The sequence below is a fragment of the Phascolarctos cinereus genome, unplaced genomic scaffold (assembly GCF_003287225.1).
Source record: "Phascolarctos cinereus isolate Bilbo 61053 unplaced genomic scaffold, phaCin_HiC Scaffold_4;HRSCAF=312, whole genome shotgun sequence".
Classification (NCBI taxonomy): Eukaryota; Metazoa; Chordata; class Mammalia; order Diprotodontia; family Phascolarctidae; genus Phascolarctos; species Phascolarctos cinereus.
This window is the reverse complement of record NW_027555847.1, coordinates 141,144,661-141,288,839: the sequence shown is the minus strand read 5'-3', so window position 1 is coordinate 141,288,839 and position 144,179 is coordinate 141,144,661. Positions and strand designations below refer to the sequence as shown.

The 144,179-nt window shown below is 39.0% G+C and overlaps 2 protein-coding genes across 3 annotated transcripts; both read right to left on the bottom strand.

The window, feature by feature from the left end:
* Positions 1-31,353: 31,353 nt before the first annotated feature.
* On the bottom strand, positions 31,354-54,833 carry INTS15 (integrator complex subunit 15). 2 transcript variants are annotated; one of them, XM_020995571.2, is made up of 7 exons: positions 54,530-54,833; positions 52,285-52,483; positions 50,899-51,120; positions 47,901-48,066; positions 45,176-45,703; positions 41,187-41,226; positions 31,354-32,356 (listed from the first exon to the last, which is right to left on the bottom strand). In XM_020995571.2, exons 2-7 carry the CDS (start codon positions 52,474-52,476, stop codon positions 32,140-32,142), a joined length of 1,365 nt encoding a protein of 454 aa, XP_020851230.1. In that variant the 5' UTR covers positions 52,477-52,483; positions 54,530-54,833; the 3' UTR covers positions 31,354-32,139. The 2 variants fall into 2 exon arrangements, with proteins under 2 accessions (XP_020851230.1, XP_020851229.1); XM_020995570.2 differs by lacking the exon at positions 54,530-54,833 and adding an exon at positions 54,196-54,279.
* An 18,327-nt stretch (positions 54,834-73,160) lies between these two features.
* Positions 73,161-115,208, bottom strand: ZDHHC4 (zDHHC palmitoyltransferase 4). Its single transcript, XM_020995450.2, has 7 exons — positions 114,682-115,208; positions 101,471-101,601; positions 97,228-97,301; positions 84,536-84,714; positions 81,302-81,427; positions 78,217-78,461; positions 73,161-73,928 (listed from the first exon to the last, which is right to left on the bottom strand). The coding sequence occupies exons 2-7, from the start codon at positions 101,591-101,593 to the stop codon at positions 73,647-73,649; spliced, it is 1,029 nt and encodes a 342-aa protein (XP_020851109.1). The 5' UTR covers positions 101,594-101,601; positions 114,682-115,208; the 3' UTR covers positions 73,161-73,646.
* Between the last annotated feature and the right edge of the window lie 28,971 nt (positions 115,209-144,179).

Sequence of the window (144,179 nt, the reverse complement as noted above, 5' to 3'; positions counted from 1 at the left end):
AAGTAGCCTGGACCCCAGCCACAGGAATTTTCATCTCTGGGACAGTGTGGGGGATGGAGTGCCTAAGCAGGGAAACATTGAGGGAACCTCTGCTGACAAGGGCCGCCAGATCCAGCTGTCCAGCTGTGCTGTGGAGACACAGCTCTGGGTGAGGAGGAACCCAGAACAAGCCTGGTGAGTGTAGAGGCAGAGAGGCCGAACTGCTGCTGGCTGTGGACACTTACAGGGCAGAGTTCTTAGTTTCAATTCCAGGCAGAGGGAAGAACTGAAGGAAGACCTGAGGCCAGAGACACTATCCTCCATATGCCAGCACTAGAGGTGATTACAAGTTGCAAGTTTTTTTTTTTAAATGAGCAAGCAAAGGAGAAGGAATCAGATCATAGAAAGTTACCATAGGCATACAGAACGCCAGGACTCATCTTCAGAGGAGGACACTGTAGAAAAAAAAGCCTCTCCTACCCTAAAGAGTAACATCACAAGGTCAACTGTCCAAAAATAATTCACAGAAGAACTTTAAAAAGACTTTAAAAATCAAATGAGAGAATTTGAGGAAAAAAATTTAAAAAAAAAAAGAAAAATCCAAGAAAAACTAGAAGATTATAGAAAGAAAGTTAACCTACTAGAAAAAGAGATCCAGAATCTTAAGAAAGAAAACAACTCCTTGAAAATTAGAATTGGGCAAGGGGAAGCCAGTGAAGTTATAAAAGACCAAGGAATAATAAAACAAAATATAAAGAAGGAAAAAAATAGAAGAGAATGTGAAACATATCCTAAGAAAAACAATGGATATGGAGAACAGATCAAGAAGAGAAAACATAAAACTAATCAGACTACCTGAAAACTATGATTTTTTAAAAAAGTCTTGATACAATAATAAAAGAATAATAAAAGAAATAATTAAATTGTCCTGAAGCGTTAGAACAAAAGGGGAAACTAGAAATAGAAAAAAAATACACTGATCACCACCTAAAAGAGATCCTATGAGGAAAACCTACAGGAATATCATAGCTAAATTCCAAAACCCTTAGTTCAAGGAGAAAATTTAACGAGAAACAAGAAAAAAAAATTATGGTGGAGCCACAATTAGAATCACACAAAACCTAGCAGTGGCTACACTAAAAGACTGCGTGTTTTGGAACATTATATATTAGAGCAAAAGAACTGGGGTTGTGGCTGAAAATATCATACCCAGCAAAGTTAAGCATAATCCTGAACCAAAAAAAAAAATTGATATTCAATGAATTGCTAGACTTTCAGGATTTCATTGCAAAAAGAACTGAACTTAATAGAAAATTTGACATACAAGATCCAAGAGAAATATAAGGTAAACATCAAAGACTAATTACAAGGGACTCAATAAAGATAGACTGTTTACTTTTATACAAGGAAATATAATCTGTATGTCTAAGATTGTAATTAGTAATTGGGAAGTTTGAAAGAAAGACTGGGGTAGAGCTGAGTATGATGTGATTCTAAAAGGTAATACCATCTAGGAAAAGGTAAAAAGAGTAATTATCTTATACAAATGAGGTGTGAGAGGAAGAACTGACACAGAGGAATTAGATGGGGGAAGAGGGCTGGCAGTTCTGGAACCTTACTCTCATCAGGCATGGGTTAAAGAGGGAACAATACATATATATCTAGAAGTCTTCTAAATTTAGAAAGAAATAAAAAGCTAAGGGCACAGGGAGGGAGGAGGGATTTTTTAGAGGGAACCCTACTCACATCAAATCTGGGTTAAAAAGAAAACAATATATACATTTAGAAGAGAATAAAAGTCTTTTAAATTTAAAAAGAAATAAGAGGGTGAGGGAATAGAATAAGGGGGGCATAGAAGAGCGTTTAGATTAATTAGAATAGGTAAAGAGGGAGCAACATATATATTTGGAAGGCTATAAAGGTCTTCTAAATTCAGATAGAAATAGGAGGGCAAGTGGAAAGGGGAGGGAGGAGAGGATAAGGGAGGGATTCTTGGAGGGGGAGGTAGGTTAAGTAACAGGAGGGCAAGCTAGCGGGTAGAAGTAAAGTAGAAGAGTCAGGAGAGATAAGAAATAAGAGATATGCACAACCATAAAATGAAGATAAGGAGTATAATTTATTAGGGAAAAAAGCAAGGGGTAATAATCATGATCTCATAAAGTTAAAGTTAAAATAGACCTAATCAAAAGTGAAAAGCAAGGAAACTACACTATATGTCAATCAGATTAATCAATATTGTTTTAGACTATTTAAAATAACCAGACAGCATAAGGTTGGAATATTGCTCTGGTACAGGAAATGATGGGTTGGTGGATTTAGAAAAATATGGAAAGACTTGGACTTATGAAGGAAGACGTTATCCCCCTTCAGAGAAGCACCACAAGCAAGTATAGTACAGTCTTACATAGAAGCATGTGACTGTATCTGTGTGTGTGTGTGTGTGTATAGTGTGTGTGTATGATTATAGATATCTATGTATATGTATGTATATGTAAATGTATGTATGCCTATACATGTGTTAGTATGTATATATGTGTGTGTATACATATATACATATACATACATATATGTGTGTATATATATATCTGCACTTAATTGTAGTCTTCTTGGGGGAGGGGGGAGGAAAGGGGAAAAAAGAACAAAGTAAGAAGTGCACAGCAGAGAACAAAAGAAAACTTACAAAGAAGTAACAGCTCTGAACACAACGTGTAGTATTTATTATATAGGCTTTCTTGGAGTGGAAGTTTCTTGCTTTATATTTTGAATCCTTTCATGTCCTTCTGTGAATATGGCAATTTTTTTCTTCTCTTATTTTGTGTTTAAGTTTTTTAGTATTTAAGTTTGTTATTTAGTATTTAAGTTTGTCTCTTTTTTCTATTCTTATTTTGCATTTGTTTAAAATTTTTAAAATTACTGAAAAAAAAAGAAAAAAAACCTTTATGAGAATAGGGTATGCTCCTATTGAGATCCTTGATGAAAGTATGACAAAGGAACTTGCAGAGTTATGCAGGGTATTCCATTACAACAGACCAAATCTTCACAGTAGCACAACTTACTGAGAAGTATAGAGAACATGAGATCCCATTGTGTTTCTGTTACAATGGATAGTTGGACCAGGAATCAGGAAGACCTGGGTTTAAATCCAGCCTCAGACACTAGCTTTACTAGTAGGCAAATCATTTAACCTCAATACCTTGGGTTTCCTTATCTGTAAAATGGAGATAATTAGAGCACCTTCTGTCCAGGGTTGTTGTGAAGATGAAATGAGATATTTGTCAAGCACTTTTCAAACCTTAAAGCACTACAGAAATGCTCACTATTATTTATTTCTTGACCACGTAAAATCATTTGACCAAGTGGGGCCATACGGAGTCTTAAAAGATCTCCAACAAAGCATCTGCCATGTGTATGTTAAGATTATGCAGTTAATGTGCATACCCTTTGATCTGGCAATACACTATCCCGAAGAGACTATAAAAAAGGGGAAAGAACCTACACATATGAAATATTTATAGCAGCTCATTCTGTGGTGGCAAAGAATTGGAAATTGAGGGAATACCCATCAATTGGGGAATGGCTGAACAAGTTGTGGTATATGAATGTAATGGAATACTACTGTATTGTAAGAAATGATGAGCAGGTAGACTTCAGAAAAACCTGGAAAGACTTGTATGGACTGATGCTGAGTGAAGTGAGCAGAATCAAGAGAACACTGTACATAGTAACAGCAACACTGTGTAATGATCAGCTATGATAGACTTAGCCCTTCTCAGCAATGCAGTGATCTAAGACAACTCCAAAAGACTCATGATGGAAAATGCTGTCCACATCCACAAACCAACTGATGGAATCTGAATGCAGATCGAAGCGTACTACTTTCTTTGGGGTTTTTTTCCCATTTCCTTTTGTTCTGTTTCTTCTTTCACAATATGACTAATGGAAATATGTTTAACATGATTACACATGCATAACCTATATCAGATTGCTTGCTGTCTTGGGGAGAGGGAGAGGAAGGAGGGAAGGGAAGGAGAAAAATATGGAACTCAAAATCTTTTTTTTTTGAGGGTCATAAGTCGGCATTTATTATTTAAGTTGAAGAACAGGTTATGAAGGGGGTGAGGGGAGCCCTAGGGGAAAGGGAAGAAGAGTGGAGACAGGGAGATGAGAGCCTCTCCTCTGTGTCTGCTCCAGACAGCGTTGATTCTGATTTCTGAGCCTTGGTCCAGGGCACACAATGAAGCACATGAAAAGATGAGGTTCCAGGGCTACAGGTTTAAGAAACATCAAGGGGTGGCCAAAGTTACACATCCAACCAGAGGTGGGGGCTGAGATTCTCCTTGGATCAGCAGCACCGCTTCCTTTTAGGAACTGAAGCATAGTGATAAGTTCCATCCCACTTATTTCAGCTCTTAGGAAACATTCTTGTAGTTAGTCTTTGTGTTAATGAATTCTTTCTTTGCCTCTCTAACTTCTTGTACTTTGCTTCTAGTTGCTTTGAATATGCATCCAACCTGTAAGCTGCCTGCTCAGAACTGCTGCTTGCTCCTCAATTAAAGTGATCTGATCCAGATAAGGCTGAAGTGCTGCAGATTTCTGGATTAAGTCCTTTAGGTTTCTACTTATGTTTACTGCAATATCTTTCATTTCTAGATACTTCAAGCTGGTCAGTTTGTTCATATTTTCCAGAAGTTTACAGTCTTCACTGGTGGCTGTCAGCTCGCCGGTTAGGTACATGGCCATTTTGGAGAACGTGTCCTGGCACAGCCCTGTGATGTCTGCCTTGGCGGGCTCCTGGCCTCCTTGGCCGTCTCCACTACGGCATTGTCTCCAGGGAAGGGAAGAAGGAGAAAGAATAGAGGAAAGGATGGGGATAGGGGATGGGGAAGGGGGGAAGGGAGGGAGGGGAGGGGAGAGAAAGGAAGGGTGGGAAGGGAGAAAAAGGGAAGGGTGAAGAGTCCTCAAAATCTTATAAAAAATGAATGTTGGGGCAGCTAGGTGGCACAGTGGATACAGCACCGGCCCTGGATTCAGGAACACCTCAGTTCAAATTCGGTGACCCTAGGCAGGTCACTTAACCCCATTGCCTAGCCAAAAATAAAATAAAATAAAATAAAATAAAATAAAATGAATGTTGAAAACTATCTTTATGTGAAATTGAAAAAATAAAAAACTATTTACATTTTAAAAAAGATTATGCAGTTGGGCAATACAGTGGATTAAATGCTAGAGTAGATTTAGACCCATGAAGACCTAATTTCAAATCTTTCCTCAGACACTTACTAGGAAATACTCCCAAGCATGACAGCTTCTCTCTGTCTCCATTTCTTCCTCTATAAAATGGTGAGGTTGAATCTGATGGGCTGCAAGGTCCCTTCCACCTCTAAATGCATACTCCTCTGATCTATGATTCTTGATAGATACAACTACAGTGACGTCTTTGTCCAATGGTCCCGAGTTTCAATATTGAGCAAGGCCATAGACAAGGTGATACAGGATTGCCAAAGGTATTTGCCATCATCATGGAGGATGTCTTCTGCGAATCTCAAAGAGAAGAGGGATTCCAAATGGATAATGAGGTTCTCTGGATGTTCTTGTTCATGGATGCTGAAGGAGACTTTTTTTTTTAATAGTCAACATGTGAATATATTTTGCATGACTACTTTTCTTAGAGGGTTTTGTTTTGTTTCCAATGGGAGAAGAAGGGAGGGATAAGGTTAATCAGGGATAGGTTTCTCCCCAGCCTCCAAATTAGAAGAGAACAGAAGGGAGGCCAGAAGGAATTACAGCAAGCAGGACAGCTTTGAAAGTTGTATGTTAAATTTATTATATAATTTAAAAGACAAGCTCTACATTATAGAAATTGGCATTTTCATGTATAATCCTCTCCTTCTGTACCACAATTTATATGGAAAGGCTAAATTTATTTAGTGTTAAGTTCTGAATAAAAAATAGGAGGAAAAAAGAGAAACATGAACAAGAATCGCATAAGATGAGGAGGCATCAAGGAAACAATGGATCCATCGAAGTACCTAAGTAATTATGCAACATTATTACATGTTTTGGGAAAGACCGTGTAGCACTGAGGTGAAGCAATTTATAATGTCAGGTGGTTTTCAAGGGAGATGTGGACATCTGGCATTGGAGGAGGGAGAAAAAAATTTCTTGTATTAACAATAAGTGACAATTCTAGAATTTTCTTGTGCTGGCAAATCATTGCCTGCTCCTCCAAAAAACAGAGAGAGCACAATACATAACATCTTTCTCTAACTTCCCAAGTGGAGCTTTCTATAGAGAATATCATATTCTCTTGTGGTTAGTTTCTCTGGGTTTTTTTGTGTGTAGTTTTTTTGGAGGCAATCAGGGTTAAGTAACTTATCCAGGGTCACAAATTTAGAAGTGTCTGAGGCTGCATTTGAACTCAGGTCCTTCTGACTTCAAGGCTAGTGTTCTATCCACTGTACCACCTAGCTGCCTTGGCTTTTTTTTTAAGAAACCCTTCCCCAAATACATATATGTAAGTTTAATAATAACCATACTTGCCTAGTGTGGGAGCAATTCAAATACAAATTTGGGCTTCACATATATGAATATTTATGCTGAGATAACAGAAAAGTCACAAAATATAAATAGGGGACATGTTTAATAATGAAAGATAATCAGAAATTGTTGGAAGCCCAAGGTGTGAGCTGAACCCTCCACCATGGCGTCATGCAAAGAGCTTGCAGTCAGAGGCCCCGGATTCAGTTCCTGGTCCTGTAACTTGTATGACCTTTCTAGACTTCAGTTTCTTCGTCTGTCTGTAAAATGAGGGAGGCAGCCCAGAATACCTCCAAGGTCCCTTCCAGGTTTAAACTTATGATCCCGTGATGAATTTAGGGCGAGACCCTGATTTAATGTCAAGTTAAATCAAATAATGAGACCGTATCTATCAAAAACAGCCTCTCTTATTCCCTTGACAGGTAGAGGGGAAAGGGAGAGGAAGAGTTATAGTTAGGGAATGGTAAATGTATGGCTGGGATCTCTCTATTTGAAAAAATTACCCTAGACCTTTGTCACCTCTCCTTTAAGGACTTTATTTGCAAATAAGTAAAATCAATAATGTACTAACATGACTGTCCCATACCACACATTATCTAATTCCATTTTTTTCTGGCTTTAAAGTGAGAAGATGGAGCTTGAGATAGGAACTAAACTTGTGGCTTCATTAACATATGGAACTGCCAAGGGAGGAAATTCCCTCCACCAGTGCAGGTCAGCACCTTCTCTGCAATTTATTGTCTTAGAACTTGAAGAAGTGAAGTGACCAGCCTTGGGTCACACAACCAATACACCTCAAAGCTGGGAGCGGAACCCAGGGCTTTCTGGTTTTGGAGACATCACTCTATCCACAATACGACTGCCTCGTTTTAAAAAGTGAAAAGGAGGCATTTGAGAGGGGGAAGAGAAGGGAGCACCTGTGAGAAGGAGTTTTTAAGCCTCCCAAATCCCAAACTGTATAAGCCTCAGCCTGTCACTGACTTTGCATTCCATCTCAAAGGCAAAATTTAAACAATCGCTGAAGATCCCAGGACACTGTGTTCTATTCATCACTGATTGCATGAAACTTAGATCCTTCTTTTCCTTGGGGGAATAAAACAATTAGAATTTGTACCACAGGGTGTTTGTAAATATGCTACTTTTTTTCTTAAATATTTACCGATGTACTTTTTGCTGGCAAGTATTTGATTTATAATCAGGCATTCTGTTTGCTATTCCTCTGAGTTTTAAAGATTTTTTTTTTATTGATTTCTTGTTTTTATTGCCTTAATTTCTCAATATATCCCTCCCTCCCCTCTAGCCAGTGATCCATCCCTTGCAACAAAGAATGAAAAAGTAAAAAGGGGGAAGGGGTGGTAACAGTTTTATGCTATTCTTTTTGCAGAGAACATATCACAGTCATGTTGGTAAATGCTCTCTTTGTTGCTGTATTAGAACATAAGACCATAAATATATAGCTAGGAGAGACTTTGGAGATCCAATTGGAGTAATCTCATCATTTTACAGGTGAGGAAACTGAGGCCCAGACAGGGAAACCTCAAATTGAAATGTCATGCTATGAAATCAGACATACTTTCTTGCCCTGACCATACCAATACACCCTCTCCTCCCTGACAGGGCCCACCTAGCACCACAAAGTATTTATCTCCAGGTTCTAGTCTCTGTGTATTGATTGGCCAGAGTTATATAGAGCATCAAATACACCAGTTATTTACAAGCTCAGGGAACACTCTGGTTTGGCCCCAGTGCCCTTTTCTGGCTTTTAGACTTCTCAATATGCTCAATGTCTGAGTCCCCAAAGCCCAGGATTTACGTTTTCTTCAAGAGGCCTAAAAATGTAGTGGTCGTGTTTTTGTAAACCTATCCTTTTACACATGGGACATGGTAGATGTGGCTGATTTCTCAAACTCCAGCACTGTTCTGTGAACTATATCAGAGTGGTGCCAATGGGACTTTACATATGCCCTTGCAAGACAGTCCCTAGAGCTCTCATAGGATGCTAAGTCCTATGGACATTTCAAGTTCTCAGGGTCATTGGCTCCACTCCCTTGCCTGATCAGTGAGTTCCTCCAAGGACACTGAGGCTAAGAGACAGTAACTGAAACTAACTGGACTTTTAAAATATCTCCAGAGACTCTTTTCCAAAATGTGTTCACTAACCAAAATCAGTTAACAGAATGTCTCTCCAACACCGACTTTCCCTTACACAACATCACTGCTCTCTTAGCAGGCTGATGGTATCTGCACATGCACCACATCCCCATTATAGAACTCAAAGAAGGACAATGCTACAAGCATCCCGAGAGTCCAAGTCAGAGTCACACAAGACTTAGGAGCAACTATTATGAAGGAGAGAAAATCTTAGAACAAAGTGTTCCAAAAGGCCAAAATAAAGGCTTTACAACCAAAAAAATAACAACACTGAAAAAAACAAGTTTAGCCTATGGAGGGGAGAGGGGGTGGAGAGAGAAATGGACTTCTAAAAATTCCTAAAGAAAAGACCAGAGCTGAGTAGAAACTTTGAAATGAAAACAGGGAGCAATAGATGTCTAGAAATAGAAATACATCTGAGCAATCAGAGGGGGCAAAATAATTAATGATAAAGTGTTTATGTTCTAATGAGAGAGAATAGACAAGTGTCCCTTCAGAATTCTAGGGTCACAAAGAAAGATAAATAAGATAAACACAGGGTCTGGAAGAAGGCCTGATTGTTTTGTTGGATTTAGGAAAGGAAAGAAAAGGAAGAATAAAAATCATACTAGGGGAGAAATGAGGAAGAAAAAGGAGAAACATGATACTTCATGTAAATGGGGTATTCAAGAAAAGTGGAGCTAGTAGCACAAGGGTGTCACTCTTGCCTAAACCAGATAAGGAAGAATTGAACATCCACATGCAAAGTTTGGCATAGAAATAAATTAAACTCAACGAGGAAACAGGCAGCAGATGGGTATAAGAGGGATAGTAGATTCAGGGAGAGAATAGGCACAAACAGAAAAAACAATACCAAAAATTCAACTTTTGAGGATTGCTCATAATGAGAAATTAAAAAGAAAATATAAGAAATAGATCAGGATTTGAGCTTGTTGAAGAAAGGGAGGGGCAGAGGAGTAAAAACAGACAACTTCCATTATAGTTTACTAGTGTTGATAAGATTCCTTTTCTTTCTCTATACTCTGATTCTTTGTAAAGAAAAGGTTAGGAGGAAAAGAATAAAAAATATAAGAAGATGTGAGGGAGGGAAATATATAAATAACAATGATAAAAGTGAAGGTGAATGAGATGAATTCACTCATAAAACAGAGGAGAGTAGTACAATGGATTAGCAGAATCCAGTATAGCTTTTTTTTCCACAAGAAATATATTTCAAAGATAAATATTCATATAATTAGAAAAACCAATTACCAATATCAAATGTGAAAAAAGGAGGACTCACAAGTAAGGAGAAAATAAAGGAAATTATTAGAAATTATTTTGTCCTAAATGACAAAAATAGGAATAGTCAAAGTTGGAGGATATGGGAAAAGACAAGCACTCTAATGCATTATTGATGAGGCTATAAATTAGTACATAATTTGAAATTATGCAAATAAGTTGCTAAAATATCCATATTTTTGCTGCAGAGATTTCACTGCTAGTCATATACCCAAGGAGGTCACTGACAAAAAGAAAATTTCTGTATACATCATTAATGTATACACATTAGTGACACTTTTTGTGGTGGCAAAGACCTGGAAACAGTAAACAACCAACTGTGGAATCGTTAAACAAATCATGGCATACGAATGTAGTGAATTACTGTGCCATAAGAAAGGATGCATGTGATAAATACAGAGAAGACACAAAAACTTAAATGAACTGATGGAAAGTGAAGTAAGTAGAGCCAAGAAAACAATAAACAGAAATCAGAGAAAGTATAGATATGAGAATATATTCTAGACAATACAGAGCAAACCACCACAAGGCCATAAAAATGAATGTTGCAAAATTACAAAGAACAAGTGGCCTCAAAGGGGAAATATGAGAGCATACCTCCCCCCATTCCTTTGCAGAGGAAGGAGGAGGGGACATGGTTGTAGAACACTGCATAGAATGTAAGATTTTTTTTTTTAATGTATAAATTGGTTTTGATGAATTTTTTTCTCATCCTCTTTTTCTTCTTTATTTAAAAATTATTGTAAGAGGTGTCTGAGATGGGGTGAGAAGGATAAAAGGGGAAATGTGGGTGATGTATAAATAAAAGATCAATATGGTTTTGTTTTAAAAATTATTTTGTCCAATTATATGCCAGAAAGATAACTTAAACAAAATGAGTAAATACTTACAAAAAAGATTATTCAATATCAGAAAAAGAAATTAAGCAAGCCATAAATGAACTCCTCCCCCCCAAAAAAACCCCAAACACCAAACCCTGTCAAAGCAAATGGTTTTACAAATGAATTCTATCAGACATTCAAATAACAATTAACTCCAGTTTTATATAAATTGCTTGCAAAAATGGGGAAAGATGGCATTCTACCAAACTCCTTTGAAAAAATAAATGGCATGATTCTGATATGTAAACCAGAGATAGATGAGCTGGAGAAATAAAACTCTAAGCCAATATCTGTAATGAATATAGATGCCAAAAAATGAATAAACACTAGCAAAGAGGCTACAAAAACATATTATAAAGATTAAAATTTATGACCATGTTAGACCACCACCAGGAATATAGGGTTAGTCCAATATTAGGGAAATTACAAACATAATACATCATATTAATAACAAAAATGATAAAAATCACATGCTTATATCAATAGATACAGAAAAGGCCTTTGAAAAAATACAACACTCATTTATGTTTAAAAAAAAATTTAAAGCATAGGAATAAATAAGCCTTTACAAAACCAAATGCTAGCATTCTCTATAATGGAGTGTAGTGAGGCTATCTCTGATATGTAGCATGGGAGTGTCGTTGTATGACTTGAAGGTCTATTCTGCAATGGACATCTCTAGCTTCTTCTCCCCACACTCTACTCCAAGGGAGACTTTAATTCCTGTCAGGCAGGGAAGCAGGAAGTTGGGACCAGAGGTCACTGCCGTGCTTTCTTCAGAGAAGGGGTACAAGCTAGAATTACATCTATCTGCTCCCTTAAACATTTTTAGTCTAGAGGATGTAGTTTTCAAGGTCAAGCTAAATTTCTGGTTACTATTCATTAATGGGGAAAGGAGGACCCCCCCAAGTTTTACATCCAAGGAATGAGCCCTTTCCCACCAAATACCAGTTCCACAATGAACACACATTAAAAAATAACTATATATATATACACACACACACACACACACACACACACACACACACACACATCCATCACATACATATATATAGAGACATACATATACAGATGTTAATAGCAAAAGAAAAATCAGAGAAAGTATGCATATAAGAATATATACCCAACAATACAGATTTAATTAGCTCCCCAGTTGGGAGTGAGGAAACAGGTCGACCAAGAAACAGTTCCACAGCTCACCTGAAGAATTCTCTAGTCTTTAGTGTAACAAGCTGGGGACAGGGATGTGATGGAGCCTGCCAGCTCCTCTCATGTTGACCTCTTCCCAAAGTCTTTTCCTCCTTTCAGCGCTCTGAAATGGGGTTGGCATCATCCATCTTCTCTCTTGAAGCTGGAAGCCACAAACACCCTAAGAGACTAGAGAGCCTGAAGAAACTGAAGAGCAAACCTCTTCTCACTCAGTCTCCCCCACTCCCACCCTCCATCCCCACCCCTCTCTCAGGTGCAGGGCATTGATCTCCATCAGTGAGGAGAGAGTCTCATAGCAATGAGCTTTGGGGCTTGCATTACAGGAGAAAATGCTAGAGGCCTTTCCAATAAGATCAGGATAAAGGAAAGATGTCCATCATCACCACTGCATTTGATACAGTCTCAGAAATACTAACTATAGCAATAAGACAAGGAAATTGAAGGAATAAGCATAGGCAAAGAAGAAACAAAATTAAAGATTTTTGAAGATGATATGAATCTCTAGCAAACCCTGGAGAGCCAACTAAAATTAATAGAAAAAATTGACAACTTCAATAAAGTAGCAGGATATAAAATAAACTCTTAAAGATCATCAGCCTTCCATATATTATCAGCAAAACCTAGCAGAAAGAGAAAAGGCAATTCCATTCAAATTTACTATGGAATATATGAAATACTTGGTAGCTCACTTACCAAAACACATGTGGGAATTATGTAAATATAACTATATAACATTGTTTACAGAAATAATATAATTCCTTTTCAGATCATGATGCAATAAAAATTATATGCAATAAAGAGCCATGGAAAGATAGACTAAAAAAAATTGGAAATTAATAATCTAATCCTAAAAAACAAATGAGTCAAACAACAAATCATAGAAACAATCAATAACTTCATTCAAGAGAATGACAATAATGAGACAACATACCAAAACTTATGGGATGCAGCGAAAGCAGTTCTTAGGGGAAGTTTTATATCTCTAAATGCTTACATGAATAAAATAGAAAAAAAAGATCAATGAATTAGGCATACAATTAAAAAAAACTAGAAGAAGAACAAATTAAAAATCCTCAATTAAATGCCAAATTAGTAATACTGAAAACCAAAGGAGAAATTAAGAAAATTGAAATTAAGAAAACTATTGAACTAATAAAACTAAGAGCTGGTTTTATGAAAAAAAACAATAAAATAAATAAACCTTTGGTTAATTTAATTTAAAAAGAAGGAAAGCAGAAATAATAGTTATAAAAATAAGAAGAATTTTGTCTAAAGCAAGTTCATTGCCTTTACTCCTACGGTCCTTCCTCCTCCTGATTTCACAGTCTCTGTCCATGGTACCACCACTCATCTGATCCCCCCATATTCATACCGAAGGGTTATTATTGACTTTCCCTTCTTTTCCAGTGAAATCAGCTAACCAGTCTTAACAGCTCCAACTCTGCATCATCTCCTGAATTCTTCTCATTCCTATTTTCACTCTCAACACCCTAGTACATGACCTCATTTTCACCCATGTAGACTAAAAAGATAGCTATCTTATAGGTCATATCTGTCCATTGTCTTCTCCACTCCACTCCATCTGTCCTTTATACTACGGCTAAAACAATCACTCAAAGAGCCAGCCATGTCACTTCTGTATATAAAAACTTTGTTGATTTTCTAATGACTTCCAAGTAAAGTGAAAACTCTTCCACCTGACATTCAAGGCCCTCCAAAACATACTACTACTCTAACTTCCAACTTTACTTCACATTTGTCTCTTTCCAAGTAATCTACTTTCCAGGCAAATTTACTGCTTTATGAAACCTGTATTTACACGCCTTACACACACACACTTACATACTAAGAGGCAACAGGCTCTCGCTCAGGCTGTTCCCTATGGTTGCAATTCTTCCCTATTCTCCACTTTGAATTTCTACTCATCCTTTAAGTCATAACCTAAATGCCACCTCCTTCAGGGAGACTTCCAGATTTTTCCCAGTTGGTAATAACTTTCCCCTTCTGATCTCATGTAGAGACCTTTTTTTTTGTAATTGTCTCATGCGCTTATTATATAATGATGTGTGTCATAATTACCAATGAATGTGTTCTACTTATTCCTCATTAGACTAAGCTTTCTGAGGCCAAAGATAAGCTACTGATCTTTTCTAAATTTAGGAACTTCTCCAGCACCTAGCACAATACATAGGAAACATTTAATAAATGTTTTTCACATTGCACTATTTTCTCCAAGAAGATAAAACTAACTGCCTGGACTACAATAGGAACACTGTTGGGGAGGGGGCAAAAGGAAGGAGTGATTCCATCTGCTGGTTGCTATCTGTTGACCAAGACTCTTCAATGAAAAGCCCAAAGGTAGGCAATAAACCTCTTATACCCAAAAGCAAAGTCTCACAAGCAGTGATATATCTTTGCCAACCCATTCAAGTTATCTTAATATCCATGTATCAGTGTGCCCATAAGAGAGTGTGTTGGAGTCAGACATCGGTGGGAGTCCTCGTGACCTTGTCAGTACTAATCACATAATTCTAGGCACGTCAGTGCTCCAAGAAACTCTCTAAGACTTTAAGTAATATTTGAATTGCTAATCAGTATCAATGGAGGGATGTTTCCCACTGGGAGTTCCCCATACAGATGAAAGCATGAGTTTAAATATACATACATGCACACATATATTCATAGGTAAATTGTATTTATACTTGTATGTACATACAGATACATTAGTATGCACTATTGAATTCGGTGTGTGGTGGCCAGGTACAATGTGTGGGAAATCCCAACAAGAGATAAATATACTACCAATCTATATGTCCCTCAATCACATTCAACCATTTTCAGCATCAGACATAATTGGCTAGAAAAATTGGTTTCTTCCTACTCAAGGTTCCTCCTTTTACCTACCTCTTCACTTTTCTTCTCATCTCATTTCCAGCAATCCGTCCCTTCCATTGTCAGTAGTAAGGAAGCCTAATTTCAAGAATGTAAATGAGCACAAAAATCATGTCACTCCTGAACAAATAATCAGGCAGCTTAGGGGAATCCAGGAATATTAGTCATGTATATGAATGATAATTTTTTCATTACAGACCAATAAGAACTGTCCCCATGAGATTAGAACTCTGTCCGTGATAGAAGCAACAAAGCATACATTGTGGAAAATCATGCTTGTCTTACTGAATGACAAACATGAGGGACAAAGGTCATAGATCTTTTTCTTTTTTTCTTCTCTTTTTTCTTTCTCTCTTTGTTTCTTTCTTTTTTTGGTGACTCTATAACATGTGGTAGAGGAATCTGAGCACATTGGTTTGAACCTCAGCTCTGCTCCCTACTCCTTCTGTGCAACCTTGGGAAGATCATTTAACCTCAATGGGCCTCCATTTCTCCATCCATAAAACTAGGGACTGGACTGGATGAGGTCATCACCTCTAAGGAGCTTTCCATCTCTAAATCTATATCCTGGGATCTATTTCCCATTTATTTTGTAACTATTATTTGTTACTGTGCTTTTCTTTTCTGTATTTAATTCTGCTAGTTGGATTTGGAATAAATGACCAGAAATTACTTTGAATAACAATTTAAAGAATTCTTATAGGTTAGGTGAAAAGAAAGAGAGCAGGAAAGGGGAACAAAATAAGCTGATTCAGTAGCAGACCCTGCTAGAGGTTCTGATAAATGGCCAGGCTGCCTGAGTTATAACATTTTTAAAAGCCCACCTATTTGCATGTAGCAGTGCAAATGAGGATAGGAACAAAAGACCAAGGAGAGAAGACACAGACAAAAAGTTCTAACATTTACCTATATTTTTCTTTCATTTTTTAAAAATGAATATTTTTCCTTTGCTAATTTTTATCCTTAAAAATCAAGTCTGTAGAAGTTAAGGTAAAAATGTACTTTTGTAAAGGTTGTATAAATTTGAATGGCTAGAGCTGATGGTTTTAAAAGCTCCACTACTTGGATAAGGTACTTCCCCCTGGTGGAAGGTGATAATATTGCAAGTGACAGTTTTGTTTTTAGTTGTGTTTTTTTTAACTAAAATTAAAGAAAGAAATGTGATAGAGGCATACCGCTAAAAAGTCAAGTAAACAAGCATTTATTAAGTACCTACTGTAGGACAAGTACTATGCTGTGAATAAAAAGACCAAAAAAATCTAGTCTCTTCTGTCAAGCTCACAGTCTAATAGAGAGATGACATTCAAAAAACAAAGTCCAAAAAATATATATGGGATAAATTGGAGATAATCTTAAAGAGAAGATGCTAGCATTAAAGGGGAAATTGGGGAAGGCATCTTGTGAAAGGTGGAATTTTATCTGGGAAGGGAGCCCAGGAAGCCAAAAGGCAGAAGAGGGAGAGAGAATTCCAGCCTTAGAGAACAGCCGTTGAAAAATGCATGGATACTATTTGCTATTTTATTTTCTTCTGTTGAGTTTTGTTTCCTCTTTCTGGTGGTTCCTCCTATTGGTTCTGATTCTTATTTACAACATCACTAATGTGAAAATATGTTTAATAGGAATGTATATATATAGCCTATATCAGATTGTGTGCCATCTTGGGGAGGGTGGTGGGGAAAAATTTTAAACTCAAAAGCATATGGAAGTGATTGTTGATAAACTAATTTAAAAATTGTGGATTTAAAAAAAAATGCATGGAGTCCAGAGATGGAACATTCAGTGGGATGAAAAACAAGGAACTCAGTGTCACTGAATAGTAGAAAGTATATGGAAGAGAGTTAATTCCATGAAGACTGGAAAGGAAGGAAGAGGCTGGGAGCTTAGTAGGTAGGTATTTAGTAAATATTTATTGAATTAGGGGGATCCTTTACTGGATCTCTTTTGCCTATTAGATAAAATTCAAACTCCTTAGCATAGCATTTAAGGCCTTCCTACATTTCTAGTCTTAAACAAATACAAAAATGAAATGGTCCCTATCCAAGGAGCTTTTATTTCTAGAGGAGTTGGGGAACTTAAGGGATTTTTACCCATAAGTAAAATTCAAGGTAGCAGGGTAGCATAGTGGACAAAGCATTGGAGAGGGAGTCAGGAGGACCTGGGTTCTAATCTGACCTTTTCAGACTTACTGGCTGTATGACCCTGGGTAAGTCACTTAACTTCAGTTTCCTCAACTCTAAAATGGGGATAATGAGATAATATTGTTAATGCTTTGAAAACTTCAAAGCACCATATAAATACTAGCTATTATTATTATTATTATTCCAGGCACAGGGGACAACCAATGTAATGGCATTGAGCTAGGAGACAGGACGTAGAGTATTGTGTGTAAGGAAGACTAAGAGACTCACTTTAGCTAGACCATAGTGTGCATGAAGGGGAGTAATTGGTAATAAGGATGGAAAGATAGGTTGGGGCCAGCTTGTAGATGGCTTTAAATAACAAACAAAGGAATTTCTATTTTACTCTACAAATAAGAAGGAACCATTAGAGTTTATTAAACAGAGGAATAATCAGATCTGTCCTTTAGGGAAATTTCTTTGGCAGCTATATGGAAGATAGATTGAAGGGAGAGAGACAAGACAGACAGGCTAACTAGGAAGGCATTGTAATAGTCTAGATGAGAATCAAACACACACGTTACCCAAAGTTCCCTAGGTTTTAAGAGCTTTTGACCTTTAGAGAAAAATTTCCATAAAAAAGCCATTTTTAGGCCCAGAGGGAAGTATGGTTATGTTTAGTTTCAAGCTTCTCCTGCCAAGCCCAGCAGAGAGTGTGGAATGGGCATATTTCCCTCCTGCAACTGAAAGCAGGGAACTGAGGGGGTGATCAGGCAAGGAATGAAAGGGAGAGGTCGAGGTGACATCATTTGAGTGGGTGGCCTGAGAGCAGCCGAAAGTTGGGGAGAGCAGATTGGTAGAACCTCAGAGGGCCAGTGAGGTCAAGTTCATAGCTCCTTTCCTCCCCTGTCCCCTGGAGCACTGGCTAGGGATGCTCCAGTCCAATCACTTTACTTCCTGTTCCCTTCTGCTACCAGTAAAGGGAAAAGACAAGAAAAGGAAAAATTAAATCCCAAATGCAGTTCATTTTGCAGCCTGATATTTGTTTTAATGTCTCCATGTTTATTGCTATTGATACTACTGCTAAATTTCATGACTTAACAATGATTTTGTCTAAGCCAATGAGTCTTAAGTTTGAGATCGAGAATGAGTAAGTTAGCTCATGGGAGAGTTTTACCTGGTCCTATTTGGGGGCGGGGGCAATCAGCTGATGAGTGTTTCTGAGGTTTTGGTCATTTCTAAGCATATTTCAGAATATAGATTGCCTTTGAACTCAGAGAATAAATAAGGAGATGATCCTGTGAATGGAGAAGAGTAGAGACTGATGAGTTTGTCCCCAAGTAGATCTGTTGGTGCTGCTGGTAGCACCCAGCCTTGCCCTGCATTAGATTAGGGAGCTAGGTATAGTGAAGAGTGCTGAACTTGGTGTAGAAAAAACCTAGTTCAAATCTCCCCTCAATCACATACTAGCTGTGTGACTCTGGGCAACATATTTAACCTTCTCAGCCTTCTTCTATTCATCTGTAAAATGGACATAATAATAGCACTTACCTCATATGGCTGCTGTGTGGATAAAACACATCAAGCTCTTTGCAAAACTTAAAGTTCTATACAAATGCTAGATATAATTATCATAGATATTATTAGATAACATACACATCTACATCCTGGCCATACATGGAGAACTAGTGCTCCCTTCCCCTCCTACAATGGAAATAGCATTGAACTTGGTATCTAGCTTCAAGGGCCATGCTCTGCCACTGACTAGCTCTATATGATCTTGAGGAATTCACTTCCCTCTCTCTGAGCTTCAGTTTTCTCATCTATAAAACTATGGACACAAAGAAAGACAAAAAAAAAAAACCCGAGGTTTGAATAAGATACACCCTAAGGTTTCTTTTAGCTCTAACATCTCTAGAATCATTGGACCACAAATTGGAAGAGATCTTTGAAATCATTTAATTTTGTTAAATGATTTGCCCAAGGTTAAAAAAAAAAAGATACTAAATAGCAGAGCTGGAATACCCAAGACATTTGATTCTAATTCCTATGCGATTTTTCACTATGACATAAAAAGGCATGGGAATAATTATGTGTGCTGATGCAAAATGAAGTAAGCAGAATCAGGGAAACAATATGCACAATTACAACAATGTGAATGGAAACAAAACAACAACAAAATTGAAAACTTAACACTTTGTAATTCAAATGGCCAAATGTGACTTAGAAGAAGACATGTGAGAAAGCCTTTCCCTCCCTTCTTTGCAGAAGTGGAAGTCTATGGATGTGAGATACTGCATATTACTACTTAGCTTTACCTAACTTTTTTCTCTCTCTTTTTTATTCTTTGTTATAAGGGATGGCTCACTAGGTGAGGTTGAGGGAGAGGGATATATTGGGGGAAAAGGTGACAATAAAAACAAAAGATACAAAAAAAAATCAATTAAAAAACAGAATAAGAAGTAAACTCCTTGAGAGAAGAGACCAAATCTTATCTGAGGTTGTATCTCCTACATATGTTCTCCACAGCATATGACAGACGATAAACATTTGCTAAAGGAATACTGATGTTCATTTTGGACTGGAAATCAAAGACTGGCAGCGGGGTTCTCCCTTTAACCCCTGATTGGTTTTAGACACAGGATTTAGAACTAGAACGGTCTTACATACATTCCAGAGATTCTCAGAGTGTGGTCCGAGGATCCTTGGTAGACCCCAAGACTCTCTCAGGTGGTCCATAAGTACAAAACTATTTTCATACTAATATTGATACATTCATTGCCAAATTTTCTTTACATACTTCAACCAAAACAACATATCACAACAGATTGAATACAGAAGCAGATTTGAGAATCTAGCTGTCTTCTATTAAGTCTAACATTTGCAAAATTGTAAAGAACAATGCCATTCTTTTCACTTTTTTTTGAATATATATATATGTTATTTTTCATTAAAAGTATTATGTATGTTAACATATAGGCTTGTTATTTTTAATGAATTAAATATTTTAACATAGCTTTAATTATAATGCAGTAAATATCAATACATAAATAGAAGCTCATTGGAGTATTCCACTTTTAAGACAATAAAGGGATCCTCAGTAATTTTTTAGAGTTTAAAGGGTTCCTGAGTCCACAAAATTTGAAAACCACTGATCACCTATAATCCTGTCATTATGCAAAGGAGAAAAATGATATCCAGAGAGACTTTGGGACTTGCTCACACTCACACATCTGTTGTTATTCATCCTTCTTTCTCAGAGGGGACCAATGACATCATAGGATGATGTCTTGACTTGCTTGTGAATTGGATTTAAGTGAGGCAGTTTGCACAAAGTTGTCAGCCTCATTCTCTCCACCAGAGTCTCTCACACTTCTAGTAGTCCCCAAACTGCAAGATCCCCTTACTCAAAACTCAGAACTCCCCCCATTAGACAACAGGATTGGGTTAAATGATCCCTTCTGGCATTCAATTTTCTAAATTCAAATTCAATGAACAGTGGTGCAGAACACTATGGCAGTAATAAATTGGTCAACCAGCAATCACTTATTAAGTGCCAGGCACTGAGTTAGATTCTGGAGCTACAAATATGAAAATAAGACGGTCCCTTTCCAAGAATCTTACATTCCCCTGGGTGACCGGGGAACTTCGGGGATTTTCACATGTAAGTGAATACAAGGCAGCTAGATGGTGCAGTGAATAGAGTGCTGGACTTGCAGTCAGGGAAAGCTGAATTCTTGTTGTTCACCTCATGAACTGGATTTAAGTGAGTCGGGGTTGCACAAACTTGTCAGTCTTACTCTCTCTTCCTGAGCTATCGAAGTCCAGTAGCCAAGACTGGCTTGGAAGGACTTGGACTGGCCAGGACGACTGGCAATGGCCCGGGATCTGTGGATGACCTTGACATCTTCAGTGTCTGACCAAGCTCTAAGGGCACCACCTTCATAGCCGTTGGAACAAATTGTTCTCATCCACCCATTCCGCCAGAGGAAGTCTTCACATGGTTGGGGTAGACATCTTCCTAACTCACCAACAAGTCTGAGGCCTGTTGGTTACCCCCAACCTGGTTTAGCCCATCTGCCGAGACAGTTTTACTGGAGTGTGGCCCATGTGCATACTACAGCTTCTTGGAGCCACAAATCAGAGTTGGGTCAAAGGTGGACACCAAAGATGTATGAACAGCCCTGAAAAGGGCTCAGCAGCCCTCACACCAGAGGTACTAGTCTTCCCTGAACACCCCATATACTTCACCTGAATTCTTTTTTTTTTGGGGGGGGGTTATGCAATGGAGTTAAGTGACTTGCCCAGGGTCACACAGCTAGTAAGTGTTAAGTGTCTGAGGCCAGATTCAAACTCAGGTCCTCCTGATTCCAAGGCCAGATTCTATCCATCGTGCCACCTAGCTGCCCCCCAATAGCAGGGTTTTGTTTATTTTGGGGTGAGGCAATTGGGGTCAAGTGACTTGCCCAGAGTCACACAGACCTCACCTGAATTCTAATCCTACCTCTGACCAGCTGTGTAATCCCTGGGCAAGTCACTCAGGCTTTCAGTTTTTGTTCCTTCACCTTTAAAATGCAGATACATAACAGCACATGCCTGCCAGGAGTGCTGTGGGTGTATGTCTGTATAGACACACAGATATAGATATAAAAGGAGATGATCCATGTGAAGGGCTTTGCAAATTTTAAAACACTATATAAATGCCATTATAGTTACTGGGAGAATCAGCAAAGGCCTCTAGAAGAAGGTGATGCGTGAGCCTATCAGAATGCACATCCCTTGAAAGCAGGGACGGTTTCTGCCTTTCTTTGCATCCTTAGTGCCTAGCACAGTGCTTCAAATGTAACAATAAGCATTTAAGAAATGTCTGTTGACTGACTGAGACTTGCACATTGGAAGCAGTCTTGGAAGGCTCCAAAAGGCCAAAGGGGAGCAATACAGGCACAGGGACACGCTATGCTTTACAGGTATGGAGGCAGGAGATAGAACGTTATTATGCACAGGACAGGTCAGTCTGGCTATAGAATAAGACATAGCTCCTGCTGGCTAAGAAGCTACCAAGGGAATGGCCATATAAACCAAAATATAAAACAATATAACAAAATCATTAGAGGTATAAAGTTCTGTGTCAGTTACATCAGAGGAAAAGGGCATTTTAAATTTGTGAAATCAGGGAAGACTGAGGGAGGCAGCATGTGAAGAGGAGAAGAAATTCAATGGAGAGATATGGGTGTCTGCTAGGCGCAATGAATATTAAGAGCAAAGGCACGGAGGTCGGAAAGCACAAAACCTGCAGTTCAGGGCTTCTCCCCGCCCCCATCCTCACTCCCACCCCCTGCAATGCCCTGAGCAGGGAGCTCGACTCTGGTCTTCCCCAGAAGGAAAACCAGACCAGCTTGTCTATCTACTCCTCTAAGTCTGCTGACGCAGGGCGAGGGGACGGTTGCTGACCCTGGGTGCTAAGCAACAGAGTAAACCTAAACCAAGCATCCAGACCCAAGGGCCCCGGGACCAATCAGAGTCGAAGACACAGTATTTGGTCCAGCTAAGGCCCTTAGCCCTCAGCCTCCCTAACTGTAGAGTCCAGTGGCGAGGGCCCCCAGCCTGGGCCTCCCGGGAAGCTCTGCCTCTTAGCTGGCTGCAGGGCCACAGCCACACTCATCTGTTTGGAGGGAAACCAGGAACCTTGTGCTTACATACACGCTTTTCCTCCTTCCATCTCTTTCTTCTCCTCCCACTCTGATGCTGGGTCCAATTGTGCCATTCTGAGCAAGTCATTTAAACTTTCTGAGCCTAATTCCTCCTCTGTAAAATGGGTAAAATAATACTGGCACTGAGAGGCAGCATGGGGCAAGGAATAAGGGCCTTCTTTGGAATTAGGATGACCTAGGGTCAAGTCCTGCCTCTGACAGAGACTGGCTGTGTGATCCTCAGCAAGTCACTTAACTCCTCAGTGCTCAAAGCAGCCCTAAATTGGACTATATATGTAAGAGGCTCTCTAGCATCTCCTCCTCACTGGCTCCCCTTCTCTAAGGAAGACTTTTTATTAGGGGCAGCTAGGTGGCACAGTGGATAGAGCTCTGGCCTTGGAGTCAGGAGGACCTGATTTCAAATCTGGCCTCAGACCAAACACTTGACACTTGCTAGCTGTATGACCCTGGACAAGTCACTTAACCCTGACTGCCTAGCAAAAAGGAAAAAAAAAAAGAAGAAAAAAAAATTAATTACTTTCAAAAGGAGAAACAGGAGGTTGGAGGTCAGAGGCTGGCCCTCTACCCTCCCCAGTGAGGTGGGCTACCAGGCTGGAATGAATACACACACACACACACACACACACACACACACACACACACACACACATTTTATTAGTCTAGGGCAGGTTCCCCACCCCTGGTCTAGGGATGTGATTTTATTTCTTGATCGCTATTTTTCAATAGGGAAAGCCCCCCAAAAAAACTTTATATCAAAAGCTTGACTCCCTTCCCATCAAATATCAGTTTCACAATGAACACACACAGCAAATGGCAAAGACACCCATTTATCCTAGTTAATATTAAACTAGAAATCTGCAAAAGTATACATGGGAACATACCAGGCAACACAGACTAAAGGAGCTAGAGTCAGGAAGATCTGAGTTCAAATTCAGCCTCAGACACTAACTAGCTTGTAACCTTGGACAAGTCATTTAACTTCTATTTGCCTCAATTTCCTCAACTATAAAATAGGGATAATAATATATCTACCTCCCAGGGTTGTTGCGAGGATCACGTGATAAAATTTATAAAACACTTAGTACAGTGCCCAGCACACAGTAGGTGCTACATAAATGCAAGCTATTATTATTAGTACTGTTATTAATCCACACTGAGGAGAGAGCCCTATACCAATGGGCTTTGGGATTTAGATTACATATAAATTGCAAGAGTGGCAGATCTCAGGGGCAGCTGGATGGCACAATGGATACAGCACCAGCCCTGGAATCAGGAGAACCTGAGTTCAAATTGGGTCTCAGACACATGACACTAGCTGTGTGACCCCTGGGCAAGTCACTTAACCTGCCCCCCCCAAAAAAAGTTGCAGATCTCTTTTGGTAAAGGGAGCTTCCCCACCAGGAACTCCCCACACTGACAAAATCACAGGTCCAGACCGAAAAAAGAACAACAAATTTGCACTTCCTACCTCACAGGATTATTGTGATCACATTTTATAAATGTTAGTGATATAGAAATCTGAGCTACTATAAAGAGGACTAGATTTGGACTCAGACGATCTAAGTGGGACTGTCTCCACTATTTCCTAGTAATGTGGTTCACCCTGAGCAAGTCAATCAATCACTTCGACTTTATGAGTCTGTTTCTTCAATTCTAAAGCAAGGAGGTTGAACTAGGTGACCTCTAAGGTACATCCCAGCTCTGCGTCTATGACGTAACTCTGTGGTACGATCTACAGTACAGGCAGCCAAGTATAACATATTTCCCAAACTAGTTTGACCTTAAACTGGGCTTAAAAACCCCAGCACTTAGCATGGTTACCTGGCACATAGCAGGTGCTTAATAAATGTTTATCAATCAATTGAATGATTCAAACCAAAAATGTGCCAATTCTTTCAGTATCCTGGGATGTAATTTATCTGAGTCTGGTGACCTGATCCAGGACGTGTCTAATGATCTTCCTACTTGTCTTGCATTCAACTTCCTATTAGCCATTTTTATTCTGTCCTTTCCAATCCAAACGTCATGGGATGTAGAGGTGGAAGGGACCTTGTGAATCATCAAATCCAACTCCCCCATCTTGAAGTCTAAGAAAGTGAGGCTGAGAAGCTGAGCGGCCTGCCCAGTGGCACAAAGATCATTTGAACTGGTAGAGAAAATAGAATCAGTCAAAAGACAGTGGTTCTTCCTTCTCTCCATCAGGGATAGAATGACAGACCTTACAGAGTAGGAATCCTGCCTCTGACACTTACCAGCTCTGTGACCTGTAGACCACATAACCTCTTGCATCCTCAGTCTCAAATCTCTAAAATGGAGTGGTTACAAGGATCAAATGAAATAATATATGTAAAGTGCTTCGTAAAACTTGGAGTGCCATATGTTAGCTATTTTTGTTATTACCATTCTATGTTGCATCTCCCCAGTTAAGTGGAAGTGCCTTGAGGGCAGGGACTCTTAAATTTTAATCTTCCTGTTCCCTGCACCTAGTGTAGAGCCTTGCACACAGTAAGCATTTATAATAATGCTTGTTGATTTGAAATTATGGAATATGGTAAAGACTCGAGGCCCTTCACCACAGTAAGCTTTGTTATAGACAGTTCTCAATTTACCTAAGTGGTCCAGTCTGCAGACCTCTACGTAAAGGGATTTTTATGCAAACTTGCCACAGACCTAGGGAAGGAAGAGAGGGAAGAAGAAAGAAGGCTGCTTCATGGTTCAAGGACACATCAGTGCCAGGGACAGATACATGATACCTGTGCAGACTGATCGAAGACAGACACATGGGGGCAAGAGAGCAGGTGTGTGGGCAAAGTGGGCAAAGATCTTTCTTTGTGCAGGAGGTCTCAAGCCAAGCCTCTAATCTGACAGTGGTGGTCTCATTTTTCTGCTTTCACTTGGAGGTTTTGGGGGTTTTTTTTGGGGGGGAGTGCGCAAGGTGGGTTGGAAGCTGCAGAGCAATGAGCAGAGGGCCAGCAGCAGAGAGAGCACAGTACTACTGTACAATAAAGTTAGCATAGGAGGTTTTTAGGTAACGTGGATTGCTTTCAGAACTCTTTACATAAAGTTGAATTTGCATAATGTGAATTTATGGAAATCAAGAACTGAGAATTACATACAACTTGGCTCTTGGTTCACCTACTCTGGACAATGTCCTTCCTCAAACGTGGCACCTAAAGCACACTATTCTAGACATGCTCTGACCATCGTATGCCTACTTCTGGACACTGTTATTCTTTTAATGAAAGCTAACTTGGCACTAATTTTTATGGCTGCCATGTAGCAGTGTGGGGCTCACTCAGCTTGGAATCACTAAAACTGCCAGCCCTTTCTATGTGAACTGTTGTCCAGCTACACATCAACTCCATGTTGTACTTGTTAGAATGATTCTTCAAAACTTAAGTCAAAGATGTATCTATTCTTATTATATGTTACCTTCATAGGGTCACAGTTTTATAGCTGAAAGGGACTTTAGAGGCAAGCAATCTAATCCAAACCCCTCAATTTACAGATGAGGAAACTGAGGCCCAGAAAGGTGAAAGGTTACATAAGTAGTAAATGGCAAAGGTGGGAGCTGCACCCTGGTCCTCTGGACTCAAGTCCACTACTATGTACATTTACTACACAATCTCAGCTTGATGTTCTAGACTGCAAGATCTTTTTATTTAATGAATTCCATCACCCACTGTATTAGCTGTCTTTCTCTGCTTTGTGTCATCTGCAGATTTGAGATATGCCATTTATGCCTTTATCCAAGATACTCTGAAGCATAGATCCCTAGGGCACTCATTTAGAACTCTTTTGTCCCCAAGTTGACATCAAACCAGTAATGACACCATTCAACTAGTTCCAAATCCACCTACCTTTACTGTCATTCACTTTCACAACTTCCCATCTTTTCTTCTCTCTCTACATCTGTTATCTGGATAATCTCATCCATTCCCACATTCCAAGTCCTAAAGCACACTCCACCTCCCTGGGGTGGCAGCCTGGTTTCCCAAGGAACACCGCCAAGTCAAATCAAATGTCTTGGAGGTCCCTTAACACATATCTTAAATTTCTTGGTCCACGATGTCAAGGATCACCTGATACAGACGACCAAATACACAGGCTCTGGCAGAATTTTCATGAGGTTCAGGTCTGCATTTTATAACTGCTTGCTGGATACCCTCCACCAGTTCAAAGGAGACAATTCTCCCCTGCTCCCAACCATCCCCTCCTAATTTCCTACTTTTATTTATCTTCTACAATACTCCTAGGCACCTGTGACTGAAACCTGTAAATCTCCTTTGACTCTTCCCTCATCCTCCATGCAAACTCACAGTTGTCAAGTTCTGGCAATTCTATGTCTACGGTTCCTTCATCTGTCCCCCTTTCATTCTCAATGCAATCATGTTTGTTTAGGTGAGGGGCTCTTACTATGGAGTCCACATATATCAGAGAATTCAAGAACTTGGATAGGAAAAGAAATTATACTTCTCACTAACCTTTGGTTTCTTTTGTAATTCTACATGCTTAAGTTTAAAAACATTATTCTGAGAGGGGGTCCATAGGCTTTACCAGACTGCCAAAGGGGTCTATGACAGAAAGGTTAAGAACCCCTGGTTTAGATACTCATTTCCTCTCACCCAATGTCCTGGAATGCCTCATTTATCTTCTTGCTTCCAATATAGCCTTAATACTGCTGCCAAAGTACCCTAATTACATAGAACATAAAGTAAAAACTCTTTACTCTGACATTCAAGGCCCTCCACAATCTGACCCCCAAACTACCTGTCTAGGTACTAAGTACCTATTTCCTACTATCCCCCCTACACTCTCACTCATTCTAACTTAAGTAAATTACATCATTTCCCAATCCCATCCTACCCTTTGCTGTACCCTAGCATTTACTATTCCATCTGGAAAGGGACTGCATCCACACCTCCACATCCCCACCTTTCAAAATCCTTATTTTCCTTCCTACCTCAGATGCTACCTCCTCTATCATATTCTCCAATACCCTGAGCTACAAGTGATCCCTCCTTCCTGATCTTTCCGCCCACTTCCTTAAACCTCTCCTACATTTAAAGAATTCTAACGTGCGGCACAGTTTTGCTGTGCATCTCATCACCCTACTGAACCGTAAGCTTGAAGGCATCACCTACCCGTCACCTCCACACAATTATTATACTGCTAATAACCTTTTCATGTGTGTATGTCCTTTGTAACTAGCTTTTAGCCCCTTGAGGACATGGAACATATACATTTTATGTTTTGTAAACCCCTACATCTAAAACTCTTCCTTGTATATAGAATAAATGTTCAAATTTTCATGACTGTGTTGCACTCAAGAGTGAAGCCTAAACTGACCATATTTCATTATGGCAATTATTGGATTAGTACGCACTTAACAGTCATTAATTATCAGAATATGAGAATGAACGTTTACTAGGAAAGAGATTTAGGATGGAGACAGGATCACACAAACTTAAAAGAAAAACTCTCAGTTGTAGAGGCTGGTGAAGTAAGAGATGTCTAATTTGTGGAATAGCTTAAAAGTGATTTTTTTTTCAGTACCCTGAAGTTTGGAAAGCTAAAGCCCAGAGCTAGTCTGTATGGGACTGCCACACAAGGGTTAGCAGGAATGGATCATGGCACTGCTGACTTCCACTTGATCTTCTGCAAGCCCCTTCTTCCCAGACCTTATAATTTTAGCCAAGCATTATCCACTGGTCTGTCAATGTTACACTGAAGATACCCATTTTCTTTCTTCCCCTTCAACCCATTTTTTGTCTAATTACTACTCTCCCACTTTTTGCCCTCCCCCTAGCTGCTCAGTTCTCTAAAATTGTGTGGGCCTTTCTTTCCCCTTTTGCACACAATCAATATTTTTAGAGGTTATACATGAACCATGACACTTGTTTTTTACATAGATGTTTATAAAGGCAGAAACTTTATGCAATCAGTAGTCTATGTTTGCACTTAACATCCAAAATACTGAACTATTGCCAATAGTTCTAACCTCTTGACTGGAAATTCTTCAAATAATCATGTACTGTTGCCAATCAATCTAAATAACTTTGGATTAGCACTTGCATGATTTAGAAACTTCTCAAAGTCAAAAGTGCAAATTCTTGCATAAAGGAATATTATCTTCCCTTAATATTCACACTCAACAATTCTTACTCAATATTCCCCCATAAAACACAACAGCCCTGAGTTTAATATAAAAAGGTCACTGACTTTGGAATAGAGTATGACAGTCATCAAACTAAGTGAACGATGGTATAACATGTTCCAACAGTGAAGTTAAAATCTGTAACTCAAGACAAACTCTCAGCCTTTCACCATCACTCTTAACCACTTATAACATTTGGTTTTAGTTTAGTCCCATAATCCCATTATGCTCCAGGAGAATTGGAAGCTGAGCTCCTTGGTAGAAATGGTGTGGGTGCCAGCCAGGGTACACAACTAATTTGGTGGAAACAAGAGATGTTTTAAGACCCCTCAACAATAAACAGGGGTTACTTTTAAGGCTCTTAGTAGCTAGGAAAAGAGAATTAGTGAAGGATAGTGGTCTTCAAATATTTCAAAGGCTGTCACATACAAGAATGACTAAATTAGTTCTGGATAGCTCTGGTAAACAGAAGTAGGACCAAAAGCAGAATGTTTAAAAAAGAAAAAAGCAACTTCTGATTCAAAATAAGGACTTTCTAACAATTATAGCTCTTTCAAAAATGGAGGGCTGGCTTATGAGGCAGCAAGTTCTTTACTATGGTTAGTATTAGAAGAAAGGTTGATTGACTGATAGGGTGTTATAAATGGGATTTGTCCAGAGGCTGGAGGTTGTACTAGACAACCTCTAAGGTCCCTTCCAAGTTTTGGTCTAGGATTCTGTGAATCCAAGTTTTAAGAGGTACTATCCTGAGCCCACTCAGCTAATCCATCCCAGCTACTCGATTTAGTATCCCCAGTCACTGAAAGAAGTCACTGTATCCCTTATCTAAGTCCTAACCTAATGCCACCCAGAAAATGGTGATGATTCTTTAAGGTACCTGCTTTAAAGAATGTTAACAAATGTAGGTTCCTCAAGTTAAATGAGCTTCTGAGTAACTATTATAGGCTCAGTAATGGCCCCATGTCACACCTTTGCACTGACAAATTACTACATTATTAAAGTATTAAGCAATTCATCACTACAAAGGCGGCACACAAAGGATCTGCTTCATTCTCCCTACATTTTCCCTGCATTTGACTGCCAAAGTGAAACATCATTTTCCCTTCATTTCAGACAAATTTTCCCCCTGGCTCTTGCAAAGTACCAAGTAATGTGGTCATTCATACTGGATTCTGGAGCCAGGAAAGATGTGTTAGAGAAGCACTTAACAGCCTTTCGACAGTACTGTAAATGGAAAGGGAAGTGTCATATCTTACTTAGGAACAATTCCTTCTAAGCAAAAGTAGCATAATATAGATGTCTTTTGGTGCTTTTCACAAGCAGCTGGCACCATACTTCCATTTTATGGAAAAAACATCATTTTGATCTTGTTCAGTTCTACATACATTCTGAAGCTCATTCAGCAAGAGATGGAGGCATGCATACCTATCCAAACCCTGAAAAAAACAGTACCTCATATTTATATAAACAATTTATGATTCTGATTTAAAAGGAATCAGATTCAACCAATAATCATAATGAAATCAAACCAGAGAAGAACTGTTATTTTCTTCAGGTATTAAAATGGGAAATTGGGAAAACAGATTTCCCACACAATAAACAGTTTTCAAAAACTACTGAAAAAAATAGAAAGATCATGGTTTTGTTGCTCTGAAAGACAACAAAACACTTTTTAAAGTCACTGAATGATATTGGAAAAATAGTTTCCAGAGATGATTCAAAGCTGAACTGCTAAAAGAAAAAAGTTACATCGCAAGGCTAGCACCACTTCTTTCCAAGTTTAAGGAAACATCTAAAAGAAGGTATGTTAGTCAATATAAATGAAATATACGGGACTTGCTTTGCATTTTGAATAGCTTACATTTTACTCTTGTAGGATGTTTGGAATTTTGGTCTTTAGAATAAAAAAATACATAGGAATGCAGTAAGTGGTCTGGTCTGGTCCTCTAAAAATTAACTAATCTTCTTTGACTAGGAAACCATAAGTAGCTATGTCATACATAGAATTAAACTTCAGCAATCTGTCCCCTAATTTCCATAGGATGAAATTGCAGTCATCCTTTGCTGCTTTCTCATTTCCTCCTGAATTTTGTTTACTTCTGCAATCATAACAGGTTAACTGGTTGGTATCCACATTTTCTTACTCCTCCTAAAAGTAGCACTAGAGAACTTCTACTAATATACTAGGAAAAACCCCCTAATTCAATGGACCTTTTTTGTTAATGAAAGGTTATATTGTAAATACTGTACCTTTATAGCAAACCCAAAGCAGAAAATCATACTCTCACTGACAAAGCAAGATATTAGTGTGCTGTCAGTGATGAATTAAAAGTTGTATTTAGTTTCCTTACTATAATGATCAATCATGGAAGCAGAAATCTAATTCGGGACCAAATTAAATTGGCTTTTTATAGTATACTAACATAAAGTCTACAATGTTTCTTTTTTTAAAAAAAAATTTATTTGAACAGATAAAAGGAAATTTCAGAGACCTAGAGAAAACAAAAGGATGTCTCTTTCCTAGACTGTAGGGGCAATCTTTATCTTTACAGGTTTCCGTTAACAGTGGAAAGTGCCATGTGTGCCTTGCAATCACAACACATCAATCTCTGGATTCTATATAGTTGCAAAAATAGACACTGTATCTTGTAGAGGACCTCATTACAAACATTTACAAGAAAAGGAGAGCAGCTGGAGAAATGAATTTTCAAATCCTGCATCTTAGACTAGATTTCTTTTCTGGGCTTCTCATTTCTGAGAAGGCTCAATAAAGAAAAAAACCAATCACTTTTCATTATAGACTCAGACAGCTGTGTGTCACTGAAATTACACACTGACAAGTGAATACAATGGTGCTGTTCATGAACAACAGGCTCATAGGACTTGTAAACTAAAAAGAAAAGAAAAGAAACAAAAACTGATAAATCACTCTGCAGAGGGGCCGTAATTTTTTCCCTTCATCCATTCAGTCTGGATTTTAAAGAATGTGTCCAAGTTTATGGCTAATATGGTGAACCATCTGTTTCTTCCTAGTGCCCATTCTACTCCTACCTTGGAAGAATACCAAATCTTATAGATCTGTATAGTTCTGCTGGAGATGAAGAGAATTTTTTTTTTCTAAAAGGTCTTTTTTTAAAATAGACGAAGCAGTAATCCTCTTCTCTGTAAGGCTTTCTCTCAAATCCACCAAGGTAAGAGAAAATGGATCTGAAGTTACAGGTCACTTAACGGATAGGCCTGTATGGAAAAGTCATGCCTGGTATAAATGTCTGTACAGGATGGGCTGGGAGTGCAGGGTGAGCTGGGTGTGCAGGGATGGCGGGGTGCGCAGCATGTGCAGGATAACCCAGTGGAGGAGTATGAATATGAGGATAAAATCCTGGTGGCAATGCAGTGTGGGTTGACTGCTGCACTGGACCTGAGATCACGAGCTGAAGCAGGCTGAAAAGGAAAACAGAAATATTAATTTGCTAATTCCATACTGTTTAAGAAGATGGAGAAGAGACAGGGTGTGGTTGATAACATATATTCCTTTAAAATCAAAGGGATATAGACGGTTAGTTGAGAATTTTCACACTTCACAAAGTTTTAGATATTGGAAACACTGTAAAACAACCAGGAACATGTGAGAGCCAGAGAATGCAACTTCATAATTACCCTAAGACTGTTTTACTCACCTCACATTAAGTCTACTGTGAATGATACTTGCGGGAGTCCATAAGACTTTTTCTACTTTCCCAATCTTTCCTGCTGACATTCTATACATCTTTCAGGGCCGACCTAAAGGCCACTTTCTCTGTGAAACCCTGCCTAAGACCTCCCAACTATAAATCTCTCCTTTAAATTATTTCATAGCACTAATGTACTTATTTGAACGATATTTACCTGAGTACATGTGTTCTTATCCCTGGGAGTCTGTAACTTCTTTGAAGACAAGAGGTCATGTATCTATATATATTTTCAGTTCACCCAATGCATGGTGGGTGCTTACTAAATAAATACTCCGTAGATGAAGAATGAATGATATAGCTCTGCTGTGTCCTACACCTCTATGGTGACTCAAACACTAAACTGTTCTCATGTTCTCTGAGAATAGCTAATGGTAAAACCATTCAATTATAGGTTCAATAACACCTTAGCTATCTGGCAATTTGGAATGGTCAAGAAAAGATCATTTTCTGGATAACTGAAGGTTAGAATTTTAGGTTGGTTTCATGAGTTATGCAGTGCTTTTTTTTATTAATTTATTTTGATTTATCAACAATCACTTCTATAAGCTTTTGAGTTTTAAATTTTTCTCCCCCTCCCTCCCCAAGATGGCACAGGCTATACATAAACATTCCCATTAAACATATTCTCACATTAGTCATGTTGTAAGGAAGAAGTAGAACCAACAGAAAGAACCACAAGAAAGAGGAAACAAAACAGAAGGAAAAAAAAAGATATACAGTGCTTTTTTAAGGTCACAAGCTTCTCCTTGGAAAAAAAAAATCCCCATTGTCCTGGGACTAGCTCTAAGCTCTAAGCTACAGAACACCAGTCTCTGAAGAATTTAAACTGAAGGTCAACCAAAGCACAATAAAGATGTTCATAACGGGTACAAGCAGGCTGCAACACATTGCCAAAGAAGTATGTAGGAGAAGTGGTATGAAGAATATCATGAGGAAAAAGAATAATTTAAAAAAAAAGAAAGATGGACTGGTCAGGTAATGAGTGCATAGGAACTGATGGACCACCCAGCATGATTCGTTAATATGATACACAAGGTCAAGAGCTGAAGAAGATGGAGTGAAGGGTCTGCCTTAAAGTTGGATAAGCCCCCTGTGAAGGATTTGCAGAAGAAATGGACAAGACTTGAAAAGGATGGGCAATGATCTGTATCACTGGAGTGAGTACTCTGGGCAGGTACGAACTGGTTAGGATTGACACTCTTGGAAGAAGTACTAATATCTCCAAGACCACAAATCCACTAAATTATCAAAGTACTCTTTTAAGTGCACTTTGGTTTATTTCAACCCGTCTTTAACACAAATGTTTCTAAAATGTATTATACATTTCCCTATAAATAGCACATTAACCATTTATAGATGACTTAATGTAATCAGAATGTACAATTATCATGCTATGCCAAAGTTATAAAGGAATATTGAACTATTCTGTACTAATCCAATACCATGTCCTAGAAGGTGTTTTCTTGATTAGAGCAACTTTTCCATAGGGTCATTTATGTATTTGTTATTAGAGATTGCATGAAGAATAAAAATTGCACGACTTCATGGGTAGTAGTAATGTGGCTGCCTTTCTCAAAAATTAATTAATGATATAAAATTTTAAGCGGCTTTCTCCTAAGGAATTTTCATCAACCTCAATTATATAATAGCCTGAAAATTCTTTAGCAGTGCCAATAACTTTTAATCTTTAGCCTCCTTGTAAGCTTCAACTCTTGTATTTAGCAAATTCTTTACCATTATATGTATTAGATATTCCTGAAAAAATGACACTAGTCTACAATTTTTTCCATGTCCTTAATTATAACAGAATTCCAGTTACATAGAACATTCAATTTCATTATAATACTGAAAATAAGAAAGTTAAAGTACTATATAGTACCTACACTATGGATCAATTTTCTCATGAAATCCCTTTTGACGTATTCTTTTCTGATTTAACACATTAGTCCTCCATATACTGAATCAATGAAATAAGAGAGGTGAGAAGATAGTCACTATTACCTGATGCTACCTGATGTTTCCTAGGATTATACTCTAATTGTCTAGCAAGATCTTTTCTATCCTCTGGCAAGCTTAAAGCTCTGGACATAGTTGTGCATAAACAAGGCAGGTTGAACCATAAAATGCCCCCGTGCAAAGCTTCTGTGCTAGCATACAGCTTGTCCCTACTTTTAAGTCACAATGGAGCTAGCTCATCAGTGAAGTAGCTTCACTACTTTAAGAAGAACAAGGGAGCAAAAGGAGACCGCTACCTGACGAGTAAAAATGACAACATCCTTAGCCATTAGGAAGGAAAGAGCAGCCCTGTGCAAAACTGTAAACTAGGCAAGTCTTTTTGGTGCCTTTCCAACTCTCTTTCCTGGTTTCTTCCCTGCCTTTTGAGGATCATACCTTCCAGCTTTATTTTTGACTATTCAAAGCCTCCCACAAAAGCGACTCATTCACGCCTCTTTCCTCGAATATCCCCATGTTCCAAAACTCTATTTGTTAGAAAAGCAATTTGACTACACCTAAGGAAATCATCAGAACTCATTTTAATTATGATCTAGTTCTCTCTTTCCAAACATGAAGAGAATCACAGGATTTTAGAGCTTGTTAGGAACATTCAGTCCAACTCCCTCACTTTAAGATGAAGACACAGGCCCCAAAAGGTTAGATGATCTGCCAGGCTACCCATATAATCAATTTTATGATGATGTTCTGTTATATACACAGAAGTTTTGATACTTTTATGCAAGGGACATCAAAACTCAACTGTTTGGACATGCTCCAGCTGATAGGTTTCTTTGTCTAGAATCCTTACCCTTTTCTCAAGCATCTGAACAGGGCTGACTCCAAAAGCTGGGGTTGCTCCATCCTGTAAGAACAGATCTGGTGGCAGGGGGTCAGGAATGGGGAACAGCTGACAACTGCTAGCTATCAAGTGCCAGAAGCTGACCCTTTGCCTTCTTCCTTCTCAAGTCAACACTTCCCAAAGAAATATTTAGTTCAGGTGCATGCAAGTAAAAATAAATGAGTAATATGCCTAATTAGCACATAACCATTCAAAACATTAAATGTGCCTCAACTTGATTTTTATAAGGTTAATTTGATTTCAATATTAACCCTAACTCTTTGTTAAGTGCCTGTGCAATTTATTCTGAAGGAAGACGGAAAAGAAGTGCTTATTGTACCCAGACTCTTCCTCTGAGCTTGATGGGCAGAGAAATGCGAGTCTGAGGAATGGGAAAATGTTCTGAGATTCTCTAAAGACAATGGACTCGGTCTTCATGATCATTTCCTCATCTAACATTAATTTCAAGTATAAAAATAAGAGAGAATAAGAAAAAACATTTTCATTTATGTCTACAATGTGGAACAGAGTAAGAGATATTAGCTAAAATCAGGAGTCCCAACTCCCACCATCTGTGTAACTTAGCCTCAGCCTCTTTGTCTGTCGAGGTATTTAGATGAATCTATGGTGTGCGGGCAGTCCCTTCATTAGCACAGACTGCAAACCCTTTCCCACTTCCCCCAATACCTTCTCATCTACTGCGAGTCTCTGCCAAATCTTTCCAAAAATTCCAAAGAGAATACAATTAACATGCTGCAGGCCTTCAGACTCTGTTAGTGTCTTTGGGATACCAAGGCAGCACTGGAATTGTTCATTTATTATCTCTCCTGACAAAAATGGACAATTCCTTTTCTCAGAGTCCTCAATCTCCTCGATGCCTTTCAGGCTACTTCTCACATGCGTGACAATCACTAACAATATGCTTCAGCCTCCTCATAGTTGGATTTGACCCTTTAAGTTGCCCATGAATCTAATTCTTCTGAGAACTTCTACAATTATACAGCATTAAGGGGCAAATACTGGTTTTAAAAAGATGCTTTTCAAGGGAAGACATATAAATTGATGCAAAGTGAAGTAAGCAGGAAAACAATGTACACAATGATGACAACAATGCAAAAAGACAAACGATGCAATTAGTCATGCTAACCAAGCCAGCCCAGAGAAGAGTTAAAGAAAGTTGGTTCATTTTACTCAGGGAGGGACGGGACCTGAGGCCATTACATGTGAGCTCCTTCTTCTGTCCTCTTCAGCTCAAAACCTCTTGACATCATCTCCTATTCTTTCCTCCTTTCCCCAAGCCTCTGACAAAGAGGTAGCCTTTCTCCTTGCCAAGGCCAATCCCTTCTGTGGATGCATTTGATCCCATCCCTCCCACCTTCTACAAAAGTTAAAATCTGGCTTCAGACACTTAATAACTGTGTGACCCTGGGCAAGTCACTTAACTTCTCTTTATCTGTTTTCTCAACTGTAAAACAGAGATAATAGCACTTACTTCCCAAGGTTATTTTGAGAACCAAAAAACGAGTTAACAGTTGTAAAACACTTAGCACAGTGCCTGTAATATAGCAGGTGCTTAACAAATGCTTCTTCCCTTCCTTAAAGCCCTATACAATTTGGCCGCAATCTATCTTTCCAGTCTTAGTAGATATTATTTCCTCTGCTATAATTTGTGATCCAGCCAAACGAGCTTTCCCTCTGTTCCTCATGCAATGATCCCATCTGCCATCCCTCTGCTTCTGCAATGGCATTACCTCATCCCTAGAATCCACTGCCTCCTTACCTCAGAGTTGCCCTCTTAAAGATGCAGCGGAGACACCATTTTCTTCATGATGCCTTTCTGATCTCCCCAACTGCTGGTGCCTTCCCTCCCAAACTATCCAATGTTTAACTATTTTGTATATAGCTATATTCATTAACTATATTTATGCTGCATTCTTGTACAAATTATCTCGCCCAAAAGAATGTAAGCTCGTTGCAAATAGGGATTGTTTCATTCTTTGTATCTGTATTCCCAGTGCCTGGCACATTGTAGGAACTTCAGAAATATTTTTTCACTGATTAATTTTTTGGGGGGAGGATATATTCAGAAATGAAAATAATAGAAAAAAAGGTACCAATAAAAATTATGGGCTTTTGTGTAACTGAACAGTTTGAGATTACTAGAAAACCTACACAATTTCCTATATATAATCCGCCTCTACCTCTTCTTACCTAACTTTAGTTCCAGTTCAGTCTCCATCCTTAGCTCAAGAATTATCTGTGTATGTGTGTGTGTGTGTGTGTGTGTGTGTGTGTGTATATTGTTCACATTAGACAAAAACAAGTGTTCACATTATTTACCGAAGGTCATAACCTTCATATGGCCAGAGCACCTAAATAATGTTTTCTCTGAATGTTTCTTGGTGAAAAGACCAGAGGGCACCCATTTTTCTAAGGATAGGAGAAGAGTGGAGAGAAAAAGGGAGAAGGATTTGCCAGACAGGAGTGCTCTCTGATCTTGAAACACTTTAAGAAAACATGATCTAGGTGCTCTAGCCAGAATGAAAACCGCAAATCTTTTGAACATTTATCCTGAGCTTTGATGTCTAATATGAACAACCTACTGTCACAAAATTTTTCTTTTCTTGCACTTCTCAAATCACACAGAGCTCATTTTCTCTTTCAGCAACAGCCTTTCTTATGCTTCTCCATGGTATCTTTTACTATGTAGTGCAGCAAATTCCATCTACTCAGCTGTCATCTACTGTGTCAACACCACAATTCAGGCTATGGAGAGTGTGCCTGAGCTTGTAAGCAGGGTCTCAGCCTGGTGCTAAAGCTCCCTCCTCACAGCTACCCTGCTGTATCTTCCTCCCCCACCCCCACTCCTCCCTCCTCAGCCTCTCTGATCCTCTCCCTGTGGTTACAGCTCTGGCACTATCCAACCCTCTCCATCTTTCTTCTTTCCCCTCAGCTTCCCTACTGTTTAAAGCCCCTAAGGGCTTGGCTTTCATAACCTTCAGTTAACGAGCCTTCTCCTTTCTTCCGGTCGGTGACCTGACTCATCACATCACATCTTTGTTATACTTTATGACTTAGGCTCTGTAGTGAGCCAACTCTCCCCAGCTTCTCTGTTGATATCCACGTTATCAGAGATGCCAGGTGACTAACTAGGTGCCAAATAAGCAAGGTTTCAGTGAACTATTAAAAATTCTAGCACCACAACATAGGCTTAGAACATAAAAAAATTTCTAATGACGTAAAACGGAACCACCAAACAGTACCTGCTAAAAATGAAGCGGCTGAATTAGATCTCCAAGGTCTCTTCCTGCTCTAAACCCTTTAATTTTACAGCTCTCATTCTGTCACAGTTATGTATTATGTTATATTGCTATTTAGCCATGTCCTTCCCATACAACTAAAGTGTAAGCTCTTGGAAGGACTTTCTTGGAGAGACCTCCAAAACCTATCTGGTGCTGATGGGGATAGACTAGATGGCTGCTGAAGTCCCTTCCAAATACTTGCTGAAGTGAACTGAATGGTAATAAGCACGTTAAAGGCGAGATGCATTGTGCACATTCAGATAATGTTAAGGACCCTTTCCCACTGTAATTCCATTGCCTTCATTTATAACTAGACAAGAAACGCAATCAAATAACAAATATTCAAAGAAATTGAGTTATAAAGAGAAAACTGAGCTATGCCTGTAGCCTTTTGGCTCAGCAGCTCCAAATACTGAAAATACAAATCCTAATATTAGAAATTAGAAGGATGTCCTCTATAACATATGGTCCCTAAATTCAAGAAGCTTAGCATCTAATTGGGAAGACAAATAATTATTCTATAACTATTTCATGTTAGTAAAAAACTACGTGGTCCCTAATAGAAATTTTTTAAAAATATTCTTCGCATGCAAAATATGGACACCAGCATACTCCATCTTCCTCCTCCTCCTCCTCTATTTGATGCAAGAATTTACAACCTATATTCCTGAACAGATAAGTGGTCAAAGGCTATTAACAAACAGTTTTCAGAAGAAGAAATGCAAATGATCAACAATTGTATGACAAAAATTCTCCAACTGAGTAATACTGTAATTACAAATTAAAAACAACTTTGAGGTTTTTACTCATGCCAATCAAATTGGCAAAGATGATTAAAAAAACATAAACAGTCAATACTGGAGGAGCCGTGGGAAGACACTAATATGCTATTGGCGAAGCTGTGAATTAGTGTCATCATTCTGAAAAACAATTTAAAACTATGCTACAAAAGTAATTAAGTTTTTGTAACCTGTGACCATATGATCTCAGTAGGGGCTAAAGTCCCCAAGGAAGTCAATGTCAGAAAGAAAGATACCATACATAACAAAATATTCACAGCAGCAGCCCACAGTAGCAAAAAAAAAAAAGAAAAAAAGTAGGTGTCCTTTGATTGAGAATACCCGATCAAATTGTGGCAAATGGGAGATGTACTGTTCCATAAGAAATTATTATGAATGTGAAAAACTCAGAGAAACATGAGAAAGCATAAATAAATGATGATGAATGATCAAAAATATAATCAAGCCATATAATATTTAACAAAGAACAGGCATAGTAACTATAATAACATAGGTGAAGGCAAAGTAACTCAGATGAACTGCAATGAGAAATCTTGGCTCTAGGGAAGAGATGACATAATATTCCTCCTGCCTCTAGGTAGACAGGTGGGGCAACCACAGCTGTGGAATGCAGCATACCCTATTCGACTGCATCAAGACAGTTTTACTTAATTACAGTAGTTACAAGACAGAGGAGAGAATGTTGGGAAATGATTATGATGTTAAAAAGCACAAAAAGAATAATGGAATAAAGTAAAAATTATGGCCTATAATTAAATGATCCGAAAATATCAGACAAAAGTTGTGAACATAGAGGAAAAAGCAAGAGAGCTACTGTAATGTGAAAAGAAAATGTTGCAATCAGACATGTAACAAAGTAATTGGACAATGTGGGGACTTAGCACAGAATCTAAAAAATGAATTTTTCAGAACCATCACCTAATCTTACTGACTGACACAGAAACAACCTACTTGATCTGTAACATCTTGGGAGAGGGAACAGGTGACTTTTTTCCCCTTGGTTCTAATTTAATCTTGTTAAAATAACCCACATAACTATGTTGTTCCAAGTTCTCTGACTTCATAACTGTCAAGGGATCATTTGACTATAACTTGATCTACAGACAAATACACTGGGTGGCATTATCATTTGGTCTTTGGCAACTAGAATTTGCATTAAGGCATTTTTTTGGCCTTGACAGGTATCAGCTAGTGCAGAAAAAGTAAAATGACCAGGATTTAAAAATATGTTCCCTCCAGCAACTATAGCTCTCACTGTAAATTAATAAGTTATATTTGTACCAATAATCTATCTCACATTAGTTTCATCATCTTAAATTAATCTGCCAGGACCTAATCTACCCTTTTAGCACGGGCAACCAAATTTTCAATTCAGCAAATCTGAGTGACCAGAAGCTGAATAGTGTACTGTGAGGTACAATGTTTGTTGACTGAAAAGGTCAGTAAGAATCACATTCTCAAAAATGCTTGAGAATATGAAAAGGCTAATTAGAATTCGACATGAGAAGGGATCTAATTTAAAATCAAACACCACATCCATAACAAAGGCCAAGTCCCAATTCAGACAAAAAAACACGCTGCTTAAAATGTTAAATGGAAACTTACTTGTTATGGGGCAGCCTGGAACACAAGGTTCTCAAGTCATCTAAAATTAAGAAGAGAAATAATTAGGGAAAAGACACCAGACAAAAAATAGGTTTGTACATGTTTTCTATAACGTTTTGGTCAACAGACTTTCTAAAAAATATTAGCCAATGGAATCAGCATATTATCAACAGTAATTACAGTTCCAGACTTCTATCAATTGTATTGGATGCAGAAGAAGAGATCTTTCTTTCCTTTCTGTAGAATTATAAAATCACAGAATGAAGGGCATTTTATTTTGGTTAATAGATTTGGTTAATTTGGTTAATGTCTTTTGAAACTAATACAAATAACTTTAGTTTAGCTTGTTGGCCAGATCTACAGGCATGAATCTTGATAGTGCAAAGGGATCATTTTCACAAATACGGTCTTGGCAAATCTACACAGAAAATAAAGATTATCCTCTTCTTATATGCACAGAGTCAATCCTTTCACATAATAATGCAGAAGTCACCAGTTCCAAGTATACATACACAGAAGAATCCTGGGCATAGAAGAGAATGTCAAAGGTGCTTTCTCAAGCTGCCCCATATACTCTCAGAGCCTTAAATGGGGACAGCAATATGTGTTGCTAGACCTGTATAGTACTGCTAGAGAATCCATAGGGATTCTCTTTGTTTATCTGACTGTGAGCTCAGGAGTACTAGAGATGTGAAATAGAGGAAGAAGCAATGAGACTTTTTCAAAAATGCTTGATGAGAATATGAAAAGCTAGCCTTTTGAAAGCAGAGTGGAAAATCAGGTCATTTATTTATAATGTACATTCTTCATTTATAAAACTTTACATGCAATAAAATTTTTCAAGAAAATTTTAAAAATCATATAGAAGTATAATAATCAAAACAAAAAACTAGAAGGCAAATGGTATTTCTCATATTATCGCTCTATCAGACAAACCAAAAAAATAAAAGGTTGAGTTCTCTCTCTTTCCCTAAAAGTTAATAATCTGAAACTCTATTAAGACTATGGCAGACAAGAGATCCACTGCTGTGGGTTGGGCAACTTGCCTTTGACTTTTCAAAGCACAACCCTGGGAGCTTTTGGCAAGAACCAATCAGTTCATCTTAATTAACAGGAAAGTATAAGGGGAAAGATTAAAACTGTAATGTAACCTAAATCCTAAACATATACTTCACAGGGTACAGAAGACTAAAAGCTAAAACTTGAATCATACTCAGAAGAAATCAGAAAGCCACAATAGGACTTTGTGATATTCACATTAACTGTGTAAGCTAGGGTAACTTTACACTAAAGGTTACAAAGATATGGATGGCTATAACATTAGAAGACATTACCCATTTTTTGAAAACAGTAACTCAGTCCAGCAGGATTTATGTAGTCATAAAACCACCACATTATGGACATTAGACATAAGCAAAGAGGTTATTTGCTCAAAAGAGTAAAAGTATTACAACAGCCTCCTTGCCTCAAGTTTCTTCCCTTTCCAATCCATTCTCCAGATACCTGCCAAAGTGATTTTTTGACCATGCTGCTCCTCTACTCAATAAACTAATAAATGTTTGCAGACTGGCTGACTGAATAAATTCCAGCAGCTCCCTGTAGGGTCAAATACAAACCAGTGCGGGGCTGAAAGTCCTTCACAACCAGCTCCAAGCCACTTTTCCAGTCTTATTATATATAGATTACTCCTCTCCACACAATTGTTTATTATGCACTAACAGTGCATTAATGTCACATTTTCCCCCACATCCCCTCCAACATTTGTTATTTTCATTTTCTATCCTATTAGTCAATCTAATAGATATGAGGTAGTACTTCAGAATTATTTTAATTTGCATTTCTCCAATCAATAGTGATTTACAGCATTTTTAATATGGCTATAGATAGCTTTGATTATTCATCTGAAAACTGTTCATATCTTTTTATCATTTATCAATTGAGGAATAACTCTTATTTTTATAAATTTGACTCTTTCATCATATAGAAAATACTATCTTTGAGTCTTTGTACAGTCACCCATGCCTAGAGGACATTTCCTTTTTATTTTTGCCTCTTAAAATACTCTATTCCCTTCAAAACTCAATTCAAGTACCAGTTTCAACATGAAGTCTTTTCTGACCCCCTCAAACGCTGCCCCCTTGTTTTTATCTTGTATATATTTATACATGTACCCCTAGTGCCTGGCACATAGTAATATAAAGAATAAATGCTTGATTAAGCCCTATGTAAATCAGAGCCTATATATTAGGCAAGGCATGAATTTGCATTGTCAATATGTGACAAAAAGGCAAAGTAGAATGCAGCATCATTTGATGAAACTGCAGCCCCAAACTACCTAAAAATCATACAGATGCTAAACCGAAGTGATGAGAAATAACCTTCTTGAAGGTTAGACCAAAGCATTCCTCATTTTCCCTTAATAAGATTAAAGTTGCCTGATAGATTTAAGCATGATGTTTTGAATATGATAAAATCTCTTAATATACATGTACAGCATTTAAAAATATTGATTTAATCACTGACTTTATTTTACATGTAAGGATTTAAGTGGGCAAAGGACATAGTTTTCAAAAGGTTTGCCCACTATAAATAACCACATTAAAGCATGCTCCAACTCAGTAACAGTAAAATGAATGCAAATTAAAACAACTGTTTCAATTAAGACCATGCAAACTGGCCAGGATAAAAAGACAGGGGAACACAATCAATGCTGAAGGGGCTGTGTAAAGATAGGCACACTGATGCACTGCTAATGGAACTGAGATGTTATCCTAACATCTCTGGATTTCAGTTTGGCATAATGCAAGAAAAATGACTACCTTTTGGCCTGGCAGTTCCACTACCAATCAAGCATTTATTAAATACCTGGCATTATGCTAGGCACTGAATATTCAAATACAAAAATGAAATAGTTCATATCCTCGTGAAGGGCACAGTCTATTGAGCGGACACAACACATACACATACTGTATGTTGATCTAAAAATACATAAAGTAATTTCAAGGGGAAAGTAATAATAGCCAAGGGGATCAGGAAAAGTCTCATGTAGAAGGTGGCACCTGAGCTGAACTGTGAGGGAATCTAGAGAATCTAGAATCTAAGAGGTGGAGATGAAGAGTTCATTCTAGGCAAAGGGAACCGCTTTTAAAAAGGCATGGAGACAAGAATAAATGGTAGGGATACATCCCAAGAAAGCCAAAGACAGAAAGGTCTATCCAGTATATACCAAAAAGAATAAAAGCATCACTCTTTGAAGTAGCAAAGAATAGGAAACAAAGCAGATAGCCGTCAACTGGAGAACAGCCAAAAAAATCACCCTTCACTGTTCTCTTTTTTCAAGCTGCTCTTTCCCCAAAATATAATTAATGTTAGTGGGAAGATTAATGTATAGCTCAGAGTGAAACTCAAGCAGTTTCCCTTCCATGTTCAGGGCTCTAGAAAAATTCTCCAAGTTCACACAAGTTCAAATTCTGCCTCAGGCCCTCATTTAGATATGTGACCTGGGTAACCTCTCTAAGTCTCAGTTTCCTCATCTGTAAGATGGGGATAATAATGGCACCAACCTGAAAGAGCTATGGTAAGGAACAAATGAGATAACAGATGTAGAGCACCCTGCAAACCTTCAAGTACAATATCAGCGTCAGCTATCATTAATACAAGTGGTGTGGTGTGTCGAGGTTCCAAACCCTTTCCTTCCAGGTGACAGGATCTCCCTGCTGATGAGTCTCCTGAGGAGGACGCCAAGAGTACCAGCTGCTCGCGTGTGTGACTTACATCAAGAAGATGGCAAGGAGTAGAATGGTAACAACCATTTTTATCCTTGCCATCTCTGGCACATGTACCTAGATTTTTAAACCCGACGTCATAATTTCCTTCTTTCAATTAAAAAAATTTTACCTCAATTAAGGACGTGTCTCAAACCCAACCATCTGCTGCCATAATAAGTAACATAGCTCCGACCAAACAGTTGACCAGCTGAAATCACCTACCTCTGGTGCACAGCAAGGCTCCAGATGCCATGGCCACCTGCAGAGCCTGAGCCAGGCGGTCAAGAGATAGCTCAATTTCTTTGGAGGCATTGAGTGGATTTAGTTCATCAGATAATCTATTAATCTCTTCAACCAGAGGAACCATGTGGTCAAACAGGACCAGCCCCAGCCGTCCATATAAATTCTTCTCTGTTAAATGCACCTGAAGCATCATTAGAACCTGCAGAACACTCAGATGCAGTTTTGAGTATAAAAGGTGAAAGTCCCTGTCAATTCCTGCTACGGATTCCTTGGCAATTTTATTGTTCATATGGCCATTTGGTAACGTGGTCTTCTTTTTTCTCTTGTAAGCAAGAGGTGCCTTCACACACCAGCGAATCAGTCCTGTGAGTGGGGTTAGCTCTAAAAATCCAATTGGGAGATTGGCTGCAATTGGGGTGTTTAGAAAGGTAATGAGAATCAAACGGGGATCCTCAAAGATCCAATTGACAATTACCTCAAGCAAGTCCAAAGGTGGAATCAGATCATCTGAAAAAGAAAAAAGGCCCATTAAGACATAAGAGGTGACATGGCAGTAGGAGGTTAAATCCAACCTTGATTATGGCTCAGGGTAAACTTGATTTAAGAGCTAGCTTTATTACAACTCCATGCCTAACTCTTAAGGAAGTCCTAATGGACTTCCAAAGCACAATGCCCCACACAGATTCAAGAAAGTGGGCATAAGCACAATTACGTTTTCATTCTGAGTATATCTAAGCGTATTGTAACATCTGTGGCACCCAGGGTGCTCAGTGTCAAAATAAAAGGCCACATGCCACAAACTGTAAAGGCTAAGCAAGAAGCAAACACCAAGGCTTGATCCCTAAGATCTATTCTGACCTGACTCGTGACCACAGCAGATCCTCCACACTTGCCTGAATCATTCACGCAGCAATGTAATGTCTATAAGTGTTCGTATCAGAGGACAGATGCTACTCTGAACCCTGAACCACTGGAAATTAAGAGACCACATAATACCATTAGAAGATGCTCAACTGTCCGAGTTATTGGGTATGCACACCTACAGGTATCCTCACACCTGTATAGTTAACAGCACAAAAGTATTTGTGGATTTGTACACCCACATAGGTATAGGTATATAAATCTGTAAAACTCTAGGTCTGTTGACCTATCTCAGTGACATTAAACATTTTTATCCTGTATATGTTTGTCATAAAACTCTGGTCAATATCCTTCTACAAGGCAGCCAAATATTTCTATTAAAAGTATCTTTAATTGTCTGACAGCAAAATCCAAAGAAATAGTAATCACTGATTTGAAAGCAATCTTTAAGCTAAGTTGCATACTACACAGTAAAAATGAAAGGGTGACACAAGACTGACAAAGTAACTTAAGAAAAAATGATGTACTGTGTTTATCACTTATGATATACAACACACCCCAATTTTAAGGTAAAAATGAAGATTATTTTGTGCCTCAAAGTTTCTTCCTTATGAGTTATAACTGTGGCAGTAGTAGTTCTAAGTCTCCGAAGATTTAATAAGGATAAAGCAAAAATTATGAACTGTGTGTTTAATTAAAACTGCTTGCTAAAAGTAAATGAAACAACCAATTGTTGACACCTATTCACTAATCAAGTGGAAGGCTGGGGAAGGGAGGGTTTAGTTATTATGTCTAACCTGTTTTAGATGCAAAGTAGTTGTGATAAAAGCAGATTATGCAAAGATAGCATTTATTTGTTTATTCAATTTTTTTTACAAAAACTTATTAGAGAAAATTAAAGTGGTTAATAAAACAGCAAAAGAAAAAGCTGGATGAAACAAAAATATGTCTAAAATGAAATCAGGTGATAGGATAAAGCTACTATATCTTGCTAATATTCATTCCTGCAGAATAAACAGTCACATTTTTGTGGTTTCAATGAATTACTTTTAAGGTTAGGACTGACTAAGATGCTATTTGTTAGTCACTGTGATGTCTGTAGTCACAAGTTGTCATTTAAACATGAGGACAGACAGATGGTACTTTCCCAATGGAATGTTTCTTTTTCCAAGCTTCAACCAAACGCTATACAAATGGATTTTTAAGGGCCTCCACTACATCTTATTATGAAATTCTCATCTCTAAGGAAAGAAGACACCAGACAGAAAACCATATTCTCAACACAGGCATAGCCATGCTTCTTCCCTTTTCCTAAGGCCGGTCAGGTTTAAAAAGAATTCAAAATACAATTTATATAATTTAAAATACAATGAATACCTTTTCAAGTCATCCCATTACATTGTACATTTTGAATCTGCTAGAAAAGGGTCAAATGAAGACAAGGATCAAGTTCCATCAGAAATGGGATTTAGGGCCCACTCTTACCAACTAAGTCCAATTTGAATTATCTACCTTCAGTTTATTACCTAAAAGACACATATGCATATATTGGAGATGGCACCTGAAAGATGAGAGAAAATTCTACCCACCCAAGTCACCACACAAGTATGTGAATTCTATTCAATACCAGACAATGTATGTAAACAAAACAAGACAAAATGAAAAAGAGAGAAGGCAAAATATTGTGTGAGTACTAAACATAGATGCATACTTGGGCATTATCAAAGAAAAGAGAACTTGGAAGATATAAGTAGTTACTGTTCATTTTTTCCCAGAAAGTTTATAATTAAAAAGAGAAAACTGAAACCTTCTTAGGAAAATAATTTTATACTTAATGAGTTACCTGAGGAAAGGTCATAGAGTGCAGTCACAGCTGTAATAAACTGGCAGCAGAAGCGAGGGCTGGCACTGAATATCTGTTTCAATGTCTGAATGGATCCTGGCACCAAACTACAGTAGTCATCAACTAAGGCCTTTGCTAACCTCACACAGTAGCCCGCAGGTGTGCGCTGAAAAAAATTTATAAGACACATCACAAGCACTTTGCAACAACACATAATTAGTTTTTCACAGTGCTTCCCCCATACAGTAAGAAAGAAAGGATTGAAGCATTCTTGACATAGTTCTTTTCAAGGATTCCTTAGAAATAGAGATGGGTTGGCAGGGAATGATATAAAATTTAAATAAGGAAAGGTCATAGAGGTATTTCAATACCTCAAAGAGCTATGATTTTTAGGTAGGATGTGAGTATTTTCTCTACCAACAGATCATAAACCTACTGCAGTTTAGTAGATAGCCTTTGAGAGCTGCTGTAGCAGAAAAATTCACTATCCTAAAGCCAATTTGGTGATGAGTCCTTGATAAACATAGGTGTGTTAGCTCTTGGGCAAAAAGCATTTCCAATCTTTACTGGTTGTCTAACTTGACTTAATATGAGAATATAAATCTTCATTATTTTGAAGCTTTGCCAGGAACCTAGGTGAGAAACACCTGATAGGAATTAACCTAGAGTTGCCCACCACAATACAGTGATGTGTCAAACAAGAAATGGAATTTTACAGGAGTTTAAGGAATATCAGATTTTTAAACTTTTAACCACTGGTTCTCAAACTTTTTCAATCTGTCATCCCCCTGGAAATCTGGAAGGTTTCTGTAATATCCCTATGCCTTACATTTCTAAGCTAAAAAGAAAAAAATCAAACAACCAAACAAAAAAACCCCCCAAACTCCAATTTAATCCTCTATAAACTGATACTAATACTAAATAGCAAGTCAGAACCATCTAACTTCAGCCTCCCATCTGGCATTGCAGTAGACTTTAAAGGAGGGAGGACAGAAGGCACTAATTCATATGTATTACAGTGTGCTCTACAGTATGCTCCTGGCAACACCAAACAGTCATTTACAACTGAAGCTTAGTTTGAACCTCATCTTGAGTAATACTGGTTTAAATTAGTCATTTGGAATTACTTTCCTGACTATCTCCTGAACCTCAGGGTCAAAGACACAGTCCCAAAATGCTTTAAGTCTCAGTGAGTGATCACACATGTATACAAAGATAAATTGACAAGCATAAGACTTCTTGTCAATATGATGCTGAATTTTTATCTCACTGAGTTGTAAGAACAGAAACAACAAAAAAAACTTTCTAAGTTTAACAATATTTCAATACTTAGATCCTTCAATAGATACATGATCTTACTGATGCAAGTATTCTTTCCATTGGTGCAGATCGAAACTCGTCTATATTTTCTTTTCTTGTACAGTTTGTGTCCATGTTCCTGAATAATCTACCCAGCCCACTGGAGACATTCTTTTTTTAAAAATATATATATTTTATGGGTACTAGGCCAACATCCTTTTCTCTCATGCTCAATGTCATTAGCCCAACACCTCTTCCAATCATATATTTTCCAAATGGTTATCTCCTACCTCAATTCATTTGTAGCATGCCATACATCAAATTTACCAACCATACTAAAAATGTAAAAGAGATTGCAAAAGACATGCTTAATAGACCAAACTATTTTTCAGAACTTCAGAATAAAGTAGGATATTAAAGACATTTGCTATGTATTAGTTTGTTTACAGCCTACTTGAATTACCATATACGCTTGAAAGACATTCCAATTCACACTAACAAGCCCTGTCTTTCTCTCACCATCCTATTTAATCCAAACTAGGAACTTTCTTCTTACCTTATAAAATTTAATGAGATAGTCTGATTAGCCAACTGTTTTGGTTTTACAGAATGATCATATATAGGGGTTACTAATTTTTAAGAAATTAGAATTTTTTTAAATGTATCTGAACATTCTTTATTTTTTCTTTAATTACTTATAAATACTCTGAAAGGATTTCACATATGACAGACAATACAACAGTTATATTATCAGTGCTGGGGAAGGTGATTCAATGTAAAATAACACTTCCCATGCTTACTAGTGCAGCTTTTTTGGGGGGTAAAGTATAAAGGTACTAAAATCTGTTCAAAAATTGCTAAAATTTAATATAACATATTTGTGTACTTAAAAAATTCTACCCAGAGAGTTGCAAGGTATTTTCAAAATTCTCTATCATATCCAATTGAAGAGAAAAATAATCCCTACTTTTAAAATTTAGCTATTTTTAATTTTCCATTATCATGCAAAACCACACTATGTAACAGAAAATAGGTAATGTCTATTTAACTCTGTCAGACTTTTTTCTGGTCCACACCTATGATTTCATCATTAAAGGGTCTTCCCAAGGAGGAAATTCCCTTTAATCACTTATCCTTGCAGTGTCCCAGGCAACTCCTTAAGACTACCAGACTCTACAATGATTAATATGTTATATAAAAATATAGTACATAATTAATACTATTAGTGATCTCTAAGACTACCAGAATTAATTCTCCACTGATGTCTTACTTATAGTATAGAAGAGATCCAAGGTTATTGAATCCTTTGCCAAGGGATCATAAACTCTGGAAGGGCCTAATAAACTAGAAAACTTCGAATCTGGCTTTCCAGGAACTGGGAAATTCCTTATGTGTCTGTCCTCAGAGGACCGTTTGAGCAGTGTTTGGATAAGCTTATTACCAGAAGTTTAGCCACCAGGTGGTGGTATTTTCTTTGGTCATAGATGCTACCAAAGGGCTAGCTGAAGGGAATGCCACCTGTATCAATACAGGGAATGTCCACACAAATGAAATCAGGGTATTCATGATTCAAATGTAGTAGTTAATATAAATGGTAGCAAAGAAAACAAAACTCATTAAATCCCCTGTGACCTAGTAAGAAGTTTCCTTACAGTTATCATTTGAAGCATGCTTTTTTTTTTTAAAAAAGAAATTTTACCTGTAGCCAGGATGCAGCACATTCTAACACAGGAATCCGACACACAGCCACTGCCATTGAGACCAACTTTCCCAGTAAGACCATCCGGCTATCATCTGCTTTGTTCCCTTGAGGACTGAAAAGGGATGAGAAAATAATCTGACGCACAGAATCCTTGGCTTGCTCCTGGAAATAATTGCACATGATTTCAAGAAGTTGAAGCTCCTGAAGTGAATTCAGCCTCTGTGAAATAAAATGAGGAAAACTAATAAAATTTGCTATTTCTACATTAGTTAATTAGCACATCAAGAAATTAGCATTTTGTTATCAGACACTTCTACCCTTCCTTATAAAATCCCACTTACAACTACTGGTTACTGTTTGATTTCTGATTATTCTCAAAGACTCCAATGCTATAGGCCTTGAAAATCAAGGTCAGTGTTTGTGGTCTACAGTTGGGCTGAGGTGTAGTCTATCCCTTTAATACAAAATTAAGTATAGATATCAAACAGCCCTTGTCTTTCTTCTGTAGATATTCTATATATATTTACAAATATGCGTGTCGCCCTCCCAATTTAAATGTAAGCTCCTTGGGGAGAGAGACTCTTCCTTTTGTCTTTACATTCCCAAACACGTGGCATAATGTCTGGCACATGCAACAGGTGCTTAATAAATGGTTACTGGCTGACTGATGGACTGCATATATATATAACATATATATATATATATATATAGCTAATATTGCATGTGTGTGTGTGTGTGTGTGTGTGTGTGTGTGTGTACGTGCACATAAAACTAAGACTACTCTTTGTCTCTGCTATTTTTTAAAGCAAGGTGATTGGTAGTCAATTATCTCCAGAAATTCAAGGGGAAATCAAACAGCCATGAGCTACTGCATATAGTAAGCCCCCCACTAGACAGGGACTGTCTTTTGACTTTTTTGTATCCCCAGTGCTTAACACAGTGCCTGGTACTTATTAGGTGCTTAATAAATGTTTATTGACTGATTAGCAAATGTTAGTAATATTATACTAGACTACTAGTCAATAATCAAATCCTTCAAAGGACCATGACTTTCAAGAGGAAAAGAATTTTCCTTTCCAAAAAAAAAAAAAGAAAGGAATTTTCATTTTTAGGCCTATTTTTTACAATTTTTTGCTAGGAATGCATTGTTGCATCAGTTGCCTTTTATAATATTAGATTCATTAAAACAGCATTTAAGCTGCAAATGGACAAAAATATGATATATATATATTACATGGCATAAGGACAGAGGCCTAGAGAACAAAAAAATTATGTGTAATTTAAAGATGCACTAAATTATGCCAACATTTACAAAAGTCAGGGTTTTAATATGACTACACAAGTGATCTCCATTTATCCTTCTTTTGAATCCTAATTACATACCTTAGGTTGGGAATTGCGCTCCTTGGGAACCTGAAATACGAATTCTTCCAACAGTTCAATGGGACCTTTGTCCACAATAGGAAGAGGTGCATTTTGGAGCTGACTGCTAAAATAAATGTCCAAATGATATAACACTTCCTTAGCAGCACTTAACGCATCTCGGCGGATCAAGGAATGGCGAATGTCACTCATTGTGGTCCTGTGAGGAGACAAAAACAAGGAATGGTTTATTCCCCTCCCAAATTACAGCAGGTATTTATCCTTACTTACGTGTTCAGTGCTATTATTGGTAAGCACTCTACTTCTAATGGTAAGGCCCAGAGTGCATTTTTAAACCTTTTATTTCTAATAAAAATGGCTTTTCTCCCCTGCTTTAAAATTGCTTACTAAAACCCAACTAACAGCATTTTGGGAGCCCAAACGTCCAGTCTTTAAGGCTTTCTTTAGCACACTTGAAACAACAGTGCTCAAGTCCTGAATGTAAACCAGCAACAGGGTGATATGTAAACAGCACAACCCTGCCAGTCAGAAATCTTAGGTTCTAGTTCCGGCTGCATATCCCATCACACAACTTTGAGCAACGGATTTAATCTCTCAACAATTCAGTTTCTTCATCTACAAAAATGAAGGTGCTGGGCAAAATAATCCACTAAGGTATGCTATGGCTCTGAAGTTGAATGTCCCGGGACTTAAAGGAAGGACCACAGGCTTGTGTGACCTTCTCTGTCACCTCTTGGGCATTTTGTTAAAAGGTTATATACCTCATTCTACCTTCTCTTATCTCACTAAACTGTAAGATTTTTATTCTGATCCAGCAACTGTTGTATTATTAAAGTGACCTAATACAGATTCCCTACCAATCCATCAGGGAAACAAGACAAACCAAGACATAACTTAATTAAACCAAGGCTTACTAAACACCTATGATGGAGAAGGCCTCCACTAAAGTTCTCCTGATCTGCATCCCGGGGCATGGGACTTGAGTCCTCCAAAGTGATGCCAGTGGCTGGCACACTTAAAGGCTTAGAGTGCGGGTCCCCAGCTGAGGACCACCCACTCGGGCTATCTGAAAGAGCATCATCAGGGGGCTGGTCACCTGCCTGGAAGAGGCTCATCCCCAAAGAACTGTCCTCCTGTTTGGAAGTCTCATCACCGGCGGATTTTTACACCCTGGGATGAATTACTCTGACCACAGAAGCTCCTGAAGCCCAGCAGCCGGGGGAGTACGGCCCGGGAGAGGAGGCTTGAGTCAAGCCCGCCTCGGGGCTCTGTATCAGGGGCATGGAGCAGAAAAGCGTGCAGCCCCTCTAAAGGCGCCACTTCTGATACGGGCTGAAGACTATTCTAGTAACACCTCACTCTTCTTGAACCTGCACGAGCCTGCTGCTTGGGCGGTGCAGGTTTATGCAGGACCTCCCGTCTTCCCACTTCTGCAGAGGAGGAAACTGAGGCTCAGAGGGGTGAAGCGGCTGGCCCCGGGTCCCGCGGCTCGGCGCGGGGATGCATGGGCTGCATGCACCCTGCAGGAACCCCGGCCGGTCAGGGCTGCGGACCCGAGGCCGGCGCCCTTTCCCGCTGCACCGCCGCTCCTCGTCATCCAGGGGTAGACGCGAGCATCCGGTCAGCGGGATTCCACCCCGAGGTCCGCAAGCAGGAACCTGGGAACCGAGAGGGCTCCCTACAGGGGCCGCCCGGCCTCATCCGCGGGTCTGCACAATAGGAAGCTGCGCCGCAGGCTGGGGCCGCGGGCTCGCGTGCGGACCCGGAGCTGGGACTTCGGCCCGCCGAGCGGAGGCCGCCGAGGGGCCGGGGGGGGCTCCGTCACGGTCTCCCCGGCGCCTCCGTCTCCCTCCCCGCCCGGTCCGCTCAGCCCAGGCTCCGGCGCCCGCCACGAGAGACCTGCCGGCCTACCTTCTCCTGACCCGGTTCAGCGGCACATCGCCACCTCGGGCCGGGAGTCTGAGGCTCGGGGAACAGGCGGACGACGCTGCGAAGGAGCAGCCGGGAGGCCCCGACGCGGCGGGACGGACGGCCGAGCACGGAGGCGAAGTGACGGTGGCCCTACGAGGCCAAAAGCAGACCCGGGTGCGGCCATCGAGCTTCGGCGCCACCTAGCGGCGGTCCGAAGCGCTTAGATCGACAGGGCCCCGAGGCCGAGGTGGGCCGCGGACAAGCTGAGGGGCCTGGGAAGCCGGGAAGGAGACAAAGCTTCCTCCAGTCCCGCGAGTCCCACACGTCCACTCACCCTCTCTTAGGCACTGCCGCAGCGGACGCCGACTTCCGGTCCGGCTCATCAATGAGTCCCCGAAGGGCCGGTGCTAGCACTTTGGGTCCCGTGGCAGCCCCGGCCTCGGCCTCTCCCCGCTTGGGCGCGGAGCCCTTTCCCCAGGCCCCGCCCGAGCCCTGTTGGCCCCAAGCCACCCACCCTGTTCTTGGGCCCACTCACACCCCCGGCTGACCTAGCTTAGAGACTCCCTTCGACCCCCAGGGCGACCTTGGGCAGTCCCCTTAACCTTGCTGGTCCTCAGTTTCCTTATCTGTAAAAATGAGGAAATCGCCCGCTTCTTTCCAGGCTCAGCTCATCCCCCACTCTCTGTGGGAGGCCTTTCAAAGTGCCCCACCCCTCTGCCTTCCCTCCAACTACTCCGGGTATATATTCCCTTTAGAATGTAAGTTCCTTGAGGGCAGGCCCTGCTTTTGACTTCTGTAAAACTATGTCCAGGACTTAGCACAGTGCCTGACTCATAGTGATTGAGTCGGCAAACAGAAAATGACTGCTGTATGCCAAGCACTGGGCTGTTCTTTAAGCATACAAACAAAAGGGGAACATGTGACTGCTCTCAGGTGGTTTACATGGCAGGAGGGGCAGGCTTACACATATAAAATAAATATTAGGTAATTTTGCTGGGAAAGGTGCAAGTGAGGAGAAAGCAAAAGCAAGGAGAGTTCTACTCTTTGTAACCCCATTTTGGAGTATTCTTGGCAAAGACATTAGAGTGGTTTGCCATTTCTTTCTCCAGTTCATTTCAAAGATGAGGAAACTGAGGCAAACCAGGTGAAGTGACTCCCCCAAGGTCACATAGCTAAAATGTGTCTGAGGCCAGATTTGAACTTGAGAAGATCAGTCTTCCTGACTCCAGGCTGAGCCACTATGCCATCCAGTTGCCCTAGTACAGAGTGTATGGATGTGTTATTGTGGTTCCCGCGTGTTTGGCCTGATTGTGGTTATGTATGAAAGAGAGTTAATGTGTAAGCAAGGCTGAATTGGAAAGGTAGATTGGAGCCAGCTTGTAAAAGACTTTAAACGGCCTGGATTAGATGACCCTTAGAAATCCCTCATAATTATAAATATAATGATAAGTACGCTCAATGCAGGAAAAAATTTTTTCTGAATAACCTTTGTGTGCTGGGGACATCCAGCCAAGGTCCTATTCTCATAGTAATTATTCAGATTTAGAGAGTTCTTTAAGAATTGTCATCATTGGTTAATATGAAGTAGCTAATAATAATAGCTCACCTATCTATATAGAAGCTTTTGTTTTATAAAGCACTTTTTCCTGCAACAGTTTGGTCAAATAGGCAGTAGTGTAGCTATGTCCATTTTACAGATGATGAAACTAAGGGTCAGAGAAGGGGAAATAGTAGGATTTAGTAATTGGTAGAACCAGGGCTGAAACCTAGCTTTTCTGACACCCAAATCTAGTCTTTTTTTTTTCATTGTACATACTACTTCAAGAGTATAAATGCTCCAAAAATGTGCATTCCAGGGGAGAGATAAGACTTAGAAAAATAGCTAATACAACAGCACAGGATCTAAGGCTGGAAGAGACCTTAGAAATTGTCTAATTCAGTAATTTCATTATAGATGAGAAAACTAAGGGCCACAGACATGCAGTGATTTGCCCAAACCCACGATTTTTGGCACGGAGTAGACATTTAATGATTGTTCATTGACTATGACTATGAAATTATAAGAGCTGTGTATTCAAAAGAGGAAAAGATTTTTACAAAAGGGAAAGGTTAGTCTCAACAGACTTCTTTAGGTTGGGAGATTGAGGAAGGTAACATGGAGGAGATGACATTGCAGCCAGAACTTTGAAAGATGGCAGGATTTCAGCTGTTGGAGATAAGGGGAAATGGATTGAGAGTAAAGGAATAGAGCTGAGAAAGTGTTTTGAGATTTTTGTCTACTCTGGTTGGACTATACAATACATTGAAAAGGAGTAATATGATATAAGGCTTGAGTATATAATGTTGGAGCCAGATTGTACAGCACTGTTAATTTAAGGCTAAGGAGTTTGGACATTATTCTCTAGGTAATTGGGCATTTTGAACATTAGTTACTCAGTTCTTTTGCCCTGAGTTCTCTTGCTCATACTATTTCTACCCACATCTGCTTCTCTTCTATATGTCTATATTCTGGCTATCTATCCAGTTAAGTTCCCGATTATAGGTTCTGGGTTCCAATACCACATCTGATATTTACTGCCTGTGTGACTTTAGTCAAGTAACTTCACCTCCCTGGGCATCAGATTCCTCAACTGTAAAATGATCAAGTTGGGCTAGATAGCCTCAGAGGTCACTACCAGCTCTAGATCTGTGACTATCAATCACTCAACAAACATTTACATGCCAGTGGAAACTAGAAGTCTCAAAGGTGGGGCCCTAACCTTTCAGAAATGAGTTAAATAAGTAGTAGGATTTTGCAATTGGAAGAGACCAGGATCAGATGATCTTTAAGGTCCATCATGCCTCAAAAATCCTAAGATTGTATTACTCTAATTTTTTAAAATCATTAATTCCATGTGATTACATTGGCCACGTAATTTTTTTTTTACCCTGAAGGTAGCTGACTAGCTAATTCTTTATTTGTCTCTCTTCTTTTCTTTCTTGTTACTCAGGGATCCAGTAGCCAAAATAAATGACAGGCAGCTATATTACAGAAAAGGACATGGTGAAAATGGATGATTAAGAGCCACTAGAAAATTCTGACAAGTAGTGACCTAAAAGATGTGATCACATGTCCGACGGGACTTGGTGAAATCAAATTTCCTACCTAACCCAGAGTTAAGTCTATGGAAGGCCCTCTGAAATGAAATGTTATTTATATCTGATCTCTTTATTCATTGTTTAAGAGTCAGTGCTAATGAAGCCAAAGTCAACACCCACAGGAGCCACATAGCATCCTTGGAGATAAAAATTCTCTAGAGCTACAAACTGAAACCCCTTCTCATAGCTCCTTAAGTACTAGCTAAACACTCTTAGAAATGTTTGTTCTTGGTCATAAAGTAAATAAAGAAATAGAGTAGATTGATCAATACAGCCTGTGAAGAAGAATGAGGAATCCAGCTTTAGCTAAGAATTTTTAACCTAGGGTCTGTGAGCCTTTATAATAATAATAATAAAAAAAAATTGACTATTTCAGCATAATTGACTTCCTTTGTAATCCCATGTATTTTAATTCATTTAAAAATATTCTGAGGAGTCTGTAGTCTTCACCAAAGTTGTAGAGGAGTCCATGACATTAAAAAGTTTGAGAACGCCTGCTTTAGAGTGACCTTCAATAGTCAGTTTTTCATGGTGCTAACTCTTCCACTTAGCGCCAGCCAGTTCTAAGGACTTGTAGCTAGTAGCACTGAGAGCAGCCTGACCACACTTGAACTGCCCCACCTTCTTTATGCTTATCCCAAATCTTTTTCTGCCACCATTTTTTACTATTCTCATTAAGTTCTTACTGCCTTATATCTGAACCACTGAAATAGCTTTCTAACTTGGTCTTCTAAAAAAAAAATCTCCAGTGGTTCCCCATTCCAAATAGAGTTTCTCTCATATCAACTTCAGCCTGATGGCTTAAAAGCTTTATCTGGGTGATCTCCAATCAAGTTACTGTTTTTATACCTTAATGCCCCATCAGTTATTTCCCTTTTTAGCTGCCATGTCGTCATCTTCCATTATCAGTATATTCACACCCTTCCCCTACCAAAAGTCATATGGTATTGTTTAAATCAAAAGTAACTCATCATAATGAAGTTGGAAACACCTGATCTAAAGAATTTCCAAGATCCCTTCCCAGATATGATATTCTAACCTTAACATAATAATCAAGCCCTTCCAAAGTCAGTACTCAAATCTACTTTTTCTCCTTTATTCCCAACTATTTTTCTATATGCATTATTCACTTCAGCTGGATTGACTCCTTGATATACCCTGTACCTTCCCACCTCTGTGTTTTTTAGACCCGACAAATCAGACCTCCAGAGGCCATACTTAGAAGGATCATAAATGTAGAATTAGAAGAAAACTCAGAGGCTATGATCTAGTCCAGTCAACTCAATCACAGGGATGTGAAGGGATTTGCCCAAGGATACACAAGTATCCAGTGTCAGATGTGGGATTGGAACTGAAGTCCTCTGACTCCCTGACTCCAGTGCTTTCAGCTCTGACCTTAGCACAATGTTTCTTCACCCCATTTTCTTTGCCTAGTTATTTCATGCATGCCATATCCCCCACACCACATTCACCTTTTGCTCTCAGAACTTTAATCCAATCAATACTACAATTTCCTCTGCAAAGAGTATTTCAAGGTAGAGCCAAGATGATGGAGTAGCAGGAAAAGAATGCAGATTAGCTCCCCAACACAATTCCTCCACAAAGATCTAGAAAATATACTGTAGACTGGGAAATCTAAGGGAAAAAATCATAATGAATCATATTTCCAGCCCAAGTCAGCCTAAGAATACAGATAGGTTTGTGGACAGTGGGAATGAGATCTGAACAGGAGTATATGGGGGCAAAGCACTCTAGAGCGTAGGAACTTTAAGAGACTAAGGCTGTGCACCAGGGTAAGAAGAGGTCTGAGACTCAAATGAGGGGATACCACATTTGTGCAGAATGTAAAAACTAGTACCAACTGGTAGCTCTGTCATTTATGACCACTCCCTGGTCATAGATCCAGGGCAGACTGAAGAGGTTTTTACAGGTTGGTGAACAGTCATGGGTCCTAGACTGTGTACTAAGCTAGGAACTGGTTTAAAAGCAAATAGGAGCTGTGAGATTCTGACTACAGGAGCTAATCAGGGTCTCAGTTCCAGCCTCCAGCTAGTCTAAGGATCAAAGTAGAATAATCAGGGCATGAATCACAGAGCAAAGGGGAACCTGCAAAACTTTCCAGCTGGCTAATACCAGATGAATCCAGCAGCTGTCTACAACGAAGGATAAGCCCATTCCAAACCCAAATCAGGACACTGTAGAGCTCAGACCATTAGGGCAGTGATTAGACTTTGCCTTGATCAGACCGCTTTAAAAGAATTGAAAACTTGCCTGTCCCCAGCCTGAGCTGCCTCTGAGATCTTGGAATAATATAACAATACCATCCCCTAATATTTCAATATCACCCCACCCCAAAAAGCAGCAGAAAGACCCAAGAGAACAAAAGTCCAATTCAAACACTCTGCAGAAGTGCAAAGAGCCCAGTCCTGCACAAAGTCTGATGTCAGGAAGTAGGTAGTAAAATAATCAAACAAACAAAAATAATCCCACAGTAAAGAGTAACAAGGATACTAAAGACACAAATCCGGAAGAGAATAACTCTGAAACAAACACAAACAAAGCTTCAAAGAAAAACACAACTTGGGTACAAGTCCAATCAGAATTCCTGGAAGAGAAGAAGCAAGAGTTTAAAAAAGAACAGGAAATTATTTTTATATTAAAGTAAGGGGAGGATTCTGGGAAGATGGCAGAGTAGGTCAGAAAACTCCCAAGCTCTCAAGATTTTCCCCCACAGAAATAAAATAGTGCCTCAGAGTGAACATAGAGCAATAAAAATAGATAAGAGTAGGAGCAGAACAGGGGTCCTTCTAGGACAATTGGAGAAGATTTGAAGAAAAATCTCAGGATAGGTTTAGTCCCTGTGAAGAGCAAACACCTTCGGGCTAGGGACTGCTTAAAAAATCAAGTGTCAAGTGGCAGCTAGGTGGTGCAGTGGAGAGAGCACTGGCCCTGAAGTCAGAAGGACCTGAGTTCAAATCCAGCCTCAGACTAAACACTTGACACTTACTAGCTGTGTGACTCTGGGGAAGTCACTTAACCCCAATTGCCTAAAAGAAAAAAAAAACAAGTGTCAGGCCCACGGGTTAGCTATGTTGGGAGGCTGCCTCAGCCACAGCCATAGGAACTTTTACCCCCAAGGACAGTGAGGGGAGTTGGGTGTCTGAGCCTGAGAAGACTGAGAGAACCTCTGCTAACAAGGAACTCCAGACCTAGCCATGCTGCAGAGAGGTGGGTGGGGGCAAATAGGAACCGGCACACACCCAGTGAGTGCAGAAGCAGGGGGTGCCCGGATGCTGCTGGCTGTGGGCACTTACTGGAGGCCCTGGTCTTGGTTCCAGGCCACAGAGGAGAACTGAAGGAGGATGTGAGGCCAGAGGCACAGGACTAGAGGTGATTACAAAAATTAAACCACTACAAAAAAATATGCACAGGCAAAGGAGAAAGAATTCAACCACAGAAAATTACTATGGGAATATAGAAGACCAAAGTTCATCTTCAGAAGAGGATAATAAAATAAACCTTCTTCCATCCCAAAGAGCAATGTCAAATGGTCACCTGCCCAAAAAGAATTCATAGAAAAACTTTTAAAAGACTTTAAAAATCAAATGAGAGAGATTGAGGAAAAACAAACCAAAAAAAAATCCAATAAAAACAAGGTTATGAAAAGAAAGTCAACCAATTAGAAAAGGAGATCCAGAACCTTAAGGAATAAAATGACTCCTTGAAAATCAGAACTGGACAAGGGGAAGCCAGTGAAGTTATAAGAGATCAAGAAATAATAAAACAAAATATAAAAAATGAAAAAGCAGAAGAGAATGTGAAACATAAGAAAAACAACTGATCTGGAGGCATCCCAGCAACCTAGCAGAAAGCCCCACCTCAACAGACTGGGGGAGATCCTGCACCCCAGGGTGGTGGAACACCAGGACCCCTGAGTGCCTCACTACAGGCAGGGGAACAGGTGGAAACCACCTCAGAAAAACACCACATGCCATGGCATTCTCTGGCAGCCAATTCTCCCTGTCCTCTAGGAAGCACAACTCCAAGAGGTAAAGCTCCAGACTGAGAGACATCCTGCAGCAGCAAAACATCCCTGCACAAGGCCTGAGTGAGCAGAAGCCAAAGAAAGGAGTGCAAGGCCCAGGTGAGCAGGCATCCCAGGGGCCAGATTTCCCACCCCTACTCCTAGAGCTCCAGTGTTGCTGATTCCAGCCCAACACCAGCTAAGCTGCCAGAACCCTACAGCCTCCAACTGTCAGCCCCAGCACTCCAACTTCAGGCCCCAGCACACAAAGCCAGTGACCAGGTCCTGGGCTCCTAGCACAAGAAGCTTGGGTCAATGCCCCCTGCTCTCTATCAGGACAGCTCAATTTTCATAAAAGTCAGGATATAAACAAACACCATAAGCAAAAAGAAATGTACAATGACCATAAATTCTTATTATGGGGACACATAAGATCAAACCAGAAATTCAGAAGAGGACATTGTCAATATACCCACATGTGAAACCTCAGAAGGGAATATGAACTGGTCTCAAGCCCAAAAAGCCTTCTTGAAAGAGCTCTAGAAGGATTTTAAAAGTCAAATAAGGGAGGTAGAATAAAGATTGGGAAAAGAAATGAGAGGTATGCAAGAGAGAGTCAATAGCTTGGAAAAGGAAGGACAAAAATTAACTGTAGAAAACAACTCCTTAAAAAATACAATTGGCCAAATGGGGAAAAAGTATACTGAAGAAAACAAGTCCCTAAAATATACAACTGGCCAACTAGAAAAAAGATACACTGAAGAAAACAACTCCTTAAAAAGCAGAATTGGACAAATGGAAAAGGAGGTACAAAATCTAATAGAAGAAAACAATTTGTTAAAAATTAGAATTGGGCAAGTGGAAGCTAATGACTATGAGAGAGTGAGAATCAGTCAAACAGAAACAAAAGAAAGAAAAAATAGATGAAAATGTAAAATACCTCATTGGCAAAACAACTGACTTAGAAATAGATCCAGGAGAGACAATTAAAAATTATTGGTCTACCTGAAAACCATGATGAAAAAAATAGCCTGGACAGCATCTTTCAGGAAATCATCAAGGAAAACTGCCCTGAGGTCCTAGAACCAGAGAGTTAATATAGTTATCAAAAGAATCCACCAATCACCTCCTGAAAGAGATCCCAAATTGAAAATGCCAAGGAATACAGTAGCCAAATTCCAAAATCACCAGGTCAAAGAGAAAAAATACTGTAAGCAGCCAGAAAGAAATGATTTAAATATCACGGAACCACAGTCAAGATTACCCAAGACCTTGCAGCTTCTACATTAAAAGATCACAGGGTGTGGAATATGACATTCTATAAGACAAGGAAGGTGGATTACAATCAAGGATCAACTACCCAGTGAAAATGAGCATAATCCTTTAGGGGAGGAGATAAACATTCAACAAAACAGGGGGCTTCCAAATCTTCTTGATGAAAAGACAGAAGATTTGATCTTTAAATACAAGACTCAAGAGAGACATAAAAAGGTAAACAGGACAGAAAAAAACAACAATATGTCATTAATAAGGGCAAACTGTTTACATGCCTACAAGGGAAGATGGCACTTGGAACTCTTGAGAACTGTATTGTTATTACATCATTTAAAAGGGGTATACATAGACAGAGGGGGTGGGTATAAGTCGACTTTGATGTAATGATAAAAAAATCTAATTAAATGGGTTAAATGGATCTAAGGAAGTGGAGTAAGTGGATCTAGTTAAAGGATTGTACTGGGAGAAAAGAAAAGGAGGAGGCAGATAAGGGTAAATTACATTACAGGAAAAGGCATAAAAACCTATTACAGTAGAGGGAAAGAAGAAAGGGAGATGAGCATCAAATTTGGCTCATCAGATTTGGCTCAAGGAGGGAATAACATAGTCAGTTAAGTATAGAAATCTAACTTGCCCTATAGGCAGTAGGAGGGTAAAGGGAAAGAATAGGAGGGGGGCTAACAGAAGTGAGGACAGACTGAGGGAGGTGGTGGTCAAAAGCAGAACACTAGTGAGGAGAGAAAGGGAGCAAAGAGAAAGAAAAGCATAAATGGTAGGGGGGAATAGGATGGAGAGAAAGACACAGATAGTAATCATAACCGTGAATGTGAATGGGATGAACTCTCCCATAAAATGGAAGCCGATAGCAGAATGGATTAAAAATCATAATCCTACAATACAGGAAATACATTTGAAAGAGAGGGATACACACAGGGTAAAGATAAAAGGCTGGAGTAGAATATATTATGCTTCAGCTGAATTAAAAAAAAAAAAAGCAGGGGCAGCAATCCTAATCTCAGACAGAGCAAAAGCAAAAATAGATCTTATTATAAGAGTTAAGGAAGGAAACTACATCCTGCTAAAAGGCACCATAGATAATGAAGTAATGACATTACTAAACATATATGTACCAAGCGGTATAGCATCCAAGTTCTTAGAGGAGAAGTTCAGGGAGTTACAGGAAGAAATAGACAGCAAAACTATACTAGTGGGGGACCTCAACCTCCCCCTCTCCGGAATAGGTAAATCTAACCACAAAACAAGCAAGAAAGAAGTTAAGGAGGTGAACAGAATTTTAGAAAAGTTAGATATGGTAGACTTCTGGAGAAAATTGAATGGGGATAGAAAGAAATATACTTTTTTCTCAGCAGTACATGGCACATATACAAAAATTGACCATGTACTAGGGATAAAAACCTTGCAATCCAATGCAGAAAGGCAGAAATATTAAATGCAACCTTTTCAGATCATGATGCAATAAAAATTATATGTAATAAAGGACCAAGGGAAGGTAGACTAAAAATTAATTGGAAACTAAATAATCTAATCCTAAAGAATAAATGGGTCAAACAACAAATCATAGAAACAATCAATAGCTTCATTCAAGAGAATGACAATAATGAGACAACATACCAAAACTTATGGGATTTAGCAAAAGCAGTTCTTGAGGGAATTTTTATATCTTTAACTGCTTACATGAATAAAACAGGGAAAGAGGACATCAACGAAATGGGTATGCAGTAAAAAAACTAGAAAAAGAACAAATTAAAAATCCTCAATTAAATACCAAATTAGAAATACTGAAAACCAAAGGAGAGATTAATAAAATTGAAATTAAGAAAACTATTGAACTAATAAATAAAACTAAGAGCTGGTTTTATGAAAAAACCAATAAAATAGACAAACCTTTGGTTAATTTAATTTAAAAAAAAAGAAAGAAGAAAACCATACCAGTATCAAAAATGAAAAGGGTGAATTCACCAATGAAGAGGAAATTAAACCAATAATTAGGAACTATTTTGCCCATCTGCCAATAAATTTGACAATCTTAGTGAAATGGATGAATATTTACAAAAGTATAAATTGCCCAGATTAACAGAAGAGGAAGTACAATACTTAAATAACCCCATCTCAGAAAAAGAAATTGAAAAAGCCATCAATGAACTCTCTAGGAAAAAATCTCCAGGGCCAGATGGATTTACAAGCAAATTCTATCAAGTATTTAAAGAACAATTAATTCCAATACTATATAGACTATTTGGGAAAATAGGCAAAGAAGGAATCTTACCAAATTCTTTTTATGATACAGATATGGTGCTGATACCTAAACCAGAAAGAGTCAAAACAGAGGAAAAAAATTATAGACCAATTTCCCTAATGAACATAGATGCAAAAATTTTAAATAAAATATTAGCAAATAGATTACAGCTACTTATCACAAGAATAATACATTATGACCAGGAATGCAGGGCTGCTTCCATATGAGGAAAACTATCAGCATAACTGATCATATCAACAACAAAACTAAAAGAAAACAAATGATCTCAATAGACGCAGAAAAAGCTTTTAACAAAATACAACGCTCATTCCTATTAAAAACACTAGAGAACATAGGAATAAATGGAGTCTTCCTTAAAATAATAAGTAGCATCTACCTAAAACCTTCAGCAAGCATTACATGTAATGGGAACAAGCTAGAAGCATTTCCAACAAGATCAGAAGCAAAAAAAAGGATGTCCATTATCACCACTGTTGTTCAATATCATACTGGAAACGATAGCTTTAGCAATAAGAGAAGAAAAAGAATTAAAGGTGTTAGAGTAGGCAAAGAAGAAACAAAGCTATCACTCTTTGCAGATGATATGATGATATACTTAGAGAATCCTAGAGAAAAGTAAAAACTTACTTGAAATAATAAACAACTTCAGCAAAGTTGAGGCTATAAAGAAGGGATTTTTAGACGGGAGGGTGAGGGAATATAGTTTAAAGGGGGGTATAGGAGAGTGTTTTAGATTTATGAGAATGGGAGCATAAGTAGAGGAGTCAGGTGGGATAGGAAATAAGAGATACAAACATAAAACAAAGATCAAGAGAATTTGCTTAGGATAAAGTATATGTTTATATCTGTATGTATGTATGTATAATATGTATATGTGTGTGTGTGCGTAGATATAGATGATATAGATATAGATATCTCCATGCTTAATTGTAGCCTTCTTGGAGGGGCTGGGGAAAGGGAGGGAAAAAAGAAAAAGTAAAAACTTTACAGCAGAGAACAAAAGAAAACTTACAAGGAAGCAAAGAAAAGATGGCTAGCTCTCAACACAACACGTAGAGTTTATTACATAGGCTTTCTTGAAATGGAAATTTATTGCTATATATTTTGAATCCTTTCTTACATTCTGCTATGCACATGGCATGTTTCTTTTTCTTTTCTTATTGTAAATATAAGTTTTAGAAAAATAAAATTAAATTAAAAAAAATCAAAGTAAGTGTTCTAGAGGGAAAAAAAAACCTCCCTGAAAATTGGAATTGACCGAACAAGAGCTAATGATTCCATGAGATAACAAGAAATATTAAGAAAAAGTTAAAAGATGAAAAAAGGGGGGAAAAATGAAGTACATGATAACAAAAACAATTGACTTAGAAAACAGATTGAGATAATTTAAAAATCATTATACCACTTGAAACTTTTGACCCCTCCCCCCAAAAAATAAAAGCCTAGACATCATATTTCAAGAAATAATAAAACAGCCCAGAACTCTTACAACCAAAGGGCAGAGTAAAATACAAAGAAACTACCAGTCACCTCCTGAAAGAAACTTGCAGGAATATTATAGCCAAAATAGAGAGCTTCCAAGTCAAAGAAAAATACTGCAAGTAGCCAGAAAGAAACGATAGTCAGGATCACTCATACTTCGGTGGCCACCACTATCATGGAATGGTGAATTTGGAATATGATTTTCCAGAAGGCAAAGACAAAGGATTTGTTGTTGTTGCTCAATAATTTTTCAATTGTGTCCAACTCCTCGTAATACCATTTGGGGTTTTCTTGGCAAAGATATTAGAGCGATTGGTCATTTCCTTCTCCAGCTCATTTTACAGATGAGGAAACTGAGGTAAACAGAGTTAAGTGACTCGCCCAGGGTCACACAACTAGTAAGTGTCTGAGGCCAGATTTGACCTCAGGAAAGTGACCAGGCACACTCGCCACTGTGCCAACTTGCTGCCCTATACAGGCTTACAGAAGGCAAAGGACTTATAATCATAAAAAACTTACCCAGCAAAACTTAATATAATACAGTGGATAATATATGTAATATAATACAGAGGATTAAAGTAAATCTTTAATAAAATAGAGGATTTTCAAGCCTTCCTGATGAAAAGACAGAGCTACATAAGAACTCTGAAATACAAACATAGGAGTCAAGAGAAATCTTAAAAGGTAAACACAAGCAAACAATTACAGGGGACTAACAAGGATAAACTTTATGTTCTAATATGGTGAGATGGTATATCCATTCCCTCAGACCTCTGTCATCATCATCGGGAGCTATAAAGTCAATCTAATTAGTGAGAGGACCTACATGTGGTTCTCTTTTATGTTTTGATGGTCTTAAAAAAAATGGAAAAGGAGAGAAAGAAATACAGTGGTGGGATGGGAAAGGAGAGGAAGATTAAGGAAAATTATCTTACATAATTGGGGTACACAAGACATCTATACAAAGTGGGAAGGGTGGAAGGAAGTGGGTGACACCTGAACTTCACCATTATCTGAATGATTCAAATGAAGGAAAAATGCACACACACACACACACACACACACGCACAAACACAATTGGATACAAAAATGTTTCATTTGACAGGGAAACAGGAGGAAAAGGGGATAAGGGAAAGAGGGAAATAAAAAGGAGGATAGGTTAAGGAAGGGATTAATGTTAAGCAAAATAAACTAATAATAAAGAGGAAGCAGGACACAAAGAGAAGGAAAACTATTTCAGAGAATACGGTGGAGGGATACATGGGTAATAATTGTAATGGTGAATGTGAATGGAATGGAAAGCAACCACCCATAAAACAGAAGAGGAAAACAGAATGGATTAGAAAGCAGAATCCAAGAAGCTGGTGCTTACAAGAAACACAATTAAGACAGAAAAATGCAGAGTCAATAAGGGGCTGGAGCAAAATCTATTATGCTTCAGCTAACTTAAAAATAGCAGGGATAGCAGTCATGATCTCAGGCAAATCAATGGCAAAAATGGGTCTAATTAAAAGAGAAAAGCAGGGAAATTACATTGTGAATTAATATTAGTGCTAAAATATGTGCAAAAAAGGTACAGCATCTAAATATGCAAAGTTAAATGGATTATAGGGAGGAAATAGTAAAACTTAGTAATGAGGGACCTCAATTTACTCCCACTCAGACCTACATAAATCTAACAACAACAAGTGAAGGTCCCAAATAGAATTTAGATAAGTTGGATATAAAAGGTCTCTAGAAAATATTGAATGAAAAAAGAAATGTGTGTACATATTTCTCAGCTGTGCATAGCACTTTCACAAAAATCAATAATTTTTTTAAGGCATAAATCCTCTCAAACATATGCAGAGCAGAAATATTGAGTCCATCTCTTATAGACTACAGTGCAATAAAAATTATATTCAAGAGCCACTGATGAAACATTTAAAAATTAATTGGAGACCAAATCAATCAATCCTAAAGAATGTGGGCCAAACAAATCTTAGAAATAATCATTAATTTCTTTAAAGCTAATGATGAAACAAGATATCAACATTTTTTGGACACTGCCAAACCAATCCTTAGGGGGGAATTTATATCTCTAACCACTTTTTATTAATGAAAGAGGGAAAAGTAGATCAATAAATTAAGCACACAACTAAAAAAACAGAAATCTAACCAAAAATGTCTTATTAAACAATAAAATAGAAATTCTGAAAAACAAAGGCAAGCCTAACAAAATTGAAACACATACAAAAAAACCTCATCCAATTAAAACTAGAAGCTATTTTTTTTTGGGGGGGAGGTGTGGAACCAAAAGCAAAAAGGGAATTGACAACTAATAAAGAAATATAAGAAATTATTAAGAACTGTTTTGCCCAGTTATATGCCCAATAAAATTGACAACTAAATTGAATGGCTGAATATTTACAAAAATATAAAATTCCCATATTAATAGAAGAAATAAAGGACTAAAATAACATAATCAGAAAAATAAACTGAATAAAGCATACATGAATTCCCAAAGGGGAAAACAAATCAGAACCATATGGATTTACAAGATGTTTCTATCAAACATTCAAAGAACAACTAATTTCTATGCTACCATATACTATTGGGGTGGTAAAAGGGAAAAGAAAGAGACCTACCACATTCCTTCTATGACACAAATATGGTCTTGATCTCTAACCCAGGGTGAGTCAAAACAGAGAAAGAAAATATCTGCATTTGAATGTTTCTAGTGATGGGAAATACGCTATGTCAGCAGACAGATGGTTCTCTTGTTGGACGGCTTTGTACTGAACCAAAACTTTCTCACTGGTTCACTGAGAGATCACAGTCCTTCCTGCAGAGCAATGAAAAACAAGACTGCTTTTGTATAATAGCACTTTAATTATTTTAAGACAATGAGTAGGCTAAACATAACCAATTCCTCTGACATGGCTTTCAGACTTCATGGCATTTTAGCTGCCCTCCTATGGTTACTCTTTAATTTCTCAGCCAAAAATGGACATTATACTTACAATGTGTTATAACCAATGCAAATAAAATAGGCCTGTTATTTGCCTTGTTTTGGTGACTATATTTCTATTAATGTTGCTTTAAACTGAATTAGCTTTTTAGCTAATGTTTCACATAGTTTACATTAAGCCTTTCATCAACAGATTTGGGGGTGCTTCCATGTTAGAAGGAAGATTCATCTGTTCCATATGAGAACACAAACATAAAATGATACAGGAAAATTGCAAAATACAGACATAAGATGTAACAGCACTGGAAATAACTCCATTCAAATGTCAGCATAGTTTTACAGGTCTGGGCATGGAGGACTTCAGAATCCAAAAAAAATGTTCACAATCAGCTTTTTTGGAGAAGTATTTGCTAGATACAGTGGCATTGGCCATTTTGCTGTTCCTTACACAACACACTCCATCTCAAGATTCCATGCATCTTCTTCTTCTTCCTTTTTTTCTTTTTAGGTAATCAGGGTTAAGTGACTTGCCCAGGGTCACACAGCTATTATGTGTCTGAGTCTGAATTTGAACTCCGGTCCTCCTGACTCCAGGGCTAATGCTAATACCCCCTAGCTGCCCTGATTCCATGCATTTTCACTGACTGCCCCCATGCCTGGAATGCTCTCTTTCCTTGTCTCCACTTCCTGGCTTCCCTGCCTTTCTTACTTCAAGTCTCAGCTAAAAACCCATCTTCTGTAAGAAGCTTTTCCTGATCTCCCATAATGCTAGTGCCTTCCTTCTGGGATTATCTCCATGTTATCTTGGATATATTGTTTGTATATGTTTATCTGCATAATATCTCCCTCAATTGATTGTAAACTTCTTGAGGGCAGAGCCTATTTCTGCCTTGTTTTGTACCCCAATATTTAGTAGAGTGTTTATTTAGACTTGATGTGGGTGTCACATTGACACAAGGATTCAAAGAAATGTAACATTTTATTTTATCATGGTAGTCAGTAATGATGTCCACATCACATGCAATGCCTCACTGAATGGTATAGCATTCCCAATATATAGATGACAGGATTTTCCAATGTGAGTCCAGAATTATTTGCACAAGGCCCATCTTTAAGATTTGCAAATGGTTACAGTCCACTTGAGGAGTAGCCAGAAAACACTATGTTTTGTGTTTTGCTTGGCTTAGTATTCTTGCACCTAAGCATTTTGAACCTAGACGTAACTCATTATAACCTCATAAAAGCATAGGACAATAGAGTTGGAAGTTCATTGTAAGGAGTCTAGTCTAATCCCTTTATACCTGAGGAAACTGAGGCCATAGAGTTGAAATGACTAGTTAAGGCTATACAGTAAGTGGCAGAATTGGGCCTAGAACCTACTTCTATCCACTTTTTTTTTTTAGGATAATAGGATTTATTTTTTTAAATTTATTTTTGTAAGTACTTATTTCTCCCTTGGACTGTGCCTCCCCAAATGAACTTTTTTTTTTAGAAGAGAGAAAACCTTAACAGATATGCATAATTTAGCAAAACAAAGTCCCACATCAGCTATGTCTAAAGGTGTTTCATTCTGCATTTTAAGGCCATCACCTCCCTGGCAAGAGATGGGTGGTTTATCATTGCATTGATCAGTTCTAAAGTCTTTAAGTTGTTTTTCTATATGTTTCCACTGCATCTGTTCACAGAGGTCTTCCTAGCTTCCTCTGAAACTGTCCATTTTGTCATTTCTTATGACACAATAATATTCCTTCACATTCAGATGCCATAATGTGTGTGGCCATTCCCTAAGTGGACACCACCCCTTAGTCTCTAATTTGGGTTGACTATGAAAAGTGCTGCAATAAATATTTTTGTATATATAGATCCTTTTCCTCTTTGCTCTCTTTGGGATACAGAAGTAGTACTGGCAGAGCCAGGTCAAAGGATATGCAGAGTAATTTTTATGATATAATTCCAAATTGCTTTCCAGAATGAAAAGTATTGATTTTATGAAGTAAAAGTTTCACCAATGGTGCATTATTGTATCAGTTTTCCCCTAGCCCCTTCAACATTTTCCCTTTTTGTCAACTTTGTCAATCTGTTGGGTGTGAGGTGGAACCTTTAACTTGATTTAATTTGCATTTCTCTTAGTCATTTGAAGCGCCGTTAATAGCTTGGATTCCTTCCTTTGAAAACTGCCTATTCGTATCATTTATTATTATTCAATATATATCTATTGGAGAATAGCTCTTAGTCTTATAATTTCAACCTCGGAAATGAGACCTTTATCAGAGAAACTTGCTACAAAGATTTTTCCCCAACTACTTGTTTTCCTTATAGTTCTAATTGCATTTGACTTTTGTGCAAAAACTCCAAATTTTATAATCAAAACATTCTTTTATAACTTATCTTTTCTGACTTCTATTGCCTTAGTCACAAACTCCTTATCCAGATTTTTCTTCCTTGCTCCTCTTAATTTGCTTATGTTACCTTTTATATCTCACTTGCTTATTTGGAGTTTATCTTGGTATACAGTGTGAGATATTAGTTCATATCTAATTTCTGCTAGAATGCTTTCTAGTTTTTGTCATAGTGAGATCTCACTCCAGTAACTGGAGAATTTGGGCTTACTGAGCAGTATGCTACCGTGTTCATCTGCTTCTGTATGTTGTGTATATATTCAACTGATCCAACTCTGTATTTTTAACCACTACCAAATTGTTTTTATTATTGCTTTGCAATGTATTTTGAGATCTGATACTTATAGATTTTCATTCTTCTCACTTTTTTCATTAATTTCCTTGAGATTCTTAACCTTTTATTCCTCCAGATGAATTTCATTATTTTTTTCTAGCTTTATAAAATAATCATTTGGCACTGTGATTGGTAAGGTACTTAATAAGCACACTAAGGCAGAATTACAACTTTTATTATAATGGCTCAACCTACCAATGAGCAAATGATGTATTTAGTGTTTCTTCTTTTGTACAAGTATTTGGTGCTCTAATACATGGCTAACTTATGTAAATTCCTTCCTATTACCATTTGGATTCTGTATTCTGATCCATTTATCCATCTTCTTCCATTTTATGGATGAGCTTATCTCATAAAAAAAAGTTATGATTTTGAATTATTTCCCTCCATCCTGTCCACTTGTAGTTTTTCCTCTCTTTGCTCCTCAACCCCTTTCCAAATACAAAGATGGTAAAAGCAAGAGTTTGCCCAATATTAGTGAACTGTGAATGAAATGGTTTGTTTCTACTATGTTGTAGCTCTTCTCTTTCATTTGCCCTACTCCTGATCCTGGGGTTTTAACTTCCTTCTTTTTCCTTCTGATCCCTCCCCTCACATTCTTCTCAACAACATCTGTTTGCTCATTCTGATATTCTATTGAAGGGATACAATACACATACATACAAGGAGATATAAAATACATAAGAAGTAAACAGATAAGTGAACATAAGATAACGCAAGAGAGAATAATAACTAGGGATATCAAGAAAGGCTTCCTCTAAGAGGTGGCACACAAGTTGGGCCTTGAAGGAATCCCAGGAGGTAGAGGTGAAAAGGTAGTCTACTCCAGGCAGTAAGTACACCTTTACACCTATGCAAAGTATGAAGAAAAAAGACTGAATGTAGAGTTTAAGGAAAAGCAAGTAGGTTCATTTGGCTGGAGTTTGTCGAGTGCATGAAGGTAAATAATATGAAATAAGATTGGAAAGATAGGCCAGAGTCAGACAGTGAAGGACAATAAATAACAAGCTGAAGAGTTTGTGTATTTTATCACAGAGGTAACACGGAGCCCCTTAAGGCCTTTGAACAGAAGAAACTGACATAGCCAGGCTTGACCCTTTTTATTTCAGCTGCTATGCAGAAAAAAAGGTTTCAGACTAGAGTCTGATATGAAGGGCATTGTAACAGTCTAGGGAAGAAGTGTCAGCACCCTGAAGTAGAGTGGTGGGCTTGTGAGCTGAGAAAAGGGGCACTTATGAAAGAGGATGTAAAATACTCAAGACTTGGCAACTAGCCAGGATTTAATGATATTTGTAAATGACAATAACCTCACATTTCTATAGTACTTTAAGGTTTACAAAGTGCATTCCTCACAACAACCCTGTGAGGTAGGTAGTGTATTATAATCCCCATTTTACAGAAAATGAGTGAGGCAACAAGGTACATGTTTAGGAGATGGAGTGCTTTCATAGCCCCTGGAAACTTTTTAATAAATATATTGAAGAAATTAGGAAAGTAACTCTTGGGGGGAAGGGGGAAGAACTTGTACTTTTAATTTTATTAACAAATTTGTATTTTAAAATTCTCCACACTTATTTCTTTTTTTCATAATCTGTAATTGGCTTAAAAATTTCCTGTAAGTTGGTCCAAGCACCCTTGGCATAAATGTTCTTGTAGGCACTGATTTTTTCTTGAACAGAGTCTGAATTATGGCACCGATGACACGTGGCTTTACTTGATTTGTACCACTCATTGGAGGTCTGGTTGGTGACTGCCAGGTATACAGTGAAGCATACGTAGCCCCCAAGTAAGAGACAAAGTACAATAACAAATCCAAGCATGAAGACAATTCTTGGAAAGGTCAAGAACAGATACTGCAAGGGAAGAAAAGGTGCAAATCTGTTATTTTAATGGAAACATCCACACTACAATACAATTTAGTCTTGGTATTTTCCATGAACATCTGTTATCTACTTAATTAACTTCCTTATTAACGTATAATACATAGACAGTACTTCCCAGCTTACAAAAGCATTTTCCTCATGACAATTCTGTGAGGTATATAGTTCAAGTCCTTTCTTCTGAGTAAGGAAAACAAAGTTCAAAGAAGTTAAATGCCCTGCCAAAGACACAAAGAAAATGGAATCAAAGCTCAAACTCAAGTCTTCTAATTCCAAGTCCAGGGCTCTCTCCATTGTACCAGGCTGTGCCAAGCTCTACATTCATCCTACAAGGCTGTCTATAAATTGTAAATGATGGAAAATAAGTAACAAAAAGAAACGCCTAAATGACACTGCATTCCAAGCAAAGTTTAGATTGTCTAGGCTAGTGAAGCAGAGAAAGAGTTGCATCACAGGACTTAAATAGAGAAATGGGGTACGGACATGTAAAGATGGTTAAAGACTTCGGGCCAAGACTGACCCCTGCATAGAGGAGGACCATCCACTTCCCATATACCTATTAGAGCAAAAACCTAAAAATTACCCTGGACGAAGACATCCAATGAGAAATCAGAGTAAGCAACTTCTTTCATCCTAGAACTGCACAAAAAAGTCATCCAAGAGTGAAATGGGAAAGGTGGCTATCAGCAAAGGCGAATAAGCTGGCAGCCTCTTAGCTTGTGGAGAGCCAGGTCAGAGCAGGAATGAGCAAAAGCAGACTCCTGCCATCAGAAAGCTCCAAAGTAAGTAGAAATCCCCATGGTTGTGGGAAACTCAAAACAGAAACCTTGGAAACACAGCAATCAAAGCATAACATCCATGCAAAGATGGACAAGGATACCCCTGGCATTAGGGGGTCTGATGTGCCCTATCATTATGTCCTGAAAGGCCACAGAAGGGGCCCTGAAGATCCAGTGCTGCTAACCCCAAAGATCTAAGGGGGATACCTAACCCCAGGAAGTAAAAGTCCACTTAGGAACCCAGGTGACTCAGAGCAAAATCAAAGAGGCCTGGCCACCCCACACAAAAGGGCAGCAAGAGACAAGGCTGACTCTGGCACAGGGCCCCAGTTCAGGAAGTAAAGCTTCGGAAAAGAGTAAACTAAAGATGACACTGACCACTGGAAAAAATTAGCTAGAGATGCTCTTTCTTTCTAGGTTGGATTTTTGCACTTTCCATAGGACTATATAAATAACCAAAAGAAATTAAGCAAGCTTACAGAAGAAGAGTTTGGACACAAAAATAAAGAGGACAGTCATCAGAGGGGTTGTGGAATGAAAGGCATACTGATGCACTGCTGGTACAGCTGTGAAGTGATACAAACATTATGAAAAGAAATGTGGAAGTATACCCCAAAAGTCACTCACCTGTGCAAACTGTTTTTAATCCAGTGATACCAATTGTATATAACCACAAATGGATATAATTGAATGAGATACAACAAAGTGGGAAACAAAATGGGTATCCATCAATTGGAGAACAGCTGAACAAACTGTAGTATAGTACATATAGTATGTAATATAATAGAACAGAATATATTAGAATAGAATAGTAATATAATAGAATATAATGGAGTGGCAGCTAGGTGGCACAGTGGATAGAGAACTGTACCTGGAATCAGAAGACCTGAGTTCAAATCTGGCCTCTGACACTTACTAGCTGTGTGACCCTGGGCAAGTCATTTAACCCTGTTTGCCTCAGTTTCCTCATCTGTAAAATGAGCTGGAGAAAGAAATGGCAAACCACCCCAGTACCTTTGCCAAGAAAACCCAAATGAGGTCTCAGTGCAGGTCAGTCTCAGAGTTCCCTAGAATGCTGAGGGGCTTCAGTGACTGGCCCAGGGTCACACACCCGATATATGTCAGAGGCAGGATCTGAACCAGGGACTCCTGGTTCTGAGGCTGGCTCTGTCTCTGTTGTGCCATACTGCCTCTCATTGACAGTACTGTTATGTTCAATTGAATAGAGATAAAGACTGGATTTGTGACTTCACTTTTAGGAACCTTCTGGGTAAGGAAACACCCTCTATCTTACCAATCACTGAGAAGTTAAGTAACTTGCCCAAGGCTACAGAGCCTGTATTTGTCAGAGACAGGACTTGAACTGAGGACTTATTTAGGTCTGATACTGATCAAGTATTGAGGTACCAAATATATGTAGAAAAGAAACACAAATATATAATTTACTGACCACATGCAATAAAAATTATGTTCAACAAAAGGCCCTTGAAAAAAGAATTAAAAACTAATTGCAGACTAAATAACGTGATTCTAAAGAACTGGTGGATCCAAGAACATATTACAGAAATGAGATTATTTCATAAAAAAAGAGACAATATATTAACAATTATATTAAATAATTATTATGAGTTTCACAGGATGCAGCTAAAGTAATTCTTTGGGGAAATTTTGTATCTCTTAAAATTTTCATCAACAAAAGAGAAAAAGAACAAGTTAATGAACTGGCCACACAAAACTCTTAACTAAATCTCAACTAAAAAGAAATTCTTAAAAATAAAGATGACAGAAAAAACTGAAAACAAAAAGATTCCAGTGCTTTGATTAATAAAAACAAACTGTATGTAATAAATTCTTTTTTCACATGTATCTCTCTTCTTTTGGCCTTCTTTGTTTTTGGAAATATTGATGTTGAGAATGATTTTTTAATTAAAAATCTTAAAAAATTAAAAAAGGAAAACTAGTCTATTGTTGTTGCCTCTGCTTCCTTACCTCCTCATTCACTCCGCAACCTCTGACATCTGGCTTTTATCTTCCACCAGTCTAATGATACTGCTAGATATCTTCAAGATCACTACTGATCTTTTAACGGCTAAATCTAAGGGCCTTTTCTCAGTCTTCCTCTTTCACAGTTTTACAGCACCTGATATTGCTGATCACCTCGTAAGTATTCTCTCCTCCTGCAGCTTTCCTGACCCCACACTCTTCTGACTCTTGTGCTACTTGTCTTATGACCACTTCTTTGTCCCCTTCACTGCTTCACCTCCCTGCTCTACTGCTGAAATGGGGGTGTCTCCTTAAAGTTTTCTGCAGGCATCTTATCTTCTCTTTCTATATGCTCCTACTGATTTCACTCATTCTGATAGCTTCAATTATCACAACTACGCAAATGAGTCATAAATGTGTATACCCAACCCTGAATTTAACCCTACACTCTAATCCAACATTTTCAACTATCTTCTGTATATCTCAGCCTGGTTATGTAGCACCTCAAACTCAAAAGGTCCCCATTTGAATTTACATTTTGTTCCCAAAATCTATCCCTCCTTTCAACTTTGCTTTTGTAGCAGATGGTGATACTATCTTTCCAAAAAGGCTTAAAACCCTGGAATCATTTCTGGATTTCCTCTGTCCCTCACCCTCACATCCAATCACTATAATCAACTCCTGATGAATCTACCTTTACAATATTGCCTTCATCTATCCCCTTTGTCTCCACTCAAAGTGTCACTACCCTAATCCAGGTCCTTATTACTTCTCCCTTGAAATTACTTCTCCCTCTCAGCTTGTTCACTGATTTCTTCACCTCCAATCTCTCTCTTTTCCAATGCATCCTTCATACATTTTACAAAATTATTTTTCTAATAAAAACATCTGATCCCCTGCCCCCCCAAATTTCAATGCTTCTCCTCTTTCCTAGAGCATAAAATACAAGTTCCTTAATTCCATTATTTAACTTGCCAGCTTAATTTCATACTACTTTCTTTCATTTACCCTAAGTACCAGCCAAACTGAACTACCAATAGGTCTTGATCTTGTCATGTACTCTCTCCCCTCTGGGCACTGAAATTCTTTTTCTTTAAGGCCCAGGTTAGATGCTACCTAGTCCATGAAACCTCAGTGATATCTCTCTCACTTCTCCCTACAACTCTGACTAAGCTGAAAGAGATCTCTTTCCCAATTTTCTTACAGCACTTCAGAGTTCACCTTTACTCTTAACACGTACTACCTTGAATAATACTTCTGTGCATATGTTTCTGGTCCTCCTATTTGATTATAAATTTCTCAAGGGTAGGAACATCGTTATATTCCTGGTATCCAGCACAGTGCTTTATATATAGTAGATCCTTAACAAACGTTTAGTATATAATTTGTTAAATTTAAGGGTGACAGGATAGAATTTCATGTCTAATAGGGGAGGGGGGGACTTGTCCCTTTTAAACAGCATATCCAAGTGAAAACCTTATAAACTGAAGCATGCTTACCTGTATAAGAAAGGCGATATCAACAGGTTGTTCCTGTCCGTGGTCATCAAAATATGTTCCCAATGTCATATCCGATATGAGCACCAAATGGATTAGAAATGCTGTAGTTATGATGGCAATGGTTATAGCCATCGCAGTCAATGTCAACAGGTAGATTAAAAAGTATCTTGCATTTAAGGCACCGATGCAGTTGTTCACCCAAATACAGTGATGATCAAAACGATGTACACATCTGTTACATACACCTATACGTACACACAGAAAAACCAAGAATAAGCAACAATATTATATGTGGCTCTAAAATTTTCAATTGGAATTGTACATACTTTTTTTTTTCAAAATTAATTCTGAGGGTGCAACTGGATTGTGATGTCATATTATGCAAATTACTGCTACTGTTTCAGAATAACTGAAGCTGCTCAGAAGAAGTGAGGCCTCCGGTCTGATGCTGAGTGAAGTGAGCAGAACCCAGAGGACTTTGTATACAATAGCAGCCACGTTATGCAATGACTAAGAATGTTAAACTGAACCCTTCTCAGCATTACGAGGATCTAAGACATTTCCAGAGGCCTCGGGATGGAAAATGCTGTCCACATCCAAAGAAAGAACTATGGAAGTCAAATCGCTCTCACTTATTTTTACCTTAAGTTGAATTTTGTTTCATCTTTCTGATGGTTCCTCCTATTGGTTTTAATTTTTACTTACAACTTCACTAATGTGAAAATATGTTTAATGGGTATGTAAATGTAAAGCCTATGTCAGATTGTGCGCTGTCTTGGGGAGGGTGGGGGGGGGAGAAAAAGGGAGAAAAAAATTTCAACTCAAAAGCATATGGGGAAAAAAAAATTAAAAAAAAAAAAGAATAAAGGAAAAGTTAGATCTAAAAAAAAAAAAAAGAAGTGAGGCCTCCGCTGAGGCTTACAGGCAACAAGGTACAGTGTTAAGGCCATGAGGTTTGGAGTCATAGGGGGAAGGGGCTCACATTCTGGCTCTGATTAGCTGTGTGACTTTGGACTCAAATTCCTCATCTGTAAAATAATGGGGCAGGGCAAGACCGTCTAATGTCCTTTTGGGCTCTAAATCTATTACGCTAAGAACACCCTGAGCTCTGACTCATCTGAGGACCCACACAAACCTTCCATTCCCAAGGCACTGGTTCTAAAAGCTGGGATGTGAGCTACAAGGTTGCTTAAAGATCAACCAAACCAACTTTCTCATTTTTACAGATAAGGAAACTGAGGTACAGAAAGAAGCGACTTGTCCAAGTTGGCATGAAGAGTTACCGATGACAAAACCATGGATAGATCTTAGCTCTCCTGACTCCCAATACAATTTTTAAATTGGACTTATGATTTCATTCACATAGGGAGTTCCTGAAGAGAATCCTCCTCTACCACTGCAGATCTGAACCTTCTTTGCAGCTCTAGTCTTAGGGAGCTGCAAGGAGGGCACTGACATTAAGTGACTTGACCATGTCACCCCCACATTCCCTTCCTCTCCCTACCCCCTCTTCAGGAAGATAGCTCCAGCAGCTCCTGATGATTACCTCCAGGATAAAACATAATAAACTCTCTTTGTCACTCAGAGGTCTTCATACGCTAGCTATGGTCCCTTCCTATCTTCCCAGCTTTCTCACACCTTACTTGCCTCTGCATGCTCTGCCCAGCACACTTAATAAACTTAATAAAGCTTTATGAACACTCGCTGATGTCTAGACAATCCAACAGCTTTGGCCTATCTTCAGCTCCTCAAACGTAAGACTCCCATCTTCCTGGAATATTCTGCTCCCTGCCTCAATCTAGATTCCCTGGCTTTCTTCTGTACTGCTCAAATCCCACCTTCTAGAAGAGACCTTTCCTAGTCCCTCCCAATTCCCTCACCTACTAATGAATGCTTTCCACTTTCAGATTACCTTCATATATTCTGTGAATAACCTGTATGTAGCTAAATATTTACCTTCTGATTCCCCAATCAGAATGTATGACAGTAGGGACTCTATGGGTTTTTGTTCTGTTATGTTTGGGGGAAGGAAGGGAGTGCTTTACTTCTGTTCCCAGGGATCAGCACTGTGTCTAACACATTGCATGTGCTTAATAAATGCTTGTTGACTGACTGATCTACCCAGGATCACATAGCCAATATATGTCAGAAACAAAATTTGAAAACAGGTCTTCCTGACTCTGAAGAAGTCTTTCTATGCACTATACTATGTTGTTGCTTCTAATGTTCTTTAAGGATGCTTAAAAATCAGAGTATAAAGTCCCTGCTTAGGTTTTATGGATTTACATGACTATACTGGGTTGTGAGAAACTATTCTTTATATTCCTTCTTGACTATTCTCCTTGCCATCGGCAAGATTCCTATGAATTTGGATAGTACTTCTGCCTGAGCCTTCCAGATAGGTGTAAAAGAAACTCTGGATATTGACCCCTAGCCTGCCTATTCAAGACTCCAAATCTAGATAGTTTCCTATACTTTTGGCTCTTGCCTTTGCATTGTTCTCTCAATTTATAGTACCCAAATTTTCCCTCTTCCTATGTTTACACAGCATATAAAAGCCCTTCTAAAGATTCGTCAGCACTTTCCCCTTCTGTTAGAGCTCTAGGAAACATCCATACCTTTTTGCTAAACTGGAATTATAAAACTTTGAAGCCAGCAAATTTGCCCGACATATGAAATACCCACTCTGTCTACATACACAGAGTTGCAAAAATGTGACATGTATAAATATGCTGTTTGCACTTTTAAAAATTCTAATTTGGTCCTAGTGAGGCTAAAAATACACAATCTAATCAGAAATAAATTGTTGTCTTGAATAAACTCTTAGAAGCTCTGCTAATATCCACCCCAGTTGAGAAGAGATATTATTCTTTGAGTTGTATGTAGCAGCAGTGGTCAAAGCAATATCACCTTGCAATCTGGATGAAAGCAATCCAAGGGCTAGAGGTTTCTCAGCCTTGCTTCATTGTTTCCCAGGTCTCAAACTTTTTCCTTTTGAGCAAAAATAGCAGTAATAATGATTCCTCTGAAAAATCTTTTTTTTTTTTTTGCTGGACCAGGTTTGATAATACTAAGAGGCACTTACTACAGTGCTTTGACCTTGCTGGTTTCCTCAAGTCACAGGTAGGGCACTTCATGTTTTTCAAGAAGATCACCTCATCATATTCATAAACTTGAAGAAGTAATGCTTCATTTGATTTTGTTATTATCCCTATAAAACAAAAGCAATAATTTCCATCACAAAATAGTATTCTTTGTATACAAGGAGTCAGCAAAGCTACTACAAAGCATAGCTTTGGAAGCCAGGGGCTCATGGAAAAACAATCCTTGAATGTACTGAAATGGGGAGTCAAGTGTTTTGCTATGGTCAGATCATTAATTCAAGTATTGATTGGCCCAACTGTGTGCCAGATGTTACACAGAATTTAAATTATGTATAAAACATAAGCGCCGCTTTCAAAGAGGTTGGCATGGTGTGAAACAAAAATAGAAGCATACAAAGCAGCCAGAGAAACCAGTGAAACTCAGTGAGGCTTTGAAGGGTCTTCAGACGTTACCTGGCAGAAAGACCTCTCCTATGACATTCCTAGCAAGTCATTGAGCCGCTGCTTCAAGGCCTTCAAAGAAAGGGGACCCATTACCTCCCAACTGCAGAAGGATTTGGAGGTCAAGGAAAGGAAGCAACAACAGGCCCTGACTAAAGCAGTCGAAAAGGTTCAAGGGAAACAAAAAAGGATGAAAGCAATGAAGCTCAAGTAGAGAAGAAAAGAAGGCTGAAAATTGGAAAATAACTGACCAGGCAGATGAGGCACCCTCTAACTTGCACAGAACATGAAGAAATCACTAACAAAAATGAAATGCTGTTCAGCCCTTATGAGATGGACTTTCATTGGATGGAATTCTCTCTCTGAGGCACTGTAAGGGGTTAAGCCCCTAATCACCAAGGCATAGCTATGCAAGGAACATGCAGCACTTGCAATTATTAATTAGCCCTTTCAGAGAGAAAAATGTATTCTCTTGATAATTGTTATTTTCCACAGTGATGTGAGATCTGATCCCTGAATACTGATGACTGGGAAGTGAGAGAGAGAAGGAAGTATGCAGTTGCTGTTGAATGCACTTGCAAAGATGCAGAGTAATAAGGAGTGAATACAACTGTGGAAGGATGCCCAGCTACAGACTCTTAAAGCAGATTTTGTGTTCAGCCTGAGTTGAGTAAGTATTGATTTTAGGGAGTTTGAGAAGTGTGGCTTCTAGGGCCAGGAAGAGGCAGGCTTTCCCTGCCTGTGTTAGGTCCCAGTGTTTGGGAAGTTGTGATGATAAAGTCCTGATAGATATGAGACACAGGTAGGTACAGTTTTTAATTCCTCATAGAATACAACAAAAGAAAGCAGCCCAGAAAAAGTCAGCAAGCCAAAGCTTAGGAGCGACAAGTGGTAAATAAAGTGTTGGTCAGAATGGGTGAATAGATTTAAACAATTTATATGGATATTTGCCATGAAGACCTAGATAATAAATCACATTTATTATCAGCACATAGACAGTTCCCACAGGAATTCAGTACTTCTTACCATTTGAACTTAGTTTGGGAAGGTAAGAATTCTTTCAAGATTTACCAGAGTACTGAAAATGGAAAATTAGAATACTAAAATGTCAACAGTACACCGAGTTAAGTTTTAGGAAAATACCAAGTGAGTATACACTTATGAGAAAGAGAAATGAATACCAAAAACATAGGTATCTGATAATATTTGAAGAAGGGAAGAGTTGTATGAGGATGCCATAACTTTTTTTTTTCTTTTTGGTGAGGCAATTGGGGTTAAGTGACTTGCCCAGAGTCACATAGCTAGTGTTATGGGTCTGAGGCCACATTTGAACTCAGGTCCTCCTAACTCTAGGGCCAGTGCTCTATCTCCTACACCACCTAGCTACCCCAATACCATAACTGTTAACACAAATATGCTAGAGAAAATACTAAAAGGCTCACAAGTCTCTGAGCTCAAGAACCTGGACAGCTTGTAGCACAGCCTCTTCAGAAGAAACACAGAAACAGGAAAAGTCATCCAAGAACAAAGATAACCACAACCATCCTGATTCGCTGGAGGAGATCTAGGCTATTTCACTTTATCCCCCTAGTTTCAAGACAAACTGTTCTGAAATGGCAGGAGGATAGGCCAGGTGAACAAACAGCAGCAGCTCGCAAGTTCTGCTCCTCCGTGCCTTCGCTCTGTTTAGCTTGGGTGAGAAACCGGTGAAACACGCCACTCGGATGCCCTGGTTTCTGAACTATAATAAAAAGCTAGAGACTATACAGAAAAGACCCTGCTTAATCAGGGATAAATAAGATTAAGTTTCTATGACTTCCAAGGGCTTTCTGCTTCTGAATCTAGGATCTTTTTATCTTCTATTTCTCCACTTGGGGAGAAAACCTGAGATGGTCCATGTAACTGGCTATATAATTGTATGTAAATTGGCTATGTAATTGGGCTCTGCTATATCAGCAGAGATGGCATAATTTTGGTTTCACAACAGCACTGTTTGTTCAGAATCTGAAGAGAAAGAAGTCAATCACAGATCTCCCATCTGCCTAGAAGACTGTATAATGAAATACTTAAGGCAATCAAAGAATGTTTCTCAGTGTTAAGCTATTATTACTGATAGACAAGCTTTATGGGTGGTCTACCCAAATGTGACTGAACAGGCAACCTTCATTCTCTATAAACTTAACTATACCCTTGATGGCAGAGCTTGTGCCTTTTTTTCCTCAGAACATTTCAACAACAATAATAGTGATAACTACCATTTATAGAAGTGCTTTAAAATTTTAAAAGTGACTTACAGATATCTCACTCTACCTTCATAATAACCATAGGACGTAGACACTATGATTATTATTTCTGATTTACAGATGGGAAAAATGAAATAGGTTAAGTAACTTGCCCATTGTCACAAAGCTAGTAAATGCCTGCATTTGAATTTGAACTCAAATTTCATTGACTCCAAATCCAAGATTGTATTCACTGAGCCACTTAACTGCCTAAAATAGGGAAATTTTTAAACGAAAGGATACGTTGATTTCCTCACAATACTGTGTTCCAGAATTCCTAACCCTGGAGCATCCACTTTGAGAATGTTAGCTCCTACAAGTCCCATTTTGCATGCCTTCATTTTGACTTCCCTGATCCCTTACTGATTTTTGACTCTTTGCATATCCATATTCACATATATACTTTGTGGGAAAAGTAGGCTTTCAGAAAAGGGGCTGATTACTCTGTTCTTTGTCTTATTTACTAACTGATCAAAATCAACTTCAACTTACCAGGGTTGCTTGTACAAATCAAAAAGAAAAAAAACAGGTTTATAATCAACAGCAGATACGGCAGGAGAAGATGATACAGTGAGAACTCCAGTTCTAGACAGTAGTGAAATATCTCCCAAGTGTATTCACTATAAACAGCCCCTTCTAAGGCCAAGTGTAGGATGATGAATACGTAGTTTCTGAAAGAAAGTAAGTACAAGTCTTGTCCTCACTCAGGTTTTCTAAATGTTAACTCAGACTGTGCTGAAGACATTTCATTATTTAAAGAAGAATCCAACTGCTTTCTTTTAACTCGTCTGGACTACATGATTTCTTAGGACTCAAGGGTGGGGGACCTGTGGCCTCCTCAAGGTCACATGTGGCCCTCTAGGTCTTCAAGCGAGGCCCTTTGATTGAATCCAAACTTCACAGAACAAATCCCCTAATTCATTCTGTGAAGTTTGGATTCAGTCAAAGGGCCTCACTTGAGAACCTAGAGGATCACATGTGGCCTCCAGGCCGCAGGTTCCTCACTCCCGTCAGACTTAGGTTCTTTCTAACTCTCCTGTGTACCTTTATAATCATTAAAGTTCTTTGAATTACTCTATTTTTAAAAATACAGGTGAACATTTCTACTAACACAGAAACTGCCACTAATTCTCAGAATTCAAATGAAAACTAGAAATGTCAAAACAATAGATTTATTATATTGCTGTGACACCCACGACTGTGAAGTCCCACATTTGAAAAGATTCTTGATGTATGAGATAGGAATCATGAGGTATTTCCTGACTGTAAATAAGGAGGATTTCGTTACCCTTTATAATAGTTCCCAGGATCTATGGCCAAAACAACTTCTACTGTGACTGCACAGTGAGAAATAGGAATAACATAATGTAATATTCACTGTGCTAAGTTATAATGATATTACTAAAGTTAAACTGTGAGCCTATTGTTGGCAAATTGTCTTCTTTGTGTGCTTCTCTATACATCAAGAAAGCACTGGTCAGTGAGTGGGGATTTTGGGAATCACAGTGTAATGCTATTCATGCCTTGACTGGCCCCCATCAAGGCTTAGGAGAACCTTTAGGAGTTGTGCTCCAATATTCTCGACCACACCTCCAAGAAAGGTAATTAGGGGATCCTGCTGGTGCTCCCATTATTAGGAGCCCATTGAGATAGAGAAGAATAAGAGTAAATTATTATGTAACCCTTCCGAAGCTGTCTTCCAGTCCTTCTAGCTGCCCAGATCAAGAGTGAACCTGTTAGAGGCTGGAGTCCAAAAACTCTAGTTGTGTCTCCTATGTTACACTGATTTAGTCAAAATCTGGCACATAAAAATCCAGATGGATAGTAAAGACTGAATGAATCACGGAATCACAGGATTTTAGAAATGGAAAGGGCCCTTGTGGATGCTATAGCCCCCAATCAGATCCCTTTTGTGTATCAAGCTCCACCAATGTTTGGGTATAGATGGTGGAACAGTGCAAAGTGTGCTGGATTTGGAGTCAGACAGCCTGGGTTTGAACTCCAATTTTGCTTGTTCCCTATATAGCTATAGGCAAGGTGCTTCTCCCTTCAGTCTCAGTTCTTGAGGGGGTTGAGTGAAATGACTTTTCTGAGTTCTTTCTAAGTTTAAATCAGGATTTTACATATGTGATACAATTTTAAAACTAAAAGCTAAGAGATCATCTACTCTAATTTTTTCATTTTATATATCAGGAAATTCAAAACTGGAGAGGTCAAATGACTTGATAAAATTGGTCATACAACAGGTGGCACAACTGATATGAGAAGAAATGTCTCTACTTACAAATTTCATTTATATCCAATTTTTTAGAAACCTATTTCATAAACTGAAGAATAACTCAGTTTGAACACAGAAAGTGTACACACTAAAAATACAATCGAGCAAATGTGAATAGAATTGATCAGACTTCTTAGTCTAAGTAGCAGTGAATCATTGTGTCGAGTATCAGAACACTAAAGTGATAGTGTTTATTTTCCACAATTTATACCTATGTCCCATATATTGCTTTCTTATAATTTTAAACTGAATTCTTCAAAATTTGCATGGTATTTTCAGATATGTTAGTAAATATCCACATTGCTGGATACTGAAAAACCACCCTTAAGGAGAATGCTCCTAGGTAAGTCCTGCACAACACCCTTAAAGATGCAGTTTCTTAAAGTGATCTTAGAAACAGCTATCCCTCTCTACAAAAGAGATTCTTAACCTTTTGGTGTGTCATGGATCCCTCTGGCAATATGAAGCCTATGGATCATTTTAAATGCATAAAATAAAGTACAAGGGGTTACAAAAGAAGCCATTTATATTGAAATGTAATCAAAATATTTGTGGGAAGTAGGTTAAGAACCCCTGTTGTACAAGATATTATTAAGCATTTAACACATTCAGAGAATACCTACTGGGTTGATAAGCAAGGAAATATTGAGCAGGAAACTAATAACTTTTGACAAAACTCTGTTGTTCCAGAATAAGCAAAGTCCACAAAACTAATTTTAACCAGTACTCTGAACAATGTAATTTTTAAAATATTAAAATAATGGATTGAGTCACTGGGTAAAGGAACTCACAGATGACTTTTTCAGTATATAGCCACTGTAAGGTAATGTGGTGAACACCACAGCATCATGCATATTTATTATAATCTGACCTTAACTCAGTGGTCTTTCTATAAGCTTTGTCAGTCATTTAAGTGTAAAACTGTCTTTTGAAAACTAAAAAGTTTCATCAAAGATATTGCTGCAACAGACACTACTGAGATAACAAATGTAGCTTATAATGGGAATGCATTTATCAGGATAATCTAATATATGTTATTTCTGTTATCAAGTTACTGAAGATTGAGCCTGTCTTTGTCTGACCTAAATTAAATGCTGAGAAAGTTAATTACTATAAACTCCACAAAGCATTGTGAAAATCATAGTACTGTGAAGGATGGTCAAAACCCTGGTGCTGAGGATGTGGAGAGAGCTGGGTATGCGGCCTTACCCTTAGGAAAAAAAAATCAAATATCCAGGACCATGAAGGTTGGAAGAAATCTGGCTCCAGGTAAACTCTGATTAAGCCCTATGTGGGATCAGTGATCATGGCACTATTAACAGCGAAAGACACAAAAGGTTCACAGGAAAAAAAAAAAGACATCAGCGGAGAGCAGGATCCATCCTGACATCCCAGTCTTTTAAGAGACTGATAGTCAAAAGGTCACACTTTTGTGACCATTAGCAGAACGCCTCTCTGGGAGTTTTTCCACGTATTCTCTTAGAACCCAGTTTCAACCTTTTCCTCATTCTTCTATTTCTCTGGTCTTCTATTGGTCACGCTCCATTTTATTTACTCCCCACCTGCCTTCAGTGGTGACCTCCCTCCTGCTCACTCACTGCAGCGGCAAGCCTCTCTATACTACTCCAGCTTCCTACTTCTGATGACTTGGTATAACACCTGCCCATTCCACTTTAAGAGCTTCTATACTGCTTTATCTTTCTCACTCTATAATTGTTTTTAAAAGCTAAATCTTAAAATTCAAATTAAGATCCATAGTTAATGCTTGCCTGTAAATGGCACTGTTTTAGTTAGAACTTAAATTATATATTGGTACTATAATCTCCCCTTTCCAACTCCCTGGGTATGATTCTCTTCTTCCTTTTAAACTTCCCCCATTATTTTTATAAGTAGAGCTAGAAAGACTAGGACCACAGTTAAAGACCTTGTGCCACACTAGTGACACCTTGAACCTAGAAGCTTAGGCGTTACATCTGGAGCCAGAAAACTAGAACCTTAGGTTCTCAAAGAAAGGTAAAGCACTGGTCCTGATACAATCTCAGATGCCAGAATAAAAGTCAAAAAGACCACAGAACCAAGTGTATGCTCCATGTGTGGGAGAGCTTATGGGTATTAACAATCACCTACGATCTTGGGACTTGGTGACAAGTGTGAGATCCGTTGCATCCCTGGCAACCCAGACCTCAATCCTGAATTCTCTGCCACCACTCCCCATCTAATCTCAGTTTCTTGGTATTCGGAAAGGAAATGCCACACCAATGACACTGTCTACAACCACAGGACCCTGGAAGGTAGAGTCCCCAATAAACTGGAACATAAGGTGGGCGAATTTGTACTTCTTGATCCCCAAATCCCATTGATTCAGAGTCAACATATCCCAGGGCAAAAGCTCCCTCTATTTTGCTGCCTCTGTCCATGCTCTCATTTGTTAAGCTCAATTCTTTTTCTCCTTTTCTCGCCCTTTCCATAATGTCCTCTATGATCCTCTCCTGGCTGCTCTAGCTGTAGTACCTTCCCTCTAAGGCTATCTTCCATCTCTAGTCGTTCTGATCTGTATCTTGCTACTGGACCCAGATGGCTCCAAATGAGAGAGTGAGGCTGGTGACTTTGCACAGCCCTCCCTCACTTAAATCCAATTCACTTGCATGTCATGGCATCACCTTCCTGATGTCATGGTCCTCTTTGAGAACAAAGGATAGACAATAACCTTTGTGAGTAGTAGTAGGAGCTGCCCTACTGAGGACAGGTCTATCTTTCTTTATTTCTTTCTCTTTCTTCTTTCCCTTCCCTTCCCTCTGCCACATGCAGTGTTATGCCCTTAACTGTGGGTACTCTGCCCAAGGGAATGGAAATTTTGATGGCTGAAACCTCACAAGATATCTAGGGGTTTACAGACTAAGTTTCTTTCTTAAGGACCTTGCCTTAAACCCAAATCACTCTGGCTCTCATTGATTGGACAACAACAGGTCCCAAGGCAAACCCCACTTGGCCATTATTTGGGCCCATATTGGCTCAGGGTGAACATAAATAGCAGTTGTTTCTATTTTGGCTAGAAATAGAAACCCTGAGAATCTTCCCCTCCCAAACTGATTTTTCTTTTTTTGACTAGGTAAAAGAGGCCATTCTCTGCCTTGTTTCTTACCTAGCCTTAATCACAGATTGGGCATTGCCTCAGTCAAACTGAAACCTGTTGAAGACCTTAGCTTAAAAGTGCCAAGGTCTCCCACTGCACCTGGGGCTATCTCCAGTCTTCCAGATCTATATCTTGCCACTGGACCCAGATGGCTCCAGAGGAAAGAATGAAGCTGGTGACTTTGTACAGTCCTCCCTCACTTAAATCCAATTCACTTGCATGTCATGGCATCACCTTCCTGATGTCATGGTCCTCTTTGAGAAAAAAGGACAAACATGACCTTCCATCTACATGTTCTTTAGTTAGATCTTTATCTCTCTCATTCTGACGTAAGCTCCTGGAGAGCAGGGGCTGTTTTAGCTTTTTCTTTGTATCCCTTATGCTTAATAGGATATCTGACACATTTAAAAATATATTGTTGGTTGACTTAGCAAAGCTCCTCGCTTCCTACATCTCTTTTTCCCAAATTCTTTGATTCTGGAATATTCCTTTCCACTTAAAACTACTGCCCTTATGTTCATAAAGATATGTTGATATTCCCTCAAACACCCTGGCCTCCTAATTCCTACAAGTCTTTCAAGTTCATCATTAATAATTCTGAAATTCCTTTAAATGACCATAACTCCTTATCACTCCATTTCTCCCTGTGCTTTACTCTTTCTAAACCTATTCTACATCCTCACTATGACCTCCATGACTTCTATCCTGAAGTGCTCTCCTAAGCTACAACCCCTAATCTGAACTCACTTTCTTCCCCTCACGAACTAGACCCAACCTCCTCTGAACAGAGCTAAAGGAAGTCACAAAACTGTGCTGCCTTGGCCCACTACAAATTTATGCTATCTAATCTCATCAGGACCCTTACTACTGTAAGGCAATCCTTTTACTCCTCTCTAATTTGTTCTCTATCACATTCCCTGTAGCAGCTGTTCTAAACAGTGTCTTCTCTCCTCTTAAGCCTACACCACCACCTCCTCCACTCACCCACTTAGCTAAGAACCTCGACCAATATTTCAGTGAGGAAACAGAAACTATTTGCTATGAGCTCCCCACCTCAACACCAACTAACACCATCCCTTATTCTCTTTTCCTTTATCATGGTAAAGGCCCTCCTGCTCACCAAGGCTACCCTCTCTATATGTGACCACAATCCCACCCTTTTACCTCTCCAGCAGATTTGCCCCACAATCATCCTCCTCTCCCTCCAACCCCTTAAAACCTTCAATCTCTCCTTATCTACTAGTTCCTTTCCTAGTGCCTACAAGAAATGACCAAGTCTTCCTTGTCCTTAAAAAGCCCTTACTTCTTACCATCTCCTTGAATCAGCATCCTCCACCTCTCCTCCCTGTCACAGCCAAACTCCTAGGAAATGATGTCTAGACAACCACTTGGTGATTCAGTGGACTTGGAGTCAGGAAGATCTGAGCTTGAATCCTGCCTTCAACACTTAGTAGCTGTATGTCATCCTGGGTAAGTCTCTTAATCTCACTCTGTCTCAGTTTCCTCACCTGTAAAATGAGGATATTTAAAAGCACTTACCTCACAGGATTATTGTGAGGATCAAATAAGATAACATGTCAAGTGCTTTGCAAATCTTAAAATGCTATACAGATGCTAACTATTGTCAAGATACTATTAGAAAACACCCTGTTTTCCAGAGCTAAGGCCCAGCCAGCAAGCTCTGCCCTGAGCTTGGCTAACAACAATCCTTTGCACTCACCTTCTGGAACTGATAGTCCCTGAGCTTGGGCAAGCACCAAGAGGCCCAGACATGAAGCCCTGCCATGAACAGACTTTCGGTCACTAGATACCCTTGCTTCACTGTTGCTGTTGTGCCTCACCACTGTTGCTACACTACGCTGTTTGACTCTGTCTATCCGTGCCATAAATATATAAATCAAGGTTCAGCCACTCTAAAGTGGGTCCCCCCAACTAGGAGTAGGGCCCAGCACAGGTGTCCTTGCTTGCAAGCCATTTCCCTCACTTTGAAATTAAACTTCTGTTTGATTCCTGACTCTCCTATCTCTAGCCTGCTCTGTTCAGCTCTGGCCATCCACAAGTTAGAGGTAAGATTGGCCCGGTTGACATTAATTGGTGTCAGAAGTAGGATAGGACACAGAAGCAGGTTACTAGACTCTCTGGTACCAGTGGGAATGGACTAGGCAACACTGGAGATTGATTTCTCTGGAGTCCGACACCGCCCACCCCCCACCTCCTCTGATGATTCCTCTGCCCTTGTCCCCATTCCAATGCCCCAAACCCCCACCTTGGTTGAGCTCACCATTCTTTGTGAAGAAAACTTTAGGGCCCCTCCAGGGAGCCAGTTTATCTCTGATCACTCTGGTAAGGATATCCTTTCTTAAACTGCATCTTCTGTAAAGTTGACAACCTGTGTGCCTCTGTATTGACTGTAACTGAATGCTTCATTAAAATGATCTGCCTGTTTGTATCTGTCTTGTCATTTTGTCTGTATTTGTGTCTTTGTAAAATGTCTGCATCATGTTTGTGTTATGAGCTATATTCTGTTACCTTGAAAGATTTAAAATGCAGCCATCCAGAAAAATTCCTAAGGGCTGTAACCAAAGAGTTTAGAACACTGGGAAAGACTAATGGACTTTCATACTTGAAGCAAAAGTCTCAGTAAGCAGGACTAACTTCCACTTCAGGCTTTCTGTGGGAGATTAGGTTATAAGAAAAGAGAAAAAAGAAAAAAATCTGCAAGACACTTTTTTTCCTGTCATTCCAGCTTTGTCTATTTTGGAATTACAGAAATAAAGTCAGATAATAAAAGTTTGCAGAACTGCCAAAAACATCTAGATTAAGGAGTTCTAAAATGAATCACTTTGAGACTGCAGGGGAGAACTCCTAAGACTTTGAGTAATTCCAGGAAATCACTCCCTTCTGAAATATCTTAGTAAGTTTTGGGATACTACTCTGTAGAATTTGTTTTAAGGAAAAATAAAGATTAGATTTTATAAAAGTTTTAAAAGTAAATGGCAAGATTAATAGTTTCATTGTTCTAGGGCAATGAAGGAAGACACCAGTTTGGAAGTAATCCCAGAGTGAAGAAAGAAAAAAAAATAGGTCAACAGTTAGCACTTTATAACAACTTCTTGTTAACTCTTTCTTGAATGATTGTTCAGAGATTCCCTGTGACTGTCCCAGTGAGAAACCCTCTCCCTCTCCTTGTTAATCTCTCTCATCTCAGATCAGATTTCCAAATAAAGGCACTAGGAGAAAAATTCTGGAGAAATGTAGGGAAACTTGAGTTACATTCCAGTTTCAGAAATTTATCAGCCGTGTAATCTTAGGCAAGTTATGTTATTTCTGTTTGCCCCAGTTTCCTGATGGGTAAAGAGAAAAATAATAATGGTACCCACCTCCCAGGATTGTTGTGAAATCAAAATAATATAATGATTGTAAAATGCTTTACAGTGACTGGAATATGCTAAGCACTACATTATTTTTTTTAATTAAATGTAATTGTTCTATACCTGATAACTCTAAAGTGATTTCAAAATGCCAATGATTTTTATATGTGACAATTATGAAATTCAATTGATGTCACCTGGTTTTGTTTCACATTTTAAATATATGATATTAGGGGCAGCTAGGTGGCACAGTGGATAGAGCACCGGCCCTGAAGTCAGGATGACCTGAGTTCAAATCCGGCCTCAGACCAAACACTTGACACTTAACTAGCTGTGTGACCCTGGGCAAGTCACTTAACCCCAATTGCCCAAACACACACACACACACACACACACACACACACACACACAAAACCACAAAAAAACCTAAAAATAAATAAATACATGATATTGTTTATGTTATTGTATTTCTAAATTCTCTTATATTGTTAAATTTGAGAGACCATTGTAGCAGAAATGTGTTAGACAAAACAACCTTTTAATCTGGATGCCGTTAAATATGAATTTGGTTTTTAAAAGGATGTGACAAAAAATTGGATATCTGAAAACTGTTAAATATTCAATGAGGTATATTTTGTTATAAAACAGATAATAATAATATATAATAGCAATTTTTCATTTGAAAATCTTGGCCATTATGAGCAGAAAAGTTCACTTTACAGCTGGACTTTCATAAATTTTTAAAATATTCTCATATCAGGTACAGGACTTAGGTAAGGAGAGAAACAGCAAATGATATGTAAACTGAAATTCTCTAAGTTTCAAGATTGAAGAACCAAATTTAAGTGAATTTACTAAATTATATTAAGTCAAAATTATCTAGGAACCTCTAGGTTTGGAACCAGAAAAGCAGAGCCCCCTTTAGAAGTGCCCTGAGAATAAAGCTTATTGTCTAAGAAAAGATATCTAAGGACTAGATAACTACATGAGACATCTGAGACGCAAAAGGTGCTGGTTAAATGGACATGGAGAATGGGTTATTAGGATTCAAGGAGATCTGATGTTAGTTAACACTGGTGACAACTGTATTGCTTTGCACGATTTATATTTAAGTTTTCTTCGTTACCTTGGTGACATGTAAATCTCCCTTTTCAGAACTAGTCCACTGAGAGCCCTCTAAGTAGTTTCATCTGTACCTGACTTAATGCAATTATGGGAACTGTGAGAAAACCTTATTGCATTGTTTGAACCAAGCCCTGCATGGCTGGGAAACTGGACATCTGTATGTGCCATTTAGAGACCTTTAACCAAGGATGCTGACTACAAACTCAGAGGCCCCTACCAGGTCCTTCTGACTATTCCCGCAGATGTCAAACTTGTGGGTGTGTACTCCTGGATTATCTGAAGAAAGCCCTTGATTCTGAGTAGACAGCAGAACCCTCCAGGGACCTCAAGGTTCATCTAGTATGGACCCAGAAGCTGCCTACACCCAGACAAGACAGCTGTCTCAAGACTCCTGAGGGCTGAGTATTCCGTCCTAGTTTTTTCTCCTCTTCCCTTCTGTTACGTGCCCAACCACCAACGCCCTGATTCAAGCCTGTATCGGCATTTTCTCTCTCTCCATTCTTGGCTCCTCTCTCTTTTCTGCTTGCAAGCAAACAATGGCTAGCAATGATACCTGGGACACACTTTCCAGATAGGTCCACTCAAGGAACTAACCCCCCTGGGCAAAATCTCATCTCGGCCCAAGTGGCCTCTCATGGAACCTTGGCTTATATTTGATTCTCCTTTACTGGCCAGAAGGGTAAGGGTTCTTTCAAAACCCATTCCTTTGGCCAAAAGAGGAAAATGTCAAGATATTATTAGAAGACACCCTGTTTTCCAGAGCTAAGGACCACCAAGCAAGCTATGACCTGAGCTTGGGATAACAACAATCCTTTGCATTCACCTTCTAGAACTGAGGGTCCCGGAGCTCAGGAAAGCACCAACAGGCCCAGACATGAAGCCCAGCTATGAATGGATTTTTCTGTCACCAGAATCTTGCTTCACTGTTGCTGTTGTGCCTTACCACCGTTGCTACACTACAATGTTTGACTTTTTGTCTAGCCACAAATATATAAATCAAGGTTCAGTCACACTAACATGGGTGTGTGTGTGCTGGGGGGTGGGAGGTGCTGTCATATATGTCCTTGCATGCAAACCATTTCCTTTACTTTGAAATTAAACTTGTTTGATTCCTGACTCTCCTGTCTCTACCCTGCTCTGTTTAGCTCAGGTCATTCACAGATTGGAAGCTGGTTTGGCCTGGTTGACACTATTAATGTTTTACTCATTACTTCTACTTCTCCTATCCTTACTCACTTCTCAATCCTTTGTAATCTGGCTTCTATCTCACTTAACTGAATCTGCTCTCTTCTGAGCTCCAGTCTCCTACTGTATTCCACCTCCTCAGTATCTTCTCCTGGATTTATTAGGCAAAGAGTCTAGACCTGTGATTTCAAAGGCATAGTGAACTCTAGTATGATAAAACTCACTTGTACGAATGCATGTTGGCAACCTTTTCTGTAACTTGTAGTTTTGGAGAGAGGTTAATTGACTTGCACAGGATGACACAGTAGTACATGTCTAAGGCTGAACCTGAACCAAGCACTTTCTGGCTCCAAGGCTAACCTCTATACTATGCTAGGTATCTCAGACTCAGCATGTCCAAAATACAATTCATTATCTTTTCACCTAAACCTATCCCTCTAACCATCCCTATTTAATTTAACTGAGGGTACCACTATTCTACTGACAACCCAAGCATATAAACTCACAGTCATCAGGGTCTCTTCCCTCACCCTCTCTGTCTAATCAGGTGTCAAGTTTGATCAATTGTACTTCCATAATATATCTTACACTTTCCCCCTTCTCTCCATTCATACCACCATCACCTTAGCTTAGGCTTTCATAATCTCTCATCTGGACTACTGTAATAACCTTCTAATTGGCCTGTCTGTTTCAAGCCTCTCCATTTAAATATGTATGCACAAATGTACATATTTATACACATATAATTTTGAATTCAAACACAAAAAATAAGCACTTCTGTGCACACAGAACACAAAAGTAGATTTCTATATAATGCCATGAATTTCTATTTCAAACTGTTTGCTTTTTAAAATATATAAGATTCTTATGTTCAAAACTGTATTGCTTATCTGAACTTCATTGTGAATCTCCTTCTCTTCTGTGCGTTTTAAAAAATGTTTCAATGGTCCTCTTTTTTGAACATCACTATTGCTAACCTCCTCAACTCAAAACCAAGAGCAAGAAAAGAAAAAAAAAACCCTCTCATAACAAGTAAGATATTAAAGCAAAATGAATCAACAATATTATAGACATATCCAAAATTTACATCTCTGCATCCTGTGTGTATCACTTCTCTGTTAGGAAGTGAGTAACATATTCTGTCACGGTTGGTCATTGCATTGATTACAGCGAAGTGTATTAAAGCTGTTTTTCTTTATAATGTTTATAGTATTGCATGACATTTTCTAGTTCTGTTCACTTCACTCTTTTCAATTCATACTACCCAGTCTTTTCTGAAATCATCTTTTTATTATTTCTCCTGGTACAATAGTATTCCACTACATTCATATACCATAATTTGTTCTGATGTTGCTCAACTGTCTAAGAGATAATCTAATTCATCCCCTTAGATGCCAGTTCTTTTCTCTTCTCATTTTTTCCCTTCTAAATTCCCTCCTACAGAGTCAGGAAGGTTATTTTGTTTGTTTGTTTTTGTTTCCCTCCTGAGTATTATCTTACCTTTTTATTTCTCCTTTCTATCCCTGTTTGTTTTCCCCTTGGAGTCTGATGAATTTCTATACCTGTATGTGCATTTGTCCAACCTCCTTTTGTTCACTTCTGATAAGAGTAAGATTCATCTGAAGTCCATCCCCTTCCCCACCCCTTCTCCAATGCTTGTATGCTCTTTCCACAGATCCCAATTAATGAGAATAAGTAAATTCTACCCCTTCTTCCTCCTTTCTACACTAATATATTTTCTACCGTCCCTTCTTCTTTCCTTCTTAAAGCCCTTAGAACAGAACTAACCCCTACTTTTTCCTTCCTCTCCACCCCAAGTTCATCTGTTTTTCTTATTTGATTCCGTATCCAGCACATCGTAGACATTTAATAAATAAATCTGTTGAATTGTGCTGAATTGTTCACGAGCTCTTGGCTCACCAAAAAACATAAAATAAATTGGCTGGCAGCTCTTGAAAGTGTCAGCATCTAAGAGACGTCCTTGGAAAAAAAAGTCACAAATGTATAAATAACTTTCCCAAAGCAAATGGAAAACAATAACTAATAAATGAAGCCAGAAAAAATATAAATAAAAACTCCGCTTAGTAAATACCGTGTATGAAAGAGGTGATGAAATGCCTTTTGTGTAGCTCTTTGTAGCCACCCTGGAATAAAACGTGAAAATACCTGAAACGTAAAGAAAAGAGAAATAATAAGTGATATTCAAATAGCAGCACAAGGTTTGTAAAGCATTTTACGTTATCTGATTTAATGTTTGTACCAACCTAGACTATCCCCGTTTCACAGATAACCCCTCTATGCCTCAGTTTCCCTAAGTAACTTCCCCAGTCACATAGCTAGTATACTTGAGAAATGGGATTTGAAACCAAATCTTTCTAATTTCCAAGTTAGCATTCTATCTACTATACCACAAAGACTCTAAAAGGAACCCCAAAATTTAGCCTCAAATGAATGATATTTTTATACAAGAGAGCTTCTCACTGGTAAATTCTCTGATTTACAGCTTGGAATAAAGCATCCTACTTTCATCTCCCTTTGCAGCTATGAATTTTTTTAAATAGTATTTTGAAGAAACAAATCCACTTATAAAGGTCAATAGTGGATGTTCTGCATGCTATAAAATTATGCAGATTAAATTCAACAGACATTTACCAAGAAGCTCTGTGGGCCAACTGCTTTTCTTTTGTTTTGTTGAGGAAGTAGTATCTGACTGGTCAGCTGGACAGTCTCAGCAGCTGGACGGTACTGGACAGGATGGACACATTACCAGAATCTCCCTTTTGTTTGCTCATCCACACAGCACTCAGGCAGGGGGGTTACCACCACCTGTAGCCCTGTCCTGACTCACCTGTTCGTGGGATTTCCTCCCTAGCCCCAGCTGCTGGGAAGGCTCCATGGCAGGCCCAACCCTCCCAAAAAAACAATTTAATATCAATTAAAAACCACTGTAGAGACTTGAGAAGTGAAGAAATCAGAAACAAGAGAGAACCTCTGAAAGAAGCATGTGTAGAAAATTTCTGGTCTTCTAAATGGTCACAAGAAGTCTAGCACAATGAAAATTTGAGTTAAAAAAAAGACAGAAAGCTTATACATCATTAATATAATGAACAATTATTAAAGTCCTCTGCTTCAATGTTTGGGAGCCTGAAAATATGTGGACCCTTCCAGTTGTCTTCCATACCACCATTATGAATAAGTCACAGAGACTGGAAGAGTTTGTGGTACAACTAGGAGATCTGGAAAGGCTTCCTGGAGTTAGCAGCACCTGAATTGAGCCTTGCAGAAAGCCTGGGATGCTAGGAAGCAAAGGCGAGGGACCAGTGGGTTGTCGGCGTGTAGAACAGTTTGTACAAAGACAGAAAGAGAGAAGAGGAACAGCATATAGATTAGTTTGGTGGAAACCTGGAGTGCATAAAAGGGAGAAAGGCGAATTACGTCTAGATTACCTCTCCAGACAGGTTAGAGACAAACTATGAAGTTTTAAAAACTTCAAACTGGAGAGCTTGCATTTTGTCCTAAGCATGAGGAAGTCACCGAAGATTCTTGAGTGGCAGGAAGGGGTGTTTGGCTGCTGAGCAGAGTAGCTGGAGAGGAGGTAGGTTTGAGGCACAGAGACCAGTCAGGAAGCTAGTATAGGTGAGAGGTGATTGAGAGCCTGAAGGAAGATGCTGACTGTATGAGTAGAGAGAAGAGGATGTCTATGAAAAATGTTGGGGAAGTAGGACAAGTGAAGCCCACAGAAGTCACGTGACTTGCCCAAGGTCTCAGACCTAGTAAATTTGCAGGGGAAGAAGTCAAACCCAGCTTTCTCTGTCTGAATTCAAAATAATTTTCATTATACCATGTCGCCTCTGCTTAGTTCTGATCCACAACAATATGACTCAACTCTGCATCATGGAAGCATTTTCAGAGAAAAGAAACCAAGAAAATGACAGATTCTGTTACCTGCTCTCATCTCCATCTATGGAAAATGGAGGTATATCAAGGTTATTTTTATTCATCAGTGATGGCTGATGAACTCTTTATTAACCTCCTCAGTTCTGTTTATCTTTTAAGACCTACATACTGTTTTTGTTCTTTTTTATGAAAAGCTTCCTTGCTCTCTACTATTCTGTGCTGTATCTCTATTTTTACCTAACTTTCTAAGAATAGATTCACTGAATTTCTTCTGCATATGCTTGCCACTTTGGGGCCATGCCTTTCCCTACTTCTTTTCCATTTTCAATTTACTGGTTCCTGTCAGTTGATCCTTCCAGAATTTGATGCTAGTACTGTAGACTCATTCAAACAACAATTCATTACAGAAGAGAACAAAAAACAAGTAAGTGAATAAAAACAGAGATAAAAGAAATTAAGTCCTCCTTAAAGTCATTTAAGCTGTGACTCATTTGGGAGTTGGGGTACTCATACACTCGACAGTTCTTCAAATACTTAACTAGTTATCAAATGAATGATAGGAATACATTTCTTAATTTAGCTGAGTAGAAATCAAAGAGTCTGGTTGGAATTTATACTGCAGTAGGTTTTACTGTTTGTTTGCTATGGCTCTCTACCACATTGAGGTAAACAGCACAACCAGAAGCACATTCTTCCTATGTGCTGGTGGAGGATAAATATTCTACTACTGAATTATCCATAACTTCTCTCATCTAGTGACACCTGATACTGCCATCTTTCTGCGTGTTATATGTTATGTCCTGGTTACAGAGGCAGCTAGATGGCTCAGTAGACAGAGCATTGTGCTTGAAGTCACTGAATTAAAATCTGGCCTCAGTCACTTACTAGCTGGTGTGACCCTGGGCAAGTCACTTAACCTCTTGTCCATCTCAGTTTCCCCAACTATAAAATGGGAATAATAATAGCATTTTCTCCTAAGGTTGTTGTGAGGATCAAATGTGATAACTGTAAAGCACTCAGCACAATGCCTGGCAAACAGTAGGTAGTTAATAAATGCTAGTTCCCTACCCCTTATAGCCTAGCTAGTTCATTTAGTTACAGCATGGTGCTGATGATTTATGGATTCAATTCATATAAAGGCAGTCAGTTTTACATGAATAAAAACTGTTTTGGTCGCAAGCTATACCCTTACTCCAGGCACTGTTTTAATAGTCAATTAATCATAATTGTGCAGGGAGGACCAAATACAAACCTAGCATCACAACTGAAATAAGAAACCTGAACTGTGTATAAATGGTGCGTTTGGTAAAACTACAGAAGAATATTGTTTTTTGCACAGCTACTGTGAAGTGAAATGCATCATGGCATTAAAAAAAAGAAAAGCACAAGCCTAAAAAGTCTCCATTTTGCTAGTGTAGAAGTCTTAACATGTGGGAAGATATGACATTACACGTAAACAGCTCACAATGCATGTCCTACTAATGACTGGTTTACATTATCTCTGATAAAAGGTACAGCATTTATTCCAAAACTGCTTGGTCCCTGTTTTAACTGTGACCTCTAAATTAAATTAAATGTCTTTTTTCTCTGCAGGTCTTGGTGAACAGTAAAACCATACCAGATACGTTCAATTCTCCTTTTTTTTTGCTTTGGTTCAAGGGCAAGGAATGAAACAGAGCAGAGAGACTGGGTATTATTTCTCAATAAAACAATGATATACTATGTAACCATTTACAAGTTACTCAATCAATTAAGTCAGGAGTTATAAACATGTCCTTTCCCTAACATAGAAAGTTTCATGGAATGGGATTTTCGCCGAGGTATAAAGGTACAGTATTCATAAATAAATTTATAATCCAGACTGGCTATCAGCTTAGGCTTGACAAGTCACAAGTAGCAGAATCCAGGGCTAGCTTCTGTTTGCAGCAAGTTTAATTTTTTTTCCCCACTGCTTGAGAAGATGAAGAGAACCTCTTGGTTTTCACTTTTTGTCCTACCTGCTCTTATACTGTTCATGGGTTTAATTGTATGTGTTTACACACACACACACACACACACACACACACACACACACTGTGTTTATAAAATCTGACTGTTGACTTATTCTGCAGAGCAATGTTAGAGGACATCTGGGAACACTGACTGAAGACAGAGCCAGAGGAGTCATTGTCTAATACTATTTCCTTAAGTCTATGAGACACTGATTTTTTTTTTAGAGGAAGATATTCAATTATATTAAAGTAATGAAAAACAAGTATGTGGTATTTCAATCCATAACTAACTTTACAGAATACATATATTCCACATATTGATATTTATGAAATTACAGAAATAGAATCTCTTTAGCCTTAGGGAAAAACTAGTGAAATTAATAATAACCATTTAATAAATACACAGAAAATATAGTTTTCCCATAATGCCTATGTTTGATCTATTACCTGTGATTCATCTGTCAGGATTTCTCCTGCCAAGGTATGGGTCCTTTTGGAATATATGCACAGCAGTAAAACACTAGTCAGAACACACACCAAGTAAATCAGGAAAAGAACTAAAAAATCCATCTTGAGTGCTACAACAAAATAAAGACAAGTGTGTCAGTACTTCTTATTGAACTATTTACCAACCTTTTGCATGCTGAGACACAAGCAATTCAAATTATTCCTCATGACTATATTTCTTCAGTTCTTTAGGATGGCTTTGTCTTTTTTTTTGTATTGTTTTTGTGGACACAGTCTTCACATCACTGAGCACCTAAATTCTCCTCCTTCTAGTCACCCCAAAGATACTTTGAAATCTATGTGAGGCATATATAACCTATATCAAATTGCTTACCATCTTGGGGGGGGGAATGGGGGAGGAAGAAAACTTGGAACTCAAAAAATTTTTTAAAATGAATGTACATGTAATGAGGAAAAATAAAATAGTACAAGAAAGAAAGAAAGAAAGAAATTAAGAAAGAAAAAGAAAGAAAGAAAGAAAGAAAGAAAGAAAGAAAGAAAGAAAGAAAGAGAAATATATGTGAGGAAATGCCTTCAACAAGGTTATCACACCATTGGTTGGTAGTCTTCCTTCCCCTCCCGATTTAAAAATAGAACGAAACTTTTAAAGTAAGTAGCTCCTCTACCTTGCTTATTACAAAATATCTTAAACAGAAATAATTAGCAAAAGGTAGAAAGTAATACACACACTATAGGAAGTTCCAAAAGGATATGTAATACTCAAGAGTTATCAGAACAAGAATAACCAGGAGAGAGTGATCTAACTTCAGACCATAAAACTAATCATTTTGAACTATGAACTAATCCTGTAAGATGGTGGTCTCCCATAGCAATTAGCAATTTGAACACAAAGCAACACCATATGACACAACCGAACTGAGGGCTTTGGGAAGAACGCTAAACTGGGACCTGGACCTTTGCCATTCCAGAAACCACCACCATTTCCCAGTGTTAGGGTCTTATTCCTTTTTGCCCATTCTGTGGCTTAGTCAACAAAATTACCGTATTTCGCCACATAATTGTCACAGACTTCATGACAAATTTTTGCCAAAGTGGGGTGTGACCATTATGTGAAGATTTTTTTTAAAAAGTACCACTATTACTTGTCTTTCAGTTTCTGCTAATCTCATACCAACTTTTCACTCACTGAAAACAATCACTTTCAGCTTGAAGCTCACAGAATAGTTTTTATATTTACCCATAATCAGAAAGAAATCTTCACACGTTAATGTATCGCTGGCAGACAAACTGTACAGTTTAGCTAGCTCAGGAAGATACAAGTCTTACCATATCACGACTTTCTCATGGCAGCTTCGCCCGCCTGCCTGCCTGCTCCCCTTGCGCCTACAGCTCTTCATTGGGTTAAGTGACAATACCATCAGTACTGATGGGGTATGGGCCCAAGCTGAGACTTTTGTCCCTCGTCCCCAAAAGAATTTGGGTCCCATTTGTCTACTGGCCCAAGAAAACCCTTAAACTTTCTTTGACTTCACTCTGGTTTCAAATGGTTGCCTGAGGTTATACTCCACTCAACTGGCCCTTCCTTGTCTCTTATTCTTATTCTGAGGGACTGGCTCTCCCAATCTCCCTTTGAAACCCTAATGAAGCTTAATCTTTGATCCCAGTATATTTCCCACCTTTGATCTTATCCAGATCCCATATTACCTCTTTCTTACAGTTCCCTTCATTGTCTATTCCTGGCAACCTCCTAGACACTCCCATTCTCTCTAAACTCCTCCCCCAGTCACCCAGATCCTCTTCCCAGCCCCTCCTCTCAACACCTCAAAATTACTTGGCAGTACATAAGATTCATCCTGGACCCCATTTAAAAGCTGGGATTTCCTCATGCCCGCTTGTCCTTATGGTCGTCACTAATGTTCACATTCCTTAAGAGTCTGGCCTGTATGGCCCATCTCTGATAAAACTTTGTCTTTGGCTGAAAGAAGATTTGGGTCAAATTCATTTGGGCATGACCCGCCGTATCATGATTTTGGAGTCCCAGCACCCCAAGAATATACACCTCACAGTACTGCAGCGCTCTAAACAAAACCACACAAGTCAGCTTTTGCAAATATACTGACAATGTGTTTGCTGAGAATTCTAGGCTTGAGGCTCACAATGCAGGAGACATAAATGCATATCCATATGCCACTGGTGAATACACTGCTGCTCAGTCTACCTTTTAAGGGGCATAATGAACAGAATTATACCATGTGACAACTACAAAATGATAGGTTACAAACCAATTTTTGGACTAAGGAAAAAAAAAAACAACCCAAAACAAACAAACAAAAAACCCCAGGGTGTGGTGATTATGTGATGGCTACATTAACTGGTGAAATAAGGTACTAAGCATGTACTCTACACGTGGCACTGATGGGGTATGGGCCCAAGTTGAGATCTTAGTCCCTTGTCCCAAAGGGAATCTGACTCCCATTTGTCTACAGGTCCCAGCCCCTATCTCCCTTTGAAAGCCTTAGCCCTACCTTTTGATCTTATTCTGATGTGCCTTTGCCCCTTGCCCTAAAAAGAATTTGGCTCCCATTTGTCTACAAATCCCAGAAAACCCTTAAACTTTTAGGTTCCTTATTGGCTCACCTTATATCCCTTTGAAAGCCCTAGCTCTACCTTTTGATCTCATGCCTTTCAAACTTCTTCCTTCCAGTTTCTTCATTATCTATTCCCATTGTCTATTCAATCTCTTAGACCCTCCAATCAGACCTCTCACCTAGACTGTTTCCCCAGCATCCTTCCCTACCCACCCAAAGTTACTTTAAGTGTATATAAGATCCACCCTGGCCCCTATTCTAACACTGAGAATCTCTCATGCCCCAAAGGCTGAGCTTTTCCTGGCCTATATGATTTATTGCTAATACACTTTTTCTCTGGCTGGAAGAATTGAGTTGAATTCAGTCAGACAGGGCCCGCGTCGCCATCTTGGGGTTCCAGCACCCCCAAACCTCTAGACCTCTTCATTCTGATCTCTTTTGTGTTTTTTTAATGTTTCAATGACATTCTTTTTCTTTTACATTGCTACTGCTAATAATTCCCATCCCCAACTAAAAACAGAGGGAGGGGGAAAAAAAGGTCAGTAACAAATTAAGCATAATTAAAAACAAATCTACACAGTGCACATGTCCAAGAATATATCTCTTTTCAGAGCCCGAGTCCCTTGCCTCTCTGTCAGGGAGGGGGCAACCTGCTTCATCACGGGTCCCCTGGAGACACAGTTGATAACTGCTTTTAAAAGCCTTCTTTACAATGTTATTATAGTATAAATTGTTCTTCTAATCATACTCTTTTCTCTGAATAAATTCATACTTTAATATTTTCTACATTTATCTTTTATCATTTCTTATGCTACTATAGCCCATTGTATTTATATGCCACAATTATTCAGCCATTCTTCAACTGAGGGGAACCCTCCCCCTTAGATTCCAGTTCTTTCCTTCTTTTTCTCTTTTAATACCCCCCCCCCAGCAACCCCTACTAGTTTTCCTGTGCCGCTAGATGTATTTCTACACCAAAATAGATGTGTATTCAACCCTCCTCTATCTATTTCAGACAAAAGATTCACCGCCTGGTCCCACCACCCCTTTCCACAGGTTTATATACTCTTCTCACAGATGCCAGTTATAAGAAATAACAAGTTCCACCCCATTCTTCCTTTTTTCTACATTAATGTATTCCTTTTACCCTCCCTTTTTTCCTCTCTTAAAACATGCAGAACAGAATCCCTGACCCACCCTGCCTCCCAGGTCCCCGTTTTTTCTTATTTAACTCATCAGAGCTTGGTCAGACACCAAGGTCATCCACTGCATCCTAGGTCATCACCAGTAGTCTTGACTTTTGTCTTGCCACTGGACTTCGATGACTCTGGAAGAGACCGAGGCTAACAATTTTGTGCAACTCTGCCTCACTTAAATCCAATTCATTTGCAAGTCAAGACATCACTCCTTGTTATCACTGGTCCTCTTCAAAGGAAGGATCCCCCAGTACCCTTCAGAGATATTATGGTTCTAAAGACACTTGTAGAAATTCTTCTCTCTCTGCATGAATGCTAATGTCATCAAACAGAACCTTCCAGTAGTTCAAATTGCCTTTTTAGGTTTCTCTTAACTCTTATGTTGTAATTCAAAGTTCCTACTCAGCTGTTCTTTTCACCAGAAAAGCCTGAAAAGTTATTCCATTAAAGATCCATTCTGCCCCCCCCACCCCCATCCTTAGCTTTGCAGACGCATTATGCTTGACTGTAAGTCTTTATATTTTGCCTTCTGGAATACTGTATTTCCAAATGTCCTTTTCTTGAGTAAAAGGCAACAGGTCTTATTGAATGAGACGACTGGTACTTGAACTGCTTCTTTCTAGATGATGTGGTCTAGAGGTTTAGGGGTGCTGGGACCCCGAGATCAAGACATGAGGGCCCTGCCTAAATGAATTCAACCCAAATCTTCTTTCATCCAGAGAAAATAGCTTATTAGAGATGAATCATACAGGCCAGGTGACGCCCATAAAGATGAGCTGGCATGAGAAAGTCTCAGCATTTAAATGGGGGCCAGGGTGGATCTTATATACACTCAAGTAATTTTGGGTGACCAGAGGAGGGGCTGGAAAGAGGGTCTGGGTGACTTAGGAAGAATTCTGATTGGAATGTCTAAGACTGAATAGACAGTGGGGATAGATAGATGGAATAGATAATGAAGGGAACTGGAAGGTAGAGGATCAAAGGTGGGACTAGGGCTTTCAAAGGAAGATAAGGAGAGTCCATAAGGAAAAGCCAGAGTGGAATATAGCCTCAGGTAACCATCTGAGACCAGAGTGAAGTCAAAAAGTTTAAGGGTTTTCTGGGGCCTATAGACAAATGGGAGCCAAATTCTTTTTTGGGCTAGGGGCTAAGGTCTCGGCTTGGGCCCATACCCCATCATAGATGCCTTTATTTTTTTGAATGTAGGGGCTCTGGATTTTTGCTATGTTCCCAGGACTTTTCCTTGTGGGGTTTCTTTCAGGAGGTGATTGGTGGATCTTTTCTATCTTCATTTTGCCCTCAGAATTGAGCAGCTTTAATTTACGATTTCTTGAAATAAAATGTCCAGGCTTTTAAAAAAAAATCATGGTTTTCAGGGAATCCAATGATTCTTCTGTTTTTTCCAAATTTTTTATTTTGTCTTATTTTTTTTTCCTGTTCCACAGAGTCAATAATTTCTGTTCAGTCTAGTCCAGTGTTTAAAGAGTCCATTATTGGGGCAGCTAGGTGGCGCAGTGGACAGAGCACCAGCCCTGGATTCAGGAGGACCTGAGTTCAAATCCAGCCTCAGACACATAACACTTACTAGCTGTGTGACCCTGGGCAAGTCACTTAACCCCATTACATAGCCAAAAAAAAACAAAACACAAAGCGAACATAAAGAGTTCATTATTTGGGTAAATTTTACCATGTTTTATTCTAAACCATATATTCTCCTCCTAATTCTTTCCTCCAAAACTTTTTTTTAAAAAATCTCTTGCCTCATTTATTCTAGGTATTTATGCAGTCCATGTAGAAAATCTATTTTTTCTTTGACTCTCTTTGTCTTTATTGGGTTACTCTCTATTTGGATGTTTGGCCAATTTTGGATACGCTGTGTGTGTGTGTGTGTGTGTGTGTGTGTGTGTGTGTGTATGTGTGTGCGCGCGCATGTGCGTGTGTGTGTATAAAAACACTATATATATATATATATATATATATATAAAAATAAATAAAAAACTCTGTGTGTGTGTATATATATTTAGAGAGAGAGATTTTATAGCAGTAAGAGCTTTTTCCAGTTTACTTATGTCTCTAGCCTTAGTTCCTGAACTAGGGCATTATGCCAGGCCAAATTTCTGGGGTGACTGGCTCTGCCTGGTCTTGCCCTTGGTCATCCTAAGTTTGGTGCCCTTTGGACTATTGAGGTAGAGAATGCTGGGTCTTCAAAGCTCTTTGTAGCATCTCAAGACAGTGCTGGAAACCTTGGAATCGTGGGATGTCCCAGTCTGAGGGCAACTATGTGTGCACTAGTGATTGCTACTCTTTGTGACTTCTGAGGTCTACCACTGTAGGTTTCTGATTACCCAAGAGCTTTCTTGTGAGAGCTCTTCACCACTACTGCTTCTGAATACACAGCAATTCAGGTTACATGTTTCTCTGGTCTTAATGGCTTGTCTGACTGAGTTTTTGGTGCTAATCTTCCTGCTTCCACTCAGGCAGCCATCTTAGCCAGAAATAGTGTCTACCTAGATTTTAGTAAAGCATTTGATAAAAGTCTCATGTCATTTTTGTGGAAAAGATGGAGAGATGTACACCAGCCAATATAATTAGTTGGATTCCAAATTGGTTGAATGTCAAGGCTCAAAAAGCAGTCATTAATGGACAAGTGTCTCCTCTTGAGTTCTCTAGTGGAATGCCCCAGGAACCTGTGGTTAGCCAGGTGCTATTTAACATTTTTATTAATGACTTAAAGGTACAGATAGAATGTTTACTGAATTTAGAGATAATTTCCTTAGTTATTAGAGCTCTTTTTTTGCTTTTTGATAAAGCAATTAGGGTTAAGTGACTTGCCCAGGGTCACACAGCTGGTAAATGTCAAGTGTCTGAGGCCGGTTTTGAACTCAGGTGCTCCTGACTCCAAAGCCAGAGCTCTATTCACTGTGCCACCTACCTGCCCCTAGAGCTCTTATTTCAAATAACTTTATGTTTATTTTGTATGTATTACATTTATTTATCTGTTGATATGTTGTATCCCTTCAGTAGAAGGTAAGCTCCTTGAGGACAGCCATTGCCTCACTTTTCTATTTGTACCTCCAGGGTCTAGCACAGTAACTGGCACATAAAAGACGTTTAATTCATGATGCTGATTAGGGATATATAATACATTGGATGACAAAAGTAAATATTCAAAAAAAATCCCAACAGGTTAGAACATTAGGTCAAATCTGGTATGATGAAAATGAATAAGGATAATAAAATCCTATACTTAGAATTAAAAAAAAATCAACTTAACAAGTCTGAAATGTAGGATGCATGATTAGAGAGGAAAAAGAACTGGAGGTGACTAGTGTTACATGGCAACTTGCAAAAGTATAATCAAAATGTGTTCTTCAATTGTAGCTGTAATTATTTTTTAAGCTACACAATTCAGAAGTTGGAAATGGATATTAGGCAAAACTGGCATAAAATAAAATAAAATAAGGAAGCTCATTAGGTAGACTCAGGATTGGTAGAAATGATTAGATGATTCAGATAACTTCACTTAAAGAAAGTTGTGGGAAGTGGGAAAAATTACAAGATCATTAAAAATGTCAATCAACCAGTAAGCATTTATTAAGCACTTACTATGTGTCAGATACAGCCAAACTTTGCACTAAGGCCCTCTGACTCCAGATCCAGTGCTTTCCACTGCATCATGCTTGTCTCTCATATGTTCAGGTGCATGGTTCAACACAGAATCTAAGATTTGGAAGGGACCGTGGAAGGCATATAACACAACTCATAATAAGAATCTCCTGCACAATAATCTCTGTAACTGAATGAATAAGGCAGATATTTTGTTTGTTTTTTTCCATCATATCACACAGATTTGTGCTGATCCACATTCTCTGTGACAAATTGAGTCACATTTTCAAGGCACCTGGATGAGGCTCTAAATTTTACTGTATGCTGGCTGGAAAGTAGATCAAAAGTAGCAGGTCAAGATGGGGATATAACCCGTGAAACTAAATGAGTTACATTTTGGTGATTAAAACTGATCATTTTCAATGCTGTGTCCCAAGTTTCCGTCATAAGAAGGAAAGAAGAAAAATGTAGAGCTCAGATTGGATATGGCTAGGGAGCTAAGATTTATTTTGCTTTGTGGATGAAAGTATCCTACCCTTTAGTTGGGGTTTGAAATACAGGAATGGTATAGCATATGATGTAAGGAAGACAGGTAGACTATTTCATATGTGAGAGACAACATGGGCAAAGTATAGCCTCATAAGCAGGCTAGCCTTAACAGAAAACAGCAAGCAAGAAGGTAGGAGACTGGAAGCCAAATGTTAAGAGGCTAATAAAGCAGTCATCCCTCACCATTTCAGGATTTCACATTTGTAGTTTTGGTTATTCACGGGCTGGTCACTGATAATTAAATGGGAATTTTTGGACATTTGCAGGCACACTGCAGAAAACTGCAGACGATGCACACATATGAAGAAAACTTTAGAAAGTCATAAATGCATAAATACTATAAATTATTAATCTATTTTATCATTTGCTACCAAAAGTATATACACACAAATTTATTAAAAACAGTTAAATTTTGTTTAAAGTTTCAGTATGCTAAAGAACTACAGGCTACACACTCTTTTTGGAAGCATCTCCTCTTTCTCTCTCAGCCATCCAGACTCAGTCACGTGATTTTCTCCAGCAATGACAGTTGTGCTTGTGCTTTTCATAGAAGGAAAATGCATGAAGCAGTTATTGCAGCGAACTGTTGCTGTGAAGACTGCACAGTGTGCAACATACTAATCTCTTGTGTGTAGAAAACTGCAACCTTTTTTAAGGGTACAATGTGTTATTTTATTTTTGTGGTAATATGATCAGAATTATTAAAAATAAAGGTTTGGGGTGGGGCCTAGGGTTATAGTTTTTTATATTTGCTGGAATCTTGTGCCTCTAACCTTTCCAAATGTCAAGGGACGACTGTAATCTGTAGTGATAAGGCTCTGGGCTAGCAGTACAAACTGGAAAAAATATTAAGGACAAGTAAACAGAACACGGTAAGCATATATGATATATCAGAGAGCAAAAGAGTCAAAGAAGGAGCTTTGCACTGGTCAGATCACAAATGCAACATCATCTAGTTCTGGGTGCCACATTTTGGGAAGGGCACCAGAGAGCATTCAAAGAAAAATAACCAAAATAGTAAGATACTTAGAGACCATGCTATATAAGCCTTGTGACTAAGACCTCTTTTCCCAATTTTCTGTCTTTTACTACTCATAGTTCAGTTAAATCTATTTCAGGCAATTGCCTACTATGCATGCAGCAATATGCTAGGCATCTGAAATACAAAGAATTATAAAATATTGGCTTCCCACCCAGGAGAGACTACTTAAAGAGCTGTGGAAATGGAAAACATATAAAAATATAAATAATACAAGGACAAGTATGCGTAATGTCTAAAAACAACTTCATTGATTTTATTGTTATTTCCCTACTTTTTCCTCTATTTTCTAATACGTTTCTGTATGTTAGTCTGGGGACCTAAACACTATTTATAAGGTTTCAATTAAAACAATTCTAACGCAATCCAGTTACATATAAAGCCATTATATATCGGAAGTTTCCTCTATTACCTAATATGTGGTATTTCTAAGGATTTACTGATTTGTTCCTTATACATTATTCTTTAAAAGAAACTCTTCATTCCATTATAAGAATAAAAGGTAGAAAATAGGTATAGGCTGTGTTTTAACATTTATGATTTCTGTACAGCAGAGTTATCATTCAATATTTATAAATAATTTGTCTAAAAAGAAAGAGCTTTTTACTTTCACAGGTACTCTATCATAACCATATTCAACTGTAGTTTTCAAAGTAACCTTTTCAGTTTTTAAGTCACATTAACACCATATTCCAAAGACAACAGAGAAAAGCACCAGGAAAAAAATCTGGTCCTACCACTGTCTAAACTGCGATATTCTATACTTAATTTTCTGGGCTTGATACAAACTTGCTGTTTTACACCAATCAGGATAAAAATATGGAATCTGGTTTGAGATGCTGAAATATTGATGCATATAGCAAGACACTGTTTGCAAGAATTTCTGTCCTGGGCTCTCTTCTCTTTTCCCTCTATATTTCACTCAGTGATCTTATTAGCTCCCAAGGACGAAATTACCATCTTTATGCTGATGATTCTCAAATCTCTTATTCTGCCCCAACCTCTCTGCTGATCTCCAGTTTTGAATTACAACTGCCTTTCAGACATCTTGAACTGGATGTCCTGTAGACATCTTATACTCAACAAGTCCAGAACAGAATTCATTATCCTTCATCCTAAACCCTCCATCCCCACACTCCTACCTCCCATATTACTGTAGAGAGCAACACTACTCTCCCAGTTCCTCAGGCTCATAACCTAGGAGTCATCCTGGACTCTTAACTACCTCTCACTCTCCCATAACCAATCTGTTGCCAAGGCCTGTTGATTTCACTTTGCAACATCCCTCGAATTCTCCCCCTTCTGACACTGCCCAACACTCTAGTTAAGACCCTCATTGCCTCACTCCTAGATTATTACAACAGACCGCTGGTGGGCCTCAACTTTCTTCCCACTCCAATCCATCTTCCATTTAGTCACTTAAGTGATTTTCCTAAAGCACAGATTCAATCTTGTCCCACCCCTACTCAATAAACTCTAATGGCTCCCTGTCACCTCCAAGATCAAATACAAAATACTCTATCATTTAAAGACAATCACAACCTAGCCCCTTCCTATCTTTCCTGTCTTCTTATGCCTTCTCCCATCAAGTACATTCTGATCCACTAGACTCAATCTCTGCAGCGTGGGAATTTTCTCTAACTATTCCCCATGCTCAGAATACTCTCCCTCAACTCTACCTACTGACTTCCCTAGCTTCCTTTAAATCCCTTTAAAATTCCATCTTTTACACAAAGCTTTTCCCAAACCCTCTTAATTCTAGTGCCTAACCTTTATTAATTATTTCCTATTTATTCTGTATATAATTTGCTTTCTCTATATTTAGTTGCATGTTGTCTTCTCCCTTAGATCGTAAATTCCTTGAAAGTGGAGACTGTCTTTTGCCTCTTTTTGTATCCCGAGCTTAGCTTATTCCCTTATCACCTGGAACATATCAGGCAGTTAATAAATGCTTCTTGATTGACACTTGGTTCTTTATTTTTGAGAGTCAATGTGGCAGATAGGATAGAATGGTGGCCTGGGAGTCAGGACAAGGTCAAGTTCTACTTCTGATAAACACTGGCTGTGTAACCATAGGCTAGCCACTTAACCTCTTGGTGCCCTAGATAATTCTCTCAAACTAAGATGCAAAGATGCCAGCCTGTATAGGTTAAAAGGTTTTTTCCCCTTCTAGGAGTTCTTGACACCAATGACATCAAAGGTCCTATTCCCATTTTTTTCCACTCCTGGGCCACTTTTTTTTGGGGGGGGGGGAGATGCTGAGTTTTACAGGCTCAAGGGCTTAAAATTATGACTTTCTAATGTGATTCTTTCCACTACACTACTATTCCACAAAAAATGCATATAGCACTTTCAGGTTTACCAAACACTTTAAAATGCATCTTCTCATTTAATCCTCCCAACAGCCCTACTAAATAGGTAAGCAGGTATTTCATATATTCAATTTTATAAATCATGGAACTGAGGCTCAGGAAATTCAAATGCCTTCCTGCAAGGCTCAATCAACAACTTCAGCAAGGCCTCCTTTACCCGTATCTGCAAAAAACCAAACCACACCACCACTACCAGCTCCCCTGGGTACGTAAGTAGCATTTAGAGGTGCATTTGCTTTCCAAGGCCTTTTGCAAAGCAAAACTCACATGAGTAATTGATTTTTATCTGGGAAAGCAGCTCACTCAAGGAAAACATGAGGACTGTGCTGAAATGGGCCAAGTAAATGCATTTCAAACGGTCTCTAATAACATTCAGCAAATACTTGTTTTCAATTAACAGAGTACAGAAAAGGCACCACTGGTATTCTCATGTCATTTCTGACTTGCTCTCTAAGGTTCTTCTTTAGCCTCAAGAGCCCCAAACCTACAAAGGCTGCTTTTGGATAGTTCAATTTGAAAGTTCATAGAAAAAGGAAAGAGAACGAGTCTTGGGAACCATTAAGAAAACAAGAATAGTAATGCTTTTCATAGGGGGTGTCTCAGGTGTCATTTCTAGGCCCTCAAGGATATAAAATCAGACTACCTTATGGGAGTTAGGAGGGCCCTGTCAGTATAGGCCTTCCTAAGAGCAGGATGGGATAGCTAAATTTCTTCTTTGGGGAGAATTAGGGCCACTTAGCCTGGAGAGGCTTCCTTCTACAATTCTGGCTCAAACTCGTGTATGTTTTTACCTGGATTACTGAAATAGCCTCCGAACTCTAATTCTAATACACTCTATGCCCTCTCCACACCGATACCTGTGTAAAAGCTTTTCTTCAACAAATCCATACCGTCCACATACTGTCCTGGTATAGTCACCCTCTAGCCAAAGGCTTCTGAGGCTTTCCACCGCTTACAAAAGAAACTCAACAGCCTAACTCTAACTTAAGTTTCTGGCCTTCTCTCATACTCTTTTCCCTTTAATTATGTCCCAGCCAAATAAGCCTACTCTCATCCCACTGCTTCCACGTTTTCTGCTGTTAAAAGTTTTTTTGTCAAGAGAATTTCTATTCTGAGCTTAAATACCAAATAAGAATTTCTATTCTGAGCTTAAATAACAAATAAAAAGCATTTCTGTATACACAGTATAAACAGAAAGAACTGCATATGAAACTGCAGATCGCTTTTATGTACAAAGCCTGCTTTTTTTTTAATTAAAAAAGAACTTTCTTCAACAATCAAGCATTTATTTTCTCTCCCACCCAACTCCTCCACCTACCCCACGGAAAAAAGAAAAAGAAAAACAAAACCCTAATAACAAATTATGTAAACAACATAGTGAAACAAAACAAATCTCCACGTTGGCCAAGTCCAAAGACGCGTCTCGTTCCGCTCATTAGTCCATCACCTCTCTGTCTGGAAGTAGACATCTGCTTTTACTTTTAAATACATTTCAACCCGTAGCTTTCAAAGCTGTCCTGTGCTTCTGCCTGAGCCTGCTCCCATCCTGGTCCCCTTGCTGCAGCAGCCCCCGAGGCCTAGCATGGGCAGCAATCTCTTCCCCCCAGGCTCCTCTCCCCAAGGTCTAAGCCCCTGCCTCGGGGGGTTAGCTCGTGCGTGTGCCACCTCCCCCAGGCAGCTGCAGCCTCGACCCTCGTCTGGCCCCCTTTCTGCTCGGCCTCTCTCCTTCCCTCCCTGGCTAGTCCCTCGCCTCGGAAGGAAGACTCGAAGGCCTGGGCCGTCTGTCTCTGTCTCCGACTCCCTCTCGCCATCCCCGGGCCCTGGCTAGCACGCACAGTACCTGGTTCGGAGGAAGCGCTTGAGAAAAAGTTTGAGGAACTGAATTACGTCAGAAAATAAGCGGAGCTTTCAGTCACGGCTCCGTCAGGGTCTAGGGGGAGGCCTGGAGTGGGGCAAACGAGGACGGTTACGGGGCCGACGCGCCGGGTGACTCTGAGGTACCCCGGGCCAACCTTCATTACTCCAGCGACCTCGGCAGACATGAAGAGCGCGGGGGGCGGGGCGGGAGGGAAACGTTCCGTCATGGATCATGCGCTAACAGCTCGCCGACCAATACGCGGCTAGTCTGGGGCTCCCGCGCGAGCTAGGAATCGACTGGAGAAGATCTAACGAAGCGCGTGACCTCGGTTCTCACACTGCACATGCGTGGCCAGGTTGGCGTCTTCTTCCTTGAGAGCTCCGGATTATAGCGGGGAAGGAAGGGTAGATATGGAGCATGCCCGCGCAGAAGAGACGGACGCAGGGCGCAAGCCAGCAGAGGAGGGAAACGGATAGGGACGGGTCTTAGCTGGATCTTCATAGGTACTTCCGGGTCGAACTGGCGTACTCCAACTGAAAAAAACCAGGCCACCATTTCAGGTGAAGCCAATCGATGATCGAAAGGCTCCATTGTTGAGAATCATGAGCCTGTTTAAGAGATCGCCGATTTCAGTGCTTGGGGATCGACCCGATTTCCGCCTCAGCATCTCACGAGTCTTTCTTAAGGAAATCTGGAAGACGTAGTTTTATTGAGCCTCAGTTTCCTTATCTAAAAAATGGAGATCCTAATGCATACACGACCTACAACACTTTGTAAAGTCTAAAGACCTACAGAAATGCGAACGTTTGTTATCACCTTAGTAACAACACTTTGTATCCAAACTGTTGATGATGAAGAAGACAAGAAGGAAAATCCAGTTTACCCGAAGCGGGCAAGCTTCTAGTATTGCTTGTCTCAGCCTGGGATGGCCTAGTAGTCCCGAGAAGCCTGGAATCAGATTATCAGTGCTGGGAGAAGTCGTAGGGGTCATTTGGTTCAACCCCTCTATTTTACAGGTGAGGAAATCGAGACCCAAGTGACATGCTGAGCCACAAAATTAGTGGCAGAGCTGGAATTAGAACCCTGATCGATCTCGTTGTTCAGTCGTTTTCAGTCACATCCGACTCTTTGTGACCCCAGTGTTTGACAGTTCCCTAATGGTAGCACCAACTCATCTTAGGGTGTACTTGTGAGCTTTCAGACTCACAAAATATCAAACCAGAATGAATTTTATTTACGGTACAGGACCCAGACAGGATTGAAATGTAAGCCTAAAGATTGTCAAAGAGTTCCCCTTCCTCCTTTTGATAGGTCCTCTTCTGGGATCCCCAGAGGCCTGCACCGTCTCTGTGACTCACAGATCCATTGCTGTTCCCGTTGTGTCATGACTCTCACGTGTTCAGGTGCTTGGTTCACACAGAATCTCAGGTTTGGAAGGGACTTTGGAAGCTATACAGTCCAATCCATAGCAAGAATCCTCTTCATAAAATCACTGACAAATGATCTTATGGAGGGGATTGACATTGATATATAGCCATATAACCTCTTAAAGATCTCCTGTAATAGGATCCCACTTCCTCTTGAACCAGCAAATTTCATTTTTAAACAGATGTTTGTCATGAGGACATTTTTCTTTAGATTGAAGCTAAGTTTATCTCTCAGCAATTTTCACCCATTGTTCCTAGTACTGTTTTTGGAATGTAACTGACTCAATAAGGTGGATTTGGAGGGTTTTGTTTTGTTTTGTTTTGTTTTCATTTAGTAACATGGATTTGTACTGATCCATCTTCTCTTTGTGACAAATGGCTCACGTTTTCAAGACACCTGGTTGGGGCTATAAAAGTTACTCTGTTGTCTGGGAAATAGATCAAAAGTAGCAGGCCAACATGGGGGATTCAATCCATGAAACTAAGCTGATATCTGTTCCAGTGATTAGGATTGACCATTTTTCATGATGTGCCCCAGGTTTCTGTCTTGGATAGAGAAGAAAGGAACAAAAATGTAGTAGTACCCAGGTTGAATTGTGGCTAGGGAACTAAGATTTACTTTGGTCTGAAGATTTGTCTTTTGACTTTTTGAGAAGCAACATGGCATTGTAGATAAAAAACTGGCTTCAAAACCAGAAAGACCCGAGTCCAAATCTGATCTCCAAAAAATACTGGCTCTATGACCTTGGGAGTATTACATAGTCTCCATTATAGTCTGTCTGTTTGTCTCTCTCTCTATATATATATTGTAGTCTCTCAGAGCTCCAGGAAGCTCCCTAAGACAAGCAGGATAGCTTTGAAAGTTACACATTAAATTTGTTATATACTTAAAAATAAAAGTAAACTATATAATAGATTCACAGTTTCACACAGAATACTGTCTTCTGTTTCATAATGTATGTAGAAATCTTTATTTTATTTGGTGTTTGTTAAGATCAGGATTAAAACTTTTTTTTAAGAGTTAAGGGAAAAAAACAGACTTCTCTGTATTTTCTAAAATATTAAGTACAAAGTAGTGACAATTCACTATCATAGCATTAGGTTGATATTATCTTGATAAGAAGGCTTTGTCAGGCCAAACATTTCTTTTAAAAATTTACTCCTTTTCAAAAATGTACATATTAATTTAAACAAAAAATAATCATGTTTGTATTTTTCTTGTTCTGATTGTTTATTTTTTTATATTTTTTGCTGCTATTAATCTTACATATTATAAAATTGGAAAGTATAAAAAACAAACAAACCCCTGTTCTTAACCTATAGTCCAAGAACTTTTTGTTTGTTTGCTTTTTTGGAGGCAATCAGTCTTAAATGACCAGGCTCACACAGCTAGTAAGTGTCTGAGGCCATATTTGAACTCAGGTACTCCTGACTCCAGGGCTACAAGAACTTGTTTTTAAAATATTTTAATAATTGTTTTCTTTTGCAATCCTATGATTTTTATTTTATACACTTAAAACATTAATCTGAAAAGGTGTTTATCAATTTCATCAGAATGCAAAGAGGTCTATGGAAAAAAAGAAGCCAGTCCACATTAGTAGAGGCAGTTCTTTCATAGAGGAGTTCCTTATACCAGTAGAATCACAGGTCCAATCACTATGCCAAGTTAAGGAAAGCATCCTGTCCTTCAGTTGGTGTTTGAAAGATAAAAATACTAATGTGTGCTGTAAGGAGATAATTAGCCTGTCTCACATAGAGGACACAGTGTGGGCGGAGAGTGTGGGCTCTTAAGCAGATTAACCTTTACTAGAAAAAAAAAATCCACTTAGCAGAGTAGGAAAATTGAACAGAATATGAATAAGTAATTTTCAGAAAAGGAAATTGTCAATAATCACTTGCAAAAATGCCTGACACCTCTAAAGAGATGCAAATTAGAACAACTTCAAAGTAGCACTTCACACCCATGAAGCTAACCAAAAAAAAAAAAGTTAAAAGAAATAGAACTCAGTGCTGGTATACGTATTGATTGCTGTGGAACTGCAAACTTATACTATATTTTTGGAGTGCTATCTAGCAGATCTGGGTAAAAGTATACAAATAAGCATACTCTTTAGCCCAAAAGTGACCCCTTGGGAATATTCCCAGAATGTGTTACTTTAAAAAAAAAGAGAGAGAAAGAGAACTATCTAGTTCACATTTATAGCAGCCTTCTGTGTTATAAAAAACTGGAAGTATCTAATAGTAGAGGAATAATTAAATAAATTGTGGTACATTAAGGTAATGTAACATAATGCAATTAAGATAGACATGTTTGAAGAATACAAAGAAATATAGAAAGATATTTATGAAACAATGTGAGGTGAAATAAAGCACAACCTGAAAAATAGAGTACATACTGTGACCACTGATTGAGATAAGAGGAAAAGGAAATGAGAATGAATGGACAAAGATCCTGATGGATCTTATGGGGAATGACTAAAAAACGGTTGTACTGAGAAGACTTGTGTGAACTGATGCAAAGTGAAGTGAGCAGAACTAGGAGAACATTGTATATAGTAACAGCAGTATTATAAGAATTATTAATTGTGAAAGACTTGGCTGCTCTGAACAAGACAGTAATCTAAAACAGTTCCAAAGGATCTATGATGAAAAACGCTATTCACCTCCAGAAAGAGAACAGTTCAGTTCTGAATACGGATTGAAGCATTCTTTTTTTTAAACTTTATTTTTCTTTTTTTTCCCTGTGTTTTTTTTTTTTGCAACCTGGCTATATGGAAATATGTTTTGTGTGACTTCAAGTGTATAATCTATATCAAATTGCTTGCTTTCTCAAGGGGTGGGGGAGGGGCAAAAGGAAGGGAATTTGGAACTCAAAATTTTAAAAAATGAATGTTAAAAATTTATGTAATTGGGAAATATTTAGTGAAATAAATAAAAACATATTTAAAAAATGAAAATAAAAAACTGTTGTAATGCATGTACTCTGGCCCTGACTCCCAGAGCCAGACTGACATCTCCCCACTGTGTGTTCTGGAGGACTTTGAGGGAATGGATTGTTTCTCTTCTTTATTGCCATTGGTACAAGCCCCCAGTGTCTGTGTTCCTCCTCACAGATGGGGGCTTATGGCTAGCGCTTCAGTTCCATTTACCCAGTTAACATCAAGTAACTTTTGCAAAGGGAAATTTATTTCAAAGACAATATAAACACACTATATTCACCCCCTACATTGCAGCAAACATATTCTTCCCTATACTGCCTTACTCTCTAGGGAAACAGGCTCAAAACTCAGCTTAGTTCCTATATAACATCAGTTCTAAAAAGTTCATGTCCAAAGTAGGCATCTCTGTTGAAAGAGTGCTTGTCTCAGCTATTGCTGGGCCAGGATTTGAAGGTCACTGCCAAAGTTTGCTCCCTGGGGACTCGATGTTGCAGTGGCTACAAAATCTCGCCTGGATTATGACTGCTGGTTTCCTGTGGCTTGATGTCTTGATCTTTTGAAATTCTTGGGGTCAGAGATTCCACTCTCTTCACCTAAAGTGGAAAACAACAAACAAATGGGCAAAAGACTAAGGCTGGTTTCTTTGGGGCTGTAGGGTCACTTACAGACACTGTGGAGTTGTCTGATTCTGAAAGGCCTTTTTAGTGCCTCTAAAGCCAATAGAAGAATCTCCCCTTCCACTGTGTGGCTAGTTGACCACAGTATCTATAAAGGCTCTGTAGTTTAGCCAAGGTACTTCCCTTACATCACGATTCTCCTAGAGGTAAAAGACTGCATTAGCCAAATGACAGATCCGTACAGGTGCCAGATCCCCCATTATACTGCTGTGATATCTTATACATTTAAATTAACTTTAGTTGCAAAGCAAGTTTGCTTGGTTATATTGTTATTTGTTATTAAGTTTTTAATGAAACATTTTAAAGACAGGAGGAAAAGAAAACGAGTGGAATAAGTAAGATTTTATGGCTGCAAATCTAGAGTTTATACTTAATGAAGAATATAAGAAGAGTGTTATAATATATAGGTAAAGAATCAATCTCAAAAAATTAATTTCTTGGCAGTCTTCTGTCCTAAAATGAGTTGGGATAAGTTGTAACAAGAAATCTGTTAACACAGGATTTTTACCTTTTTGGGTATCATGTACCCTTTTGTCATGGATATCTATAGACCCCTTCTTTGATTAATGTTTTTAAATGTGTGAGTCTTTAGTAGATGTGACCAGAAACTAAATACTGATATACTGAAGCCTAGTATGTGTATTTTTTTTCTTTTTAATAGCCCACAAACATCCTTTCAGATACCTAAGTTTTTAAACAGTTTTGAGAAGAAAAGTTTTTCGGTCCAAAAACGAAGTCTAGTTAAAGTATTATGATGAAGGATTGTAGCACATATGAAACCTCTAACAGCATATAATCTTTCCTCATAGTAGTCTTCCTAAACAAATACTGTAGACACATTGAAACTATACCTGCGGTGTCAGTTTCTTAGCTGCTGTTAAGATCAGTTGACAGGATCAACCACCATTTATACCATACTCACTTGGCCCCAAGGGAAAGAACTGGAGTTGCCATCCTTTGGAAATGGGATATGGTCCCTTTTTGTTACCCCTCCAGGAGGCAAAACAGAGCATCATGAAAAGAAGTTGCATGAAGAAATGAGAACAAAATGAAATGAAATGTAGCAAATGCCCTTTTTTGTTGGAAAAGAAACAACAAATTCAGCTGTTTGGTACAGGGGCAGTACAAAAACTTCTCACTCCAGTAGGTGGGGCTGTGACCTCTCACTATTAGATGGACAGAGCAGTCTGGATTGATGCTCAGCTGCTTTCCTCAGGACTGTGATTTGTTCCTTTCTAGTTTTCTCCTCTCTTTCTTTCTCGTGAAGCTTTGTGCCATCATATTGTACTATCTTACTGAATTCTGCTGTGTCAATGCCTTGTCAGTGATCTCCACTGATGGATAATGGAAAATAGTCTGCAAAGGAAAATGAATAACAGGAAGCTTAAAGGAGAAGGGTGTATAACCTGGAGACAAAGGTGCAACAGGAAAGGCTAATTAAAATGGGAGGATACCAAGCTATTGAATTATTAAATCCATAGTAGCGAAGTTGAACAATGGGATTTACCTGCTGCCGAAATTTAAGCTAGAGATCTGCTGTCATCCAAAGATGATATTCTATGGGATGTTTTATGGGAAAAGGGACCAATAAACAAGCCAGCATATTGGGATTACAAGGCCCGATAAACAAAAGTGATTTAAAGCCTCCTCATGGGGGGCAATCTATATAAACTATGTCAGTATTAGATAATCTAGAAAATTCTTGAAAACTCAGATATAAATATCAGGTTATATCTTTTTCATAGACTGTACAAGGTGATCCTGAAAGTGGCACAGGAAGTGTATGACCACGTGAGCATTGTGTGGTCTCTTCTACCTCTAAGATAATTTAATGCTGCAATACTCACCAAAGTAGCATTTATTTGAACAAAAGCCTGTATTCCAGAGACCAAGGTAACAGATGGATATAATGTCAGAAAAATATGTGGTTTTATCAATGGAAATGAGACTAAGGAAATAGCATCTGTCTTGTTACTGTATCCCATGGAATACTGGACCTTTACATCTGATTTGCAACGGAAACTTCTTAAATCTGTTGTCTTATCCTATTAGAATATAAGCTCCTTGAGAGCAGAGACTATCTTGCTTTTTTGTTTCTATCTCCACTGTTTAGCACATACTCAGTACTTAAAAATGGTTTTTCATTCATTCTCATACATTCTGCCTTATGTCAGTAATATGATTATTTGTGTAATGGAGTTGAACCATTCCACCTTGTTGTCCTCAGTCTATACTCGGTTCAGTGCAGGAAACTGAAAATGTATTCTTGTTTCAAGACCGTATCCAATGAAGACTTTCCTTAAAGACCAAGTGAATCACCAGAAATCAAATAATAAAATATTTAATTAAACTATGCATAAGTCATGCAATAAAATAATTTTTAACCTTCATAAAGCAATGTAAAACACTTCCCCTCCCAGATTCGTGTGCCAATGGGGAAAAAGGAGTGGGTCAGGACAGAAGTGGGGACGGGGGAGAAGAAGGTGGAGAAAGTCACACTCTCAAGGTAGAGTTGCCTTGTGTTACTGCTAGAAAACTTGTCCCAGTAGCTCTTTGCCTCCTTCGTTCTCACTGGACAAGACTCTGCTCCTATTGGTATCAATCACAGCCAAACCCACCTCCTACCTTATAGCTTTATACCTATAACCTTCTTTTTACCTCTACCACAGTCAATCCTAACTAACTACTTCTGTAGCTGTGGTCCCAAAAGCACCTCTCTGCCCTCAATCACCTAAGCTTGACCACCACGGTTATCTTATCCCCGAACTGCTGCCTCACTACCTCCAACACTAGCACTTTTCTCAGTCTTCTCCACTGCCATCCAGTAAAGCTAGGCTACACTTCTTTCCACTACTTCAAATTACCTTTTAGATTCAGACTTCCCAGGGCAAATGACTGGGGACTATTGTTAAGACTCTTCGGAATTGCCTTTTTCAGAGATGTTGCTTCAGGCTTCTTTGAACTATTTAGCAAAGCTCTGTTCTGCTTTCCAAGGCTTCTGCTTTAGGTATGTGTCCTTAACACAGTGCCTGGCACATAATAGATGCTTTAAAAGTGCTAGTTGATCGATTTTCATTTCAGACTTCTGAGGCCATCTGCCTAGAGGCATAATAGATGGGGTGAGGAATAAGCATTTATATACTGCTACCATGTGCCAGACACTGTGCTGAGCACTTTACAAATATTATCTCATTTAATCTTCACAAACAACTCTGCAAGGTAGGTGCTATTATTATCCCCATTTTATAGTTAAGGAAACTGAGGCCAACAGGTTAAATGACTTGCCTAGGGTTACACAGCTAGTGAGCATCTATGGCAGGATTTGAATTTGGGTCTTCCTGAACTATGCCACCTACCTGCCTCAGCAGATTCCACAGTGTTTCTCATATATGTCCCTTACTCTCCATTCAACAGTCACAATCCTAGTTCAGGCCCTTGTCTCCTGTAGTTTGGACTATTGCAATGCTCTTCTAATTTTTCTTCCTCTTTTAAATCTCTCCCCAGTATAGTCCATCCTCCACTCGGCTGCCAACATGATTTTTCTAAAGCAAAGATTTGACTATCACCTAATAAGTTCCAGTGCTTCCCTAATAGCTCCAGGATCAAATATAAATTCTTTTTGTGGTCACTTGTTATTGTTGTTCAGTCATTCTGTCATGTCCAACTCTTTGTTGGACCATGGACCACAGCACACTAGGCCCTTCTATTCTCCACTATCTCTCAAAGTCTGTCCAAATTCATGTTCATTGTTTCCATGACACTATCTATCTCATCCTCTGCCATCCCCTTTTCCTTTTGCCTTTGATGTTTCCCAACATCAGGGTCTTTTCCAATGAGTCCTGTTTTCTTATTACATGGTCAAAGTATTTAAGCTTCAGCTTCAGTATTTGACCTTCTAGTGAATAGCCTGAATTAATTTAAGTATTGACTGATTTGATCTCTTTGCTGTCCAAGGGACTCTCAGAAGTCTTCACCAGCACTACAAATAGAAAATATCAATTCTCACAGCCAGACATTGTTACTGGAAAAACCATAGCTTTGACTATACCTGCCTATGTTGGCAAGGTGATGGCTGTGTTTTTTAGTATGCTGTACAGATTTGCCACAGCTTGCTTTCTAAGGAGCGTGTCTTTTAATTTCATGGCTGCAGTTACTGTCTGCAGTGATCCTTGAACCCAAGAATATAAAATCTGACACAGCTTCCATTTCTTCTGCCTCTATTTGCCATAAAGTGATGGGACCAGTTGCCAAGATCCTAGGTTTTTTGGACACTTTCTTCTTTCACTCTCATTAAGAACCTTCTTAATTCTTCACTTTCTGCCATCAGAGTGGCATCATCTGCATATCTGAGATTGTTGATATTTCTCCCAGCAAGCTTAATTCTGGCTTTTGATTCATCCAGCCTGGCATTTCTCTTGATGTACTCTGCGTGTAAGTTAAATAAATAAGGTGATAATACACAGTCTTGTCATACTCCTTTTCCAATCTTACACCTAACAGTTATTCCATGTTGAGTTCTGACTGTTGCCTCTTGACCCACATACAGGTTTCTCAGAAGACAAGTGAGATAATCTGGTATTCCCATCTCTTTGAAGACTTGCCACATTTTGTTGTGATTCACATAGTCAGAGACTTTAGTGTAGTCCATGAAGTAGAAATAGTTGTTTTTTGGGAACTGCCTTGCTTTCTCCACAATCCAGTGAATGTTGGCAATTTGGTCTCTAGGTCCTCTTGGTCTCTTTGAAAACCAACTTGTTCTTATGATAATTCTCAGGTTACATATTACTGAAGCCTACCTTGCAGAATCTTAAGTGGAACCATGCTGGCCTGTGAAATGAATGCAATTGTTCGGTGATTTGAATATTCTTTGGCATTGCCTTTCTTTAGAATTGGGACATAAACTGATCTTTTCCAACCCAGTGGCCAAATTTGTTGGCCCATGTTGAGTATAGCACTTTAACAACACATCTTTTAGGATTTAAATAGCTCACCTGGAATTCTGTCATCTGCACTTGCCTTATTGTTACCAAGGCTTCTTAAGGCCCATTTGACTTTATTCTGTAGGATGTCTGACTCTAGATCAGTACCCCATCCATTGTGGTTATTATTGATGTTAAGATCTTTCTTATATATTCTTTTGTGTATTCTTACCACCTCTTCTTAATCTCTGCTTCTGTTTGGCACTCAAAATTCTTCATAACCTCACATCTTCCTATCCTTCCAGGCTTCTTACACTTTCCTCCATGTACTTTACATTCCATAAGAAATAGTCTCTGTCCTCAGCTTACTGTCCAGTAAAGGGAAATGATACCCAAATAACTATGGTCCATAATAATACATATAAAGACATGAAAGAGGTGCAAAACTAAGTAACAAGGGATGTTGAAAGGAAGAAAGGTATGTGTGGGAGGTAGGGATCAGGAAAGGCTTCCTCATGGAGATGGCATTTTGGTGGGCAGGAATTCAGTAGATGAAGAAGGGAGAGAATAGCATCAGCAGAGGTTTCAAGGCAGAAGAGCTTAGCCTTTCTCTGCATTGCTGTTGCCTTCACTGAAACTTCTCTTTTTCTAAAATCAGAGGAAAGGTTGTTTCCATATTTGGCCAAATATCCATGCCTATCACCTCTATGCTTGCTAGTAGGTGGAGGTTCACAGAGGTGTCATGTTTCTTTATCCTAGTTCGAACAACTTAATCTTCTGTGCTTGGAGCCACATGTGAGCTCAGAAAACAGGGGATATCAGAAGACTGATAAGTTTGGCTTTCCACATTATCACCTGAACCCAAAACAAATTTGAGGCAAAACTATCAGGCTCCTTCATTGTTGTTGTTTGTCCTTAGTTCTGGAAGAGGACCATGTCATCCATGGAGGTGATACCAGGAAATGCAAGTGAATTGGATTTAAATGAGGGAAGACTGTGCAAAGTCACCAGCCTCACTTGCTCTTCCGGAGCCATCTGGGCCCAGTGGCCAGCCAGATACAGATAAGGACAGCTGGAAACGGCCCCAGATGTGGTAGAAGACGTTGACCTTTTAAAGCTAAGGTCTTAGTAAATCTCAGCTTGGCTGAGGCAGCTGAGCCATAGAAGTTGATAAAAATCAATTGCAAACATTTATTGAGTGCTTTCTATATTAAAGGAAGACAGACTTAGCAGGACAGGAATTTTGAGTTAATTAGATCCCAGAAATAGACTGGAGGCCCAAATGGAAGGGTGGGCTTGAAGCCTGGAAAGGCTTAATTAGTAACATACACATATTAAAGACAGGAATGAGGTTAAACTGGTGTAGATAAAACTTGCGCCTTGGGCTTAGTTTGGTTGCTGTGCCTTTCCCCTTCTATTCATATGCATAGATAAGAAAGGATTTTAGAATTGAAAAGGGGAGGTAGGGTTGGGGGAGATCCCAAACCACAGAGCCCTTGACAGTTTGCTGGGAAAGCCATCTCTGTGGCGGAGCTCTTAACCATTTTTGTGTCATGGACCCCTTTTACTGTTGTGGTTTGTTGCCTATATTCATAATCAAAGTAAAGGCTAAAATTCAAGTAAGGTTGGTGAACATTTGTTGTTGTTTAGTCATAACCCCATATGGAGTTTTCTTGGCAAAGATGTTAGAGTGGTTTGCCATTTCCTTCTCCAGTGGAATGAGCAAACAGAGGTTGAGTGATTTGTCCAGCATCACACGCGTCTAGTGAGTCTGAGACCAGATTTGCACTCAGGTCTTCCTGACTCCAGGCCCAGTGCTCTATCCACTAAACCTTCTAGCTACCTAGTGAAAATAAAGGTTGTTTTGTGTTTTTTTTTCCCCCCTCATCCATTTCATGGACCCCTTGAAATCTATCTATGGACCTGACTGGGCCTCATGTTAAGAATTCCTGTTCTATAAGGCTGATGACTAAATGTGGTTTAGCTACCAGAAATGAAATGGGGATACATAGAGATTTGCTAGCTCTGAGCCAGGGTGAGTTCAGAAATCCAAAACCCTGTGACCAGAAAGTAGAATTCAAAATATAGAATGAAGCCTGGTTGAGGTTATCCTCTGTGATCCAGAGACCATGGCACATGGGAAAGGTACTCTCTTTCTGCAGAATGGAGTTCTTATAGCCAAAGATCTGACAGAAAGAGACCAGTCCTCATGAGGGTTTAAAAAAAAGGGGGGGACTTTTTTTGCTTAGAAAGGTTTTGTTTTGACCCATACAGGGGCTGGGTGTTTTAAGACCTTTTTTCCAAAAGAGCTAAGCATCTGGCCTTTAAAAATAAGAGCATGGTAGAACCTGATGCAGTTTGGGGTTTCAGGGAACCCCAAAATGTCAGGGTTCAGGGTGGTGTCTACAAGGAAAGAATTCACACACTCAAACAATCTTCCAGTCAAAGTAGCAAGGTTTATTATAGGAGGAGGTGAGATTCTTAGGGAATCTACAACTTAATGGAGGGTGAGACTGATGCTTATAGACAAAAAGGACAGTAAAAGGATCTGGATGGGATTAAGAAGTTGTAAATAGTCTGTGGTGGGCCAGATACAATAGTGAAAGGACAGCAAGTAAGCTATTTAGGTGATCTAGATGGGATTAAGGAGTGGTCAGTATATGCAACTAGTCTGGGGGAAAAGGGTAGTTAAGTAAGCTAAATAAGTGATGTAGGTGGGCTGGGGTGGGCTAGATGCCTTGGGTGAGAGGCACCAGTGATCTGGGCTGCTGAAATGTATGGGAAAATTCAGGAACTAGGTTGCTTTCAAAGACATGGTCTTTTCCTTTTAGGGGTCCAGGTCCCATCACCCCACCAAACCTACTCTTCCAATTAGTAAGAGGTAGCAACCTCCCCTCCCTCCGTCCTCATGGACACTCACCGAAGCTGGAAGCAAAGGAAAGCTCTACAACCTTGTACATGGCAGAGCTATGTCTTCGAGCAAGCAGCAGTAATATTGGAATAGTGGAGCAAAGCTGAGCAGCAGCAATGCTCTACCAGTAAAAACTGGTAGAGATGATATGTCCAGTAGAGGCTGTGCATCTGGTAGAAACTATATACATATATACAATGGCATATGGAGAGCAGGCCTGGTAGGAGCTACATGATGACATTACCAGGAGACATCATCAGTCATATACCCCTATATGCATTCCCTGGCCACAGATGTTTCCTATATGTGAATCCCTCTTTGAATATGCTCCACGCCATATTTGTTTTGTATATGTATCCGCATTTTCCATAGATGTTGTATATATTTGTGGGAGAATGTGGCTTAGGTTCATGGAAGAAATGCTTTATTGCTATTTTCTTTCCTATGCCATTTTTATTAAATGCCTTGTTTTATACTAATTGGGTCCTCTGGCTGACTGGTAAAGGTAAATACATTGGTTGGGGATGATGATTTTGAATGGATGCATACTCACAAAATACTGTGTCATTTGGAGGTTGTTAAATAGCTAAGAAGGGGGGATGAACATAGGGAGAAAAGACTCCCAGAGAAATCTTGAGCAGTGCTTTTAGATATGGTTATAGTCAGGTTGAGGATACAAAGTAAGCCACAATTTCTACCATCAAAGAGCATGTAGAGACAAGTCATGTATGTATGTAATACATTCATGACCATCTCTCATGTTTCTTCAGCCTCCCCTGCCTCCTCTTCCCCTTTTCTCCCCTCTGCCCCACCCCACCACAACCACCCTAATGCAGGCCCTTATCACCTCATGTCTGAACTGTCTGCAAGTTGGTCCCTGCCTCAAGTCTCCTCCACTCCAATCCAGCTTCCATTCAATTGTCAAACTGATTTTCCTAAATTTTGGGTCTGACCCAAAGGTTCCCAAACTTATTTGGCCTGTCACTCCCTTTTTAAAAAAATTACTTAGCACATCCCTAGAAATCTTTCTTTAACCCTTTAATGTTTTTTTTTAATTTGCACAATTTCAAAAAAATACAATTTTTTTTTAAATGAAGCATCCTAAATTTAATGATTTCTTGTAAATTTGTGGGTTTTCCTGCATTGAAATTTTAATGATACGATATTGCATTATGTAACCGTATAGTGTCATATTGTAAACAAATCATCACCTGCATATACACCTGCCTACGCATGCTGGACTTCCCAACAATGCTCGACACGCTCACCTGCCAACACTTGCTTGTTAAGACCTGTTGTTGGACTTGACCACTGATGGGTTATAATTTGTGTGTTGTGTGTTTATTTGGAAAATAATGTAATCACTGTGACTTTAACTCTGTTACACAACAGATGAAACATGTACAAAGAGTTTTTCTACTTTCCTTATGCTTCCACTGCCCCATTATTTTTATTCAATGCCCCCATCCAGTTGCACCCAAGGCTACTAATGCCTCCCCCCCCCCTTGCTTCAGCTCTCCCCCACCAGTGGTATCACCCACTTTGGGAACCTACTATACCACTACCACCATCATTACCCTCTCTTTCCCCCCAAATCAATAAACTCCAGTGGCTTCCTCTTACCTTCAGGAACAAATATGAAATTTTCTGTTTGGTTTTCAAAGTCATTCATATCCTGGACCCTTCCTACCTTTCTAGTCTTCTCACACCGTCTGCCCTCCACATACTTAGCAAGCCAGTAACACTGGCCTCCTTGATGTTTCTCACACTGGACATTCCATCTCCTGACTTCAAGTCTTTTCACAAGCTGATCCCAGTCCTGGAATGGTTCTCTCTCCTTATCTCTGTCTCCTAGCTTCCTGGGCTTCCTTCATGCATTAGCTACGGCTCTACCTTCTACAAGAAGCCTTTCCAAGGAGACAGAGGGCACAGGTATGAGTTGAGTATAAAGGGATGTATCTAAAAAAATAAAATTAAGGGGTGAGATAGGAATGTACTGGGAGAAAGAGAAAGGGAGAGGTAGAATGGGGCAAATTATCTTACGTGAAAGAGGCAAGAGAATGTTTTTACAGTGGAGGGTAAGAAGGGGGAGATGAGGGGGAGTGAGTGAACCTTACTGTCATTAAAATTGGCTCAAAGAGGACATAACATACAGACTCAATTGGGTATAGAAATCTATTGTACCCTACAGGAAAGTTGGAGGAGTAGGGGATCAGAGAAGGGGGAGGGGGGTGATAGAAAGAAGGGCAGACTGGGGGAGGGGGTAGTCAGAAGCAAAACCCTTTTGAGGAGGGACAGGAGAGAATAGAATAAATGAGAGGAGAGAGGATAGGATGGAAGGAAATACAGTTAGCACTAGTAACTGTGAAAAAAATTTTGAAGCAGATTTCTCTGATAAAGGCCTCATTTCTCAAAACATATAGAAGACTGAGTTAATAAATAAGAGCCATTCCCCAGTTGATAAGTTATCAAAGGATATGAACAGTTTTTCACATGAAGTAATCAAATCTATAGCCATATGAAAAAATGCTCTAACTCATTATTGAGAAATGAAAATTAAAACAGTTCTGAGGTACTACCTCATACCTATTAGAGTGGCTAATAGAATGGAAAAGGAAAATGACAAATGTTGGAGGGGATGTGGGGGAAATGATACATTAATGCATTATTGATGGAGTTGTGAACTAATTCAATCATTCTTTAGAGCAATTTGGAACTATGCCCAAAGGGCTATAAAACCATTCATACTCTTTGACGTAGCAATGCTACTATCTAGATCTGTATCCCAAAAGAGATTAAAAAAAACAAAGGAAAAGGACCTATATATACAAAAATATTTATAGCGGCTCTTTTCTGGTGTCAAAGAATTGGAAACTGAGGGGATGTCCATCAACTGGGAAATGGCTGAACATACTGTGGTATGTGAGTTTGATGGAATACTGTTGTCCTATAAGAAATGATGAGCAGGATTCTCTCAGAAAAGCCTAGAAAGACTTACATGAGCTAATGCAAAGTGAAATGTACTGTGTACAAAGTAACAGCAATATTTTAAGATGATCAGCTGTGAGTGATTTAGCTATTCTCAGCGATACAAAGATCCAAGACAACTCTGAAGGACTTATGATGGAAAATGCAATCCATCTCCAGAGAAAGAACCGATACACAGATTGAAGCATACTTTCTTTTACTTTAGTTTTCTCGAGGGTTTTTTTTTTTGGTCTATGTTTTCTTTCACAACAGGACTGTTACGGAAATGTTTTGCATGACTACACTTGTATGATCAGTATTGAGTTGCTTGCTTTTTCAATGAGGAGGGCTGGGAGTGGAGGAAGAAGGGAGAGAATTTGGAACTCAGAATTTTAAAAACGAATGCTAAAAATGGTTTTTACATGTAATTAGGGAAAAATAAAATACTAAATAAATAAAAATGAAACAAAAAAGTCCCAGTCCACCTTAATTTAGTGTTTTCTCTTTGAGACAACCTCCAATTTGTCTGGCATGTCTTGTTTATACAAAGTTGTTTGCGTGTTGTCTCCTTGAAAGCAGGGACTGTTTTTTGCCCTTTTTGATATCCCCAGCTCTTAGCACAGTGTCCAACACGGTGTAGTAGGTGTTTGATAGATGCTAGTTGACTGAATGACTGACTTTTTATCATCAGGCATTTGTATCTGGTTTCAATTTATATCTGCTCAAATTACTGTTCCAAGTTCTTATTTTCCTTCTCCAAATCTTCTTGCTAAGATCTACCAGTAGTAATCACATGACATACAGTAATCATGGTAGGGCAAAAATGGACAATTTACTTAAAATAGAGATATAGGATAAATATGCAGGAAAATGCATTAAGTAGCACTCTCTTCATCCTTTTGTACAAACCAAACTACCTCCCAAACCAATGTCTAAAGTCTGACATCAGTAGAAGGGGAAGGGACATTACAGGTTCAGTGCCTGGAAAGGTGCAACTCTGTGGCCATTCCCTTCATCTCTTTCCTCCTTTTTCCTTCAGCCTTTTTACTTCTCATTCCTTTGTCTTCTCATGTAAGGTCACACTAGAAATACACTTACACAACCAAAATCTATCTAAATGACACACTGCAGAGCCTATAACATACTTCTGTGAAAAGTGGTTCAGAGGCTTGCCTTCTTTCCATGAACAAAGTTCTCTGCTCCCAGGCCTACTGGGTAATATACTCTAGAGAAAACATGGAGTCTGTGCCTCTTAGGCCTCTTACTTGTAAAAATATCATTAACAATATAAGATGCTGTGAGTCTGAGGAAAGAGAGATACCTGAATACTATATTGGACAGCAAAGGTTTCATTAAGGAGGTGAGGTGAACTGGGCTTCAAAGGAAGAGTAAAATTCATGTAAGCAGAGATCAGGAAGGGCATACCAGGCAGAAGAAATGCTCATGTAAGAAGGGCCTGGCCAATAAAACCCTATCCCCAGAGTATACACAGTTTGCTCAGTCTGTTGCTAGCCACAGGGAAGGAGCAGGAAAACCTGCTTCTGGAAAGGCATGGAGGGGTCCTACTCCCCAGTTTGGAGCACGGACATTCTATAGCTGAACTATGTAGTGAAGAGATGGATTATTGATTGTCTGCTTAACCACAACTGAGGTCATTCGCAAAGCACTGATCAGCTAAAACAAATGTCTTTCTCTTCCTCAATCCTGCCTGGCTGCTGTTTGGGTGAGAAAGACATGTTATAGGCCTTTTAAATGGGAAGAGGCCTCAGATCCTCCCAATGCAGGACTGACATGTATATAGGCCTCTATTCTTTTCCTCTTTGCATTTATTCTTTCCTGATTTGGGTATTGGAAATAGCTATGAACTTGGGAATTTTGAAAGGTCAGAATGGTAAAGGCCAGGAGTCCATAAACTGTAATCCAAGCCAGCATTTGCCAGAAGCCATTAAATGATGGGTGTAAAGTAGTAAAGGACCTGCTTGACCTAACATATATCAAAGGTAGCCAAGAGGGACCTACACTGATTCATTAAACAGAAATACTGTATTCATAAGTGAATTTGGTGGAGCAAATGGTATGTAGAAACTGCTTTAAGTTTGTGCCCACTGTCACTAGGGATAAAGTACTTTGTAATTTCTGTTCTTGTTGTATCTTTTTGGTAAATATCCCTTCGTAAAAGATAAATTACGGTGGTTGGTTAAATGAAACTGGAGTGCTAATTGTTGGTGGTCATTATTGGGGAGAACACATGAAATGCAGGCTTGAGCTAAAGCACTAGAAAAGATGCCCACAACCCCTTTAGGGGTACCCCTAAAACTCTCCCAAAGTGAGAGACGTAGCCAGCCTAGCTCTGGAAACCCAACCTGCTTGTGTACATGTGGGTTGGGAGAGTAAGCCCAGAGTCACATTACACTAACAAAGGTGCAGAAGACACATGGGTATATTAAAGAGACAAAAAGTTTACTAACTTGGTTAGAATAAAGGATTCATGTAGGGAAGCAGTAAGGTTTTTTGTCTGATTGATTGGTCTAGATTTGTGATTTCATGAGGTTGAGGATCACTCAGCCAACATGTGTCAGTCTGGAGTTGGACCAAAGTCATACTGACTCTAAGCATGGCCCTTTATCCATTGTGCCTTGTTGTTCCTCTGAACGTGTGCCAGAAAAAGTAGTTGAACTGAGAGGTTAGATTGCATGAAGGCCCAAGTTTCCTTCTGTAGTCAGTAGGAAGTTGCTGAAGATTTTCTACTGATGTGGACTAACCAGACTGGGTTCCTTTCCTCACAAGGAGTGGCAAGGAAAAATAAAGAAAAATAGGTAAAATGATTGGTAGATCTATGAGTCGAACTCCTGTGGATACCAAAGGAATTTTATCAACTCTTTTTTATATCCAAGTCTATTTTACTAATGATTCTTGTAGCCAATGATATCTTGGATTCAGGTCCCAGCTTCACTTATTAGTTGTGTGACCTCACACAAGTCATATTCTCTCTCTGGGCCTCAGTTTCTCCATCTCTCAAAGGAGAGGATTAGACTAGATGATCTCTACTTCTAGATTTCCCGCATTTGACTAAAAGCTGCATAGGAGTAGGCACCCATTCCTAGCACATACAGTAAACACTTAGTGAAGTTTTCTCAAATTCAATCTCTTTGCTATCTTCTAGCTCCAAAATTCTATTCATCCTAATCAGGGGTGATGGAAGCAACTGTAGGGGACATTCCTCCCCCCTTCCCTAGTACCCACACTGAATAAATACATACACTGCTCAGGTCTATGAGAGTGTGAATGTAGGTATGGGTGTGGTAGGGTGAAAATGGGGTGTCATATTGAGGCCCTTGTATGTATAGGTGGGTGTTCTGGGCTATCCCTGACTTGGGCTAGTCCCTGGTAAAACTACGAAAATATTCAATATTGGGATGGAATGAACATTGGTCATTCAAAAGTTAAAAGATTTACTTAGTCATAGCAGGAAAAGGGTAATAAGTGTATGCACTGAGGACATCTGAATTGATTCTACTGAGTGAAGCTCCTTTGAAGTATATATATAACCTAGAGTTTAAATGTCACTCTTTTATTGTCTCTCAGAAGCACTGCTTTCTTTTCCCCTAAAATGGCTTGTACCTCCCGATTGCTAAAGTTGTATATGTGCTGCTATTCTTGTGCCTGATAACTGAGTTTTCTTCTCCACCTTTCTGACTCACTCACTGTCTTTTCAGCTCCAAAATGCAGCTTTAGGCTGGCAAAGACAGGCTTTCCATATCTCCTCCTGGGAAATGGATACTCTCCAAACATTTTCAGAAAGACAAGTGCAAATGTCCCTCTGCTTCCATTTCCCTCCAAAGGCCTCCAAATCCACAGGCTGGTTTGCTTGCCTGGGATAATGCCAAGCTGTCCTGTGGGCAATCCCACTAGTCTACCTGATAATGAGTGGCCTATTAGGTTACCTTGATGGGATAGAATTTGCTATAGAAACTCCAGCTGTTCCCACTGTTATGTAACTGATCCAGAAGCTCCAAGCTGCTGTCATGTTTGCAGTAGCCAAGCAGGCTCAGTCCTTCTTCTACTGCCGGCTACTGCAGTCAGTACAGGAGAGGTGAGCAGGACCCTTGGGGTCCAGAGAGATGGACAGGCACTGGGTGGTTTCTTGGGCTTTGTCAGTGCTAATGGTCACAGGGTCACCTTCTCTGCTGAGCCCTCCAAGAAGCAGCATTCCCAGGGATTTGTTGACAAATCCGCAATTTCAACTCAACTTTCTGAATTGGGAAAGGAAAGGAGGAAAACTTGACTAGATCTGAGGAGCAGACATCCATTTTGGATCTAGAGGTCTTCTTCCTACTGGGAAATGAGCCATCTTAGAGCTTCTTGAATCAAACTGTAATGGGGGAGGGGATATATTCCTTGGAGATTCAACAGAGCTAGGGGTTGGGCATTGAGGCAGGGTAAATTCTTCCCTTATGTTCAACTTTGACAGTGTTATTCCAATAACCCCATTAAATACATTACTTTTGATTGTTGGCAGGCACTGTGACAAAAGAGGTAATTGTGCTGCTCTCATTTTATAAGAGTTGAAGTCATAATCTCTTTTGAAAGCTAGCAACAATCAGTGGGACTTGGGGTCTTGCTGGCTCCTTCCCATTCTGAGTCCAGTGGAAGAGAGGCTGAAATGAATCTCTTGTAGAATCATGTATTCAATTTTTTTTTCCTGGGATGATTTTAATATTGAAGTAGTCTCCAGAAGACTGGTCTAGGAATCAATCTAGTTGATAACCTTGGGCAATTCACCTTTTCTCTCTCTCTGCTTCACATTTGTAAAATAATGAATTTAGACTAAGTGATCTCTAAGGTCCCTTCCAGCAAAGACATTTTTACCCCATTTGAAGGTTCCTTTCAGCTCCATCATTCTTTGTCCAATCTGTTAACATTTTATAGTCTCTTTCTTTACAGTTTTAGCATTCTGTATGATTCTGTAATCATAAGATCAGTCATTTCTGACCCTCTTCCCCCTCCTATTACTAGGGATCTTCTTTGTTTATGACTTGGGTGCCTCTAGTCAGTACTGGTCAGTACTGTAGGCAGAAACAAACAGGGGAAAGGGCTTTGGGCATTTTCTCCACTGAGATTCTCACGTGAGACCTAGACTGTGAGAGGTGGTTGTGTTGGGGATATACTGAGAAGGTGATGATGTGCTGTCTTTGTTCTCTGCACTGTTGTATGCTAGCACACCTGGGTATTTTATAAATAATTTATGGGGCCCACACATAGGTGCATTCCATCCTAGGGGACCCCAAACAGCAACATGCATGACACTGCTCAAAGGATTTGCTGTCAGTTAAGAGGGAAGGGGACCCTGTTGTAGATGCTCAACAGCTGCTCCTAGGAAGCATTGTATCCTACATTTCTCCATTCTCTTTAGTGTAAATCATGCCCCCACCCCTAAAAACCTTGGCCTCCCTTGAAATGCCCCTTAACCTCAGGTCTGGGGAAGAGTTTCTAAAAATAATTTTTAAAAAATTTGCACCAGACTTGTAATTGCTTTGGTGGCAGGAGTTTCCAGGTAAGGGAACTTCCTCTACCAATACAGACCTGCAACTCTTCTACCACTTATTGTCTTAACAGGGTAAGTGACTTGCCCAGGATCACATAACCAGCATGTGATCAGAGGCAGGACTTAAGCCCAGGCATCCTGACTTTAAGACTGGCTCTCTATCCCCTATACCAAACTGCTCAATAATAATCATAATAGCTGATAATTACAGAGCACTTTAAGATTTACAAAGTGGCTTCATCCCTGATCTCATTTGATCCTGTAAAGTAGAAGCTATTACTGCCCCCATTTTACAGATAAGGAAGTTGAAACTCAGGGTAGAGGGACTAGGTTGGGGATAGGAGGTGGGGGTTGAAGGTATCTCATAAGGGGATAGCACCTCCATGTGGGGAATCTGGGGATTTAAGCATGGATGGGATTCTTACTGGAATCATTATTTTCTTCCTAGTACTTATGTCTATTTGGAGTCTGTATTTCTCAACATGTAACAGAAACAGCTCTTCCTTGGGAACTTGTTTATGTTTTGGTTATGCCAGAGAAGAAAAAGATAAGTGACTTTTAGCAAAAGATGGAGCTGAACTGCCGAACAGATTTTTCTAAAATCATGCAGGCAAAATAGTTTAGAGAAGGTTGATCAGGGGAGTTCTCTGATCAATTTAGAGAGGTTCCAGATAATTACATGTCACCATGGGGGATGTGGGCATGCTCACTGGATCATTACTGAGGGGATTACGTAGGTCTCCTTAGGTCTCAGCAATTAGAGATGAACCCAGTGGCTTGGAATGTTGTAGGCCCAAGTAATTCCTTTGTGTGGGGGCCTATAATAAAAGGGGTAGGGGTGAGGAGTGTCAGTCACAGGATTAGCCCTGAAGGAGAGGTCCATTAAAAAAAAACAGCTAAATGTAGACCAGGAACCAGAGATTCAAGATCTCCCTATGGTCCAGCCCCCCTCCCTACCCCAGCCCCTTCTATGTTTACATGGTCTCATATGGCTTATTGTGCCTCCACCCAAAGAATACTCTTTTTTTAAAAATATAAATTTATGTAATTTCAGTTTTCAATATTTACTTCCACAAGATTTCGAGTCCCAAATTTTCACCCCATCTTACCCCTCCCCTAACCCCAAGATGGCATGCATTCTGAATATCCCTTCCCCTAGTCTATCCTCTTTTCTATCTCTTCCCCCCTTCTCTTATCCCCTTCCCCTTCTATTTTCCTGTAAGGCAGGACAGACTTCTATACCCCATTTGCTGTATTTCTTATTTCCCAGTTGCATGTGAAAACATTTTTTTAAACATATGTTTTTAAAACTTTAGGTTTCAAATCTTCTCCCTTCCTCCCTCCCCACCCACCCTCGTTGAAAAGGCAAGCAACTCAATATAGGTTATACATGTGCAGTTATGCAAAACACTTCCATAGTAGACATGTTGTGAAAAACTAACTCTATTTCCCTTAATCCTATCCTGCCCTCCCATTTATTCTATTCTTTCTTTTGGCCCTGTCCATCCTCAGAAGTATTTCCTTCTGATTACCCCCTTTCCCAATCTGCCCTCCTCTCTATCATCCCCCTGCTCTCTTGTCCCCTTCTCTCCCTATTTTCCTGTAGGGTAAGACAGATTTCCTTACCCAATTGAATGTGTATGTTATTCCCTCCTTAAGCCAAATCCTATGAGAATAAGATTCACTCATTCCCTCTCACCTTCCCCCATTTCCCCTCCACTGTAAGAGCATTTTCTTTTCTGTTTTTTTTTTTGTGAGGTAATTTACCCCATTCTACCTCTCCCTTTCTTCTTCTCCGAATATAATCCTCTCTCATCCCTTAATTTTATTCTCCAAATATGACCCCTTCATCTTCAACTCACTGTGTGCCCTCTATCTATCTATCTATCTATCTATCTATCTATCTATCTATCTATCTATCTATCTATCTGTCTGTCTGTCTGTCTGTCTGTCTGTCTGTCTGTCTCTGTCTGTCTGTCTATCTATCTACCTATATATACATATAATTTTTTTTCTCCAACTACCCTAATACTGACAAAGGTCTCATGAGTTATAAATATCATCTTTCCACGCAGGAATGTAAAGAGTTCAACCTTAACAAGTCTCTTATGATTTCTCTTTCCTGTTTACCTCTTCATGTTCCACTTGAGTCTTGTATTTGAAAATCAGATTTTCTATTCAGCTCTGGTCTTTTCATCAAGAATGCTTGAAAGTCCTCTATTTCACTGAATGCCCATTTTTTCCCCTGAAGGATTACACTCAGTTTTGCTAGGTAGGTGATTCTCGGTTGTAATCCTATCTCCTTTGCCCTCCGGAATATTATATTCCATGCCCTGTGGTCCTTTAATGTAGAAGCTGCTAAATCTTGTGTTATCCTGATTGTGTTTCCACAGTACTTGAATTATTTCTTTCTGGCAGCTTGTAATATTTTCTCCTTGATCTGGGAGCTATGGAATTTGGCCACAATATTCCTAGGAGTTTTCCTTTGGGGGATCTCTTTCAGGAGGAGATCAGAGGATTCTTTCAATTTCTATTTTGCCCTGAGAATACTCTTGAAAACATAAAAACGTGCTTGTCCTTAGGTTGTACAAATGTGGCAACAAGGTTCTCTGCTCTTGTACAAGCACTCAAGGTAACAAAGGCATGTCAGGTAGGACATAGCTTTTATTTCACCTCATAGAAATACAGAAGATGCAAAAGACTCCTAGAAGCTCAGAAGCTCCCAATGTGCTTAGAAAATAATAGGCACTTAATAAATGCCTAATGACTAAATGAAGGAATGTATTGAAGGGAAGGGAACTGAATTAGAGGTCATCATTAGGGTAATATACCGACATTCCAGGGCAATCCGTCTTTCTCACAAGATCTTACAATTCCTTGAAGACTTACAGTGAGTGTTATCCTGTGTTTCAGATTCCCCCTTCATGGTAATGCTCATGATTTTTTTTTTCTTCTAAGCATTTGGTATCCTCCCCTCTTCCAGATATTATGAAAATAACTTGAGTACCCTTGAAATTATATCTCCTCTAACATAGACCTGCTCTTGGTCTAATCCAGTTGTTCTTCCTAACTTTATTTTACTTAGTACCATTTTCATTAGCAGATTGGGATGATATAATGTAAATTTGGTTACTTTACTATCATTGATGGAGAAAAGAGTTTGCTACAGATATTTTGATGGACCTTTTCCATTTTCATCTTTTTGTTCCTTTCCAGTTTCATCCTTAAATGCTCTTGGAATGATCTAATTTAGTTGGGTCTCTGGGCATGCTTTCCATAAGCTTTATTTAGATAGATTTGAATATAAATGGGAAATACTTGTATAGTGCCTACGTCCTGCTGCTGTCTATGTTTCTGTCTCACAATGATCAGTTTGGAAGAAGTGGTAAAAATTATTTTTTGAATTATCTGTAATACTGGTCCTTGTGGAGAACCATATGCTTACGAGAGCTTGAGATACCTGATGAAAATTTCCATTTTTTTTTCCTTGTTAGGAGATTCAGGACAATTCCCAAATGTAAATAGATAGTTTGGTCTAGTGTCAGATACCCAGGGCTTCAAGTCAGGAAACTCCATTGTCTACATCCCACTTTTACCATAGACTTATTGTGTGACCTGAAGTGAAAATCACTTTTCATAATATCCCTTAGCTTCTCCACCTCTAAACTTAGATTGCATCTTGGCGCCTCCTATCAGCAAGCTGTGAGGATTAGTTGTAGAGTTATGACAGCATGAGCATGGAATTAGGACTGAAGAGACCTGACTTTTAGTTGTAGCTCTGCTACCGAAAATCTTCATCTTTTTGTGAAAATCACCTCTTTTTTTTTTTTGAAAACTACTTCTTAACAACCTTGAAAAACCTCAGAAAAACTTCAGAACTCTGTTCAATGCAGTGACTAATTATGACTTAGAGAACTCTCACATCATGGTACAGTGGCAGAGGTGGTCTGGTAAATATTTAAAAACCAACTCTCTGAAAACCTTAATGCACTTTTAGGTTTAACCTACATTAATAACATTTTCTCCATTGTTTTCTAAAGTCCAGACCATTAACAAAACAATCAACCAAGCCTCAATTTGTAACATTTGTTTATTTCCAAAGTGTAAATGCTCACACTGAAAATTTAACAATGGGCTAGTATATAAGTTGGGCTTAGCACACACTGATAGACTATAGATATTGGTGTAGAATGAGGAGGGATACATTTTCAGACATTGCCAATATATTGATTTGTTTTGCTTGGTTATATTTACCTGTTACAAGACAGAGACCTATTATGGGGTAGGAGAGATATTAGGAAGTGAGAGTGACAGGGGCAGCTAGGTGGCACAGTGAATAGAGCACTGGCCCTGGATTCAGGAGGACCTGAGTTCAAATCTGGCCTCATACGCATAATACTTACTAGCTGTGTGACCCTGGGCAAGTCACTTAACCCCACTGCCTAGCCAAAAAAAAAAAGTGAGTGATGTAAAAAAAAAGAATAGAGAAATTATTATCAATAAGACATTTAAGAGAAGAAAGGAGAGTCCTTTCTTTTTTCTGGGCTCATTTCCTAGAGCTATAAGGCCCAGGCAGCAGAGGATAGTGAAAAGAGCTCTTGGTCTAGGGTCAAGACATTTATTTTTGTAATTCAGTTCTGACACTTCTTAGTTGTGGTATGGGACCACGGAAAAATCTCTGATCCTCAGTTTCCTTTCCTGTGTAAATAGGGATAATAATTGTATGACCTATTTCATGAGACTGTTGTGAAGAAAGTCTTTTGTAGACCTTTAAGTATTGTATAAAATCAAGTTATTGAAATGAAGGGAATTAGATTATAGATTTTTTTTTTTTGGTGAGGCAATTGGGGTTAAGTGACTTGCTCCAAATCACACAGCTAGTGAGTGTTATGTGTCTGAGGCCACATTTGAACTCAGGTCCTCCTCACTCCAGGGCCAGCATTCTATCCACTACGCCACCTAGCAGCCCCAGATTATATAACCTTTAAGGTCTTTTGTTGCTCTAGCAGTCAATGTTCTAGGGTATCTCAGAGCTTTGAAATTCTGCATTGTAAATTCTCTGCTTTGACACCCAATGTTTCTAAATTCTTTTGAGCCCTACTCTGCTTCTTGATTATTACAGGTGAGTAGTAATTTATGTATGGGCAGCTAGGTGGTGCAGTGGATAGAGCCCCTGGCATGGAGTCATAAAGACCTGAGTTCACATGTGACCTTAGACTACACTAGCTGTGTGACCCTAGGCAAGTCATTAAACCCTGTTTGCCTCAGTTTCCTCATCAGTAAAATGAGCTCAAGAAGGGCAAACCACTTCAGTAACTTTGACAAGAAAACCCCAAATGGACTCACAAAGAGTATGAAACAAATGAGTCAGCAACAAAATAGCAACTTCCAAACTACCTAGCTCTGCCTTCATTGATACATGAGTCAGAGAACAACGAACTTGTCCCAAGCATAGGGTACTGAAAGGAAATAATTTTCTGCTGTTCTTTCTTTGCTCTTTCTGCCCCGTGGGATTGCTGCCCTAAGAGGTTTTATGGTATTATCTTCTAGGTTGAAAGGAAGTGATGGGGGGAGGGGAAGGGGTTGGGAAAACACTCTTTCTCATGTGAAGGAAATAGTGGAAGGATCAGAAAATTGTGAAGATCTCTTAGTCGGGAATCATTCGAGGCATCTGCTGGGTGAGGGAAAACACTCAAAGGACCCAGAACTTGGCTTTTCCAGTGCCTAGAGTCTGCATGATGGAGTGGAAAGCACATTGGAGTTGGGAGCTAGAAGACCTGGGCTTGAGCCCTGGCTCTGCTATTTACTAGCTTACTTTAGGTAAGTCACTTAGCCTCTCTGAGATTCAATTTCCTCATCTGTAAAATGGGAATGATAATTTCTGCCCTATTTACCTCCCAGGGCTGCTATGAGTATCAAATGAGATCCCGTATATCACATATAAGATGGTGTGACTTTTGCATGTAGTGGCAAATTTGCCATAAGACATTTCAGCTTTCAGCCTTGACAGATTTGCAGGTAGGGATCAGACAACTGAAGTATCAACTTCTCTGCTACATAAAGGTTCAGTCACTCATTGACTAGGACCATGGGGGCAAGATATTTTGCACTCAAATAAAGCAGCCTAGCTTCAGGATATCTCACCAGAGGCTCTACCAAAGCAGTACCTGCAAGTTTCTGGAGCAGAAAAATTAAGTGTCTTACCAGTCACTTCTCTTCAGAGGAGTTTCTAACCTCTCCTGGCTCAGAGCGTTGCCTTACTGTTGGTCTCACGTCTTTGTGGGTAATTTCCCCCTATGCACTGATTTACTAATTTCATCTGCTGCATGTTAATTCGTCTTAATTCTTTTAATATTACAATTATGCAACTTATGCAGCTTGGCTTTCAGGGTATCCAGTGATGAGATAAGACCCAAGCAGACAACTTTTCTCACTTACTAGCTTGACAGAATTAGTCCTCACCATCAAGGTGAGGAATCTTTTCTGGTTCTCAGAACTGCGTCATGAGGGACAGAGACTTGGGCAGTTTCTGTTTGCCCATTTTCACCACCCTCTTTCTCTTGTCTCTGGTGAATGGTGCAGAATTTTTAGGTTCCCTTCTTAATTTATTCAGTGGGCCCTCAGAGGTCAGTTGTCCCTCTGCCGGTACTCCAAGGGGAGGTGGACCATTCTCTCCAGCAGGCCTCAGTGACCCTGGGCTATTTTTAAATTGATGATGTTGTTCAAAACCTGTGATTTCACTGTTATACACAGCTCTAGAATGAAGAAGGAAACCTTCCAACAATGTGGACTGGAAAATGCGCTGCAATTTATAATTTTAGAATAGGGCTTCTTCACCTGTTTAGTGTCATGGACCCTCCTCTCTCACAGTTGGGTAAAGACTATGGACACCTCAGAATCATGTTTTTAAATGAATAAAATAAAATACGTAGCATTACAAAGGAAACATGTATTTAAATAAAGTTATTAAAATATTTTTTAAAAAGAATAAACTGAAATAGAATACTATTGTGCTATAAGAAATGATGAACAGGCTGACTTCAGAAAAACCTGGAAAGACTTGTATGGTCTGATGCTGAGTGAAATGAGCAGAACCAAGAGAACATTATACATAACAGCCATGCTGTGCGATGACTAATGTTGGTAAACTTAACCCTTCCTAGCAATACAAGGATCTAAGACATCTCCAGAGGCCTCATGATGGAAAATGCTGTCCACATCCAAAGAAAGAACTGTGGAAGTTGAATTGCTATTTTTTTTTCTCTTCTGTTGAGTTTTGTTTCCTCTTTCTGATGGTTCCTCCTATTGGTTTTAATTTTTACTTACAACATCGCTAATGTGAAAATATGTTTAATAGGAATGAAAATGTATAGCCTGTATCAGATTGTGTGCCATCTTGGGGAGGGTGGTGGGGAGGAAGGGGGAGAAAAATTTTAAACTCAAAAGCATATGGAAGTGATTATTGATAAATCAAAATAAATTAATAAAATTTAAAAAATTAAAATAAAATAAAGAAATTTAGAAAAAAAAAAAAGAATAAACTGCGGGATCCCAGGTGAAGAGTTGTTGAGAGAGTTGCTTTCCTGAGGTATTGACAGCTTAAATAACTTGTCCAGATTCACACGGCTAGTATGGCATCAAATGAAAAACTTAAACATAGGTCATTCTGACTCAGAGGCCACCTCTCCATGATACCATACAACCTTTAGACTGTAGAAAGGAAAGTTCTTTTCCTGTGAGTGGAGAGGTCACATTCTCTAACTATGGGGTCTTATGGGCATGTGCCTTCTAAACCTGTTGTTTAATACAACTCTGGAAAAGTTTCTCTGGTCTGAAGTTTCATTAGAATGAAATGCTATTAGAAGTTATGAGAGTCTCCAAGACTTGACTGAATGCCTGTCAATAGGTCACAGGATTAAAAAGCTACATTCTGAGAATGACTTTCCCTGACTTAATGAAGCCAAAGAGACATTTAATCAGGATGTCTGATTCTATGGATAATAAAAATAAAATTCAGACTGAATTAGGAGGCTCTTAAATGACCTTGGCCAACCCTTTGACCCTACAGGTCTCCTTAAATGAACATTTCATGAAC

What these genes read in the sequence shown, in the direction of transcription:
- INTS15 (XM_020995571.2), bottom strand. Translation starts at nt 52,476, where the DNA reads ATGAGTGACATTCGCCATTCCTTGATCCGCCGAGATGCGTTAAGTGCT. An exon ending in AGCGCAATTCCCAACCTAAG is followed by an intron (nt 51,121 to 52,284) that starts GTATGTAATTAG and finishes TTTATTTCACAG; the next exon opens with AGGCTGAATTCACTTCAGGA. An exon ending in ACTCTATGACCTTTCCTCAG is followed by an intron (nt 45,704 to 47,900) that starts GTAACTCATTAA and finishes TTTCTTTTTCAG; the next exon opens with ATGATCTGATTCCACCTTTG.
- ZDHHC4 (XM_020995450.2), bottom strand. Translation starts at nt 101,593, where the DNA reads ATGGATTTTTTAGTTCTTTTCCTGATTTACTTGGTGTGTGTTCTGACT. An exon ending in CATCACCTCTTTCATACACG is followed by an intron (nt 84,715 to 97,227) that starts GTATTTACTAAG and finishes ACTTTCTTTCAG; the next exon opens with AAACTACGTATTCATCATCC. An exon ending in ATATCGCCTTTCTTATACAG is followed by an intron (nt 73,929 to 78,216) that starts GTAAGCATGCTT and finishes CTTCCCTTGCAG; the next exon opens with TATCTGTTCTTGACCTTTCC.